General features: G+C 34.6%; 17 protein-coding genes across 30 annotated transcripts; 9 read left to right on the plus strand and 8 right to left on the minus strand.

The window, feature by feature from the left end:
• The first annotated feature begins 562 nt into the window (after positions 1-562).
• Positions 563-11,207, plus strand: Uba1 (ubiquitin-like activating enzyme 1). The gene is made up of 5 exons (XM_011055661.2): positions 563-1,706; positions 3,406-3,880; positions 6,728-7,235; positions 7,428-8,501; positions 8,761-11,207. Exons 1-5 carry the CDS (start codon positions 1,283-1,285, stop codon positions 9,484-9,486), a joined length of 3,207 nt encoding a protein of 1,068 aa, XP_011053963.1. The 5' UTR covers positions 563-1,282; the 3' UTR covers positions 9,487-11,207.
• Positions 11,208-11,524: 317 nt separating this feature from the next.
• Positions 11,525-15,288, plus strand: LOC105145828 (putative divalent cation/proton antiporter TMEM165). The gene is made up of 6 exons (XM_011055660.2): positions 11,525-11,874; positions 12,242-12,443; positions 12,688-12,863; positions 13,122-13,307; positions 13,387-13,492; positions 13,549-15,288. The coding sequence occupies exons 1-6, from the start codon at positions 11,755-11,757 to the stop codon at positions 13,623-13,625; spliced, it is 867 nt and encodes a 288-aa protein (XP_011053962.1). The 5' UTR covers positions 11,525-11,754; the 3' UTR covers positions 13,626-15,288.
• A 232-nt stretch (positions 15,289-15,520) lies between these two features.
• msps (msps cytoskeleton-associated protein 5) lies at positions 15,521-28,772 on the minus strand. 4 transcript variants are annotated; one of them, XM_087411292.1, is made up of 22 exons: positions 28,373-28,772; positions 27,771-27,838; positions 25,481-27,364; positions 25,053-25,323; positions 24,430-24,972; positions 23,637-24,067; positions 23,317-23,463; positions 22,769-23,041; positions 22,316-22,519; positions 22,101-22,236; positions 21,819-22,012; positions 21,544-21,740; positions 21,196-21,348; positions 20,440-20,619; positions 20,137-20,299; positions 19,710-19,868; positions 19,303-19,490; positions 19,061-19,223; positions 18,654-18,827; positions 18,359-18,505; positions 17,963-18,137; positions 15,521-17,735 (listed from the first exon to the last, which is right to left on the minus strand). In XM_087411292.1, exons 2-22 carry the CDS (start codon positions 27,825-27,827, stop codon positions 17,608-17,610), a joined length of 5,967 nt encoding a protein of 1,988 aa, XP_087267418.1. In that variant the 5' UTR covers positions 27,828-27,838; positions 28,373-28,772; the 3' UTR covers positions 15,521-17,607. The 4 variants fall into 4 exon arrangements, with proteins under 4 accessions (XP_087267418.1, XP_087267419.1, XP_087267417.1 ...); XM_087411293.1 differs by having other exon boundaries at positions 22,769-23,038; positions 28,362-28,772; XM_087411291.1 differs by having other exon boundaries at positions 28,362-28,772.
• Positions 28,773-30,256: 1,484 nt separating this feature from the next.
• LOC105145826 (uncharacterized) lies at positions 30,257-46,677 on the minus strand. Of its 2 annotated transcripts, XM_011055656.2 has the most exons (6): positions 43,810-46,677; positions 37,840-37,887; positions 36,234-36,452; positions 35,341-35,504; positions 34,775-34,949; positions 30,257-34,548 (listed from the first exon to the last, which is right to left on the minus strand). In XM_011055656.2, the coding sequence occupies exons 1-6, from the start codon at positions 44,542-44,544 to the stop codon at positions 34,426-34,428; spliced, it is 1,464 nt and encodes a 487-aa protein (XP_011053958.2). In that variant the 5' UTR covers positions 44,545-46,677; the 3' UTR covers positions 30,257-34,425. The 2 variants fall into 2 exon arrangements, with proteins under 2 accessions (XP_011053958.2, XP_087267430.1); XM_087411304.1 differs by lacking the exon at positions 37,840-37,887 and having other exon boundaries at positions 43,810-46,676.
• A 13,004-nt stretch (positions 46,678-59,681) lies between these two features.
• On the plus strand, positions 59,682-64,539 carry Sap30 (SIN3-associated polypeptide 30). Its single transcript, XM_011055655.2, has 3 exons — positions 59,682-60,758; positions 62,501-62,728; positions 63,976-64,539. The coding sequence occupies exons 1-3, from the start codon at positions 60,588-60,590 to the stop codon at positions 64,105-64,107; spliced, it is 531 nt and encodes a 176-aa protein (XP_011053957.1). The 5' UTR covers positions 59,682-60,587; the 3' UTR covers positions 64,108-64,539.
• Positions 64,540-64,543: 4 nt separating this feature from the next.
• Positions 64,544-68,998, minus strand: LOC105145824 (Dorsal switch protein 1). 2 transcript variants are annotated; one of them, XM_011055651.2, is made up of 6 exons: positions 68,799-68,998; positions 67,461-67,628; positions 67,272-67,387; positions 66,884-67,032; positions 66,508-66,682; positions 64,544-66,378 (listed from the first exon to the last, which is right to left on the minus strand). In XM_011055651.2, exons 2-6 carry the CDS (start codon positions 67,570-67,572, stop codon positions 66,316-66,318), a joined length of 615 nt encoding a protein of 204 aa, XP_011053953.1. In that variant the 5' UTR covers positions 67,573-67,628; positions 68,799-68,998; the 3' UTR covers positions 64,544-66,315. The 2 variants fall into 2 exon arrangements, with proteins under 2 accessions (XP_011053953.1, XP_011053955.1); XM_011055653.2 differs by lacking the exon at positions 68,799-68,998 and adding an exon at positions 68,236-68,643.
• Positions 68,999-69,197: 199 nt separating this feature from the next.
• On the plus strand, positions 69,198-71,806 carry LOC105145916 (uncharacterized). The gene is made up of 4 exons (XM_087411315.1): positions 69,198-69,915; positions 69,997-70,181; positions 70,618-70,829; positions 71,000-71,806. Exons 1-4 carry the CDS (start codon positions 69,801-69,803, stop codon positions 71,160-71,162), a joined length of 675 nt encoding a protein of 224 aa, XP_087267441.1. The 5' UTR covers positions 69,198-69,800; the 3' UTR covers positions 71,163-71,806.
• Positions 71,807-72,079: 273 nt separating this feature from the next.
• Positions 72,080-80,129, plus strand: LOC105145823 (DNA excision repair protein ERCC-6). Of its 3 annotated transcripts, none has more exons than XM_087411310.1 (15): positions 72,080-72,424; positions 72,585-72,823; positions 72,957-73,267; positions 73,332-73,403; positions 73,504-73,633; positions 73,934-74,086; positions 74,294-74,421; positions 74,501-74,655; positions 74,820-75,464; positions 75,524-75,673; positions 75,974-76,084; positions 76,146-76,349; positions 76,478-77,258; positions 77,460-77,642; positions 78,182-80,129. In XM_087411310.1, the coding sequence occupies exons 1-14, from the start codon at positions 72,326-72,328 to the stop codon at positions 77,612-77,614; spliced, it is 3,333 nt and encodes a 1,110-aa protein (XP_087267436.1). In that variant the 5' UTR covers positions 72,080-72,325; the 3' UTR covers positions 77,615-77,642; positions 78,182-80,129. The 3 variants fall into 3 exon arrangements, with proteins under 3 accessions (XP_087267436.1, XP_087267435.1, XP_011053951.1); XM_011055649.2 differs by having other exon boundaries at positions 72,081-72,424; positions 74,820-75,134; positions 75,270-75,464; positions 77,460-80,129; XM_087411309.1 differs by having other exon boundaries at positions 77,460-80,129.
• Positions 77,797-83,350, minus strand: LOC105145821 (uncharacterized). 3 transcript variants are annotated; one of them, XM_011055648.2, is made up of 5 exons: positions 82,764-83,350; positions 82,340-82,677; positions 81,163-81,679; positions 80,118-80,327; positions 77,797-78,692 (listed from the first exon to the last, which is right to left on the minus strand). In XM_011055648.2, exons 1-5 carry the CDS (start codon positions 82,838-82,840, stop codon positions 78,488-78,490), a joined length of 1,347 nt encoding a protein of 448 aa, XP_011053950.1. In that variant the 5' UTR covers positions 82,841-83,350; the 3' UTR covers positions 77,797-78,487. The 3 variants fall into 3 exon arrangements, with proteins under 3 accessions (XP_011053950.1, XP_011053949.1, XP_087267438.1); XM_011055647.2 differs by having other exon boundaries at positions 82,340-82,695; XM_087411312.1 differs by lacking the exon at positions 80,118-80,327 and having other exon boundaries at positions 82,340-82,695.
• Positions 83,351-83,426: 76 nt separating this feature from the next.
• LOC105145820 (contactin-1a) lies at positions 83,427-93,455 on the plus strand. 2 transcript variants are annotated; one of them, XM_011055645.2, is made up of 6 exons: positions 83,427-83,726; positions 84,491-84,769; positions 85,038-85,228; positions 85,493-85,622; positions 86,024-86,164; positions 87,194-93,455. In XM_011055645.2, the coding sequence occupies exons 1-6, from the start codon at positions 83,681-83,683 to the stop codon at positions 87,355-87,357; spliced, it is 951 nt and encodes a 316-aa protein (XP_011053947.1). In that variant the 5' UTR covers positions 83,427-83,680; the 3' UTR covers positions 87,358-93,455. The 2 variants fall into 2 exon arrangements, with proteins under 2 accessions (XP_011053947.1, XP_011053948.1); XM_011055646.2 differs by having other exon boundaries at positions 87,199-87,457.
• Positions 93,456-93,692: 237 nt separating this feature from the next.
• Positions 93,693-96,127, minus strand: Rrp40 (exosome complex component Rrp40). The gene is made up of 3 exons (XM_011055644.2): positions 95,989-96,127; positions 95,558-95,763; positions 93,693-94,445 (listed from the first exon to the last, which is right to left on the minus strand). Exons 2-3 carry the CDS (start codon positions 95,761-95,763, stop codon positions 93,926-93,928), a joined length of 726 nt encoding a protein of 241 aa, XP_011053946.1. The 5' UTR covers positions 95,989-96,127; the 3' UTR covers positions 93,693-93,925.
• A 24-nt stretch (positions 96,128-96,151) lies between these two features.
• Positions 96,152-97,456, plus strand: LOC105145818 (uncharacterized). 2 transcript variants are annotated; one of them, XM_087411316.1, is made up of 4 exons: positions 96,152-96,551; positions 96,771-96,866; positions 96,974-97,096; positions 97,191-97,456. In XM_087411316.1, exons 1-3 carry the CDS (start codon positions 96,279-96,281, stop codon positions 97,064-97,066), a joined length of 462 nt encoding a protein of 153 aa, XP_087267442.1. In that variant the 5' UTR covers positions 96,152-96,278; the 3' UTR covers positions 97,067-97,096; positions 97,191-97,456. The 2 variants fall into 2 exon arrangements, with proteins under 2 accessions (XP_087267442.1, XP_011053945.2); XM_011055643.2 differs by lacking the exon at positions 96,974-97,096 and having other exon boundaries at positions 96,186-96,551.
• A 708-nt stretch (positions 97,457-98,164) lies between these two features.
• Positions 98,165-102,714, minus strand: LOC105145817 (ethanolaminephosphotransferase 1). Its single transcript, XM_011055642.2, has 8 exons — positions 102,098-102,714; positions 101,815-101,883; positions 101,478-101,670; positions 99,680-99,942; positions 99,395-99,552; positions 98,938-99,118; positions 98,677-98,853; positions 98,165-98,523 (listed from the first exon to the last, which is right to left on the minus strand). The coding sequence occupies exons 1-8, from the start codon at positions 102,167-102,169 to the stop codon at positions 98,461-98,463; spliced, it is 1,176 nt and encodes a 391-aa protein (XP_011053944.1). The 5' UTR covers positions 102,170-102,714; the 3' UTR covers positions 98,165-98,460.
• Positions 102,715-103,975: 1,261 nt separating this feature from the next.
• On the plus strand, positions 103,976-107,149 carry LOC105145815 (CUE domain-containing protein 1). Its single transcript, XM_011055639.2, has 5 exons — positions 103,976-104,448; positions 104,522-104,680; positions 105,037-105,424; positions 105,496-105,579; positions 105,672-107,149. Exons 1-5 carry the CDS (start codon positions 104,404-104,406, stop codon positions 105,806-105,808), a joined length of 813 nt encoding a protein of 270 aa, XP_011053941.1. The 5' UTR covers positions 103,976-104,403; the 3' UTR covers positions 105,809-107,149.
• Positions 107,144-111,045, minus strand: SWIP (strumpellin and WASH-interacting protein). The gene is made up of 3 exons (XM_011055641.2): positions 110,830-111,045; positions 108,439-110,718; positions 107,144-108,350 (listed from the first exon to the last, which is right to left on the minus strand). The coding sequence occupies exons 2-3, from the start codon at positions 110,670-110,672 to the stop codon at positions 107,327-107,329; spliced, it is 3,258 nt and encodes a 1,085-aa protein (XP_011053943.2). The 5' UTR covers positions 110,673-110,718; positions 110,830-111,045; the 3' UTR covers positions 107,144-107,326.
• A 189-nt stretch (positions 111,046-111,234) lies between these two features.
• RpL23A (ribosomal protein L23A) lies at positions 111,235-113,412 on the minus strand. The gene is made up of 4 exons (XM_011055636.2): positions 113,269-113,412; positions 112,159-112,457; positions 111,672-111,799; positions 111,235-111,573 (listed from the first exon to the last, which is right to left on the minus strand). Exons 1-4 carry the CDS (start codon positions 113,300-113,302, stop codon positions 111,312-111,314), a joined length of 723 nt encoding a protein of 240 aa, XP_011053938.1. The 5' UTR covers positions 113,303-113,412; the 3' UTR covers positions 111,235-111,311.
• Positions 113,406-117,255, plus strand: LOC105145814 (RAS oncogene family member RabX5). 3 transcript variants are annotated; one of them, XM_011055637.2, is made up of 9 exons: positions 113,406-113,498; positions 114,027-114,167; positions 114,250-114,380; positions 114,963-115,129; positions 115,269-115,370; positions 115,705-115,769; positions 115,854-115,984; positions 116,355-116,562; positions 116,667-117,255. In XM_011055637.2, the coding sequence occupies exons 3-9, from the start codon at positions 114,318-114,320 to the stop codon at positions 116,735-116,737; spliced, it is 807 nt and encodes a 268-aa protein (XP_011053939.1). In that variant the 5' UTR covers positions 113,406-113,498; positions 114,027-114,167; positions 114,250-114,317; the 3' UTR covers positions 116,738-117,255. The 3 variants fall into 3 exon arrangements, with proteins under 3 accessions (XP_011053939.1, XP_011053940.1, XP_087267439.1); XM_011055638.2 differs by having other exon boundaries at positions 115,281-115,370; XM_087411313.1 differs by having other exon boundaries at positions 113,492-114,167.
• The last annotated feature ends 8,945 nt before the right edge of the window (positions 117,256-126,200 follow it).

Here is a 126,200-nt window from a genome sequence, read left to right on the forward strand (position 1 = left end):
AAATATTAAAAACAATAAATTGTATATTAGAAGATTTATTTTAAACAATTTTACTGGTCGAATTAAGTTAATTGAAGTTTGATCAAAGTTGTCTTTATTCTCCATCCCGAAGTAAAAACTTACATTTATATTTTAACAAAAAAGAAAAGAGTTTTAAATAAAATCAATACATCGTTCACTCAAGCAAATACGAAGACTTTCTTTCATTTGACGCACGTGATCTCGATTTGCATAAGACTAATCGTTCTTACATTCTTAAAAAAGAGAGCGATTATATTTGCATTTCTCAAATTTATCTTCCTACTTCTCGTTACTTACAATCGGTTTCTCAAATTTAATTCGAGAGTATACTTAAAGTAAAATCAAAGAAATTTATAAATGTCGGATTTAATAAAAATCACAAAACACACGGACGATATACATCATGTTAAATAAATCATCGATGCGCGCGCGCGCGCCGATTCTAGAATTCTCCTTATTCGTGGAGCGTCCAATCGGAGTCGATTGTGGCACAAGGGACAACTTCAGAGGACAGCGAGCGAATCGACGAATCTGTGTAGCAACAGCGAATGAGAGTGCGCGAGGGGGTTGGGCGAGGAATGCAGTGGAACGCGGCGGGTAGCGGCAGCGTCGGTCATCGGTAGATCAAGTGGAACGGTGTGTGTGAACGCGGTTTCGAGGCTTCTCGCGTTAGTCGACGTCAGTCGACGTTCTAGGCCAAGGGACAAAGGCGTTGACGGTGATTTACGAACGAACGCGAAGTCGGAGACAGTCACAGACTCCGGGATAGGCACGAGGGTCGGAGGGTATTCACGAGTTTGCAAAACTGCGGCGCGGCAGTGGCGGTCGAACAAGAGCAAGGAAGTGGAGTGGAGAGAAGAGGAGGAGAGTGGTGGGGGCGACGTGTGCGACGGCACTGATGATGGCAGTGTGAGGTTGGTCGTGCGCGTCCGTAGCTAGGTACCTGTTTAACGTGCTGGTGTCATCGCCGAGGTGCATTTGAGATTCGGCGAGCCGTGTGTACGGCGCGGGTGGCAGTCGCGAAGTTGAAAGTAGCGTGAGGAGAGAAAGAGACAGAAAGAGAGAGAGAGAGAGAGAGAGAGAGAGAGAGAGAGAGAGTGTGTGTGTGTGTGAGCGGTAGAGAGAGGGAGCGAAAAGAGGGAAGGGTGAGAGAAAGAGAAAGAGAGAGAAAGAGAGAGGGAAAGAGTGAAGGCACAATCAGGGGAAAAAATCGACGGCACATAATCCGACGTCCCCGTGAACACGTCCGTCAAGTCCTCCGATGTCTAGTGCTGAGGTGGCGGACAGCTCCGTTGATCCCCCAGCCAAGAAGCGACGCGTTGGTGCTGCCAGCACGACGGGAGGAGCCGACGACGAGCTGACGACGACGAACGTGGCGGAGATGGACGTAGACATGGCGAAGAACGGCTCCACGAGCTCCAGCAGCGGCAGCGGCGGTACCACCGGTCGGGCGCCCGCTGAAATCGACGAGGGTTTATACTCTAGACAGCTTTATGTCCTCGGACACGACGCCATGCGCCGCATGGCATCCTCGGATGTGCTCATCTCTGGCCTCGGTGGACTCGGCGTCGAGATCGCTAAGAACGTCATCCTCGGCGGTGTTAAATCCGTCACGCTCCACGATCACGCCGTGTGCAAATTGGCCGATCTAGGCTCGCAGTTTTATCTTACCGAGGCAGACGTAGGTGAGGAAACGTACGCGCGCCGAACAACGCCGGTCGGAAACACGTGAGACGCGCCAAAGGTCAAGAAAAGCGCGCGCGTTTTTTTATTTGTATAAGCAGTAAAAAACGCAAATTTAAATTAAACACAGATTTAAATTAAAAGACATAATCAGGAAAATACAGATTTAAATTCAAGGGTATAATGTAACACATGTTATTTTTCGTTTTTTGGACAATTTATATAAATTGTGGAACTTATTTTTATTCTCCTGTATTAGATTATTAGAACTTGCTTTCTCACTTTAACCAAATAACAAACATATGTATATTTATTTTATTTTAATTTCAAAAGTATATACTGGTTCAGCTGTAGAAAACAAACCTTGGAAAAGCGAGAAGTCAATTGAGAAGAAAAAATATGGTACTAAGTTTGTTTCAAAAGGAATAGATATGTATAAAAAAATATATAGTGTTTTCTCTATGAAAATATACTAGAGGTTTTCTGTTTTCTGTAGCTGAATTAATGTACATTTTTGGAACTTAAAATGAAATAGATATATTTATTTTTTTTTTTTTTAGTATTTGGTGAGAGTGAGGAACGAAGTTCCCTAGTACAGGAATAAAAAAATAGACATTTGTTTTAATTGCACTTTTCTTTTTTTACGTTAAAAATGAAATTCGATAAAATAATGAATTAATTAAAAATTAATAGGTTTTATATATTTGCAGGAAAAAAGGAAAGAAAATGGAGTTTTTTTTTATTTATCACAAATTCGGCTTTAGTTCTTCGCAATAAACTTGCGCAATTCTAATCTATACAATGATAAGATTTAAATTGAGATAAGGCACAGCTGTTACTATTGTCAAGCAAATTATAATTCTGTTGCAGCATATGATCACACTGTTACTATTTTTCTTATGCATTAAAAATGATATAAAAAATATAAACTATGCTATTAGTCATCATGCAAGTCATCATGAATAGGTTGTCTTGCAGAATATTGCTTAAGTAACTTAAATACTAACTTAAATACTCTGTGTCCTAAAACTGTTGAATTCCAAAATACCATTAGAATTTATGAGAAAGAGTTTTTGGACGTTATATTATTAAATACATGAAATTGAATCAATATTATAAGTATAATATTGATATATGTATATTTAATTAATTCATGTAATTAAAACTAATTTTTCTAAAATTTTTCTTTACATTATTATAATCTATACATGGATGTAAAAGTTTTTATAACAAAAGATATTGAATTATAATTGAATTATAATTAAAAAGTATTCTTTACTAACTAACGACCTAAATTTATCATTTATAAGATGTTGGCATGTTTTTTATCGAAATTAATACTATTGTAGCTTTGTAATTATTTTAATTTAACAATTAGTAATAGTGCATATTGTATAATATAATATATATAGTGTATATTATATAATATAATAAATATTATATATAAATTATATTATATATAATATTTATAATATAATTATAATATAATTATATTATATATTAGGTGTTGGAATTAATTCGTAGCGTTTTACAAGTGATGGGAAGTACTTTCATTAATGTATTTTTTAATGCTCATGTGAAATAAATAACATTCTTTCATTAAAAACGCTACGAATTAATTCCAACACCTAATATATAAATTATATATAAATAGAATTAATGCTTTTAAATTAAATCTTTAAATAAAAATTTGTTCACTAGGTAAGAATCGTGCGGCAGCATGTTGTCAACGCCTGTCAGAGCTGAACAATTACGTGCCTACTCGTTACTACTCTGGTCCGCTGAACGAGGCGTACATCCAACAGTTCAAGGTTGTGGTGTTGACGGAAACACCACTAGCCGAACAGCTACGCATCTCGCAGATTACTCGCGCCAACGACATTGCCCTAATACTTGCCGACACCCGTGGCCTCTTCTCACAGGTATTCTGCGATTTCGGTGAGACATTCACAGTGGTGGACACAAATGGCGAATCGCCAGTGAGCGCGATGGTCGCCAGCATCTCTCGCGATAGTGAAGGCGTTGTCACGTGCCTGGATGATACTCGCCATGGTATGGAAGACGGTGACTATGTGACTTTCTCCGAAGTGCAGGGCATGACCGAATTAAATGGATGTGAGCCGATTAAAATCAAAGTGCTGGGACCATACACTTTCAGCATTGGCGATACTTCTAGGTGAAGTATAGGCATCTTATAAGTATCTTCCTAGGACTTAAAAAGATCTCACATTAATTATGTGGAAAAGTTGAGTCCTGGTGAAATAATAAGTTAGTTTTTACATATAATGTAGATATAATGTAATGAACAAAAGATGCTATAGACACGAGGTTTAATAATGAATAATGTTCGAACTATATTGTATCAAAAATGAGTACAATTTTACACCTTTGATACATATCAAGAATTATTCATTATTAAGCCTTGTGTCTTATGACATCTTTTGTGTAATTTATACATTATAAACTATATCATGTGTGAAAACTAGTTCACTGAGATTATATGTGAAAACGTATTTCACCAATTTTCTATATAATTAGTGCGTGGAATATATAATATATAGACGTTGATCAGCTATAACATATAAAAAGAAGAGCATAAAAAACCACTGCACAAGTTATAGTTTGTGATATTTAATTATCATTACATTAATTAAAACATTAAACGTTTCGGCCACAATCTGGTTATCTTCAGTAAATTCATAATATTTTAAAACGTAGAGTTACATATAGTTGACATTAAATTCAACCGTTGTATGTTATAATTATATAAACGTGTTCTTTCATATGTGAAGATGTTTCGTACAATAATGTTACAATGCCAATTGTCATATCACGAAAAGTGTAGAACGAGAATTTCCAGATTCTAATTTAAACAAATTTGTGTATCATTAATATCTTCTAATCGGAATATGTAAGAATAGAATCGTTACCTGTTTTATAGCAAAAAAATATAATAATGAATCTCAAGTACATCCTTTGCACAGATAGAAATTTGTCGTGACATTGTGTGTTGTTATTTGTCATATCATATATTTTACTACTATTTATATATATGAGTCAAAAGCTAAGAAAGTTCTAGAATATTTATTAAATGAGAGAGAGATCTTTCTTAAGTAGAGGCAAATAAACATCAGGCAAACCTTCCGTGTCACTTTGCTTATTGATACCTTGTTTGGTTTTTTATATGTATCATTTCAGAAATTCTTCTTTTCTCTACATTTTTTAAATTTGATAAAAAAATATTTAGACAGATTTTTGGCATGTCAATGGGCTCTCCTTTGTCCCCTATATTAGCGAACATAGTTCTACAAGACTTAGAACAAGAAATTATTACTGCGAATAATATTATCTCGTCTTTTTATTTTCGTTATGTGGATGACATTGTGTTAGCTGTGCATAAAGAAAAAGTTGAAGGAGTTCTGGAATTGTTTAACTCATGAAAGGCTTAGATTTACTGTTGATTTTGGCAATGAAAAAGGCATAAATTTTCTAGAAAATAAATAAAATTAATGAGAGAAGGGAGACAAGAAGGAAGTATTATCTTTGATATTTATAAAAAACCTATTAATTCTGGGAGATATTTAAACTATTTTTCGAATCATCCATTAGTACATAAAAGAAAAGTAATTATTGGGCAATTCGATAGAATTTTGCTTTTATCCCATCCTAAATTTCATGAAAAAAACATCTCTGATTTAATTCACACTCTTTTAAATAATGGTTATCCTCTTAAATTCATATTTTCAATAATAAATAATAGAATTAAAACATTGGAAAGTAGAACTAATTTGGATCAAAATCGTGAAGAAAATAATAATGAATATGATTCTAATGCTAATTCAAAGAAAAAATTTTTCACGATACCATACTTAAGCAAAGTATCTGAAAAATTCAAAAAACTTTCACATATTCATGGTTTTAATATAGCTTATAAACCTATGAATAAAATGAATACATTTATAAAGACTGGAAAGGATCCTTTGCTTAAGGATGATCATTGTGGAATAGTCTAACAAAATTAATTGTCTAAATTGTGAATCTTCTTATGTTGGCCAAACAAAAAGGAAATTAAAAACTCGTATAAAAGAACATAAGGCTGACATAAGAAAATCCACTTCCGAGATATCAGTAGTTTCACGTCACCAGTTGAATGAGATGCATGAATTGGATTGGGATAACATAAGAATTTTAGACACAGAACAATAATTAATGAAAAGAAGAATTTCTGAAATGATACATATAAAAGGCCAAACAAGTGGTATCAATAAGCAAAGTGACACGGAAGGTTTGCCTGATGTTTATCTGCCTCTACTTAAGAAAGATCTCTCTCTCATTTAATAAATATTCTAGAACTTTCTTAACTTTTGACTCATATATATAAATAGTGGTAAAATATATGATATGACAAATAACAACACACAATGTCACGACACATTTCTATCTGTGCAACAAAGGATGTACTTGAGATTCATTATTATATTTTTTTTGCTGTAAAACAGGTAACGATTCTATTCTTACATATTCCGATTAGAAGACATTAATGATACACAAATTTGTTTAAATTAGAATCTGGAAATTCTCGTTCTACACTTTTCGTGATATGACAATTGACGTTGTAACATTATTGTACGAAGCATCTTCATATATGAAAGAACACGTTTATATAATTACAATATATGACAGTTGAATTTAATGTCAACTATATGTAACTCTGCGTTTTAAAAATATTATGAATTTACTGAAGATTGTGGCCGAAACGTTTAATGTTTTAATTAATGTAATGATAATTAAATATCACAAACTATAACTTGTGCAGTGGTTTTTTATGCTCTTCTTTTTATACGTTTTAAATATATAACCATGTTCGTTTTTATGATGTATTTTGATCAGCTAATTTACACTGTTTAATAATTTTCTATTATTTTTATCAAAAGAATTAATATACCTAATTAGTATAAGAATATATGTGTATTTTGATGAGACTTATTTGATTAATCTAATCAAACGAATTAAATATCTCTAGGTTCTCTGAGTATGTGCGCAGTGGTATTGTGACACAGGTGAAGATGCCAAAAACTTTGCACTTTACACCATTGCAAACTGCTCTGAAGAAACCCGAATTTCTCGTCACGGACTTTGGCAAATTTGATTATCCGGAACAGTTACATCTAGCCTTCCTGGCACTACATCAATATATGGCTGATAGAGGCACATTACCACGACCATGGAACCAGTCAGATGCTGACGAGTTCATTGCCATCGCTGAACAAAGCAAGACCAGCTACGGCTTTGATACTGAAATTAATGGCGAATTGTTACGCACGTTTGCTAAGGTGTCTGCTGGCGATTTGAACCCCATGAATGCTACGATCGGTGGTATTGTTGCCCAGGAGGTGATGAAAGCTTGTTCCGGCAAATTTCACCCTATCTATCAATGGATGTATTTCGACGCCATCGAATGTCTGCCCGTTGACTATTCAGAGCTTACCGAGGAAGATTGCTGTCCCACGGGATCCCGTTATGATTCTCAGGTACAATATTGATCAATAATTGATTGAAATTTTCTCTTTTCAAAAAAATTTTAGAAAATTTGAAAAAATTAGATAGTACTGTTTATTTGTAATAATAATATAATTTGATAATCACACTTTTTAAATCTGTAAATAAAAGTATAAAATAATTTCATTGCTCATATATGATCATTAATTCAATTTTTCATTCAGGTGGCTGTTTTCGGCAAGAAATTCCAATCCAAGATCGGCAGCTTGAAATATTTTGTCGTCGGTGCCGGCGCAATCGGTTGTGAATTATTGAAGAACTTTGCGATGATCGGCGTTGGCGCGGAAAATGGTTGTGTCACGGTAACAGACATGGATTTGATTGAGAAATCCAACTTAAATCGACAGTTTCTATTCAGACCATCTGACGTACAACAATCTAAGTCGGCGACCGCGGCCAGAGTAATCAAAAGCATGAATCCTAATATGAATGTAGTCGCACACGAGAATCGGGTGTGCCCGGAAACAGAGAAAATTTATAACGACGATTTCTTCGAAGTGCTGGATGGCGTAGCAAATGCACTCGATAACGTGAGTGCCCGTATTTATATGGATCGTCGATGCGTATATTACCATAAACCCCTATTGGAATCTGGTACGCTCGGCACTAAGGGCAATACCCAAGTAGTAGTGCCATTCCTCACTGAATCATACAGTTCGTCGCAGGACCCACCGGAAAAGAGCATTCCTATTTGTACGCTCAAGAATTTCCCTAATGCCATCGAACATACTCTGCAATGGGCTCGCGACAACTTTGAAGGCCTGTTCCGTCAGTCAGCGGAAAATGCAGCGCAGTACATTTCTGATACGCAGTTCGTCGATCGGACGCTCAAGCTGCCTGGGGTGCAACCTCTCGAAGTGTTGGAATCCGTCAAAACTGCATTGATTGACGAGAGACCATCCACCTTTACAGATTGCGTGGCATGGGCTCGTTGTCATTGGCAGGAGCAATACAGCAATCAAATCCGCCAGTTGTTATTCAACTTTCCACCGGATCAAGTGACTTCGAGTGGTCAGCCCTTCTGGTCCGGCCCGAAACGGTGTCCGGAGCCATTAATTTTTAATGTCAATGACATCCTGCACATGGATTACATCGTTGCCGCTGCTAATCTCAAGGCCAAAGTATACGGATTATCCACAACTCATGATAGAGAAATAATCGCCAGATATCTTAACTCAGTTAAGGTACCAGATTTCACACCCAAATCCGGCGTGAAGATAGCCGAAACGGATTCACAGGTAAGAAATAAATTAATAAATGTTTTAAACAATCGATGGAAATTTTAAATTGAGTTATTTAAAACCAGAAATTGAAAATAAATATCTTAGAAGTATAAAAGATTAACGATAATTGAAAACCTAGAAGAACCTAAAAAAAATCTTGAAAGTCTCAAAAGATATTTATATTAAAAATATTTCAAATAAAAAATTTGGAACTATTATAATTTTGCAATATCAAAAGAGAGAAAATTAAATAAGAGATTGGCTATGTTTTCAGGTGCAAGTATCTAACGGCAGCGGTAATATCGATCACGAACGGCTGTCGCAGCTGCAGGAAGAATTGCCGAAGGTGGAGGATCTGAACGGCCTGGCAATTTATCCGCAGGAATTCGAAAAGGACGACGATACCAACTTCCACATAGACTTCATCGTCGCGGCGTCAAACTTGCGTGCTACCAATTACAAAATTTCACCAGCGGATCGGCACAAGAGCAAATTGATTGCCGGTAAAATCATTCCGGCGATCGCCACTACCACCTCAGTGGTAGCCGGTCTCGTCTGTCTGGAACTTTACAAGTTGACCCGCGGCGTGCGCGACTTGTCGCTATACAAGAACGGCTTCGTAAATCTAGCGCTGCCGTTCTTCGGTTTTAGCGAGCCGATCGCCGCTCCCAAGCTCAAATACTATGACATCGAATGGACATTGTGGGACCGTTTCGAAGTAAAGGGCGAGTTGACATTGAAGGAATTCCTCGACTACTTCAAAGAACGTCACAATCTGGAAGTAACAATGTTGTCGCAAGGCATCTGCATGTTATATTCGTTTTTCATGGCAAAGGCCAAATGTCAGGAGCGTATGGGCCTGCTCATGTCGGAGGTGGTGAAGAAGGTGTCGAAGAAGAAACTGGAACCACATGTGCGCGCTCTCGTGTTCGAGCTGTGCTGCAATGACGAAGATGGGAACGACGTCGAGGTGCCGTACGTTCGTTACACTCTACCCTGACTCGCCCGTGCGGCCCCCGATCGCGCCAGATGATGTCTACTTAACTAAGACACTTAGCCGTACATAGTGATTTCTACAAATTTCTATTTTACGACGATGTAATACATACAGGAGACATTACTGCTGCTGATTCTCGTCTATGAATGTCTGTGTGAGGCACTCTTTCTTTCTACATATATACAGAGATTTTTTTGTCAGAGATGCGAATTTTCATGCGTTACTACCGCCAGCGCTTAGTAGTAGTGATCTTGAACAGCAAGTGCGCGCAACAACGAGATCAGATTCTTCGTTTCATTTAGGGAATAAAATTCATAGACGAATTCTATTTCCAGGTTTTCTCGATTGCTACGAATCTTGTCGGATTATGATATCAGAAGCGATAAAAGTATTGTATACTTTTACTATTCGAATTGTCATTTTTGTTAAATACAGAAATATCTAATTTATTTAATTTTTTACGAAACATTTTATGATGAAATTCTTTTTCTTTTAATTGATAAACAATCTATAGTCGAAAGAATAATAATAAAAAAATTAATAAATTCTTTATGTATCATGGATTTATTATTTAAATTAAATAAATTAACGGATTGTGAATTCTGAAAAGTTACATCTGTGTACGTCTATGCGTGTGCAAATTTTTCATACTCTTCGAATTTATATTTTGACATGCGCGAAAATAGATCGCATTTCTCACTTCTCTGATGTCATAATCCAATATACACGATTGCAGCGACGAAGTATTGCGTTCACCTTCCGGCTAAATTTAATTCTCGTTTTTTTCTTGGCTGCACCTTATTTTGACCGGTTAGCTCGTAATGCGTTCCCCAACATGATTACGATTCGATTGGAGAAAAGGAAGAAGAAAATTAGAAGCGAATGCCAAATTTCTACGAAGAGGATCTTTAAGAGATTGTGACTCTTTCGGCTCGCTCCACAAACGCATGTCGCACTGTTCCGTAGAATCTGATGTATAAATCAAACTGGAGAGATGAAACTCTTATTTTATCTCATGAGGTTCCTTAGATCGATGTATTATTAAACGTAGTTCCGTAGAGAAATATGTGAATAATCAGCCTCGAAGGCTTGTTGAAGGCAATACGTTTCGTTTCTTTCTCTTTTCTTCCTCTTTTCTTCTTTTTTTTTATTTTTCGCGCAAATGATTGTTTCGATAGAAACGAGAGAGCAACTGCGTGACTAGATCCTTGGATATACGTATTTCTTCATTTACTTTCTAACGTTCTCACAAAAGATTCGATATGCATTAAGGGTTTATCTAATCTATAAAATATTGTTTACACCATTTTGCTTTGCAATGTCTTTCTCAAATAATGATAATGTAATAGTAATAGCAGTAGTAGTAGTACTAATAGTAATAATAATAATAATATTAATAATAATAATGAATAAACTATTGGCTAAGGCTGGTTGTTGTTACGACGTATACACTGCATTTAAATTTATAAAAAGATAATCTTTGGAAGAAAGAGAAGCTTTTAAAAGAAGAGAAAAATGAGAGAAAAGAAGAAAATAATAAAAATTGCGTACACTTTAGACCAAGGGAGACAACAGATAAACAAAAGGAAAAATATTTTGTTAATTTTAGAATATAATGCGGATATTTATTATATATATAAATATAAATCATTTCGTCGATAGACAAATAGATGTGTTTGGATTTCAAGAAGTAATGAAATAACGAAAATAAAATGGGAAGTGTACGCCTCGTCGTGTTTTATACCATTCTAAAGACGAACCCATCATCTTTAATCAATTCCAATAAGTTTGATTTTTTGCGATAAAAAGATTTGAAAAAATTGGAAAAAAATTTGTGGAATTGTTTTCTTTCATTGTCGATCTGCGCGAGAATTTTTGGCGTGTTTGTCAGAATGTATTCAAAATTATTTAAAAAAATTTTGTTGAAACTATCAATATTACACATCATCGCATTCTTAGCATTTATAATTCTTTATTAATTTTCTTTTTTTAATATTTTATATCATTTTTCGTATCAATCTCCGTGAATCCATGTGGATGGACCTTAATCAGTGTTGGCAGCGTGGCAGCTTTTCCATTTTCGCCACTTGACGAACCGCTCTGGCATAGGACCTAACCTCTTCTTTTCTTCACAGATCGCGAAGAAAAACAACATGGCGATTGCGATTTGATTGGGAACAAGGACAATTTTTTTTGAGAGGTTATCTCAAGCGCAACGCCTGTCACGCGCAGTCCTTTGAAGTTATATCGAAGTTACGGAAGTATTGTACGATGGGAACTGAACATTTAATTTATGCCTGCTCTCTAATTTTAACGTTTTATCTCTCAGTTGTCTTTTGTGAGATTGAACCGCGTTATGATGAGAAAATTGAACTATTCGCGACATCGACAGTAAGTATCCTAAGATAAGACTTCTCTCGGCTATCCTTCAAATCCTTCAAATTCTCACGTTCATGATTTATATACAAAGACTTTATTTGCGAGAATTTCATCAAATCGGAAAAGATTCAAAAGTAAATTCTCTAAATTTTTAATTCCAAAAGATATCACCAGTTCTAAAATTTCCAAATGAATTTTCAAATTTTGAAGAAATTGAAAGGTTAAAAATGTTTAAAGCTTCTAAAATTAAATTTTTAAAAGTTCCTAAAGCACTCTCCGAAATTAAATTTCATGTTACAAAGTTACAAACTTTACAAACATTATTAAAAAGATGTTTTATATATCTGTAAACTCCTTTTAACATATAAAATATTTTTAGAAATTGCCGGAGTTCGTGTCCGAGAAGCCACAGACTGGAATGGGCTTCCTGCATGCCTTCGTAGCATCTTTGTCAGTAATCGTGGTATCTGAATTAGGAGACAAAACATTCTTCATCGCCGCTATTATGGCAATGAAGCATCCACGGTTGACTGTATTCATTGGTGCAATAAGTGCTCTTGCATTGATGACCATTCTCTCAGGTATCACTGTGATAGAATAGTATCTAATAATTTCACAGATATTACATATTGTTGATATTACATATTGGTTGTAAAATACATGTATCTTGATTCCCTGAATGTCTTTTAAATGTCATTAATATAAGATCAACATTTCAGTAATAATGCTATAATAGTTTATAATAATTTTAATTTACTCGTATATCTGTTGTAAACGATAATCATAACATTCATTAACATGAAATATCTTTTATTGTACTTCCAGTGGTGTTCGGATATGCGGCCACAATAATTCCTCGTGCTTATACCTACTATATCTCCACTCTTCTCTTCGCTTTGTTCGGATTAAAAATGTTACGAGATGGATATTATATGTCGCCGACAGAAGCGCAAGAAGAACTAGAAGAAGTTCAGTCTGATTTGAGAAAAAGGGATGACGAGGTAAAATTATAAATTTTGCCAAATTTTTTAAACCATCAGATACAGCACAATATCTTACATGGCTCACAAGAGTTATCTATGAAGAATGAAGAAACTATTTCATTTTTTCATCCCTCTTTAGAAATATCTTTGTTCAATTATAAAAAGAATTATAGAGATACTCTACTGAAAGAATTTATTTTTGGAGTGTAATAAAAAAATTACTTATTTAAATAGTATCGTTTTTGCAGGAGATTAAATAATTTTCATTGCTTTCAGTATGAAAAGGAGACGGCAAGTACTTTAGTTCAGGATCCAGAAACCGGAGTAATACGCAAAACTACTAGCAAAAGCAGTGCACTCATGCTGCTCTCTAGGATATTCTTACAAGCATTCACCCTTACCTTTCTCGCGGAATGGGGCGATCGTTCTCAGTTAACGACTATTATCCTTGCAGCAAGAGAGGTACTTTAGTATAACGATTTTACTGCAACAGAGCATCTTTATAAGTATCAGCGTTTAATTATGATCATGCTATTTTCAGGATGTTTATGGAGTCGTTCTAGGTGGAATACTTGGTCATTCATTTTGTACAGGCTTGGCAGTTATAGGAGGACGTATGATAGCTCAAAGAATATCTGTGAGAACAGGTAATTGACAATATTAAGAGTTTATCAACAATGTCTAATATTCTTAATATTTTTAGTGACCATTATTGGAGGCTTAGTGTTCATATTATTTGCCGTAACAGCACTCTTCGTCAACCCCGTAGAAAACGTTTGAGGATAACTCTTCCTTAACTTCAAAAATTTTTACCAGTATTTCTTTATGAACGTTGTATATTGTGAGAGTATTGTAAGTTTGTACATAGTGATCTGTTCTATTGAATTTTTGCAGAACCACAAAGTTAACCAATCGCTGACCAGTTTTAACCAGCGAGAAAGAAACTTGTCTTCTTAATATATATTATATTTTGTTGCATTAAACGTACGCGCTAGCACAACATGCTCCGACGCTTTCCGTGAAATAATACGAAATAGGTTTTTCTTATCTCCGCAACAGAAAGTATGCTGAAGCATGTTGTGCCAGCGTGCATCAAGCGCAACACTTTGGGGGGTCGTAACGAAATAAGCTTTTACGTAACTTTAGGCTTGTTTTTCAATATAGAGACCGATCGTGTCAAAGATCTGTCAGCTTTAAAAATAACAATATGTAATTAAGAGCTCGATCTTCTCCTATCTTGGCTTTTAGTAATTGATATTCGCAGCACGAATGTAAGTGCTTGGAAATATCGATGAAGAACAAAATTTCTTTTACAGTTAAATAATCAAATCACACAGATGTTTAATTCTTATATCTAATTTTTCATTGTCGATCATAAAAAAGAAATGCCTCATTGCAAAGTTCCTCTCTAAGAGGAACTCCGTTCCACTAATGTAAGATTAATTTTAGTTTAATTTTTTATTTATCTTTTTCTAATTGTTAGAATAATTTTAATTTTTATAATTAGAAAAGATAAATAGTAGGTGAACCGAGATTAAAGTTAATTTTATCATTGGAGGAACCTAAGTTAAAAAATTATTTTTGTATTATCAAATTAATATTTTGCCAAAAAAGAAAATATTTTTTTGTACTAATAACTTCGAATCTTTTGAATTATTTTTTAATTTAAATGATATAATAATATAGCGAATTCGATTGGACGCACTAGTGCGCATTCATATAAAAGCAAAATGTATACTGATTTAATCTGTGTGAAAGTAATATACAAATATTACGAATTATAAAATACAGATTTTACTTAACAACACAATAAAATATTTTAAGGATTTTATGATTTAATCCGTTTTTTTTATACACGTATTTTTGTGTCAACATTTATGTATAACATTTATGTACGGCGACTTTTATGTACACCAGTGTGAGTGCATTCAATCGAATTCGCTAATAGTAACATTGATGTGGCATTCATAACATCGAGATTTTTTTAATGCTACATATTGCCGAATTTATGTACCTAATGTCTGCTTCTGTGCAGATTTTAACATTAATACATTATTATTATATACCCAATTGTACTTCATATGAATAAGCTTATCGCCTGTATTATATTTGTACATGCAACTTGTAAGATACTATAGAGAATGTAATATATAACAGTAGAACAAGATTGTATATCGGCATAATGCCGATATAAACAATTTGATGGAACAAAAAAATGTGACAAAAAGGAATATTCATTCGTTTTTCAATAGAACAAAATTTCTATAAATACAATTGTAAATAGAATATTTCTACACTAAACAATGATAAATACATACAATTATAATGTAGTAAAATTATTTTGAAAAATCTATTTTATATTATAAAAGAAATTTCTTATGTGGAAATATAAATAAGTATTGTAAAGTAGACAGTACAAATACAGAATTGTTACGAATGAAAATCATGTTATACGAATTTCCAGTGTTTTACATTTTCACAAATTTACTCTCGAAAAATTAGTAACATTTCAGAGAAATTAGAACACTTTATAGAATATCGTGCTTTAATATGATATGTTAAACCTGCAATCAGAAATTTATTGTTATATTAATTAAAAATCATAAAACTGAAATCTTTGAATCTAACTCGATACTGTCGAATATTATAGGCGTGTTGTAAAGGAAAAATTCATATTGTGTGTTTATATTTTGTCATATCAGCTTTGTCGAATATAATTTTATTAGTGCATGTATATACATGAGTTCTATTTACACTACAGAATAAATCTTCAGGAAAAGCGGTAAGTTCTCAAATACAACAACTTCGAGTCATGAAATTTTCAGATAGTAAAGTAGATTCTATTTTTTCCTTTTTATATATATTATTAACTACGTTCCCTTTGTTATTTTTTTTTCTCTGCATCGATAATATTAGAAAGGTAAATACGCTTTCCACGTCGTCAAGCCACAAAAATCTCCTAACTTAAAAATTTTGTTAATCACGAGTACCTATAGCAATGTTTCGTAAACAGACAGAAAAATTGCAATGTCAATCATAATTTGCAAATATGCGTTTTATTTATAATGCAGCAATTAATAATTTAATTTATGATAAAAAGTTAAATTTAATAATCGCGCGATTGATAAATTCGTATAAATTTTCTATAAATATTCTGTCTGTAAACACTGTGTTTATGAAATTAATTTTATTTTTATAATTGATACCAATCAAATCGCACAGGGCAATTTTTCGAAGTAAAATTATCAACATTAGAATTGGTATTAAAAATATTTCAAATAAACAATATCCTCTTTATTCTGAAAGATATGAAATTTTATTTTTGAGTTATGAGCTTTTTACGGCTCAACGTTGTTTTTTTTTTTATTATATCGAATAATAAACATTGAAGTGTCGATGCTGATAACTATTATTTTTTTATCCATAAATACTAACTCGAGTATGACATTTTGCGTCTTAAGATAGGATAAATCGCTGTTATCTCCGCGAAACCTCCTGTCTTTATCTTTCATATAAAAAAGTTGGTATGAAAAAAATATCTATATAATAAATAAATATCTGTCTAATATTTAAGCCTCAACAGGCACCAAATTTTTTTGAATTATGATATGTATATAATCTCTTAAGAAGAATATTAAAATTAAAAAGGAACGAGACTTTTATAAAGAATCACCTCTTTTTTATATTTTATTATTAATTATATAATATTTTTTTATACGGCAAAAATCAAAAAATCAAAATATTGTTTTCTGTCTAAAATTAATAATCACATTGAACATAGCGTACATAGATTATCAAGTCCATATATTGTCTATCCGTTTGTATATTTTTTTTTTCAAATGCAACTTTCGGAGATTAGATGATACGGAAGTCCAGATAATATTCTAAAGAATGATATATTATCATTCTAAAATTATTTTAATATCTCTTTGCTAGATTAATTGTATCTCATCGATTAAAACTATACACTGAACTATAATCTGTGCCAATAATTTTCTTTAAGAATGGCATAGAAATCGCCCAGCACGTATGCCACGGACGAAATGGGTTTATTTATTTTATCATAATGTTTCGTTTGTCATATCAACAAATTTATTTTCATCGCGAGGAGGTTTTGCGAAAACAACGTCGATATGGTGATTATGAGTCTAATCGAATTTAAATAGAACAAATTTATTTAGAAAACAGCGTAAAAAAATACTAAGTTAAACAATGTAAAATTAAATCATGCTACGACGTGAGTGACGCTCGAATCGTGCAAGTTTCGTATACTTATACATGTACTATTATATGATCGACCTTACATAATTAGTAACATTAATATTAACTATACATAACTGTTGTGGAAGAAACAAAAAAACATTATTAGCATGCGCGCATCGTCGTTACATTATAGGAAATGTAACATTGCTACAATTAGAACGCAGGATCGTTACGATGTTCAATGTAGCACGTATTTGATGGTGCAGCTATACTATTTTCTACGATTCGCGATCGGTAAAGTTCTCTGTTAACTATTTAAATTATTTAAATTAATTCACTGAGAGCAAATAATCGGACTATGTCTCGAAGAAATCGGAAATTCGTACGCAAAACGATTAATGATTCATCTCAATGGAAAATCAGCGGTGGAGAATACTATAGGATTAAACATTTCGAAAGACGCGAATAAATAAGTCGGACAAATATTATCTTACACATACATGTATATATGTATCGTGTGTCCCGCTTACCTAATTAATAAACTTATGTGCTGGATCATTCATGGTGGATTCGGCTGGGAGGAGGTCATTCTACTTTGTGCTTCAAGGGCTCGGAGTTTCTCGAGCCTATACATTGGATCCATGAGATCCTTTTCGTCAGCAACCGCGGCTGAAGACTCTGTGGTTTCTGTATCATTTATTTTACATGTGACTAAATAATTAAAGACAATGTTATTTTGTGCGTGCTTACATTGCGTGTGAAACAAATTCCAATGTTTGAACGAAGATCGTGGATTTTTATCTATTTTTATTTTATTTCATATATTCATATTAAATCGACAAGACGAAAGAGCAAGTCGTTTTGTTAACATCAACTCTTTTATGCTCACTAAATTGAAAGATTCAGCTACTTACCCATAGAGTACTGATTGTTAGCTTGCGACAAAATAGTCTGATTTTTTCGCGCCTGATCGATCTCCCTTAATCCCTGTTCTATGAAGTCTTGAAAGAATTGGTGAGATTTGACCAGAAATGGTTGTACGTCAGCTTCCGGATATTGAAGTTTGAAATCATATAACTGCACTAGGCCCTACAAAAATATGATTAAATGGCTAAAAGTACACTTTAAATTGCAAAAACGTCATTAAAAACCTCAAGAATGAGAACAATACGAGGCATTTTAAAATACGACAAAGTAAGTAAAAGAAAGATTAATAATTTTCGCAAATATTTAATAATTTTAACAACTGAAATATTTTTTGTTTTATTAAAAAAAAAACAAGACTTTTTTAGTTGCACATAAATATATACCTCTTGCATTTGTTCTTTTGATCCGATTTTCTTGAATATTTCTGCCAGTTGCTGACGAGTAGACTTGGACAAGTGTTTTGGCGTTCTTCCTACATTATTCGATTTTGGTGTCACTTTTGCTGCATTAATTTCATCTGGCTTAAGACTCTATTGCGATAAATATCGTTAATTACTTCCTGATATGTATAATTTAATACATATATAGTGCTAATATCTTATATCAACGCGATATGATAACTATATTTAAATACTTTAAAATCAATGTACTTTTATATATATATAAAACGCAACTAACCGCAATTAATCTTATTAAGTAAGCGTGCAACTCAGATTCATTTGTATTGTTTATTAGTGTCAAATGATTAAGTATCGAACTGCCTTTCACCCTGGTCATACTGTGAAGAACCGTCTTGACTGTTCGTAGTGGAGTATCGGACTTTCGTTTCTTCCACCACGTAGTAGGATAATCCTACATACAAAAAATAACATATATATATATATATATATATATATAGAATGTACAAAATGTTATCGCACTGAAATATTTAAGACACAGTAAAAAAAATAAATACAACATTTAACTTATTAATAGCTCATATAAGTTGCAAAATATAACAATAGCAATCTTTCTTGTATATATTCTCATTTACTTTAAATAATTGGTCATTATATACATAGAATATTATCAAAAAATTACTCTACCTTAAGAAAACGGTGTACTTCCAAGAGTATTGTATCATAATCTAAATCAGCGGCCCAATTCGACATTGTTTTCACGATTTTCCATAAACATTTCATCACTAATTCCTCGTATTTTGAAGGAACATTTGATTCAGCACAGGAATGAAGCAGTTTGATTAATACACTGTAAACAAACATAATAAATAAAGAACAAAAAAATTAAAATAAACATAATAAATATGTTATTGTGTCATAAATCATACCATATAATGGTGGTGTGATTAGAATTGTCAATAATTTTCACCATGATGTTATTGATCACCCTGTAATATGCTCCAGCCTGATGCAAATGTTCCAACTTGTTTTCAGCCAACAAACTTATCATCTGATCTACTAATTCTTTTAAATGTATGAAAGGAACATTTTTTCCAAGAAATCCAGTGTCATAAAACTAAAACAAAAGTCGTTGAAACAGTTAATTAAAATTAAATTTTTTATGAAAGTCTCTAATTTAAATTTCTTATTAAATTCCTTTAAAAAAATATTTTGTCAGATATATGCCTTTTTATCGAAAATTAAACTTTATATATTTTTAATATATATTAAATCGCTTATTGAAATATATAATCTGTGAAATAATATGAAATGATCGTGAAGCAATTGCACTCACCACGAGTATAACCAGAAATGTGTTTCTAAAGCCCCTCGACACGTCTGCATTTTCTTGTCGTAATGGATACGTTTGCAATAATTTCAGTTGCATGTTTATCGATCCAATGAATTTATCCTCTCTGGATTGTAAGCTGACCGCTTGATGAGACTTTAATAACTGTAAAAAAAGAAAACGTTAATACATAAATATATATTACACAGATATTCAAAATAGAAAATTTTGCATTTTTTTTAAAAAGTTTTTTAATTGATTTCTTCCACAAAGAAAAAATTCTTAAAAAGTGGTAATTTAGTTTTAATTATACCTCCATGCCAAAAATTTGGATGAAATCACGATAATTAAAAATTACAGGGCATATTTTAAAAAAATTTTTAAATATTTCGTATTTTTAACATATTCGAACATCAAAAAAGTAAATACATACGTTTTCTATTGCATTCATGGATTGTATTGCAGTGGGCAAATCCATACTGGCCATAGACAAAATATTACGTTCGAGTGTTTCGTCTTTACTGCTTATAGTAGTAGGAGATACAGCGGATGATAATTTTGACACTAACAATTTCGGTGGCGAAATTGGTATCATTCTGAAAAGTAGAAAATCAAAAATTATTAATATCTAATAAATAATAATAATAAACATTAATAATTTAAAATAAATTATTTGGTTTGTGCACAATTTAATTATATTAATAATTCATTATTTTATTACATTAGTTTAACTTACTGTGTTTTGGGTGGGTTCAACACATTAACTGGAGGCTCATTCAAATCTGACAAGCTGGGTTCCGCTAATATCGGATTACGATATTTTACTGGGGCACTCAGTTCAATCCTCTGCAGAAATTCCATGTCTAATCCGAAGGGACCTGAAGGAACCTTTGGTTGCATCGATGTAGGAGAATTTCTAGAAAATAAACGCATTGTACATAGATATGTCGACAGAATTTTTGAAACTTGAAGGAATAAACACACATCAGATCAAATACACTGCTACTTGAATACAATGTTGATTAAGGATATCAAATATTACAGCAATCTAAAAAGTAAAAAATATTTTCAATTTACGTGAGTTAAGTAAAAGTAAAAGTAAAGTAACATAAAGTAGGAAATAGTAGGAAGTCGTTTTATATATAATAATATATGTACATCATTGTGATAAATTGGAAAAACAATGTAAATAGATTATCGTGCTATTGAATATTATTTATTATTTCATTGCTAATTAAATCCTTAGATCCCTTTTACATTTTCTGTTTCTGAAACGAAACAGATGACACATTCAAGCATATTGAGGACAGAAAAGAGAAAGCAAATTAAAATAGAAAATGGAATTGAAACAAACAGATATATAAGTGATAATATTCGACAATAGACAAGATATTGCACGCAGGATGCACGATGAGATTCCGCGATATTTCCCAGCACCATGTCATTAGAGCGCGTCACAAAGTTGTGTAAATGAACAAAAGAAGTAACAAACGTTTTCGAATCATCTCGATTGGAAAGATGATTTTGTGTATCAGCTTCATGATTGCTATTTTCCTGGTCCGATTTTGAAGAAGATTTAATGACTTCAGAAGGCGCTTGCTCATCCTCATTATTGTGTGTAGTGCTTGTGACACTACATTGTGCCCTGCGGATATGTTAAAAGCGAAGGACGTGCGAACATGAATTACTTGCAGATAATATATAAAAAAATATTAGAAAAAAATTCCATAAGAAAATAATATTATAGAAAAAAATAAAAATGTGGTTAAAAATGATTATTATTCTGTTAAACAATTAGCAGGATAAAAATTTCGTAATATCACTTGTAAAAATAACTCACAGCTCTGGTACTGCCTCCATTGGCTCGGCAATCTCTTCCTGCTCCTCTTCGTAATCCACCTCCATGTCATCCGTCACCGGACTGGTGGTTGCAATCGCTGGCGTGGAGAGTCTAGTAGCGGAAGCAGATTTTATGGGTCTATTCTTTGCAGCTCTCTTGATTCTTTCGTCCAACAAAGACTTATCTTTTTCTGATATCTGTATATAGCAAAAAACATAAATGACTTATATTTTATTTTCTTGTATTAATGATATTAATTAATTTAACTTGCTTACCTGGCCGATGAGCTTGAATATACGTTCCCCTTGAAGGAAGTAGGCCTGAACAATGCAGTTCAGCGCGGCATTACGAACAGAATTGTCACGATCTGCTATCTGCTTCGCAACTTCCTTCAATGCCGCAGATGGGGTAGGTTGACAAACAGAAACTCCATAATTCTCAATTAGCGATCCTAATTGATCCAGGCATTCTGCAAGCACCAATACGTTTTTCATTTAACACGTTTACATATTATTTTCATAACATTTTATATGGATACGGAGAATCAGATCGTCTACCTGTTCGCTGTCGAGCATTCTTTGACTTTAAGCCCTCCATTACATATGAGAATAATTTGCTCACAGGATATACAAGAGCTATTTGCTTGAATAAAGCTCGCACACCATTACGCACAGCATCCTTTGGATCGCCTATCTATTGATTAATATGGCATATATAATAATATTATATAGGTAAAAAAAAAAGGAGAAATAATACGAAATTGATGACATACTTTGATAATGAGGTAAGGAATAAATGACGCTGCTTCAGTTTCCAACATGTGATATTGGTCTTCAGTTAACATATTAAAGACCAATTGTAAGTAATCCAATCCTTTTAGAAGTACCGACGGATTAGTGTCGAAAAATCGCAATGTCAACCATTTGAGAATGAGATCCAGGTTAGACACTAATGCTTTACTATTTCCAGGAAGATCCTGATAAAAATAATATAAACAAGAATCAATATTGTATATTAAACATATATTTTATAAACATTATTAAGATAAAAAATATTTTCCAAATTTTTATTAATTTTTGAAATGCTAGAAATTTATGTAATTTAATATAAATTATTTATTTTTATATAATACAATTAAATTGACGTTAGTAAAATTTGTCAAGGAGGAAGAACATTAGATACTCATTTTTTTCCTAAACATGTTTTGATTCATACATATACTTACCTCGGTGAGTGCTTCGATAGCCTTGAGATGATATCGAAAATCGGAATGAAACATGTTTGCTCTCAAAGTCTTATTGACGTTTGCAGTGGTCATAAGATCTTTCAAAAGCTCAACAAACTCTTCTCTGGGTGCAGTAAAATTCCATTTGAGCACCTTCAATTTTTGTTCGTCAATCACACGTTGGTGCTTCAGGTTGTTGACCACCAACAGAGGACTGGTATCAACATCGTCATCCTTTTTGCGAGCACTGCCCGGTTTGGATGAAGCACCCTTCTGGAACAATATACGATTAACGATACATCGAAAAACAAAAAAGTCATTATAAAAATATTTTAATAGAATTAAATTTTTATCAGAGAGAGAGAGAGAGAGAGAGAGAGAGAGAGAGAGAGAGAGAGAGGAGAGAGAGAGAGGAGAGAGAGAGAGGAGAGAGGAGAGAGAGAGAGAGAGAGAGAGAGAGAGAGAGAGAGAGAGAGAGAGAGAGAGAGAGAGAGCAATTCACACAAATTTAATTCGTCAGACCATGTATGTATATTTAATTTTATTACCGATTTAACAGCTTTCACAACTTTTGCACCCTTTGCACCATTCTTCTGGATATTGTCATCTGATGATTCTTTCTTAGGAAGAGGCTTTATGGGTAAACTAGGACGAGCTTTGTCTAGTGCAGCAATCACCACTGTTCTCGATCCGGGCTGCAAAAATTACATCATTTCAAATTGCAATATATTTTATCATCATACGCAATATTATTCATTATGTTAAATTAATTAATGAGATAGACAAGTAAAATTATTAAATTTTACTTATTATACGAGTTATTAAAACTATCTATATATAAGAAATATTCTGTAATTCACATAAATACCTTCAGTTTTTCAGTGTTTCTAACCATCGCTTCGTAAGAGAGATGAATCATAAAGCCGAGAACAGCTTCTTGAGCGTTCTTTCGTACGTCTGAGTTACGATCCTCTAAATTAGCATACAAATAAGGAAGGCACACGAAAAGCTCTTCCTTGGGAATTTGTTTCACTGGGATCGAGGGCAATTTCTGTGCCAGCCAGCTCCATAGTTCAGATCGTAACATCGGCGAACCTGCCTTTAATGCATCGCCTATCATCTCGCCATCAAAGAATTCTTTATAACCGCTCTGATCTCCCCATGTATTGATACAGGAGGTCGCAGCTACTCTAATCCAATTTTTGCTGTCACCTAGACATTGCAAAAATCCGGGAAACAGAGCACGAATGTGCTGCTTCACTGGTGGTCCAATAGCCGTCGCCAACGTTTCGCATATACCTAAAATATATTTGAACAAAGTGTAATAAAACTATTGATTATTGATTGCAATTAAAAAATAAAATTTTAAGAAAAGAATTACTATCAAGTAAGTAATAATTTAAATCATATTTAGCAGTATAGTAGCAGGATATTTTTTCTAGATTATAATTAGTTTAATTTAAACAATTTTCTACCACACACACATATGTATATATAGAGAGAAGCAGTTCAATGATATTAATTATAAATTACAAAACTAATTTATGAATAATTAATTTCAATGATCAATACTTATCAATAATTGCGATTATTTCATTAATATGTATATACATTAATTCAATTAATAACAAATAATGGCTAAGTTAACATAAATTACTGACCTAGAGCTGCTTGTGCAATCTTACTATTGCTGTCCACGAGACGAAGAGCCAATCCCTGCGGCAAATCGCCGACAGTCGGTTTAATAAACCTGGCTTCGCTAAGCAAGGTGTTCACCTTCTGCAATGCTTCGTTACGCACTTTCCAGTTCTTATCGGCCAATTCGGCTAGCAACGCTTCGGTAATTTGCGCGTTGATGTCAACGCGAGGAATCAGTTCATTGAGATCCGGTTCACTGCCGTCTGCTTTCTTCTCCGATGACTCCTCGTCTTCCTCGTCATCCTCGATTTTCATGATGTTGGCCTTTCTGGCCTTGGCGCCGCGAATAGGTGCAGGTGGCGTTTCGCCGTTATGCTTTTCACATTCTTGCTCAATCTGTTGCCGTAATGCAAGTTTTTCATTGTCAAAGTATGTCAATAGCGGTTTGCCCATGTAAAGATACAAAGTGCCCAGCAAAGTTACAGCAGCTGTGCGCACACTGGGATTCGTAGCCGCTACTGCCTTCTTGATGTTCTCAATGATGGACTTGATATTGAGACCACAACCTAAGATATTTGGAATATTGATATTCTGTGTATATTTTATTTATTTACAATTAATACTATAGCAAGTAAATGATACAAACCGAATTCCGTGATTCCTCGGCACAACCATAGCAGTGTCTCCTGCTGTACTTTAGGATTCTTCTGATTGAATGCAAACGCCACTACCTCATCCGCTATATATTCGAAACTCGTAGCCTCAGCAATCGTTAACAAAGTTTCGATGGCGATCATACTATTTTTCGCGTCTGCAAGTTTTTCTGCAATGTCCATGAGGCAATACTCGGCCACGGTGGCTGTGAAGGGATGATTTTCCGCCAGATATTTTACAATCTCTATGCGTAGTTTCAATACCTTAAAGCAGAAATTAAATTAGATTTCACACTATATAAATATTTTTGTTTTTTATAATTGAAATGAAAATTAAAAATTTCAACTCTAAATTAAAATATATAAATCAAATTTATTATTAATATCGAATAATATTATATAATCTCAATCCTATTCTTACTTGGAAATTTGTATCCTTAAAGCCAGGCTTCTTCGCCAAAGTTCGTACGATCACCTGGGTCGGCACCTCCGCCGAATTCATTGTCTTGATAGTATCTGACAATTGTGTAACTGCCGATAGACGCGTTTTCCAATTGCTATCCACGAGACCGGTGATTATTTCGGTTGGCAAAAGCTGCGCCGCCATCTCCTCGATCTCTTCTGGACTGTAATTCCTCTCCATCTGTACCGTTTTCTTTGGCGCCAGATTGGTGAGTGACGAGGCACTGCTGGGTTTCTTCATTGCTGATTTCTTTCCGGTCGCAATACCAGTATTCGGTCTCTTCGCAGAACTCGATTTGCTGTTCTTCGAATTCTCCTTGTTCGCTTTATTCGTCCGTTGCGATTCTATTTTGGCCGGAGCGGTATTGGGTCGCTCCTGTTTCACTTTAACGATTATTACTGCTTTATCGGCACATTCTTTGATCTTCGTCATTTTCAGATTATCAATATCTGTTAAGAATGGCATCATTGATTTCTCGCCAATCAGTTTCATCGCCGTGCCGAGCGCTTCCGCCGAATTATCGCGTACTGTTGGATCCGGCTCATTAAGCGTTTTCAGCAACATGCCGGTATAAGATTTGAGCAGCTTCTTATTGAGATTCGCAGGTGGTGTATACGTGAAACATCGGGCCAGGTATGCAGCCGTCTCGGCTTTCACGGCCGGGTTTTTGTTCTCCAAAGCAGCTAGAGTGTCCTCGAGAATGAGATCGATGCTCATGCTCTGGTAAATAGCATCAGCAGCCTCCCGTAATACCTGTACCACTGTCTGCTTCTTCTCGCGAAACTTTTCCAGAATGGCAGGCAAACAGGCGGCGGCATAAGGTTGAAATCGTTTCTTTAAACCTGCAGCTAGACCAGCCAGACACTTCCCCGCTAGCGTGACTACCAGCACATTGGTGTCCTTCGAGATAATTTTTTTCAAGGACTTCACTACGTCACCGTAGTCGCCGTTCTCTAGTTTTGTATTTTTAACAAGCGCTTCAAGCGCCTCTAGCGCTTCCTTTCGCTCCTGCCACTTCTTTGCCTCAATTTTCTCGTAGAAGTCCTTCGGTAGCTTTGATAGGATGTCTACAGGCGTCATTAGCTCGTACGGATCAACGTCCGGAATTGAAGCACCATCTGCATCTTCATTGTCATCCTCGCCATTATCGCTTGCCGCTGCTGAATCGCTACTATTGCCCATTTTCTTTGGCTTTTGGGAGCGTAGATAGCGCGTAGGTACCACCTTCTCATCACCGAGATTACTAAACTCCGCCTCAAGTTCTGTAATGTGCACCGGTTTCAATGTGTTCAACTGCTGCTTTAAGCGATCGCCTACCCATCGATACATTTCCACCACCATAGCTTTGCCTTCCTCTCGTACCATCTTATCCCTGTCTTCCAGAAAGTTCGCTATCTTTTTCATCAGTGGCTTCATATTAATTACTTTGGGTCCAAACTCCTTGAGTGCCAGCGTCAAGGTAGCGATGCACGCCGATACGATCTTCGGATTCTTCGCCTCGGTGCCCTTCAGCAGCTCTTCCTGTACTGCCTCATGTTTTTCAATCTCAATATACATCAGTGTAATCTGTACAGCTAATTCCTTCGTCTTGGTTTTAGGTGCGGCGATACATTTGGATACGATACCATTCATCACCTCAATGACTATCTTGCCAGCAACTGCGGCATTCTCGATGAAAGCCAGAGTTGCTTCCAATCCCTTCTCTTGCGCAGCCGCGTTACTATCCAACACGAACTTCTTGATGAAGCCTATGTACTTGTTCCATTCCGGCGACTTCTCATCATCGATACACTGAAATGTCTTCACACACTCCTCATATCCATGCAAACGTGCTCGCCAAGACTGCAATATCATATAAAGAATATTACTTGTTTAATTTAATGTTTACCCTATTCTAAGGATATGACATCATTGTGAGTAAAATATTTAACATTAGTACAGTATAACATTGTCCTTAAATAAAAACTTTTTATGTATTTATATACACATTAAAAATCATAGATTGTTAATTACAATTATCACAAGTTTGTTATAAGTTCATTATAATAATTAAAATTGATAAAATTGCAACTTTCTGCAAATCTAAATTTTGTCTTTTTTAATGAATTAGTACTTGTGTTTAAAATCAAATAAATTTACAATATACAAAGTTTGATGAAAGCAAGATAGAAAGTTTCAGTGCAGTGACAAATAACAAACTTCTAAAATAGCAAAAAGTAGTAAAAACACATTTGAATGTGATAAATACCTTGTGCGCACAGCGTTCTTCCAGAGGCAATTTCGTATATTCTGTGTCCTGCTCCATGATTGATTATCCTGGAAGAATGATTCATTTGGAATATCCCTTTCCTCATAACATATTTATATAAAGAATATATTTACACATGTTTCCTTATATCAATAAAGTATTGACAATTCAAAATAAACATACAAATATACAATTTTGCAAATAGATTTGATACACACTTCAGTTATGATGCATAAAAAAATGGTATTGAATTAAACAATCAGATTTCATGAAGAATCTCAAGTGGCAAATTTAAAGAGGATTCTTTATAAACTCTTTCCCAAAGTTGACAATTTAAGGACAAGAGTAACATTACATAAAATCGATTCTCTCTCTATTTAATACTCGCGCATTTAATTATTTGCTGAGAGAAATGATTATGCATTACAATTGAAGTATCAAATCTATTTATTGTAAAATTGTATATTTACATAAATTATTAATACTTTACTAAATAGAGAAACATGTATAACTAGATCTTGTATATTAATGTGATGTTATTTTGACGAAAGGATATCTCAAATCAGAGTCAGAGACGGTTAAAAGATATACCTTCAGAATACCTGTCGATCGGCGAGTATTGTCACTGGCGAAACAGCCGAGAAAGGAGTTTGAGCCTCGGTGCTGAGTTTCAACACCGCAATCCGACAGACGGTCCCTCGTCGTGCTTATCTAGTAGTAGAGTAACGACATCGAAGTCGACGAGTAGAAGACCAAAACGCGCGACGTCCTGACGAACGCGCGTCGAAACGAGAGGTCCAACACCGAACGCAAGCCGGGCGACCGCTTTCACGACTCCTTCACGCGGCCATTACATCCCTCGCATCGGATTTTCAAATGTACATGCCCCTTATAACTGTCAAAAAAGCACGCAAACAAAAAGGTGATGTGTATCTAGAACGGCGAAACGAACTCCCGGTGAGCCGTTCGATGCGACGATAGCTCAATGTCGCGCCAATAGGTGGCGAGGAACGCGTTCGTTAAAAGTGCATTTTCATGAACCACTCAAATCGGCCGTTTCAGACAAATAGAATCACGTGATCAAAATTGACAAATACCAAGCGTCAATTTTGATCACGTGGTCCTTTTTGTCGCCGAACAATTGACGATTCGAGCGGCGCGAAAGTTTGTACCTTTTGCACTAAGCATCTTTGTTTTCTTTCTTTTCAATGCCTAGATATATTTATTTATTTCGTTTTAAATGCAAACACTTTTGGAATTTCAAGCAACGCGAACAAACCTAATATACCTTAAAGGCGCATCTACACGGCGAGCTGTTTGTCGCGTCCGCACTTTCTACACTCGGATCTTTTGCTCTTCTTTTCTCCGACACTTGAATTTATATATCCATTTCGTTTTAAATGCTAGAGAGAACGAACTGGACTATTGCATTTATTGACTGCATTTTCCTTTTGGTACACATATTATATATGTACAACAATATATGTCTATATAATCTTTATTAGAAAATCACTCGCAAATTGCTAATGTATGTACATTTTGCTTTTATCGCATAAAATATTTTTTACATCTTGTGTGGACAAGGAATCGTCCGCCTGCTTTTATTTCATTGTACAGAAAATTATAAAACACGGCTGATTTTCTTATTCTTATATTGGGTCATCTAAAAAGTATCCGCGGTTTTTTGTCACTAGATGTGTGTTGATGGTCATATATCTAGTGACAAAGTACCGCGGATACTTTTTAGATGACCCAATATATAATTTTGCTGTGTGTATATGAAAGTATAAAAATGCCTCGAAGAAAAAAGTATTTTGCCGAATGTATGAAGTTATAAATAAAAATTACCAAGTCATTGTAGTTAATACCGCGCATCGCGATATTAAAATATAGTACATAATTATTTTAGACTGGATTAGAATTAATCAAATAATCCAAATAATGATACATCGTGTAAAATTCTGCATATATAGACATCTTTTACAAATTTCCATATTAATTTTTTGACAGATTTTTTCACAATAAAAGATCCGTGATTATCATTTTTTTTCCACGGTAAATGTAAAACGAATATTGCAGATCTGATTGCATTTATATTAAAAAAAAAAAAATTATAAAATTTATATTATGATTATTTATGTGAAATCCGCTTAAATACTCAAAGAGAAGGTACAAAAATTTATCAAATTCGTATCGTTCAATTTCAATTTAAGCCGATTTACATGTCGCAAAAAATTAATTTATTTTTAATTATCTCTGAATACAAATATACGAGAAATTTTTTTTCACTGGTTCTCGAATCCTCGGCACGTTAAAAATTTGTAATTTCTGATGTACTTTCAATTTCAGCAAGATATAAAAACGAATAGCGAAAATATATATATTTCCTTAATTGAACTCGTTCGATTGTATAGCTTTGGAAAATGGAGTTGTCAAGTTGCCAGAAGGGAGAAGAGCCATCGTCGAGAGAGAGAGAGAGAGAGATGTATTTTTTTAAAAGTTTATTTATCCCTAAGAGATATACAAAACAAACATTTCTTCTCATGTAACTATCATAATTCCCCTAGCAATATAACACAGGAAATTCATGTCATGATCCTTTTTCGAAATATTTCCACATCTTTTTTTTCTTCTTTTTTTCGTTTTTTCCCCCCCTTTATTCGTCCGACCGTTCTCTTCATGGAACGGATATCGCGTCTCACACAATTTCAGTATCAGTTACAATCCGCTCACTTTTTTTTCGTTCTCTTTTATAACCAGCTATACGTTAAAATTATGCACATCTGCAAATCAGTATTAAAATATTACAATTTGATATTTTACAGTCGTTTGTTATCCGCGTTCTCTAACTCCCTCTAAAAAACAGGTTCCTTTTTTTTCGCACGTTTTGCTCAATTGTTAAAATCCGTATCTTTTGCCATCCTTTTTTCCATTTTTTTTTATTTTACGTCGAGACAATGTGCTCCGAGGAGGGGAGGGAAAGGGAACGGGAGACGGGGGAGAGACGAAGAGAGATTTTTTAAACGTCCTTGAGAAAAGTGACGATAAATTTTCCGATCCGCTGCCAAATATATGTATATCCAGGGTGCAAGTGTGTCAAATCTCAATCATAAGAAAGCCTCTAAAAATTCATATAGAAACACACGAGTGTAAATGTACATATAAATATATATATTTTTATATGTTTATATGTATATTCATCTCGGCATCATTCAACGACGAAGAGAAGAAGAAACTAGTGAGATCCTATTTCTGTTTTTCTTTTCATCGTTCTTTTCACTTATTATCGGTTACTCGACTCCTCTCTCTCAGTCCCCTCTCTAATCCCGAATACGATTAGAATCACTGTACACGCTATAGGATCTAGGAATGTTAATATTACAAGAAACCACAATAATTTATTATAATACAGCCTGCTGTACACCAGATGACTCGAGGCAGTACAAGACAGAGAAAACGCCTTTTCTTCGTGGGGAGCTTATCTCCTATTAATCCGATCACTCCCGGGAATATGATTTAACGAAGGAAACGGCGGTTATTATATCATTCACATGAGTCTCGAGACGAGAGATTTGAACGTATTATCCTTTTACTACTTTTTATTTTTTTTTTCCAGTGAGTTAAAAACGAATGTGAGAGGGAGAATGGCGATGGCAAGGGGCAGGGACCACTTCAGTGTCGGGCTAAGAAAAAAAAACAGAGAGAGAGAAAGAGAGAAAAGGTCAAACAAAGAAGAAAGTACAGAACATCTTTTACGGTGTATTAATAATGAATTCGGCACTGACTCCGCTCTAATGCTGCCCTGACATGGTGCGAATGCAAAATCACTTTAGTGCTATGCCAAATTGCACTGTCAGAAATATTTGCACTTCAGTGAAATATTTTTTGAACTCGTTCAGTTCATTCGATTGATCCGAATATAAATTCAGCACTACACTGGGTTCAGTTTTTATTTGCCGAATATGACAATCTTAACGCACTGAGACAGTGCGCACAAGCCGAATGCGTTGGCAATGGAAAAGTTATTTAAGCACTCAGTGCGCATTAGTGTGGTCTGCCGAATTCGCTATAAGACTACGATCGCACGAGAGTCGCGCGTCAATTTCGATATTATACTACGATGATATAACGATTATTTATTCATCGTATCATCCGTTACTTTATTTTAACGCTCCTGCGACTGTAGCCTCAAAAAAAAACAAAGAAATAAATATGATTCTGCTGGTATTATCAAAGTCAAATTTAAAGTTAATAAATAGACGTTAGGACGTGGAATTGCGGTCGAATTTATCGGACAAGAGACAAAATTTTGTTGATTGCAGGCCGCCGGCAGCCTCGAAACAGCGCGAATGTCTACGATAAAAAATGGAATTTCGTTTTCGTGAGTACAATACGTTCGTCGTTTTTGATAAATAAGCATTAGAACTTGGCGCGGCGATACCGCTGCTCCACAAGAATATCGTGCTACTAATTTTGATTTAATATTAGGTCCCTGCACATGAAATGTCGATTTTATATATACATCAATACATTTTTAATTTCTGAACAAGTATAAGATGCATATAAATTGTAGGAAAATTGAGAAAAACTCAATTCAATATTTCTTAATAATTAATAAAAACGATCAATAAAATCGTGATCGAAAATACAGGAAACTTAAAGATAAAAAGATATAAAAAAATATATATATATTTCCAGTTTTATATTCCGGACGTTAAATTTTGTATACACTTGATCATTTTTTTTCACACGATTCGTTCTAAGTATGTAGTCTACAATAAATCATTTCTAAATTATTCTTACAATTAATTCTTAATTTATCAAAAACCAATATAGAAATCATATAATTATAATAAAATAATGATAGAATTAAAGGTAATAGTAATACATTAATATCAATATTATTAATGTCTGATTGAAATATCTTTAAAATAGAAAAATATGATAAATTTCTCGAATTTTTTGTATTTCCACAGTTTGAAAAAGCAATAATTATTATTGTATTGTATTATATTCATTATATGTATAAGAATTGTAAACATACATGATTCTGATTATTAAAAAGAGGTTCACTTTTTCAAAAGGTGACATCTCATATGCAACGATCTAATAGAGAAGCTGCGAGCTACATACACATGCACTCTCTTTCTCTCTCGCACACAGTTTCTCCCGATTCGATTCGTCGCATCGTTTATTGGCTACGTAATTAAGGCTCAATCACATGGTGGCTCGTGGCTTGTAACACCGCCGTGTAATATCGAAAAAAGTACATCGTACGCTAAAAAAGACGTAGAGAGTCGCCGGAAAATTCAAGTCTGCGTTAAGATACACGTATACTTAATTCTAAACGTACTTACAGCTACTACAAGAGACATGTGTGTATCTCGATAAAATCAATTATATATTCGCAAATATGCGTAAAGCGGCCCCATGCCCCATCACGCGCGCTCAACATGATCGATTTGCTAAAAATATACGAAAGAAAAAAATGAAGCTTTCTGTACAAGGATATACAACAATTGTCTGCACGTGTCTGTGTGTGTGTGTGTCTGTGTGCGTGTGTGTGTGTGTGTGTGTGTGTGTATACGTGTTCATGCCATAACGACGCTGGCAACAAGTGAACAGAATTGAACTGAACTGGAATTGAACTGAACTAAAAGAAAGATCCCCAAAAGTATAGTACATGCCTGTCCAATCTGAACTCCGAAGCTAAAACGCAAAGCCATCGGCGTAAAAAAATTCAATGTGGGTAAGATTTCGGGAACTATAAAGTGTTGATACACATTTAAGTGATGTTTATCAACAGTCCTTTCCTAAAATCTTGCATTGAATTTTTTTTTACGTCGATAGCTTTGCGTTTTGACTCTGGAGCTCAAATAATACAGACTTGGTATAGTATATTAATTTTGTAACACCACGCAATATGATTTGCCTCTCTCGAGAACGAGGATCTAAAATAGTGATCTCTCCCGTGCCAATGGCAATGCGTGAAAAAGACAATCAAAAAAAGCATGATTTTTGCATATCGGAAAAAATCCACGTAAAAAGAATTACAACTATCTCCGATCCTCGTGCTAACGAGGCCGTCATTATCGCGGTGTTCGTCATTAGTAAATTAAGCTACATAGCTCATAATTATAGCGTCGACGGAGCAAAAAGTCAACAATGATTGAGCCCCTGCGCCTTCCATCCGGATAGAGAAAGTATGGGCCTTGTCTTATCTCTTCCGCTTTTGTTTTTAATTCATGGTTCTGATTTCTTTTTTTCTTTATTATCTTCTGCTATCCTACTAGCCGCTTTACATCATCGTTACTATCAATATGTTAAAGTACAAATGTTCACTCACACAATGATCCTCGCTCGCTCATGCTCGCGCATCACTCATGCATACCAGTTTTTCCTTTTAAAATAATTACCATAATTAGCGCGGATTACTTTATCATTATCGTAAATAATCGGGGAAAGAATTAGGAGGTTGGTTGGTGGGGATTGTTGAAGAGCTTGGTTGATTGGTAGGTGGTTAGTTGCTTTGTTCTCCTAGTGATGGTGGTGTAAGTACGCTCACGCTAAGGTCAATGGTACGTACAGTAGGTGAGGTATGCTTTCAGGATGAAGGACACGGGGTGATAGATGAAGAAATTTCGACGTGCATCCGCTATTCGTCGTCTTCCTTCCATTCTTCTTCGCTGTCGCTTTTTATTGTAGTTTGGTTCGCCTGCGCACCTCCTACCATTGGGGCTCCGTCATTTTGCATTTTCTTTTTGTACGCGGTCATTTCCTGCGAGAGGAAAAGGTCTCATATTTATTTTAAAAATACTTGGATTTATCTCATAAATCCATTTAATCAATTTGAATTGTGCCAAAAGATATATTAATATATTCCGACATCCAGACGTATATAAAAAAACCTATTACTTTTAGTTTTTGATTTTACATGGTTGCAGTACAAGGTTAGGGGTCTTAATGGTTAAAAGCATGAGATTGATAAAATTTCGATACGTTACCCTTTCGTATCGAGCTTTATCCTTTTCTGCCATAGCCTCGTATTTAGATTTGGTTTCGGGATCTGCGTCCGACCATTTCTTGCCTAATTCCTTAGCTATATCACCTACACCATATTCAGGATTCAGCATTTTGACCTTACCACGTTCGTCATTGCAGAACCAGAAGAAAGCGGACCTGATAAAATTAATCATGAAATATATCTGCTGCTATTAAAAGGGTATCGTATAATACGATAATATATTAAGCTAGCCTTTTTGTAGAAACTGAAAAAAATCATAATGTATTATATAATTCGGAAATAATAAATTTGAATTTAGCTTTGAGAAATTGCTGTAAATTTAATTCTCAGAAAAATAATTATAACTTTACATTAAAAAATAATTTAAAAGTTGCAGGAAACGGATCATAAATTTTTCTAAAATGCGAGTAAAAGCTTAAAAAAAAAGTTAAATTTTTGTTTCCATTTAAATTTTAAAGTTTATTTTTCTCGTTGTATATTTAAATATTAATCAACGAATTTTTTTCCTCAAGCTCGAATACATTATGTAAAAACATGAGGGCTTACAGCGATCTCTTGGGAGCATTGTGATCCTTGATGTGTTTACGTTTCTTGCCTCTGCCCTTATTTTCTCCCTTAGGCGGCGTATAATTCTGCATCTCCGTGTCGTATCTCTTCTTATCTTTCTCTGCCATTTCGTGGAAACGTTTCTTCTCGATGTCCGACATAGTCTACGACACATGCGGTATTCCGCCAATGTAGCGTTAGCATTTTTAATTGATCTCACAGATCGAGCCACGTGCGATAAATGTTCAATTACTGAGGAAATAAGTGTTTCTCGACCGGTCCAGCATATTCTGTCGTGTACAGTCGCGTGCATACGGGATAATGAATACTCTAAAAGACTCGTTCTTTAATGACAACGTCACGATGCGAAAGATTTTTGCATGTATCGGTTGAATTTTCTTTATCAATAATCTCGATTCCGCTAAACAAGATGAAGATTGACGGTTTAACAAGGCGAGACGTGTCGGTTCGTAACGACGCGCTTAAATACTATACTTGCGCGTGGCGTTTACCAAGCACTACATATTTATTCAGAGGCCAAGATCAAAGTAGCTCTCGCGAATCCGCAGGCCTTTAGACAGAAGAACATTATGTATCCCACTCTCTTGCTCGCACCTCGGGCTGTGAAACCACAACATACGGGAATATCCAACGAAGTATCATTTCTAAGTTAATTCTTACATTTCTCTTGATCCTAGTATTCAGCAAATAGATCTATTAATCTATCTCTAATTTATTTGCATTATATAAAATAAGATATTAATATCAAAATTACTTATTTCTATAAAACATATTTATAACTATACATTATATCTATATACATTATATCTATAAAAATGTGATATGCATAATAACTATAGAGACTGTAGGGAATAATTCTAAGAGAGTCTCACCTTCCACCTCATTGCACACTTTTTGGAGAATTCCCGGAAGACGATCTTTTCCTCGGGATGCTTCTTTTTATGCTCCTGACGACATGTCTGGACGAAGAACGCGTACGCTGTCATCCGTCCTCTTGGCTTCGAATCTTTTCCTCTCGGCATATTGTCCCGCTGCAGACTCTGAGCGTTATTTTGTTGAAGATTATTTTGCGGTATCTGCTGTATCGGGTGCTGAAATCCAAGCAAACGATCTACAATGCAAAACGCTGCCGCGGCAAACATCAAAAGACCTGTTAACGCCTTTAAAACAGCAAGTCTCGACAATTTCTACTTTTGCACCAAAGAAGATTTCTAAGACGAAAATGCTTCTCTATATTTCGACATAAAAACAAAAAAAAAGGCTCTAAATTCTCAAAATAAAAATCTTCCATTTAATATATTAAAAGAAGCTCTTAAATGCTAAAATAGAAAACTTCCACTTTCGCATCGGAAGAAATTTAAATTTAAAAATAGAAATGATCTATTTTTACGTGTCATAATTATTTATCTATCTTTATATTAGAAGGAATATTTTACATTAAATCGTAAAATAGAGATATTCTATTTTTAAATCGAGAAAAATTCATATTTATATATATATTTGTTAATACGCGAAGTAATATGCGCTGTATCGTCGTATTATGAGAAATTTGCATAAGTAAGAGAAGAGACTTCCTCGTGTGTTATTAGCTCACGAGAAGCAAAAAAATAAAGATTTTTTTTATTGTGATGCGAAAGATTGGTCACTTAGGACATTGCTGCGAGCGAATTTAGCAAGATATCCACGATAATATAACTGAGACGTGTCGTTACGCACTTTACGTAATACGACTTGCGTGTTAAATTAATGAACGGCTGCGGCCCGCGATCTCACATTGACAATGAGACACACGTAACAATGCTCGCCGTACAAACGCGCGTTTTTGATTTTGTCAAGTAACAATGGTCATTACATTGTACGTACGTGCAACATTATACAGTACATTATCATTATGTATATAATTATTATGTTGTTATTACACATAATGCCGTATAATAATATAGATTGGCATTATATTATTATAATTATATTATCAACATTGTTACATGCTTATTATCGCTCCAACCGTAGTCCCACAAGTCTCATCATTGCGGAGAGTCACTGTTAAACTTTATAATTTTACGTAGGTTTAAACAAAATAATTATATAGATAAAATAAATAAATAAATACGAAAACACACATACATACGTATGTCCATCACGCGTCTTCGTTATAAATGAAAAATAAATAAATAAAAATTGAATATTCTTCCAAACGTCGTTGTTGATTGATAATTTCAAAATTGAAAGCAAACAAAAAGCATCTAGGTATATGTAAATAAAAAAAATGTCTATTTTTTTAGACACGACTTGAAACACGTGCGCACTAGTTTGTATACATTCATGCTATACACGTCACATACCCGATCGGGCTATGCTCTTGCTCTGAGGCTCTTTGAAATGTGTAAGACGTGATATAGCACAATTATACTCGTACTATACGTACAATATACCGACCGTTATTACTCCGGATTGCGGATAATAATAGTTACCACGTACCTGCAGAAATAATCGGAAATCTAGTTGACCTACGTGCGGATGTGAGATCTGCCGGCAAAATAACTACTATGTAGAATCGACATTGTCATTGAGTCGCTCCATAAGTAATGCGAGTTTCTTTTTCACTTTCAGACGACGTAAAATGTAAACGACCGCTTCTTTCGCGGATCTGCTTCCGCGATCCGGAAACTCGCATTATTTATGAGACGGTTCAATATATCGCATTACATAAAATATATACCTGACTTAATTAATTAATTACGTCTGATTTTTGTTAATTAATTAATTAATATTCAATTTTGATGGCAAGCGTTCTTAAGAACTAATTTACCTACGCATCGAAATGTCTGAGAACAAAAAAGAGTAAAAACGAATTGTCTGAGTAACGAAAGAGTAAAAACGACTTTCAAGGTATATCCGTAACGGAACGATTTCGCGTTATTTTTCTCTTCTCGCTTTTCTTCTCGCACTCGCCGCGATGTACAAGGGATTAAGAATTTATGCCCCTTGGGCCGCAGGCGTTACATTACGACATATGGTTTCCTATGGTCTCGCAATGCGCGCGGTGGAAATAAAATTAACGTCGGGCACCACGGAAACGGAAGTCAGATGTTTGCGACGAGGCATATTCTACGAACAAAAAAAAAAGACAAAAGAAAAAGCTTTAAGCTTGTGACCGCGATTGCGGTCTAGTTTGTTCAGCAGGTGTGCTTTCATACCCAAACACTCTGTCATTGACGTGAACGCATTGCGTATGATTTTTTTATTAATCTGTCAAAATATTAGCACAAGAAATTGGAAAATGCTACGTTCCTTCAATTGAAAATTTAACGAATTATATATATATATATATTGACAGAAATATTTTAGACTATTTTAAATAGAACAATCGAAAGTGTTCTGCGCATTTTCTAACATTAGAAACATTTATTGATTTTCTCCACACTATAAATTTGTTCCTTCATATTAACTTTTCTTTATAAATAGTTAAGGAATTATGAAGAAATTAAAGTAATTCAACAGTCTGGTTTCGATAATCAGAATCAAATACTAGCACTTGGTGTTTGTCTCTCTCGTCAAAAATTATTGCTGTGTCCATTTGAGACAAATGCTAAGTGTTAAGAATCATACTTACAAAGTATTATCTTGAGATCTACCCGTGAGTGACTCTCGGATGTAAAGAGAGTAAAAGTGTAAGTAAGAAAGTAACTCTGCGGTATACTTTTCAGTACAGTGTCCATTTGTATGACTCTTGAGAGTGACTCTCGACTGCAGCTCTCTCAAATAGACACACACAAGCCATTAATCTTTTTACTACAGAATTCCTGACAAACGTGGGTACGCTAAACTCTAAGTATACTCGTATCGGGGATCATTACTATACGTTTGTTAATTAAAACGTAAATTGTGCCGATGATACGTAAGTTTTGGTAACGGCTCGGTACTGCACAATTGTAGGCGAGTAAAGTTTAGAAATCGTTTTAATTAAAAAAAATATATACGCGCATGAGAAATCGGGCCGAGCGAAGAAAGAAGTGAAACACATTCTTCGTTTGTCGGCATGTTACATGAAGTCGAACAGTCTAAAAAAAATTATTCAATATATATTTTAAATCGTTAATGTAAAAAAATAATCTATTTTTCATTTCTCTAAGTAATATAAATATTTTGGTGATTTTATGTAAATATTAAATAATTTAGTTCTGTAGATAGATTCGGAATAAGTTGTTTCATTCATTAAAGTGACGTAACTTTTCGATGGAAAATCAAAATCCGACTCTACACATGTCTATTATCTTCTACTTCAAACAACTAAATTTTAGTACTTCATGGAACTTTTAACGAAAAATGTTTAAAGTTTCAGACTGAGATATTGTGAAAACGTGTAAATTACGTCGTTCCTTTCGAGCATTATTATTTCGAAAGTGCGTAATCGGTCCGATCATTCATCATCACAAACTTTCATACGTGAACTTTCATATGTAGTCTAACATATTCCGGAACAGGATTCCGCTTTCGTCGCACTATTACAAGCTCCGATTATTCATTAACGATGAGAAAAAAATTACGCGTGACTTCAATATCACTGTCAATATCAAAGATCAAGATCGAGAAATTGCCAGAAGAAAACGGCAATCTCGGATTCCTATCAAATTCACAAAAAAGGGATCTGACGTTTTTTTCCAGAAGAGAAAAGATTCCATTTCATGTAACTGTACATCGTGATGACGTAATCGATTAAAAAGCTAACATAATATAAATGAAAATTTTATGAGAAGAAAAAACGTTTTTAATTAAACACTATTAATTATCATTTAAAAATGGTAAAGCCATGGTTTTCTTCCTATTATAAAAAAAATAATCTCTTTTTGTTTCGAACACTCACTGGACAAAAAAAAAAACGGTTTTTCCAACGTATCCAAAAATTTAACTAGCTACAAATTTAAAAATAATTTTGTCTATGTAATAATTACATAGGATGTTCAAGCTGACTAGAATACAAATTTTTTTTGCAGCATTGTTCGTTATGCTTGAATTTCCTACATAATTATTCTAACGATCCAACAAAATTATTTTTAAATCTGTAAATCTGAAAGAAATATTTCATATGAATAATCATAATTTGATTGATATGAAAGTCACAAAAACTATATTTTTCAATTGAAAAATGAAAAAGTTTTTGAAATTCACATATCATAGCTAAACGTTTAATGTTTCAGCAAAATTATTCTTTCCGTGTACTTTCTCATGTAAATATATGCATATAAATCTTTCCAATATTCTCCAAATCTAAATTTCAAATCTGAGCAGTCTCGATCAATGTAAACTAAACAAACAACCTAAAACGAAGGAGAGCATGAAGCGTCTGTGAGGTCAATTAGGGAGTATTTCTGTTCCTTTGTATTTGACAAATTTTTCGATCTGTTCCGTTCAGTTGCAATATCTGCGTTCTCCTTTGACCTTCCTCTCCCCTCTTTTCTCGCCACACACAACCGAATGCGTGCTTGGAGAGCAAAAAAGGGGGGAAGGGGACAATTAAAAAGAACAGATCTCTTGACACTTAGTGCTAATGTGAAATCGCGAAACGAGCAACGAGAAAGAACGCGATAATATCAACCGGCAAGCGCAGCCGGACTTGCTGAACGCGAACGCACTTATGAAGAAGGCCGCACGAAACCCGGAATCAATAGCGGACGGCGGATGTACGTACGTACGGATGGACGGACGGACGAACAGACGAACGAACGAACGAACGGACGGACGGACGCGACGGGATGAAAACCGCGCGCGCGAGTCGGGACAGGAATGCGAGAACGATGAAACGCGCGAAAATCCGTGCCCAATCAACCCGACATTGGGATACGATGACAATCGGAATTGCTTCTCAACTCTATGTATGCGTACTCGAATTATGAGATAAAGAATCACCCGAATCTGTCTCTTTCTTTCTCTCACATTAAGTCTGTTTTTTATTCCTGCACTGGAACTTTCTTCCTCGCTGTCGCCAAATATCAAATGTATATCTATTTCACTTTTGAGCTCCGAAAGTATACTAGTATACTAGTTTAGTTACAGAAAACAGAGCTAATATGTATCACAATGTTTTTTTTCCGCGTCTTCAATATCCCACAGAATAGCTTTACACGACACGAAATCCTTTTTGATTCGCACGAGATAACCGAAAGAGGATCTCAAGGGTTCCGTCTCTCCATCGCATCCATCCAGATCCGCATGCAATCGCGAATCTTGTCGAGCCGAAGCAGGCAAAAGAGCCGACCGATTAATCGGTCGTTTGCCTTTTCCGAAAACGTTAAAACGAGCGAATACTTTAGGAAGCTTTATTAAAATCTTTGGAATTTTCTTCATAGAAAAGGTTACAGAATTTATATCGGGGAAAAATCAGCTCGAAATTGCCTAAAGAATCTATAGGATTAAAGGAATGCGATTAATTGAAATATCCCGTATACAAGATAAATCGTACGAATTTGTTCTATTTAACTCGTCATCATTACACGAAGATACGTTAAAAAAAAATCATGTTTCTTTTCTAAATTTCTTTCCTCTCTTCTATACAGATAAAAAATTCAGTTACCAAGATTATCGTTGACGGCGATCGGTGAAAATCGATCATCAATATATGCACCGAAACAAATTATATACCTCTCTCCAATAACATTTCCTTCTTTTTACTGCAAAATCGCTAACACAAGAGATGATAAGCGGAATTTCTATAGGAATACAATGTTTCCTTGCCTTTATACGCATATGAGACGACACCGAAAAAAACGAAGGATACGAACACCATGCATATACCTTTTATCGCAATTATCGCAATCACGTTCCCGGATCGCCTCGTCGTTGCCTATCAAAGCCTACCCCAAGTACAACCGAAGGGATATACCTAACTTTTCTCTCGATACCTGGGCCTATCGCCACTGACGATCTTAATTCCTTAACATATCTTCGAGACGTAAGCAGTGAGGCGAGTTCGTTCCAGGTAAAACCCATCACGACTCGATATTTTTAATTTAAAATGGGATATAAATTTAACAAATATCAAAAGAAATATGGATAATATATACAGAGGATTGATCGAATGAAGTGAATGTATTTCATTGAAATCGTCGATGACACTTCACTAATTAAGGATTAATCACTTTGTCAAGATTCGTTGATGCTCAAATAAAAATTTGCGTGTTCGAAATACATTTTCCAATAATTGTGAAAAATCCGACAACAACCGATCGAACACTATAACGAGATAGAAGAGACGACGGACAAAATCAGACAAAGCTCTCCGTCAGATTGGCAAAAAGACAAGCAGGAAGAGAGACAGAGAAAGAAATCTTTCATTAAAAATTATACATCGAATGAAAAAAATCAACTTGCGTGCAGCGAATGCGAAATCATATTTGGGAATTTTCTTGGTATATTTCTTGCGCCTTATAAATCGCGAGCGCGCGCGCGCGTGTTACTCCAGACAAATTATTTTATAACTTTATAATTAAAATTATTTATATATATATTAGGGATATTTAAATTATTTAACAAACTCATGCCCATTTTTACCAGTATAAATTTTAATTTTAATCTCGATTCAACTTGCTTTTCATCTTTTTCTAATTTTCAGAACTAGAAAAAATGAAGGATTATTGAATCGAAATTAAAATTAAACTACATGGTAGAGACGGGCATCAGTAAAAACATCTGAAGCATAAAGAGTGAGATCGTTAAAATGAACGGACTCTGCCGCGTATTTTACTGAAGGCGGTCGGAAAAGTTGTCAAAACTGGCCGCATGGCCACCTGGTCGAACCGGCTATATCTCTCTGTCTTCGTATTACAGCCACCCGCTCGCTCGTCCGTTCGCTCGCTCGCTCGCTCGCTCGCCGAGCGCGCGAAAGTGGCCGAAAGAACGGCGAGCAGGGGAAACGAGGGGGACAGAGGGGTGAAGAGCGAGGTCGTCGCGTTTCGGCCTACGTATCTACTACTACAACGTGGTACAAAGGCGTCGCATAAACGCCAATCCGTTACCGGACGACCGTTTCTTAGATCGAACGAGATTTAATTTGCGCGCGATAGAGAAATCTTTTTCTCATACGAATTTACATTCACGCAACAATCTTTGTTTCCCAATTTTGAACAATGGCGACTCGCGAGCATTGACTGACAATTGATTGAGTTCAGTCTTTTTATTGTCTTATCTATTTGTGTCACCTTGAAACTCGACACGAATATCTAAGATCTTCGTAATCAAAATGCGGACATCCGGTAACGTAAAAGCATTTATAAAATGCCTGAAGGAAGCGCAAATGTTAAAAAAAAGGGGGGGGGGAGAGGGAGAAGATTTTGGCGCCGCTTGCCAAGAACGCGGGAAAAGAAACCACCGTCGCGCGCGCGAAAAGGGAGATGTTACTTTTTCTTTCTTCTCGAGGCGCGAGGGTACGGTTACTCGTACTTCGTAACATACCGGGGACATAACGGGGGGCGTGGACGTTTGCGTGGTAATGGGCGAGAGATGTTGCTGCTGCGGCTGCTGTTGTTGCTGCTGGCCCTGCAACTGCTGGTGCAGGTTATTCTGTGCGGCAGCGTCCATGACTCCGCCTGGATACCACCACTGTACGCCGGGCGGCGGTGCGGAAGGTGTGCCGGGTACGCCGGCGGCGGCGCCGCCACCGGCACCCGCACCGCCGCCACCGCCACCACCGCCGCCGCCGCCACCGCCACCGCCACCGCCGCCGCCACCGGCGGCGCCTTGTCCAGGACCCGGCGCCGCACCGAGCCTGTAATCGTATCCACCCCTCATGCACGCGGCGGCGCCGCCGACCGGCGTGGATGTCGAGACCGGACTCGATGCCGCGCCGGTGGTGGCCGGGTTCTGGAAGCTGGAGGCCATTTTGTAGGAGAAGAGCTGTTGGTTCGCCGCAGCGGCAGTACTCCGGACGTTGTCCGGATGGTGCTGCGCCTGCTGTTGTTGCTGCTGCTGCTGCTGTTGTGCGAGCTGCTGTTGCTGCTGTTGCTGCTGCTGTTGGTTCAGCAGATGCTGATGTATAGTCTGTTGTTGCTGTTGCTGTTGTTGCTGCTGCTGTTGCTGTTGATCGGTATTCAGGCCCGAAGGCCACCAGGCGGCACCGCCGGAAGCATCCTCTCGGTTACCCGGGCTCGCGGTGCCCCAGCCACCGGCCACGCGGTGGTGCTCCGACATATCGCGACGTACGTTCGTACGTCCGTCAGGGTCCCTCAGCCTCTCGTTTTATCCGCCGGTGACACAACACCAGCGAAGGAAAAGAAAAATTCACGAAGGAATTGCTTGCACGCTCGCGCGCACGTACACATGCACGCGTTAGCGTTCCCTTTCTCTTTCCCTCTCCCTCTCTCTATTCCTGTCCCGTCTTTCCTTCTTTCTCGTTACAAGTCTTTTTTTCTTCCCTTTCTCTCTCTCTCTCTCTTTCTAGTTCTCACACGCACACGCGCGCGCTCGCTCGCACGCTCGGTAACATCCCGCGTGCACGCACAGTGCACACAGACAGCTAACTCTATATTACTCTTTCTCTCTTCCTCTTTCTCACCCTCTTTCTCTCGCTCTTTTTCTTTCGCTCTCTCTCGCACTCTTTCTTTCGCTCTTTCTCTCTCTCTCTCTCTCACTCGCTCATTCGCGCACGTACACGGAATCTCTCACATTCGCACACTTGGGAACTCGCTGGTAAGAACGCTTAGATGTCGGACAGGAGAGGAAAGACCACGCACCACACGCACGCGTTTCAAACGCGTTCCCACTGTCACAACACTATCTCCGCGTTGAACCGACGATGACGGTTAGACTCCGGTTACGAGAAAGAACACCGATCACTATAAAGCTGGTGCTTGCTCGTGCTCGCTTACTCGCATCGCGGAACGCGCGTTTTCCTTATCTTTTTTTTTCCTTCACGCGCGTAACACCAGCGCGTAAAACACGCCGCGGCGCGCTTAGTTTCAGTTCCCCGTGAATATACGTACGTACGTTATACTTGGGATGCGGTCTACTCGACGCTACGCTCGACCGTTCGTTAGCTCCGTGAGTAGGTACGGCGGCGGGCAGAGGAGACGAGCGGGCGGGTGGGTAGGGGAGGGCGCTCTCTCTCTCCCCCTCTAGCTCTTTCTTTTTCCCTCTGCCTCCCCACCATCGACGACGAGGAGCAACGACGTCGAACGCTCACGCTCGCTCCGTCTCTCTTTCTCTCACGTCTTCTTTTTCTCTCTCTTTCTCCGTCTCTCCCTCTCTGTCTTTTTCTCCGTCTCTTTGTCTCTATCTAGCCCGTTTCGCTCTCTTTTTCCTTTTCTCTCTCTCTCTCTCTCTCTCCCCCTATACCGTCCCGCGACGAAACTCGCTTGCTCGACGGTGGTTCCTTCTTTCAGCGACGGTGGCGGCGGCGGCGGCGCCGACGCAAGGATACGGGTGTACACACCGCGTCCTTGATACAATGTCGGGGAATAGGAATAACAGCAGCAGCAGCAACAGCGTTTTCCAATGATGACGGGTTTCTCTGCGGCGCTTAAAGCGCGACGCAGGGGGACGCGTCACGCGCGCGTCCGCGGGACGCCGGTACTCCGGTTCCGCGCGTTATAAACACGCACTCCGGCTCCGCGCTCAACTCAGCTTGATTTGGTTTGATTCGGTTCGGTTTGGCGCGACGCAACGCGACGTGGAGCGTAAGCGACGCCGGCACGTCCGACGAGCACGCCGCTGACGATGTCACGATGGTGGGCAATATAGTAGTGGTATTAGTAGTAACAGCCGGCTCTGTGTAATGGTAGTAGTACAGCGCGATAGCTTTTTCACATTGGAGAGAAGCGTACGTGCGCGCGAGAGACTCGCTTCTCTCTCGCCTCTACCGCGACTCACTACACGCGACGTCGCACACACAGAGGGCGAACCTGACGAGAGAACAGACCGCCTGGACGCGCTCGTACGATCTCTCTTCCTCTCTTTTCCCCGTACATCTGTCTGTCTTTCTTTCTCTCTCTCTCTTTCTCTGTCTTCCATGCAGTTCTCCCCACGCCCCTCGCAAGCCGGGTGTCTCGTTCGCTCGCTCTGTCCTTCTTTCTCTCTCTCTTTCTTTTTCGTCCTCGCTCTCTCGCACCCGTACCAGTTTAGCCTTCCTTCCAGCGGACGCCGGCAAACTCTCGCGACGTTGCCAGGCACGCTTTCACCCGCCCGCTCACAAAGGAGAACCTAAGCGCGCCGGCCAATCGAACGGCGCTATACCGCCGGTGGGGATGGCGGGAGTCTACCGCCGTCCTGCTATAGGCAACGTCGCTTTCTCCTCTTCCGTTCTCTCTCCGTTCGTAGAGAATTCGAGAGAGCCGCGCGCGCGACTCGCCGTATAGTCCCTCCGGTAAGATATGAGAGGTGGGGTGGGGTAAGGTGGAATGGGATGGAATGGGATGGGATGGTGAGAGAGGGAGGGGGGAGGAGGGGGCGAACGAGGCGCAGAAACGACTGCGAACCCTTCTCTACCCTTGAAACTCGAGGTCAACTTTTAGGCAGAGAAAGAGAAGCACGCGGAAAGATGAGGAAAAAAAGAAAGAGACGCATCTATTCCCCGCGACCGACTGGCTGACTCCACGTCGTCGTCATCATTGCGTGTTCTTTCTTCTGTTACCTCTCTCTCCTTTTTTTTTTTCATCCTTAGTTTCGCTACACCGCTACGCTCTCGCTAGCTCGCTGGAATTTGCCCCACATCGGACGGACAAACGCTTCCTGCTTTTCACGCCCGCTGCTTTACGCCCTTTTTCCCGCTCATCGTAACATACGCGCGAGGACGAAGACGAGGACGCGTGCCCGCTATCTTTACCGACCGGCGAGACGACGACGGGCCGCTCTCTTCGTCGGTCGATACGGAAGAACCTTCGGAAGAACGATGAAATTTCACATTCTGCGAATGGAATGTGCCCCCGAGGATTCACCACGCGAGACTCCGATTCATACACGCGCAAACGATTCCGAGGCCGGATTTATTGTACGACAAGGCATCATTATGCGCCATCTTGAAAGAAATACCTTTATGATAAGCGCATCAAGTTGTAATAATTTTTCTGACACGATCACGCTTCAATCGTCCAAACAACACACAAAAAGTAAAAATAACTATTTTGATCCTTAACGTCAATAAATAGTCAAATTTCGTAATCAAAAATGTATCATTTTGACCTTCATGACGTCATGATTAAGTCATTTTGACTTTCACTTGACTCGGTGTGTTCGTTCTACTATTTCATGCGATACGTTGGCTATACCGATCAGAATAAAATTCCTTCTTCGAATTAGCTAATAATTTGTCGATGGGAAACATAAGTCGCATTATAACTCAGAAGAACGTTCGCGGACGAGAGTTCATTTCTTTCTTCATATATATATATATATATATATAACTAACGCCTTATTATCTCTTTATCGATATACATACAACCGCAGGAATGTGACGCTCTCGCAATGGTATCCCTTGGCCGTCGCGTTTCTTTTTTTTTTCTCCTCGCGAATGAAGTCGCGAATTGGAATTCGCGCGAACCGGATGGAGAAGTCCTGACCGATCAACGCTCGGGGGGAATGGCCGAAATTTTTCCTGACCACCTCTTCTTCAAAGAGCGCGCGCGCGCGCGCGCTGTTCTTTCCTTTTTTTCCTCTTTTCTTTTTTTCCTACTTTTCTCTGTCTCTGATAGCGCGCCAAGAAGATGAAATGAAAATGTATATCGCGGGACCTGTGCGTCGGACCTGTCCTCCCATCCCTCCCGTTACCCCGCGGGTGCCTTCTCCACCCACCCCCCCTTCCCCTCTCTCTCTCTCTTCCCCCCCTGGCAACCCTTGCCATCGTGAGGCGGCGGGTGAGTTGGTGCGGGTAACCCGGCGCGAATCGAAGAGAGAGGAGAAGAGAACCGGGTCCGGGTCAATAAGACGCGCGAGCGAGAGAGACGGAGTGATCGAGGGAGACAGAGGCAATGGAGAGGCAGCGGCGTTGTTGAGGTTAGGGGGGAAAGGAATGGGGAGCGGGAGAAGCGGAGGGGAGGAGTTGGGGTACGCGGGCGAGAGAGAGAGGCGGGGGAACAGGCAGCGTGAGAAAGACGAAGAGAGACAAAGCCATCGCGCATTCCCAGGGCCCAGCATTGGCAACCTAACGAACGTACGTATGGAAACGTACGAAAATATTGAAATTAGTATACTTCTAACGGGACGGAACGAGAAGAGCCGAAAAAGATGTGCAATATACAGGAAGGAAATTGTCGAGACAAGGCAATGAGGAATAGAAACTGAATGAGAAATTCCAATTCCCCGATCATGTTGGTACGGCCCAAAGACGGCCCGAACCGGACCGGCCTGATTCTACGCGGAATGTACCTTCGTATCGTGTACGAAAATACGCTGGACGTGTAGCTTCAAAAATACGAAATATTCCATACGAGAGATATGGCCTCGAGAGATCAACGTTATTTAATTACGTTCAACGGACCCCTGGCGAAAATAAAAATCGGAGCGTAAGTCGAGTGTAAGGGGGGAGTAACAGAAGCGTAAATGAAGCTTCTAGAAGGCAAAAATTGAAGAGCGAAAAACACCTCTTTTACTCTCTCCTTACATTCGACTTGCGTTCCGATTTTTATTTTCACCAGGGACACTATGCATTACGAAAATCTGAATAACGTTGGCAATGTGAATTCTATCTCGTCGATATGTATCCGCGACAAAGTTTTGCCTTGGTCCTTGGGAGAAGTCGAAAGAATCTCCTACAGCTTACAACTTTCTTACACTAGCCTAAGTATCTCGCCGTTAGGATTCTGAAAGACCCCGATCCGTTAGATAAACGAGGGAGAGAAGGGCGCCCTAGGCGCGCATCCGATTCCCACGATTTAACGTACACCTTGGAATATAGTGCGCGCGTGCGCTTGCTTTTTCGAAATATGTATCGTAATTCTTTATCTAATAGAATGTGCTCGCGCGAGCGGCCACGCGGGACAGAAACAATGGTGTCACAACAGCGGGAACCCTCCCGAGTCGTACCATCTGCCCTTTCGAGGGCTTTCGAATCGTGCCATGTGGCGATACAATTGTCGCACCCCGTCGGTGTGCCTTTTACTGGACAGTTGAAACAAAAAGAGCCAATGCATATAAATACATCGACTGAGACAAAGTTTGATTATCAGCGCACCTCGACACCCTCCAATAGATATTATAAAAGCAGGAAAAGTCAAAATTTCTTCAATATGCTTTCAATTAGCTTGTAAGATTCTTATGTTTAATCACGACTTTATGAAGCCGACTTCCTTACTTCCTGAACGCAATTTTATGTAAGTAAAGAGATTACTTTGAGAGATAGAAATCCTATAATAAAAGTCACGAGAAAGTATAGGTATATAATTAAACTTCATACATATTGCTCATTAGTAATAAAATTCAAATAAAGTTTCCAAAAAATAAATTTCAATATTTTAAATCATTGAAATTTTGTAATATTAATTTAGAAATGTAATTTTGATATATATTAAATGATTGAAGAGAAATGAAAGTATGTTCTTCTAAAGTTCTTTTTTTATTTTAGGTTTCTATTCTTTTTCTGCAAGCATAAAAAAAATGACAATTTTTTAGTTATATCATTACTGTAATAAATGATCATTACTGTAATATGTTTTAATTTTCACGATTAATAATATTGGTTTAAAACAAAAAATTACTTTAAACCAGATAAGATATTTCTTACAAATATTTAAAATGATGCCATACATCTTTTTTCAGTATGGTAAATACACGAAATAATCGAGGTTTAACGTATCAAAAATTTCTTTGCTGCAATATTTGACATCTTAGATAAAAAAAATTAACGTTATCTTAAGATCAAAAGTCATGACAGTATTGCTCATTCCTTATAAAAGGCATTTTTTTTAATTTTAATATCTTATTTTATAGCTATGAAAGATTTAGAGATTTATCTTTTTTTCTAAGATAACAAATTTTCTGTCTATAACGATAAACTGATATATATTTATAATTTTTAATTTGTGAAATTTAACTTGGAGCATCGTTTCCAATATTTAAAAATCTATTAAAAATACTTTATCAATCATTTGATTCAAAGTAATAAAAAAAAAATTCTTTTGTAAAATAGCGTAATGAAATGCAAGTATTAATATAGTAAATAATAAAGCTTTTAAGATTTATACCGAGGAATATTTCGTGATTAACTTCAATTAAGTTCTTCAATACGAACATATTTATGGATAGCTATTAATACAAGCGTAAGATTGCTTCGCGTAGAGAGCCTCTAATCAGAGTCATAAAATAACATGCTTGATTCCGGTTTGGCTCTCAAAAAGTTCAGTTTCCCGCGCGAAATTATGACAATTCCGTAAAGAAACTCAATAATTTTTCCGAGATTTCGTGAAACTCGTCGAATGAATTTTTAGACGAAAGAAATAATGCGTAATCGCACGCGTTTATTTGTAGTGTACCGGTGATGTAACTCTTAGATAATTCATAACTCTAGCTCGTAATTCTTAGCGTGCACAACGGAAAGCCGATTATCCGAAACGAACATGAAGGTGTGGGGATCCAGGGACGGGTGGGGAGAGGTGCGATTTGTTCCGACCGAGCGCTTTTGCGGATAATCGATCGGAGAGATGTTGTGCATCGAGTAAAGAAAAAAAAAATGTTTGCGGCTGTTTTCCTTTGGACGTGGACTACACTGTAGCCAGTGTGTAAGTATATGGACGAGTTTAAGCTTCGTTAAAGCTCCACGAGTGCTTGCGAGGCTTGAAAACACCATGGGGCGCAACGTTATGATACACGACGCTCGTTTATACACAGGGTGTCCCGAAAAACACTCAAGATTCCTACTGGGAACCGAAAAAGAAACACGTGTGACTATGTCAGGGACGCAAGCCACAAATCAAGTGAACGAAACTTAATTCTATCGCTGAACAGAATAGATAAGTGGCTCGTTTATAAAAAAAATTAAAATGTTCAATTTTCAATCTGCATCAAGTTTGGAATAAAGACATCTTCGTTTTTGTAATATAATAAATAAGTTGTAACATCATAACTTGCGCTCTTATAACTGCACTGTACTCTTATTAACCCTGAATTCTTTAGTTTTTTTAAAACTAAAACCGAAATGAATCAAATCTAGGATAATACGAGTCAAAGCGAAACACAATTGTTTTCTTGCGTATTTCCGTTTATATTTTTTGAAGTAAATTTCCCAAGGATATCCTGATAAAAATTTTTCTCAGAATTTTTCATACAATTTTAGAATTGTATATAAACTTTGAAATTTTATAAGTTTTTAGAAAATTTTATCTTTTTTATACAAATTGGAACACTTTTCAGAAGTGTTGAGAAAATCTACGTCTTTTCTAGAATTCTTTATGTAATATAAATTCTAAAATATTAGGTGTTGGAATTAATTCGTAGCGTTTTTTAATGAAAGAATGTTATTTATTTCACATGAGCATTAAAAAATACATTAATGAAAGTACTTCCCATCACTTGTAAAACGCTACGAATTAATTCCAACACCTAATATTTTAAGATTTGTCGTTCTATAATTTCTAATAAAATCTCTTATAAAATGAAAAAAATTTAAAAATATTTTTTTCAGAAAGTTATAGAATGAAAAATCTTAGAATATTTCAGAATTCTCATAAAAAAATAAATCTAACAAAAGCTGTAAATTTTTTTAATATTTTTGAAAAATGTTTCAATTAATATAAAAAATTAGAAAGAAATGTTACCAGAATAATGAAAATTTGTTGGCATATTAATAGATCTGTTCTTTTTAGCTAAAGTTCTTTGCTCAGTTCATCGTTGTTTTCTCTCCACATTGGAGAGAAAAAGAGAAAAGATGAACCGTGCAAGAAATTCTGTTAAAAGGAAAGGTCTAATGTTGAATTGGATATCAATATCAATTTAATTATATGACTGAATACTAGCTTTTAATTTCAATACACGAAAGAAAATAATGTTCTATTAACAGCATTAGCTGACACTCTAATTGAAAATAATCTTGCTAATTCATCGACAGTATTAATGAAACAAATATGCCATGGTCTTGTTTTAATAAAATTATTTTTTTCATTAATAGCATCAGTAAATTAAAAAAAAATTAATAAAATTATTTTCAATTAGACTGTTGTCTAATAATGTTAATGCATCTTTTTTTCGCGTAGAATTATATTATAAGAGCAGTTGTCAATATGTTATTTGAAATCGAGCAGCAATATTTATACATCACAAATTAACGTAGGACCTGCCCGATATTTGAAAATGTCAAATAAAATGTTTCTCTTCTAGAGTATTTCAAATCTTCTTATCTTATTGTAATCTGTCATAATCTGTCACTTTTTGACATTTGAATTCTTTATATATTGATATTTTACTACTGATGATTTTTTAAATTTTCATTGTATTTGTTATTTATTTGATTTGTTAATTTAATATTGTATTTCTGTGTTTTAACACTGAAGAAATCTTTGTAAGCCGAAACGTTTGTGTAGAATATTATAATATTTAGTATTTATATTCTTATGTTAATTATAAGCTTGAAGTCACATTGTTTAATTTTTTAAAAAATATACGAGCATTTTTACTCTAATTTAAAATGTTTCTCCATTTTCAAATAAAATTTCCAGTATTAAATTTCGCTATCTTTCGCATCACATGTCGCCCCATATTTCCTATGCTCTAGAAGAGAAAAAACGCGTCTAGAATCGAAATTTGAACTTGTTGTGGAATTACACGTTGTGTCGCTCAGGTTTTAGTTCCCGAACATCACGCGTTCATCCGGGTATCCATCGATCGCACGTTTTTTTTTTTTATAGTTACCTGCTCTTTTTAGCTACACCACGTTGCACTTTTTACATCCAAAGTGAAAAAAAGATTTACATGGGAATTTGCAAGACTAATTACCGATCCTGATTACAATTCGCGTCCTAGCGATTTAAATTGTAAAATTGAAAATTCATAAACATCGTACGTCTTAGTGCTTTGATCGTCGATAAATTACCATTATCTTTTCTCATTCTTTTGTTCTACTTGTCATTCACATACTCGCGCACATATCTAATTTGAACAATCGAGCATCCAAAATGATTTGAAATCGTTCCATCAATGCTTTTTCAATATAACAATCATGAATGAAAACGTATTGAACTGTATAGGATTGTAATCGAATCACACGTAATCGGAGAGGCAAAAAATCTGTTCACGTTGTTTGCACATTTTACACTCAGCATTTTCGTCTTCTCTCACTATATATAGGTTTGTTCATGTTGCTTGAAATCTTCAAAAATTTTTGTACTCAAAATGATACATAGATATTTGGCGTTGAAGAGAGAGAAAATGAAGATGCTGAGTGCAAAAAGTGCAAGTAAACATGAAATCGATTCTGTATCTTGAAACGAGGTGAAAATAACAAAAATTATAAAAATACAGAAGTGGATTGACTAAAATATTTATAATTTCATTGATCAATGCCTAGTAAATTTACTCACTATTGTAATTTTCATCGTTTCGAGATACAGAATCGACCTTATATTTATTTCAAGTGCAAGAATTTTTGAGGATTTCAAGTAACACGAACAAAACCAAAGATCCGTTTTTTTATTCCTGCACTGATTATTGCACCGTAGTGCACACGGTGCAATACGTTGAAGCGAAACAAGTATACAGTTTCATTTCAACTTACTGCACCAGTTCAAAGAGTGCAGGGATAAAAAAAAACGGACCTTCTAAATTAAGAAGGTACAAGTTTACGTTGCAAGTGCAGCTAAAAAGAGGAAAAGAATAAAGAAACGGACCTAGGTGCGTCGTGTGGGATGCAATGGGAAGTATCTACCTCGGACCCACGAGAGATCGTGTCGAGCGACGATTAGCGGACCGAATAAAAACGTCAAGCGAGTCGACCGACGACATGCTTGACTTTTGGCGTCTTCGCCGTCGCCGCCGCGCACTAAAGCCGCGTCCAAACTCGTAACCTCACTGCGTCGGATAAGAAAGATGACGTTTTGATAAAATAATATCGTAAAACCTCTTGTCCCCCCTCTGCTCATCCCTCTCGTGATTCTCAATGGAGCGTCGATATGGCACGGCGACAAATTGCAATCATGTTAACCACGATATACAGCCGTCGCTCACAACGCGATGCAATGTGGAGTAACAAGTCTGGACGCACCTTTACGTTACGCCGCGATTCGCGCGCGCGAGATGCACCGTCGATAGAAGAACCGCCTACGTGTAAACGCTTTTCTCTGTCTTCCTCTTATTTCTTCTCTCTCTCTCTCTCTCTCTCTCTTTCTGTTATTCTATCTTGCCCTCCGCTCCGCTCCTGCCAACTCCGCGGTTGTTCGCTCGCGAGCATCACGATCTATTTCGCTGGTAATAACGAGCTCGCTGAGAAAAATAATCCGAGCGCGGGAGGGAGGGAGTGAGAAAGAAAGAGAAAGACACAGAGAAAGAGAGATATATAGAAAAAAATAGGAAGACGTCGATCTTCTCCGAGGTCTCAAGATTCTTTCGCTCTCGCTCGCTCACTCGCTCGCTTATATTCTTGACAGCTTTCGAGAGATTTCGAAGCGGGAAAACGACTGACGGCGCGTCCCAACCATAGCACACGCCATGCATGTTGGGAAGGATGACAGAGAGTGGAATTGATTTTTCAACTATGACCACATTATCCTCCTCGGGGAGGTCCACTTGTCGGCAATGGACGAGTTTAGCACGCGATGCAACGCAAAAGACGCGAGATGTGCACGCGCGCGTAGGCCTTGACGTCAATCCGTGGTTGACGCGGCGATCGAGCGAGTGAGCGGTAGCGGTAGCGGTGGCGGCGGTGGCTGCGGCGGCGGCGGCGGTCGCAACAGCGAGCGTCTGCGAGCGTCTCCATGAGTCGATCCGCGTAGCCGAGGTCTCGCCGTTGCACGTTACGTACGTCTTTTCGTCGCACGGTATCTCAATAACGCACGACGAGACGACAGAACGGCGAGACGTACGAGCACGACGCGTTCGTCCAGGCAGCCATTTGCTGCCGTGTGCTGACGGTAGTACGGAAATAAAAGGTATACGTACGAGAAATGCAGCACGGTAGCGACTTACGGCCAGCGGACACGCTCGCGTTGGGCGGGTCCGACGGTGCGTATGTACGTAAGGAACATCCACGCGGCGTCCCGCGGATCTGTCAACGCGACATGCGAAAAATATTTGGATTTTTCTTACCTGGAACGGGATCCGCTACGGCTAAAAGGATTCTTCAGCTTCGAATATCGCGACCCCACGCCACTCGTGCGGCATACGGCCAGTGTACGGGGAAAATCTCCCATTACCATTGGCTTATTTCAGATAAGCCGCAAAAAGTAAGCCAATCAGCGCCGACCTTTTATGTTTTGATGCGTTTCTTTTTGCCCCCCACCAAATAAAATGTCGGCCGGCTGAAAGGGCGGGAAAATGCGTGCGCGCAAAGCCGATCTTTCGACGGTGAATGCGACTATTCTTATCACTCTTACGATGATCTTATTCAAATACGGCTGATCGAACGACCGACACCGTGCGCCGTCGTTTGTTTCGTTCGACGATTGATCGTCGCGACCGTCTACGCGAGATTGTTGAGGTTAGGCATCGTTTCTATCATAGGTGGCGCCAGTCGACGATCGAACGACGCGGCACTACGGCGGTTACATGCAGGATCGCCAACATTGCGTGGAAAAACTAATGAGGAAAACTTGCGTCGTATCTTCGTCCACGCTCTTTCTCGCTTGTAATCTAGGAAAAAAAAATACCTATGTTTTGTTTGTTGTCTAGGAGAAAAAATATGTTTCGAAATGGAATTATATTTATGCGAAGACATGAAACAAAAAATTGTTAGACAAGTATACTGTACTCGAAAACATGACTATCTTGTCCGATATTTTTACTCGTTCACAAAATAGAAAGTTCTTTTCGATAATATAAGGAAAGAGGGGAAAAAAATCAAATTAATAAAAACATGAAAATGTATGGCGTATGCTACGATTACGTTGTTTTCATTAATATTTTACGTGGTGACGAAGATAACGTAAAAATACATCCAAATAATAGTTTGTAATCATGAAAAAAATATAAATTTTCTAAAAGTTTCAAAAATTTAATTTGGCAAATGAATTTTTATCTAAATTTTTATTTAAAACATGTATTTTATTTCCCGTTGTTATTGATGATAAATTTGATTTTATTGCCTCGTGCTTCTTCATTTTCCTTTTTTTTTTCTAAAACTTAAGTTCATATTATAACATGAAATCCATTCCATGCTTAACAGAATGTAAACTCAAAAAGAGCAAATGTATAGGCTGATCTCACCAATTCCAATTAAATTAATCGGTTAAATTAAAACATATAAGAAAATGAACCAATCAAAGTTCATTTATTTCCTTTCCATGAAAAAACTCTGATTGGTTAATTTTCGTATGCTTTATATATTATTCGTTAAGCAAAGATTTATGCTTCGATCTTAAATTAGAGATACTAAAGTACGTAAAATTAATTATTTTAATTAAAAAAAAGGCATGCGCTATATTACAACGTTCTTTACAGCTGCTAGAAAATTAAAATATTTTCAGTTTTGTAGTTGGCAATTCTAACATTTAATCTCGATCATTAACGGAATTGATTGATTAATTCGGTCGTTTCAATGATAAAAAGGATCAAGATTGATGAATATCAAGCATCAATTTTGATACACGATCCTTCTTGTCAGTTTTGAGTATTTCATGAGAATGCAGAAAAAATATCAGTCGAAAATATCACGTAGAAAAGCACCTTTAACTTTAAGGTACCTTTTCATGCTGATAAAAATGAGCGTCGAGTTCAACATGTGTATGAAAAGATATTTCAAAACAACTCTCATTAAAATTGACGCTTGATATTCGTTAATTTTTATCATGTGACCTATTTTCTTATACGGATTCTTATACGGGCAACCGAACGCTGATTGGTGAAAAACGGGAGATGGAAGTAAATTTTATCTCGACAACCGATTTTTCACCAATCACCGCTCTGTGTCAAAGCGCTGTTGCTCGTATGAGGATCCGGGCTAACAAATGATTCAAATGTACATGATCAGACAATACCTCCGGTTATAAAAATTACTATTTTAAGTCATTTGTATTTTGTATAAAAAGTTTTGAAGTGCAATTAAAAAGGTTTGTGAGACATTCTATTAATTATAATTAATGAATCTTTTTTGGACCAGATACTTGACCGAAGTAATTAGCCAGGGATCTAAATTCAACAATGTTCATATATGGAATCGTTTGTACAATATTTTGTATAAAGAGTTATGAAGTACTATAAAAAACATTTGTGAATCTTTTAGCACTTTTAATTAAATATTTAAATATTATGTATTTGAAATATAGATTCAGGCGCTACGGTTACGGAAATTCCGTTAGATGCAATCGGTAATCTAGTATTTCGATTCTTTTTCGATCATACCATTCATATCAAAATTGTTCCATTCAGTAGGAAAAGTAATTGTTGAGGTTAGAAAATCTGTCTTGTAGATAGTGGGATATATAGACTAGGGGCGGTTACGCCGGCCCGAATAAAAACAAATAATATATCCTATCCACTTGGGGCCTAACCGCCTAGAAGTTGCAGCGTAGACAGTGTCCACTTGGAATATTTTTAATCCATGAAGACAGTAAGGTGTAAGAACAATCTTTTTAGAGCGGTCTTTTTACTGTTTAGGCTGCAACTTCTAGGCAATTAAGTCCCAAGCGGGTAGGATATATTATTTTTTTTTGTTCGGGGCGGCTATGTCCCAAATATTGTTGAATTTAGATCCGACTGATTATTTCGGTCAAGTAACTAGTCCAAAAAAGATTCATTAATTATAATTAATAGAATGACTCACAAATCTTTTTAAACCTTTTTTAACCTTTTTGCACTTCATAACCTTTCATACAAAATACAATTTAAAATAATAATTTTTATAATCGGAGATTTTGTCCGATCATGTACATTCGAATTAATATTAAATAAGCATCAAACGTTAGCATGAAAAGACATCTTAACACTGTGAATCATTGAATGTATTCAGTAGTAATATACATCCAGAAGCACAACTGCTCACTGAGCTTTTGCATCTGATTGGCATATTCTATTAGATCTAAAAATATACACCAATTAGATATAAAAGCTCACCGAGCCCTCAGTGAGCGGTTGTAGTACTGAATGCATCCATTAGCTGCGTTCAGCAGAACATTTATTTTGCAAATTATTGAAAGTTTTCTTCGCGCTGATTAAGTTATGCCTTTAGATCAAGAGAAATGACTATTTCAGCAAAGAATCATAAAACGGTTGCAAAACGATTGTTGTATTCTGCTGAACGCAGTCATTACTGCCCCTTTCCATCAATGTAGATTAACTTTAATCTCGGTTTCGCTTACTCTTCATTTTTTTTTAACTTTTAGAATTAGAAAATAATGAAAAATAAATTGAAGTTAAATCCGAAATTAAAGTTAATCTACATTGATGGAAAGAAGCATCTTTGTTATGTGCCAATGTTAAATAATAAAAAAATAAAGATGAAATCTTATAGTAAACATTTTATTCCTCTCTTCTACATACATCCATGCATATTTGGCAGTTCTACATATTAACTAGTCTATGCTCTTTAACAGCCCAAGGGAAATGGCAGCACTTGCCGGATGACTGGTTGTTTTTTTTACGCATTGTCGCGCACGCGCATCGAGAAATAGCGACCTTTGTAGAAGTTGTAAATGATTTCGCAGCCGAGTGCTAGACATGCCCCGCACTCGCGCATGCGCAGTCTAAAGCGCCAGTAGAGTATCTAATCCGGTCGTGAAATTGGAGTTCTTAATCGCCCCAATAGAATTATAAACATATAGAAATTACATATATCTCTTATTGTGAGGTATCAATTTCTACATTAACACTATTTACATTATCTATATGAGAAGCTGATCCGGCATGCTTTGATGAATTATATTGACAACATTTAAGCGAAATATTACAAATTTTACACCAATTTTACATCTTTATTGTCATTTTCTGCTAACCAAAGATTTTAAAGATATTTTAGTCTAACCAACATCTTCTAAATTTTCGGATACATATCTTTTTTGTGGACCTTTTTCCTCCGTTGCGATTCATTTTCTGACCTAAAATATTTTACCTCATTTCTATTTTCCTCTTGGGATTTCCTTGCAATTCCTGTTCTCCGGTTTGGCGCGCAGACTTTGCGGTCCACACGGCATCATATCGCTACTTTAACCTAACCTAATGACTACAGCACTGCGCGCTAAGCTGTAAACAACGCGCATGCGCAAGTACGGGGCATGTCTAGCAATCGCAGGTGGCTCGCTCACTGCTTTCGCTGAGTTCGAATTAGTCGCAGTCGGACTACAGTCAGACATTCGAAGGTATATCGTATGTTGTGTGCGTTCATTCTTGACGGTTGTATCGTCGTTAACGATATTCTTATCAGCATTTTACGAAATCGTGAAATTGTGACTTTCTCAGGCCCGAATTTCCATTCGTGTTGATAGCTGCGTGTTTGCAGTTTCAATATCGTATAAAATATCGTTGAACGGAAACTGCAGAACAAGAGTTATCGCCGGTGGCTCCGGAATCTTCCTAGTGCTTGGCGGCCGCGAGAGACCTCGTCCCGGATTTCCCGGCGGCGACGCTCGCGAGCCCCGGGCGTCGGTTACTCCGGTGCACGCCAGGCGAACATCAGACGTCGGCGTCCGACCGATCAGCTGCGTTTGGTGATAACCCGGCCCGGCAAATATTGTTGCGACGCGGCGCGTCACGACGCGTCACGTCGCGACACAGCGTGACGCGTCTTTTGGCGTGGGTTCGACTCCAGTTAACGCATACGGAGGTATATCCTGCGTATATACGATATATACGCCATCCCGAACTGAAAGGGCCGACGAGACCGCGAGGGGAGAAGTAGGGGAGCTCGCGGCTCGATTAGCCTCGGTTTGCGCGGAGGAGAATTATGAGCAAGCGACGTTTCCTACCGTGCGTCCGTTGTCGTTGTCGTCATTGTTATCACTGTCATCGTCATCGTGGTTATCGTCCTGCGATCGCCGGCTTCTCTACCGCGATCCAAGACTTTTGACACGAGTGCATCAACCGCGCGAACCACCGTCGTCGTCGGAGACGACGCTAAACCGCGCAGCTGAACGATCGCGATCGAGAGGACTATTTCCGAACCGGAACAGAAAATGAACGGTTTTAGCACCGGTGAGGAGGATTCACGGGGCGCGGCGGATCAGATCTGCTGCCTCGTCGACGAGAATGAACGATGCTCCCGTCCGGCCGGCAACGCATCCTACAGCAAGCGTATACAAAAGACGGTCACTCAGCGGCGGCTGAAACTCAACTTGGATCACATGGTGAGCATAACATGGCAAACGCAACGCGCACGTCCGCCAATTGCCGCGAACGCCGATTCTCTCTCTCAGAAGCACTCGGAAGTATCGAAGAAACGTGGAACTACAATGACTTTTCAGAAGTTTCATAAAAAGAGAAAATGACGTAAAATGTACGCGCTCTATTAGGTATATTATTTTAAGAAATGTTATTAGAAGAATCTCCACTGGCGACTGATGCTAATTAAAAAAAAATTTTTTTTAACTAAAAAAATCTTAGATTTTTAAGAGATTTCTTTTTTACTGTTGAAAATTAGAGATTTTTATCGAATTTTGTCATGCTAAGGGATATTTTTTGGAAATTTTACTTATTTTTATTTCTTTCTGAAAACATTGGTTTTTTTATCATATTTTACTTAATAATGTAAAATATTAACAATCGGTTAGCAATAAGTGTGGCAGACACGTATATATTCACATACTTTCTTTGTGTTCGTGAATTTTTATAAAAACAATTATAAAAGTGACAATAAAATAAAACACTCAGCAGAAGAGATAGCTTTATTAAAATTATTGTGAAAATTCCGTACACTATCCTATAGGTTTCGTGGCTCTAATTGTAGAAAATAATAGATATGATTTCGTGAAATTGCTATCTTCTGCTAATTTACAATATACAATTTGCATTACTTGCACTCCAATTCATTAAAAAAATGTTCGTTCTTATCTTACTTGGAATTGTAAACAAAAAAATCTGAAAAATCCGAAAATTTTCAAGAGTATTTTTTCAAGATTTCTGTAGATACTTGTAGCTTCAGTTGATAATTAAGATAATTCTATTATTGACATTTATTTAATTATGATTGTATTTAGTACTGATAGCGAATTATAACAGAAAGATAAATGAATAAAGGCCGATTGTTCCATCTTCGGATAAATTGTATGATAATTTATCTAATGGATAAATAAAAGAGTAAAAGAGTAAGAGTACGAGAGAGTAAGAAAATCAGAGAATGAGTTGAAGTTTATTGAAGTAGAACAACCCAGCCTAAATAAATTATATTTATTGCAATATAATTTATATAAGTGAACGTTAATGTCTTTCGAAACTAAATAAAAAATAATTATATTAAGAATTTTAAGCACGATCGTATATGTGAATACATCAAATACGATAGAGAAGATCGATCAAATTTTAGATATTACAAATAATATATTATATATTTTTTTATTAAATCAATTTATTCCAGATATAATTGCGATTCCGATAACAACAAAAAATAATTTAAAAAATGGAGATTGTTAGGAGACGAGCGTAGAAAACGATGCGCGGATTATTCAGTTGACAAAATTATATTCATCAAAAGCATTATCAAAAACATATTTTTAATAATTACTTTTATATTATTATTATATACGTCTCTTATTTTTCTTTATTATTTTTAATTTTATTTTAATTTCATGTTTTATTTCTATAAAAAATAGCGCACTTGGCAAGACGTCAGAGAATCAACACTAAACATTCTGAATTTCCAAAAATTCTTTTATAGATCGAAGTATACTTTTGTAAAATAATTACTTTGACATGTATTATATACATGATAAGATCACTTTATTCGAAAATTTTATCAGAAAATTTTCATTTGCGGCAAATTGACATTTGAAGATAACAAAACTTTCGTCAAGATATCGATGCGATATCTTTGCATTTGTGTATGATAATTATTGCTATTCTGTTATATTCTTTCTTTATGTATTATGTACAGGCACGACACATATATATCTGTGATTATCACAAGCAAGTGATCCAATGCGCAAGAACGAAACAGCAACAGCAGCGAAGGCGCAAGGATTCCGAAGAAGACTCGGGTGAAACTGACAACGACGTTCCAGAAGTTGACCTCTTTCAACTGCAAGTCGGCACTCTAAGGCGGTACAAAAGGCACTACAAGGTTTCTACCCGACCAGGTCTTAACAAGGCTCAGTTAGCGGATGTAAGTATAGTAAAATATTTTCTATCTAACACATGCAATAAAAATAACAAGTTAAATATGCGTATATACTTATATATATTTATGTATTCAAATTAATATATGTATATACGTATATAATGTTTTAAATAAAAATAAATAAGTCATAATTGTCATATAAATTAAATTATTTGTAAAAAGGATATAAAATATATGTATATTTTAGGATGTTTCAAGATATATAAAAACAAATAGATAAAAATAGATAAATCAAAGTCTGTATTCACACCTCACCTTTTAGCGATAAATGCATTTAGCATATGGTTTACATTACATATAAAATCTGAAAAATGTGCACATTTATCGATAAAAATGAAGTGTAAATATATTATATATGGACCAAATAGTTTTTCTTCCCAGATCTTTTCCAAATGACTGTTAAATAATAATAATAAATAGCTTTATATCATTCATTATTACTTTCAAAGACAAGAAACAAAATAAAACACAATGAAAATATGAAAATGATAATAATTAATCTTTTGAAAGAACGAAATACGTTTACTAGATATGTTTTTTGTATCCGAATTAGTCCCCGATTCTCGAAAAATATCGCATATTAGTATTAAAAAATCTACGTATAATATATGATAGTATTTTCGTAAATATTTATATGCGATATTTTTTGAGAATACGTACCCTAGTGTCGTATTTAAAATAAATATATGTTTGAAGTTCGCGAAAATGCCGTTTAAATACACCCGCTTATATCCACAACATGGATCATGATTCAACATGGATCAGTTCAGGACAAAGAACAGGTCTATTAATTCAAGGGTAAAGGAAGGGTATTGGAAGGGAGAAGCTCCGCCTTGTACCGCCTACTCCGATAAATGTTTCGTCTGCACCTAAACCTAATTGGCTCTCCTACGAATTCGTTTCGCATTCGAATTCAACAAATACCATTCGAATTTTGAGTATAAATGAAAGATTCAGTTTTTTCAGCTAAACTTCTTACATGGGGGCGAGGGAAGAGGTTTATCTTTTCCTTCTTTCATATTGGAGAGAAAAAAGAAAAAAGATGAAAATGCAAGAAATTCAAATGCAAAGAATAGACCTAAAATAAAGAATTCCTATATTGTTTTTCTATTATATTTTCACTGTACGATGCTTTATTATTTAATAACTGATACTAACAATGAGTAAAGACAATTGCTTCTTGACATTATTATGATTTAAAAAAGTAACGTATCATAAAATTCTTATTGCAGACTCTCATGAAGCATTTCAAGACCATCCCCGTCGTGGAGAAGGAAGCTCTAAGCTTTTTCATATATACAGTTAAGACCAATGCGAATAAGTTAGACCAAAAGAACGGTTTAAGTAGCAGTGACACGACGTAACATTATGTGGCAAAATTTTTCGTGTAATATTAGTTACGTGATAAGTGTGTAATATCAATTTTTACTTGTTAATATATTGTATATGTATTTTATAAGATGTCCATTTGAAAAAGATATATATATATATATATATATATATATATAATAAAAAATAGATGTATATATAATATATAAAAATATAATATATAATATGCATATGTATATATGTGCTATGCTGTGTTTTAACATATATATACATATGTCAGTATCAAAATTTTGTTGTTTTAATTGCATTTCATTGCACTTCTCGTAATGTAGAAGCTGGCACGATGTAAAAATGTACAAAATGCGTGCTCGCGATTCCGTTTTAGAAATCGTGGGTGACGATTAATTTGGAAAAAGATAAGTGCGCAGTTTATTATTACAACCAGAAATAAACTTCTGTGAAATCAATGTATTTTTATCTATTTTACCTTTATTGAAAAAAAAAGAAAATACATAGAATATACGTTCCGTCGTTTCGGGAGCTTGATATAATTCCCTGATATATTTATATATCTATACTATATGAATATGTGTAGCGTCGGATAAAGACATGTATAAAGATCTCGGTTTTTTTTTTATTTTTTCTTTTTTACTTTCTATTTTTATCTTCAACATGCTTATTAGCAATCACTATTATCATTATTAACTCGCTTTTTCGATCGATTGAGTCTCTTGATAAGGAATTTCAATCTATCCTTCCTATTTTGCCTGTGAAGATGAAATAATGTTTGTGCGGATGTAAATTTAACTCATTAAAAACATTCACAGTGGGTAAAGAAATGTATGAACGTAGATTCGTCTTGAATATAAAAGAAACAAGTATTGCTTTTTATTCAATAACTAAACGAAAAATAATAGGTACTTAGTTAAATATTTGTCAAAATATAGATGTATCAAATAATAAAAAATAATGAGAAACAAAAATTGTCTAGTGAACAAGATACTTGAATACCGAAATAGATAAAAGCTTTTGAACGTTTTATCCATTTACATTTTGATTTAATAGGTTTTTCTGAATTGTTTGAAGAGTTTATGTTTCCTCAAATGATTTTTTCTTACCAAGATATTTTATTAAAAATGGTTGAAGTTTTCAACTTTAAATTTAACAAATATAAAAAATTTTTAATTCTCTATCATCATTAATTATTATGATAATTATTATGGTTCTGCAACTATGTTAAAAATACTAGGTATTGCTATATAACTATCCTTTAATTTTGTCCTAACAATGCGTTTAATATTCCTATGCTTTGTATTATGTATTTTTTTTCTAAAGCAATAAGTATCGTCGACGTTCAATTTTTAAACAATCAATCAGTTTTGCAATACATACTTTTTCTTGCCCACTGCATCATTAAAATCATATTTCCGTTGATAAAATCAATTATCACTAGGTAGCGAGATTATCCTTAACAATCTTCTGCGATAAATTTGTCGCATGTTGAACATAGTTCCATCTTAATTATCCGAATTATCTTGCTTTTTCTTTATTGTTCCGCTTAATTAATTTCTTTCATTCGCACCATTTCTTATGTCTCGGCGAAGCGATCTACTATAACTCTACAATGCAATATAGGTGCATGATGGATTATGTATGTTTTTTTTTATTATTCGCGAATGTTATCGCTATCATTGCTTAATATTAATGTTGCTAACTATTATTCTTCTATCCTTAAAACGCATACAATAAGAACCTGATTATTCGAACGCTCGATTGATCAAATGAATAGATTACATGAGTAGTATAAGGAACGCTCAAATAAGCATGATGAAATAGATTTGAATAATGAAGATTCTATTGTGCTCATTACACATAGCTGATATATATATATATATATGTATATGCATGTATATATAAGATATATATATCATATAATGCATATGTTAGTTATGTATAATATATAATATAGCATTTGCATATGATATAGAAATTCATTACAAAATGGAATTCTTTTTTTTTTCAAATTTGACTTTTTTAGCATTCTAAGTATATAACCAAATTTCTGAGAGACAATTTCTTTCTTTTCCGGACAATATCAACAGTATACATAATATATACAACGATAATTCTAGGTTAGTAGTAAAACTCGCTTGTCTGTTGCAAGTTTGAACTCCGACTATCTGCAGTTCTTGAATTAGAATAAAGTTATCGTCCTTGTCCGTCCCATGAGTCCTCATTATAATTTATACGGTTCCAACCTCCTCCGGGTCATAATTTTTAACTCTCTTGTTATATGCAATGATTTCCTACATTAAAAATCATTTCATTGTCAACAAATTAATTGTATCAAGATAATCAATTACCATACATTAATGCAAATCAACAGAATATATTAAAATCGAACGTCTTTAATATGTATTTCGGTATAAACATACTCTTTCGTATCGAGCTCTGTCTTCCTCCGCGATGGCCATATATTTGGATTTTGTCTGTAAATCCGTACTCATCCACAATTTTCCTAATTCCTTTGCAATGTCACCTACTCCCATCTCAGGATGCAATTCTCTCATCTTGCTACGTAGTTCTTGGCAAAAGTAGAAAAATGCAGATCTATAACATATCAAATCACTATAAATATCATCAAAAAACTTTAACATTTGGATATTGTTTTATATCGATAAATTCTGTCTGGATTTGCAAAAATCTTCATTGATCAGAACAAAAAAGTGCAAGTTTGTATTATTAACGCATCTTTGAAATATAATTTTTTGAATATATTTCTGTTTAATTATTATTTTCAATTTAACGTACAATGCCCGTTTTGGTGCATCCTTGTCTCTGTATCTCTTTGTTCCTCTGCGTGTTGGTCTCTCTGGCTCCTCATGTCCAGTGTAGTGTCTATCATAATAATACATTTTCTTGTTGTTGCAATGTGCATTACCATCTTCAAGATGTACGACCTGTGAAATAGATTAATCATTAATTAAGTATAATATATTAATTAATATTAACTATCATTAATAAGAAAACATCATGAGAAACTTTATAATAAATTTTTCATTTATATTGATTAAACAGATCTAATTCAAAACAATTCATCCCTTTTTTCTCTGATTGTTTAAATTGTATTTTCTATATGGTTTAAGTTTGAATCATTATAAACTCAAGTATTTTTAAGGCATTGTATTAATTGTCTTACCTCGTTCTTCACCGGTATTGTGATATAATTTTTAGAGCCGCTATTAGTCCACTTTGTCTGATTAGTGGAAACATTGGATACGTTGTTGGGTTTCATCACACCTTCTGCACCACACTCTGCGAAGAAAATACATGGGTTATGACACAGCCAGGACAAATCTACATAATAATACTTATTCCGATTACATACCTGGTACCATATTAGCCTGGCCGACAATCATAGTCTCTCTCATTCCAGAGTTCAAGGAATTGTCGCCGGTTTTTGTAAGATATACGTTCTTTCTACTATCTGATGATTCCATGATTGTTTTGTTTTTGCACGGTTCAAGGATTGTGGCGCAACTTATTATTCACCTGTCTATAATGATAAAATCAAATTATTCTTTTCAAAATAATATTAAATCATTAATATTAAATCACAATTATAATTCGAAGCAAAATTCACAGTAAAATCTGAAAAAAATAAAAAAATAAAATAAAATCCAATTTTTCTCTCGTCCGCTATTTTAAACTTCCTTTATATATTTAATTGTTAATCTCTACTATTTGTTATTATTATTATTGAGCGCTCAAATCAATATTTGTTCGTTTCAATTGTTAATTATATAGCTATCGTTCTAAATTTTTTATGGAGGAAAATAATGACGATCAGCCGAAGCTGAATTCTCAGCTGCGATCTCTTACGATCTTCCTCTTTTTCTCCGTCTGTCCGTTCGTATCTCCGAGAGGACACTTATTTCAAACGACGAGAAAACACAAGTAAATATCAAGGGAAACAGATTGTCAGTAAATTCCGTCCTTTCCTTCAGGAACGCCCAGCGACCGCAAGAATCCCCACGACTATGGATACGAGTCTCTCGTGGAACAGAGCTCTGAAGACTTGATCGACTCCACTTTTTTTAAAGCGTCATCATTTCAAAGCGCGCTATCAGTTTACAACTCCATCCATTTCTTCCAACTTTTACCTTGCGGAGTCGATTGGTTTGTCTCCGCCGAGAGGCTCGTGTAGCCGAAGCGTCGAAACACTCGGCGTCCGGTCGTACGACAATCACTTATCCAGACGTCGCGAACGCGGACACGCAACGCGAGCGGAAGCGGGAGGAGGCGGAGGAGGAGGCAGCGACGGCGGCGACAGCCAGCGGGTTCGCGATCGCGAAAGAAACGAGAAGATCGGTGGGAGGAGACGTAGAGGGGGGAGGGGGGGCGAGGCGGCGGCTCTATCGGGCTCGATTTCACGGATAACGGAGGCTATCGCACCTCGGGACGAAGAGGCATTGTAATCATATCATGAAGGTGATCGCGACAATCGTGTCCGCGAAAGAGATGCAACGTTCGACGGGGAGAGACGGAGGGAACAAGAGCGAGAGAGAAAGAGAAGGAAAAAAAAAGAACAGCCAGGACCCGAACGAATCGGATATGGCAGTTGCCGTGGCGTGACGTACTTATATTGTTACGCGACCGTGCACGATGTCCGCGCACGGAAACGCGTCAATTTTCCCTTTTTTTTTTCTTTTTTTTTTTCTTTTACCTAGGAGTTCGCTCATACGCGCGGCTGTCGCATTTTTCGCAATCACGACGATCTGCGACAATGATTCCGCGAGGTGCCCGTTACCGCACCTTTACGTCCCGATAATCGTCAACCGCCGTGTGAATTGCGAATAACCGACGCGTTATGCACCTGCATGTACTGAAAAACTGATATGTACTGATATTCCTGATATATCTACGCCTGCGACTATGCGATGTTGCGATACAGCGAGACCGAACTGGATTGGCTGGACGATTTCCGGAAGAATCAGGATGGTCTTTCGTGCATCCTAGTGACGGTTGTAGAAATACGTTGCTGAAATTCCTAAAAGTCAGGCTTTCCTATTGGATGTCAATTCGGACTATTCGAAACGAACCGAAACTTGGAAGTAGTTGAAGTTGCCGCTTTGCAATTCCTGAAGTTGACTTCTTGCTCGTCGGCTTTACATATTTTTACTTCGATTGTTTCGATTTTCTTTCTACTTATGTGTCTTCATTGCACATGCGCGAGAAAAATAACACTATCGCAAATTTATTTTGTTCACTTGTACGGTAAAGAACGGCGCGAAAGTGAACGGCTTTAATTTCGAGCATCACTAGCAATTTTAAATAGTATCATTACTTATTCCCACGAAACAATAGTATTCGATTAATCAAGTTAAATATATACGCGACAAAAGTAAGTTTCAATTTTATCTAACATGTCCAGTAGATATAATTCACGCGTAATGAAGTATATTTGTTGAAAATGGTCAAAGATTAATAAGTCACGTTTCATTGTGATTTATTTGAGAGAAAAAGAAAGATCAATTCTCAAAACTAAAATAATAAATCACGATTATCAAAATAACTTGGTAAAATAAATCGTGATTGATCGATAAGTAACTTTTAATTATAATCATTTTGGAGGCATTATGATGCCATTTTGATATCATGATTACTTTTTGTTTTATTTGAACAATTTTAAAAATTATGCAATTGACTTTTTCAGCGTTCTAAAGTGATGGAAATGGACATGTTAATTTGCAACAAATGTTTCACTCCGCTTTATAGAGGCAAACGTCCGTACTACATTACACAGTGCGGTCATATCTCTTGCCAGACTTGTCTGCAGCAATGTAAATTTTAAAAAATATTTCATATTATGATGTATAACTTTCGATTTTTTTTCTATTCACCTTCGATTCACGACTTTACAGTCGAGAAGCAGTGTCCGCAATGTCAACGTGTTGGCACCATTTCGTTAGCATTAGAAGAGCCGTTGATACCAAAATTGACACCGTTCTTCCACACTTCTATTGCCGAGACTATGGAAATGTTGTTGAAGGTGGACTCGTTCCGCAACAATCAATTTAAAATATTGATGCAGCGCTTCCAGGAACTTGTACATAATCAGAGTCTCCTATTCTTATCACTTAGTTTCTTCTAGTTTTAATTTCTTTTATTATTTTCATACAGCACAGAAGCTTGCAGTAATGTTTACAACGTTATTGCAATATTACTGAAACGTTGAAATATTGCTGAAATGATCTGTGTTGTGTTATTTTTACATTTCGTCTTTTATTATTCTTATATTTCTGTTATTCCTTTCTTTCTATTTTCTTTAAATTCCGACAGTCACTTTTTGCGACAATCATCAGTTTAAAAATAATAAATGCTGCGCTTCCAATCTTTTATATAAAATCAGAACTTATCTTTCCTATTTTCTTACTTTTGATTTTTCCTAGTCTTAATTTCTTGTAATTTAATTTTATTATATTTCGTCTCTTACGTATATCATTTTTTTTTAATTGTTGTTATCGACGATGTGTTTATCAAAGGATAAAAAATACGAGGTACTGAAAACCCGATACTGGCTAGATCGTCGCAATTTGAAAGCGTTGACGGAAAAATACGTGACTTCGAAGAAGGCTAATGAGAAGCTCGAAAAGAAACTGCTAGTCATCCAGATGGCCAACAAGGAAACTCCACGATCTCGAATAGAAATGCCGATGACCGATTCCGGTATTTTTTCGAATCAGTCGAATACAGGGTAAAGTGTGAAAAAGAACGATTTTTGAATGAGATCAAAGAAACAAAAACAAATCTCCTTGTGAGATTCGTTTTTGCTTTACATACAATTAATTATATTATGACAATTCGAAAGTAAAATGTCTAAATGATATTATGATATCCTATTTTTATTATATCTTCTATTTGCAGATATTCTCTGGCATCATCAATGAATTTTATGAATTCCGCGGGCATAACACCACCTATTCGATCGCTCGAAAAAAAATTCTATAGAACTGCCGATGGTTTTCGCATACCCGTAAATCGTAAATTACCTGCGAAATCTCTTGCTTCTTCAAATATGTTATCTTAAACTGTAGTTTTATAGAATCCTAGAAATGATAATGAATCGACGTTGATTCGATGTCGATTCCATTATTATTTCTGATTGAGATAGATCTTTTTTTTTCTTTATTTCTCTTTCATAATTATATTATTTTGAGTTCGCCACTATTATTTTATTTAATTTATCATTTTAATAAACAAATTAAAGGATGCGAACTTTTGATTTGATTAAAAAAAAAAATAATTTTATATATAAAACAATTTTATATATAAAATATATGAGGAAAATGTGAATTATTGGCCTGTTCTTTTTTCATTCATTCATGTTTCTTTCTTTTTTTTTGGGAAGAAATAAGAACAAGAAAGATAAACTGGTGTAAAAATTCAGCCAAAAAGAACAGGCCTTATGTTTATTCGAATGAAATCCGATGACATATTTGTAACATGTTTATATAAGCGAAAAAACGCAATGCTTTGATTTAATTTAAGAAAAATGATAATCTCGTTAATTATACCAAAAAATATATTATATTACTTTATTGTGAATTCTGATGAAGATTGTTACATATTTATTGAGATATCGGTACAATTTAATATATTATTTCTTATTAAAAAAGTAAATTGAATTTTTCTTTTAATCTCACAAATTTGCAAATGAGGCATGCAATTGATATGAACGCCACATATAGCATGTCGATGTATTCGTAAACTTATTTCGACATGTTGCGTAATTTATCGTTCGTTTATCAGATTATAATGCGTCATCCATCTACATAGAGTATGTTCCGAATTACGTATGAAGCGCATAATACATTATTTGTCCTTGTTATTCACTAATAATAAAGAAGAATAAAACGACACATTATTAGCGCTTCATGCGTAATTCGGAACGCACCCCTATAGATATGATACGCGAATTTGAATTTAAAGCGACATTCGATCGGTAAAATAGGCAGCAGTTCCTGCGCGATAAAAACAATCATGGGCTTCGCAGATTAGGGACAAAGTTTTTGTCTTGAGCCGGGATTAGATTTGAATGACGATTTTATGAGTGATTGATTGATTTATACTATTTATGTCTGTGCTGTATGAACGATCCTGTAACAAGTATGTTTGAAAGCTCGATTACGGATCCGTTTTAATAACAGACATCTTTGTCGCGAAATGATATGTTAGTGTGGCAGAGTCAGCATGGCAGAGGCAAGTAATAATGACAGTGGTGTGTCGAGTCTGACCGATGACACGATAGGAAATATGTTTAGCGACGAGTTTCCAAGTGATTTGCAAGAGGTAATTCAATAATATCAAACAATTATTTAGGTTAGAGTGTTAAGTAAACACTGTTGAATTAATACTTTATGTCACTTTGTGGCACATTAAAATAATGAAATGTTTTATTCACATCCTTTCCTCTTTTTTTTTATAAAATAACATCTGCTGATGTCTACAGATAGTGTCGATTAAAACGGAAGACAGCATTTTGCAAGAAGTATCAGAACATATCAAACGTACTACAAAATTAAACAATCAGCATAGAATACAAGATGATAATGAACCAAATGTCGAAGGGAATATCAAAGCTAATAGCAAAGAAAATCAGAAGGCAGAATTGCAAAAGCAGGTCGAGATTGGAGAAATTACTCCGTTTGAAGCAGTATTTAAACAGTCAGCTTTAGAGCAAAAAAAAGGGTATGATATAAAATGTTCATTTTCTTTTATTTGCAATTTAAGTTAAATTTTGAATGTAACAATTGACAAGCCTGGTGTTTAAATAATTCAAATTTTCACAATTAAATTTAATAATTATTTTATATTATTTTAGGAGTGCCAATAAAAGTTCTCAATTGTCTGATCTTGAGAAATACTTCAAACAACAAGCTGCTCTTGCTGAACAAAAGAGAAAATTAAAGACTGTATCTAAGACACCTGACAAAGATACAGTACCAATCAAAAAAACAAAATTACTTGATACTGATACAAGAACGGATAAAAAATGTCAAAAATCTAAATATGAGAACAGCAAAGATAACACTGTGCAAAGTATAGACAAGACAGACTCCAATGAAGCAAATGAGATTGTTGACAATAGTTCAGAAAGCGAATATATTCCCAGTGATAATGAAGTGGATTTCGGTAATATTAATATTCAATCTGTTTAGATACACTGAAAAGAGATACGCTAAACAATCTTTTTCAGATATGGAGGCTAAATCATCATCTAAAAAAAGAAAAACTTCAATCAAATCCAGCTCCATTCGCACAAAAAGAAGTACGTATCGTTTACAATTGATGAATTATTTGATCCTCTAGTTATTATTACTGTTTTATTATTAATTATTTTGATCTTGTTACTTTTTAAATTTATCCAGCTCGAGATGATGGAGATAATCAATTATTCAAGCAAAGAGTAGGGACAAATACTTATCCCAAAGATGAAGCAATGCACAAAATTGATACTCTCTTTAAAATGCCACAATGTATTTGGGAAAAATTATACAGGTAGATATGCTATTTTGTTGAGTTTTACAATTTTTTAATCTATAAACATAAATATAAATAATATAAAATTTAAATATAAATAATAGTTTTTTTACAATGAAGTATAAATATTTATATAACATTTAGAACAATTAAAGAAAAGATTTAAATTTAATATTCAGATCTTTCTATGACTTACTTTGACATGAATTAATTTTTTGTATTCATTAGAATTAATTCAATATTTAGTGAAATATTTGAATCAATATGATTTTATATATATAATATATGTAATTTTAACTATAAAATTTTTATAACTAGGTATCAAAAAGTCGCAGTTAAGTGGCTCTGGGAATTACATAGCCGTAAATTAGGCGGTCTGTTGGGTGACGAGATGGGATTAGGAAAAACTGTGGAGATTATTGCATTTCTCGCGGGTTTGGATTGTAGTGAATTGCTCTCTTACCACGGAAGGTATTGTACATTTTTGTATTTCTTAATTAATGTAGAATTTACATGTATACAAAACATCTGCAGGATATTTTTTTTTTAAGAAAGACACGTACTTATATATATCGTTTTATTCCTTATTTAGTTCATTGTTATATTTATGTTATAAATGTATTGATGCACTTGAAAAAAAATTCTGTTTATAACAGATTAGATTTATATTATTAACAGATATAGAGGATTAGGCCCGACTATAATTGTGTGTCCTGCTACTTTAATGGAGCAATGGGTGAAGCATTTTCACGAATGGTGGCCTTTCTTCAGAGTCGTTGTGCTTCACCATTCTGGTGGTTACAATGGTAAGTAAATAGTTTATATATATTTCTCAAGATATCAACCATAAATGATATTCGTAAAATTCGCAATATTCTCATTCAGGTGATCCAGAAAGTTTGATAGAATCTCTACAAATTGGCGGAATACTTATTACTTCTTACAATGGTGTTCTCAAACACAAAGATCTGCTTGTATCTAGTCAATGGCATTATGTTATTCTGGACGAAGGCCATAAGATTCGTAACCCACAAGCAAAGGTAATTACTTGTTAAAAATTGGATGGAATTACTTCATTTACATTTGTATTGTTTTACTATAAATTTCCTTATTTAATAAACTTCATAATTAACATGATAAATGTCTATTCCAAAATACTTCCATATATTATTTCTCATATTAATTAAGTTATATTATTTTATAGGTAAGCCGAGCGGTGAAGCGATTTTCCACTCCGCATCGATTGCTGCTGACTGGTAGTCCAATGCAGAATTCTCTGAAGGAACTGTGGTCTTTGTTTGATTTCATTCTACCTGGCAAATTGGGCACGCTACCTGTATTTCTAGAACATTGTGCGATGCCCATAACACGCGGTGGTTACACAAACGCCACGCCGTTACAGGAAGCAACGGCTCTCCAAATAGCCACTATGCTGAAAAACACTATTACACCATATATGCTTCGAAGAACAAAGACTGATGTGAAGCATCATCTCACCCTACCAGAGAAAAATGAACAGGTTCACCTTGTTTTTTTTACAATAGATATGTCTCTATTGCAGGCAATTAGTGTTCTTCCATTAACCTTTTTTTACAGAAAACAAAGTAATATTGATCTTTTCCATTTTTATCGAATCAATCTGTTTTTTCTTCAGGTATTATTTTGCAGTTTAACAGACGAGCAAAAGAAATTATATAAAAAATATTTATGCTCCGATGATGTTTCTTTTGTTCTACACGAGAGAAATTATTGTAGTAGCGGAAGATACAGAGCGAGGTTCCTCATTGCTTTATCAGCATTGAGAAAAATATGTAATCATCCGGATCTGTTTTTGTACACCAGAGAACAAGTAAGACATAATTAATATAATACTTTATTTATAAAATTATAAATCTCTTTTTTTTAAAGGATTCCGATGAAGATATCGATTTGTCCGACGAACAAATAGAGAAATTCGGATATTATAAACGTGCTGGAAAAATGACAGTGGTTCGATCTCTTCTAAAAATCTGGCAGAAACAAGGTCATAGAGTGCTACTTTTTACTCAGGGAAGACAGGTAAATATGATTCTTTTTTGAACATATAGAATATATGTTCCAAAAATTTTATGTTTAAATAAATTTTTTTATATTCGTTCAATTTTCAAAAAAATATCAATATTATGGAATATTTTTAAAAGATATTTATAAATAAATATTACACATATTTTAAATTTTTTTACAAAAATACTCAGTTTTGTGTTTTTCGAATTATTATCGTATTTTTCGAATTACTTATTAGAATGATATTAGACATGTTATTATATAATTGATCAGTCAAATAAACTATTTTCCATATTTATTTTTCTTTGTACACAGATGATGCACATTTTGGAATCTCTTTTGCAACGTGAAAAGTATATTTATTTGAGAATGGATGGAACAACAGCAATGTCTCAACGGCAACAAACGATTCAAAAATTTAACAATGTAATTATTTGAAAAATTTATCGCAAGACCTCTTTGAAAAATTAATTTTTTCTTTCCATAGGACTCGTCATATTTTGTCTTCTTGCTGACAACGCGCGTAGGAGGCCTGGGAATAAACCTGACCGGTGCAAATCGAGTGGTTATTTACGATCCCGATTGGAATCCAGCTACAGACGCTCAAGCAAGAGAACGCGCGTGGAGAATAGGCCAGAATAAGCAAGTCACTGTCTATAGATTAATTACTGCTGGCACGATTGAGGAAAAGGTTGGTAACATCAAGATTATCAAGTTTCAATTTTATTGGGAAAAAAAAAATAACGATACGTCTGTAAGATTTAATAAAATAATTTAGTAACATTTTTTAGTAACAGGAACTTGCTTCTCTCTTTTCAGATATACCACAGACAGATCTTCAAGTTACTACTTTCGAATAAGGTTCTTGATGAGCCACGCCAACGTCAATTATTTAAACCAACGGATCTGGTGGAGTTATTTAATCTAAACGAGCCGATAACTGGCGAGTTTTCCGAATCGGATCGCTTATTTAGAGAATCTAAATTGACGCCCAGTGGCTTTTCTCTCAGTAAGATCGAGCAAATGAAAAAATTAGCATCGATTCTCAGTAAGAAAATAAGCGCTAGTGTAAAATCAATGCGCGATGGAAATGAAGATGCAAATAATAGCACTTATAAAGAAAAATGTGAACAAAATGATAATTCAAGGTGCATCGATGCTCTTGCCATAAAAAATGATGCGCTTATGGACCAAAACTTATCTTCCGATCAAAATAATACACAAAAGTCTCCGAGCAAATGTAATGAAGATTTCGATATGAATTCTGATGCAAATATTGAAAGAAATAGTAATATAGAAAATGAAAATACATTTAAGGACAATTGTGAACAGAATGTGATTTCAGTGAGTTCTCTAGATAATAATTCAGTGAAAAAGAAGAATAAAATTGTTTTAAGTGATGATAAATTCACGTCATCGTCTACTCGTAAACGAAAAAAACACAAAAAAAAATCGGACAATACAAATGTTTCTGCGATGTTTGAGGGAGAACGTGTTTCTTGTCTAATCGGTCGTCGTCTGGGACGTTCTATTGAAAGAGAAGAGCTAGTTTCAACCGCAGATGACGACTATGTATTAAGGAAGCTATTCGCCAAATCAAGTAAATCGATACATATTTCATATTTAACAAAGTATATATTTAATTTTTATATCTTTAACTTATATAATATTTAATTCGATTATATTTATATACATCCAAATATTAATTACTTATTCATAAAAAGCTAAATACAGTACACATTTTTATTAATCTTTCTAATATTACAAAAAATATCTACATTTTCATATAAAATTATTTCAGCTGTTAGTTCGGCCTTCCAACATGAAGCAGTATTATCAAATGCGCGTCATAATAACGATAATGAAAACACAATGCAACGTTTTGCACGTGAATCTGCGCAAGAAAGCATGGATTTCATTCATCAATCAGGAAAACATTGTTGGAGACCAGCATAGGATAACCTATATAGTTTGTGATGACATTGTATGTTTATTTTTTCTATAAATTTTTTATAAGATCTCTCACACACACACACACATACACACACACACCACACATGTGTGGTGTGGTGTGTGTGTATATATACGAGTATACCATTTCGCAACTCAAATGAAAGATGAAAGTTATAAGAAAATCATTATTATATACAGTTCAAAAAATAAAATTTATAATCTTTTCTTTATTTTTCTTTAACTTATCTCGCATACACTTATCATGTAGTATAATAGAATACAACATTTCGATAGCAAAGAATTTTGTAAATAAATTATTTTTTACAACGTTACAAATGCATCATATATGTATAAACGCATATTATAGAAATATAAATTATGGATATAATTATTATAGAAATATAAGTTAATTTCACAGTATTTCGTATACACGCTACACAAAATCCATTTGTTCATTTTTTTTGCAACATATAATTCAATTCACATAAAAATGCCAAAATGGGTATACACTTTTATAGAACAAAAAATGAAAATTTATAAAATTTAATCGTATATGAATAATTTTTTTAGGTTGACATGACAAAAAGCATATATTCGGTTTATATAAAGAAAAGAAAAACGAATAGATAAGTATTTGAAATAAAATTGCAGTACAAAAAATTCACAATTTCTTGATAACAAGACATTAATCAGTCCTGATATCCAAATTAAAATAATCAAGGAATGGAAGAATTACTATTCAATTACTTTTTCTGTAAAAATTCGTTACTGTCAAATTGTTATTATAAGAGTAACAGCGGAAAGTAACAGCATTGCAAGTAACTAATTTTACTTCCATTCCCTGAGAATAATATATTTTATAATAACATAATTGTATCAATGTCGCAAAAATCTCTCGAGATTAGGTCCAAACTTGCCTAACGGATCTTCCGGAAACATGATGTAATCCCCGACAAAGGTGGGTATCAGTAAACGGTTCAGAATAGTATTGCGCCATTCCGGTTTCTCTCTATACAGATCTCTGTATTGATCCGAGGAAATCACTATCCCTCCACACGTTGTCGCATATTTCAAGATAAATCTGCGATAAAAGAAATAATGAGGAAGCGTTAAGATTTAAATTTTTATTACGTCTTAAATTAAAAAAATATATATATATTTTTGTTTTAAGATATACAAAGGAGCAATATATATATATATATATATATATATATATATATATCGGTCCCTTGTATATCTTAAAAGTGACACATTTAAAAAAATGTGATTTTCGAATTATTATTACGAATGAATTAAGTAAATATTACCCTATCAATCATTAAAGTGATAATTTAATTTTATTACAAATCGTCAAAAAATTATAACTCAAAATGAGTTTTAAAAAACATTAAAATTACAATTCAAAATGATGGTTTTTTAATAATTGTGAAATGAAAATGATAAACAATGATATTTGATCATGTTTTAAAAATATATTCTTTTTGCCATTATTATCAGCTAATAATATTCTGTCAAATTAAAAGCAAATTGTCTCCTTGTCTGGGAAATTTAATTGTCCGAGTTGTGTCACTTTTGAAGGGAACGACATATATTTCTAATTAATTGAATATAATAAACAATAAAAATAGAGTACAAAGTCTATATTATAACTATATAATTTTGATGTAAACAAGAAAATTGAGATAAAACTAATACGTTTTATGTAAAATACGCGCCCAATTAGCTAAGTCTGCAAAAAAAAACAAGTTTTGAACAGAGTATGCTATCAATTTCTGATAGCAGAAAGGCAACATCGTCACATAAATATTTTACACAGAGTCTGTAATATCTGACGATGTGAACAAATTGTTATCAGAAATATGAATCTGCTGATATGCTAGCAGATTAGTAATAGAGACCGAGCAGGATTTGCAACTTTTGTTCAATTTATACTACCAAAAATTGTTCAATTTATACTAATTTATACACTATACAGTTTATCATCAGATGCCCATGTCCACAGATACTGCTTTATTTTGCCGCCAATCTACTGTCTGATTATGTGAACGATAGTATATCTTAAAATGAGATGAAAACCACAAAAAAGAACAAATTTACTAGATTGACTAATGAAATTGTAAATATTTTAGTAAATTCGCTCAATTTAATAATTTTTATCTCATTTCAAGATACACAATTGATCCTAAAGTTCTGTTTTATAGAACAGGATCAGAATGCACAATTGATGTTAGTCTGCAGATATTTCTGATCAAATCTGTTGCATCTGCCGACATTTTGCTAATATTTTATTTAATACGGAGAAATTAATGATTACTTATACTTCTGTAAAGATGCGTTTATACATATATACAATAAGAATATGTACATTATATACTGCATCTAATATTATATAATGTATGAAAAATATAAACATTTTACTATACAAGAAATAATTCCTACTATGTATTAAAGAATGTAATAAAATATATGTTCTATTTTTTCTATTTATATAATAAAAATGTGGTACCGATCGTCATAAGATGTAATTTGTCTACCACCAATTTTGCGGCTAGGTGTAAAAATGACTGTTCCCTCTTTGTATAATTGCTCAAGAAATGTATGTTCCTTTTTACGAACGTGTTGTGGTAAGAAAACTTTTACAACATGACCTCTCTCTTTAAAATAATTTACCACTATTTGGATACCTTTTTCTGAGAACTCTTTACCTTGTGTATGGCTAAAATGTAAAGATTATCATATTCTCAAATAGAAATTCAAAATAACATACATAAAATTACAATCTTTATAAATTTTATAAGTATGCAGGGTGTTCCCAGGTTAAACCGCCAAACTTAAAATATGAATTCAGAATCAAAACAAACAAAAATGTTCCTCTGGATATATGCTCGCAAATGCTTCAAGAGATATTTACTTATAAAGTTATATACAGAACTATAGGAATGAATAATTGAAATATGGTTTTTGTTTTGAAGTTCGACAATCATTGATAGGCTTTTGTTCGCAAAACTCGTAATTCGTAGCTATTAGTTTGTTGAATGCTTTTATAGAATATACTTATAATCATGTCTCATATGTATTCTAATATATATAATAGTGAATATGTCAATATGATATATTTATATGGGTTTTGTGACGGAAATGCTAATGCTACTCGTCGTGAATACGTCGCGTGATTTTCGAACAGAAGATTGCCGAATAAATCAGTATTTTCTTTAATATTTCAACGACTGAAGAAAACTAGATCATTTAATATGATTCCCCGGCAACTCTTCTACTGATGAAGTTTTTGCATCACTGCAAAATGAAAGAAGAAGCCATCATATTACAACATTTCGATCAAAATCTATGTACGATCAACAAGTACCCGAAGATCTAATTCTATGGGAATTTCATTCACAGTCATATGGAAGACCCTTTCAGCCGATGGACGTTATCCATATTTTAAGTTTGGCGGTTTAATCCGAGAACATCATATATATAATTAGCTAATTTTATCAAAATTCATTATGTATACATCAGTAATATATATGATTAGAATAAAAATATCATACTTCATCGCAACATTGCAACCGTCAACAATTATCTCTCTTAATTTATATTTTGAATTTGTTCCGTTATTCTCATCTGTATTTTTCTGAGTTTCCTCTGCTTCTTTTCGGAACTTATTACTGTAACGTATATTAAATTTTAGAGGACTTGGATTCCAGTTTTCACGGTTCCTTTTTCTTTGACTGTTATATGAACATTTCAATGTACTTCGTTTGGGTTTAACGAACGATTTGGCTGTAGTTTTATTGGAAAATAGATCTTGTTTTTTTTTTCTTTTCCATATATATTCGAATGTATCTGTATCTGTATCTGTATCTCTTAAAAATTTGAGATACTTCAAATTTGGTGTTTTATCTATCACAAACATCTCATTTGTCTCATCAAAATTATGTCTCACATCTTCATTTTTGTTTGCATTTTTCTCTCTTTTACGCTTTTTATTTTTCTTGTCTTTACTCACATTTAATGAATTCAGACATGACCATAACTCAACCACATCATCCTCTGTTTGTGATGGTGCTAAATGATATACAGATATTACTTTAAAACTTTATTACTTTAATGATTCATATTAAAAGTATTTTAATATGAATTATTTATGTCAAGCAGACAAGTAGATGATGCATTGTAATAGTGATTTTATTATATCCTTGTTGTCAGTGTTCAACAAAGATAAAATGATTCAATCACATTTCAGTGGCTTAGTTTATACTAAATATACTTATATTTAGGCCTCTACCTATATGTCTTTGTTTAATTTGTAGGTTAAACAAGAATATTTATGACAGTCTAATTTGAGCTCTGGAGCCAAAAATTATAAAGTGTTGATAAGTGTCACTTAGATAACATATCAATACTTTACAATCTCTGAAATCTTATTCACATTGAAATTTTTTGTGTCGATGGTTTTGTATTTTGGCTCCAGAGCCCAAATTGAACAAGCCTGATCCATCATATGTAGCCATCTAAACATACAGTGTAAACTAGGCCAATGTGTTACACAGAAGGTGTTTTTCTCTCATTGATGGTAAAGTGTCATTCTGTTCTTGTTACTTCTAACAAAGATAGAATGACGTTTGTGTCAATAATTATAAATAAAATGTACCTTTTATGTTTTTTATTGGAGAAAACACTCAAATTCTTTTATCAGAATTTTATTAAAAAATAGAATTAACTCACCTATACTTTCTTCATTTAAATTTTCCTGCATATCTGTCAAACAAAGTACAGATGAATCATTATCTAATGATACGGATGATTTATTCGTGTTTTTCTTGGTAGAAGTTTTTAGTTTTTTATTTTGTTGAAAAGGCGAGGTCGGTATTGAGCTACATTCAACGATGCTGAGCGAGGCGTCTTCATTTCTATCATCTCTTTCACTGTCGCTGTCATTGATGACAATTACACTATTTCGTGAAGGTATTCTTTTAGAAGAGTCCGCTGCATTTTGTTTGTTCAACTTTCGCATTCCATCAGATAACCTCCTATCCTTGTGTACCATCTTCTCATTTATCAAGCTAGTGAGATTCACCATACTGATTGATAAAAATCATAAATCTTCAACAATCTTTTGATATAAAAATTTAATTCGGTCAGAAATTACCTTTTCCTAAAAACATTCAATGGACTATTATAACAATATCTAGATTCTTGTCGACTTAAACTCTTTTTTCTTTTCATCCTCAAAAGCCAATTCCTATGTAGGTCATTCAATCACGTGAATTATGTACAATTATATGTTCAACAGTCGATTTTGAGAGGGAAACAATATCCGCAAGATGATTATTTGTTACTCCCGTTACTTTCCTGAAATATCTTGAGATTTTCATAAAACTTTGATCACTCAATACATTCGTACTATGTCGATTTTTATCACTGTTGTTTTGAAATTCATCAATTGACTTGAACTTGAAACGAGGGCGCCTCGATCTTAATGGCTTCTCTTTTATCATAAGCTGCGTCCGGCAATGCAAATCTGAAGCGTCGGAGTGCTCTTATATTATAGCATATGTCACGTGCACTATAGAAAAAGAGCACTCCGACGCCTAATATAAAGCGTTGATTTCAAAGGCTTCAAATTGGCTGTCGCAACAAACTTGCGATCGGTTTGCAACTAATGTAGAACCGGCTTCAGATACATCGGTGATCGATAAGACAGGGCGCGCGAAGGTGAGTTAGAGGGGGCGTTAGGGTCGCGACTCAATAAAATAGGGAGGCGCGCCGGACGGGCGGTGTTCGCGTAGCGATCGCTGGTGACATACGGTTGGCGTGTAAAGTAAACGACGTACGCGGCGTGATGAGTTTGACAGCGACAACGATCGACACTGAGTGACGCGCTTCCTCCTTCTCCTCCTCCTTTTCCTCTTCCTTCACTCCTCTCAGCGTACACCCGGAGTAAAAAAATCCGGAGTAAAAAACGAGAGTGACCATTCGACATGAGACGAGAGAGAGATGCGATCGAGGAGAGTCCCGTGACAAAATAAGATCTCGCAAGGCATTTAGGTGTATTATTATGGCAGAATGGACGAACGTAAATTGCTACCGTTGCTGATACTCTTTCTGACAGGTAAGAACCTGCGCCGAGTGATAATTAACGAAAGAGAGAAAGAGAACGAGTGTGTACGTGTGTGCGTGAGGAAGGAAGGAAAGAAGAGAGAAAGAGATGCGCTTCCGTTCGAGGAACAATGCCGTGATCTATATTCAACAATCATGCGATCCACAACCGGCTACAGTACGTGCGCGGACGATCGTTACGATTCAGGGTCGTAGTTATGTAAAGAGACTATCTCGCTACTTTCTGTCGCTTTTGCACCACTTCCGTTGCTATCGTCGCCTGCGTCATTCGCAAGCGTGAGTGATGGCAGAGTGTGTATGTGGTTTGCGAAACCACCTGCCGAGATCACGACGCAATTCTTTGTTGTCGTCGTATCTTCTTTCTTCTCGTTAATTTTTTTTGTAGATCTTTTTTAGAATGAGATGCTTCCTGGTTGAATTATTGCATCGCAACAAAGTTCATGTTAATTACATCTTAAAACAAATGTACAATTATTTTATGTGAGGAGAATGAAGGAAATAGGATATGATTAAATTTCGAGATCTGTAAATTGTATAATTCTTATAAAATTTTATGTACCCAGCTGTGGTCACTATTTGTTGAGCTACATGTTTGTTTTTGACAGAGCAATCTTTTCTATTAGGTGTAATGAATTCGTTTATCGATTTGTTTACCTAGGTCACCTGATTGATAGTCTAATGAAACAGTTATTGTTAATGATTTATCATGAATAGCCATATAAGACAAATGTTAATGAGTAATTTGTGAACTTGCAGGATGGCAGGAAGCATTGGCTGTGGTACCAATGCGGTATGTTGCTGTGGACGTGGGTAAAGATCTGAAACTAGCCTGTGCCGAGGAAAGTGATCTTTTACATTCTGAGGAATCCAATGTGATGTGGATAAGAGAGGGACGGAAGGATGGACAGGTAGAACGGCTGAAAATTGAGCCGAATGGTGTGTTGGAACTGTTAAATGTCAGTGTGGATGATGCCGGCAATTATTCATGTACTTTGGATGATACTGTGAAAGCTAAGATCAATGTGGAAGTCAAAAGTATGTTGTACTCTGCCACCTTAATATTATAATAGACAATTTGTGATCACAGATAGCAGCATTTTTTAAATACATTAGTTAAACATGTCGAAAAAAATCATTAGTTAATGAGTTTTAGATTAATTTAAAAATTTTAATTCACGTTTTAGATTTGGTAGTAACTGTAAGAATCTTATTCAATTAAGTTTTAACATAAGTTTGCTATTGCTCTGCCTATTAAAATACAGCCTTAGATTTTATTTATTGTATATTCCTTTTGTATCTTTAGCACCTCCCCCAGCTCTGCACAATGTATGGGTCAAGCCATCCACGATATTGGCCAATATTCTCTGGGAAGTGAATGGTACCGGCGGATATCCTATCATAGACTTCACTGCCGAATATCGTTTGAAACCAGTCGCGGGTGAAGAACCGGAAGAATGGAAGCCCATTATTCCGACACACATTCCTCCAAATTCTGTAAATATCTTGATCTGGAAATTGTAATGAAAAATAGGGATGTTGAAAAAAAACGCGACGCGATAACTTGATAACATTATATAATACTGCAATCATCATAGCGTAATATTGTTCTATAACATTGTATCCGCTTCGATTTCAATTATTAGACTATAAAAAATATTTTTTTACAACGTTATTAAGCTATTCCATCCCTTATAAAAAATCCCTTATTAAAAAAAGATTAGTTGAATTAAGACTAACAATTGTTTTGTTACTTTAAAGAGACAGATAGATGTGTATCATTTGGTGCCAAACACTACATACTCGTTCCGAGTGTGGGCAACCAATCAGCTAGGAAAAGGAGAGATCGTGGAGGTCGAGGGTCACACGCATTACAGTGTAGAAGAATTGGGTATTTTGTTGCAATTATTACATAATTATTTTGTAAAATTTGTGATAAATTTTGTATATAGAGATTATCACTGGAATAAAATAAGATTCGAGAGCCTGTGTATAAATCTGTAGCTGAATCTGTTGTCGTTATTTAAATTAAATTAAAGTAATTATTTATTAAACTTATATTTAAAAGTTACTTATTGAAAGTTATTTTTGAATATTGAGGCATATGAGTTAAAGGTGATATCAAATCCAAACTTTTATAAATTCGTAATTTTAACGACAATAGTTTAAATACATTCTTCATATAACATCTTCTGTAGAAATTACAAGATATATCTTTCTATAAAATATTTCTGGTACAATATCTAAGCTAAAACTAACGTAACTTTATTGTGTGACATAACTAATTTTCAGAGCTCGCCCGACACCTCTTAGCCGGCGTAGAGAATTTCGATACACGCGTCTGGGTGGCAGCCGTAGGTATAGTGATGGGCACACTTATGATTCTTGGTTTAGGTACTTGTTACCTACTGTATCGCGAGTGCAAGGCACCCTGTAAGCATCCTATCTGATAACGTACCGTAAGAGCTTCCGCTTCTACTCTGTCTCTTTACTGCTGCTACTACTACTTTCCGCTGGTGATGATCATAACATTCATGGCCTCTCTAATAAGCACGATGCTCGAGAAAATCGTTCTCTCTCTCTAGAAGCCTTCGTGCAAGTTATAGCTGAAGAACATACATCATACTCATTTAACAAACAACAGGACCTGTTAGCATCTTAGCCGGCTAGCTGACTTATCTGTGACTTTAATCTTTGGCTTCTTTCTATTACGCGACAGCCATGTTTTTCGAAAAATTAATATTTTTATAATATCTCGTTTCTGTATATTCTGAGCACCTTGCAAACTTCTCATTAAATTCAACATTTACTGACAAATACGACATCATTTAATGGAAATCTCATTCCATCAATTATATAAATATGACACTTTTCAGATTGCCGCACCGAACACTAACAATGAGCACACAAATAAAACAATATTTTTATCTTTTACGATATATGGCACATGGAATGAAATATCGAACTACTCAATAGAATTTTCTTACCGCAGATTTACTTGTCTGGTTACTGAATCTTTTTGATAATATGAATATTTTCTCTTATTATTCCAATTAGATATTTCTTATGCTGTACATATATAATGTTAACGAGCCTGCCGAAAATAATTTAGTGATGATGAATGAATAGTAAATATTACGATAGTCATAGAAAGCATTATGGCCTAGTTAAGTAATATCGATAAGTTCTTTGACGTTATCGAGGTAGGTAGGTCAAAGGTAGCAGGTTCATTTGTCAGGCAAACGGCATTTTGATTGGCATCGGAATCTGATAGTCTATTGTTGCATTAATGAAATTATCAACAGTCAGAAATAATTTGGAAATACGGTAACCGACACGAAATTTCGAGATGTAAATGGTTTACAATACCTGACAAAGAAAAACCGGTGAAGGGAGAGGGTAGAAGCTAATGAGACCCGTGGCCTAGACTAATGAAAATTAATCTCCGTTCCGAAATTGCAGCGCAGCTGGAGGAGCAGGAGGTGATTGAGCTCGTCCCCAACATCATTCTGAATCCGGGATTTTTCGACGAGCGCACCGAGCACGTACCACAAGATGAGAACTTCAACAATCAGACGACTACACGCCTCAACAACAACAGCGTCGTGCAACCTAGACGGCTTTAGCGTTTTTTGTTTAGCTTAGACTTGCTCCGCTCCGAAGTGAGTAAATTGGACGTAATTTTCTACGTCATCTCGAACGTAAGTAATTGAATTTAATCGGAAAGGCCTCGAGTTTGTCTATAAAGAAAAAATGAAAAACGATGATGGACGAAATTGATAGACTAAAAAACGCAAGACTATTAGCGATTATGGCGAAAGGAGAATACGTTTCGGGGAAATTTCGGAACACTTCAGCAGTCCATCAATAGCTTCAAGTGCCTCGCTAGTTTCCTCGACTTTTCTCTTGCAATCAGAGATCGAACGAAAGAACGGCTTCTATTCTAAAAGGGTTTTCGCAAAAACCCATATCTCTTTAATGCTTTTAAGGATTCTAATGGGATATTTGTAAAAAATTGCTATTATTCTTGGAAAATTTACAAACAATTTCAAGGATAAAGTAAGTAGATTTTTATATGTGCAGTAATATAGAGAAAAGTGTAAAATAGATAGATTAAAGCTCATTTTTGAGAACTTGTGGGAGTTGTATCTATCAAAATATAATGATATTAAACGTTATGATTTTAAACTTGTAGAAACAAACGAGACTGTCGAAACAGAAGGAATTGAGAAAAAAAAAAGAAAATGAAAGTTCTCGATTTTCGATTCTCGTTCGATCTCTGATGTTACAACGCAACAATGAAGTGTTCAAAACCAGAATGTAAGACTCCACGTCAGATTTCTTCGCGAGAGGAGGTAATAGATTTTTTTAGAAATGTTTACTGCAGGACGTTCTTTGTCTTTCTCGCGTATAGTTTCTCAATGAGACATACTCAATGATTGCTCAGTGATCGAGCTTAAAAGGAAGTAGAACTTCTGTGAGCCAAAAGAATTGTAGTAAGACTGTAACTTAAGAGTATAATTTAAAAGAATTCAAAGAATCACGTGATGATCGAACGATATTCAAAAAAGAGAAAGATGTATTTTGCACTTGTTTATCTTTTTGAAAAAGTAACTCAATGTGCGCGAATGGCATGCGAGTATTAGGATTGTTTTAACATGCTCATTTATCATTTAAGCAATCGGATCGTACATATATATTTACATATATACAGTATGACGAACTTACTGCCGTTTTTAAGGTGTGCACAAGTCGTTGAAAGATCCTTCCTAGGAATATCTGCGAAAGTCTTTTTTTTTTTTAATAAATTTACGTTTAGATACTCTCACTCTTTGTGTCTTTGTTAGTATGCTGCTGCTCGTTATGTGTGCTTCGTGGAAAAATCTCGAGAATTCAATAGGATTCAATAGGGTATAGACACAAGAATATTATTTTAATTCTAATAGTATATAATATATATGGACTATTGTTTTTATATATATTAGATTTTTGTCCGTAATATTTTTCATATCTGCATGTGACTGCTCGAGGGATGCGCAATATTGCTTTAGCACACTTTTGCACCACCTTTAATACTACCACAACTATGTCTATGCAGTCTACGACTCGCACGTCGTTTCGCAAAAATCAAATTTTCCCAAACAGTGACTAAGGAAAAGAAAGACAGACGGATAACTCTGCAAAGCACAACTATCAATAGATATAATAAACCGTACGAAAAGATAAGTGACGTTCCACTTCAATAGCATCATTTTCCGACGATATTCCGATGTCGTTTTCTAGTTGAGAAAGAAGTCTTGTATCTTTTATTAACACCGTCGGAAAATGAGGCAATAAAGAAATGGGTCGCCTGGTACAGCAGCCTATAACGCGCGAAGATTAACGTGCATTTTGCATCGCGTGCAATAATAAGATTTTAATAATCACTAGCACTTAATTATACATTTAAATAAGATGGAGATAAAACACATTACATATTTTGAATAACGCTGTCGTACTAGACGTGAATGAATCTCTATTATAATTGAGCAACTGGACATGCTGCAATACTCTCGGGACACTGTTTCGTGCGTGTGCACAAGATTTCAATGTTAACGTTCGATGCGATAATTAACGGATGGACGTTTGATTCCTGCTAATGAGAAAGAATGTTTGATGTAGGAGCAGCAATCGATTTCGATGAATTGTTCCTTTACATCTGTTATATTTTCTCCTGTTGCTATAATTAACCGCTGGTCGTTTTTTACTAGGGAAAACACAACACTTTATCTCCTAAAGTATTTGTTAAACAATTTGTATATAATTTGTAAAATTATTCTAAATAATAATTTAAACATATTCCTCTTCTTTATATCTCTCGACGATCGAGAGACGTAATGTTTCATAAATTAAATTTATTAAATTTACTCAAAATATAATGGCACACATATAAGTTTCAAGTCAACTGTAACGTGATATGATACTTTAATGCACGCAGGTTGTATAAAAATTGGTTGTGCGTTGTTACACTGAGGCTTTGGATTTGCTTCTTCTTTTAACACATTCTTTAATATACATATTTATGTGTATAAAAGAATAGCGATATAAGAGTAAGCGGATCGACATTCAGCTTCGTACTATGCACTCTGTGTTGTGAATGGTATATAGATATATAAGAAAATAATACAATAATAATTATGATAATGATACGGAAATACGTGTATGTATATGTATACACACACATATATATATACATATATAATATATTTATATAATCGAAACATCATGCTATTTTATAGGTATAAGTAAAGACAATTTTTTATATACATTACGATTATGCTGAAACCTGATGATAATATTTATCTATATGTCGAGATAGACGATGATTCTATACTATGACGTGATACTGCGTCTTGCTTTGCTGATCGACAAATCTCGCTCACGAAAGTTACTTGTATAGTGCATCCCTCTTTAATTTACCACAGAAGAGTCGTATTATTTTTATTTTTCAAAACGCTATATATATAAGAATGATGTAACGTTAAATTACCAAAAATTATGATAATGTAAATTTTTTACATGATTATAAATTTGACTTTTTTCTGAATTATATATAATAATTATAATTTATAAATATAATTATAGGATTATTATTTTCTATAATTATATAATTGATTCTTATTAGTTTGTTATGATTTGCAAAGCGCATATAAAGCTATCCAATTTTTCGATTAATACGACTCTTCAGATTTCCATTAGAAGTTTTAGGCGTAACCATTTGCTTTTTATCAAATATATAATATTAAATATACCTAATGCCTATAGCAAAAATTGCTAAAGAAAGCCGTTTTATCTCAAAGATGAAACGTGCGTTAATAATCCAACACAAATTATTCTTATAACTAACTACTAAGCTGATATAAAGATTGCGATAACAAACTTGAAAAAAAAAATCATGCGTCATGGAATTTCTGCCATTGTACTGTGTGGAGGGAATAGCATATCTACGCGCATGTAAAACATATTTGTCTAATGGAAATTATTTTTTTTATATAGAAAACGCGTCCGCTGCAAATTTCATCACTATAATAAGCGAGAAACGTTAATGGCATTCTGACACGAATGAAGAATTGACATACACCAACCGCGCTTTATATATAGTTGCATAGCAAATATATTTTCTATTCCTTTCTACTATTAGGATTGTATAAGAAAATCGCCGATAACAGATAAATGTGAACAAAAAAAATGAATCATGATAGGAATCATAATGTAGAGGAAAAAATATTTCATGATGTACGAGATTATATATAATCGCGAATGTAAATGTATACCTACAGTAATAATGGCAGATATTTTATATTCATATCATAAACATCATAATAATCTATGTGCTATTGTAGTAATCCCTATAGGCGCAATTTTCACAATATGTTTGTAATTTTTAAAAATAAGGCATCGAAAAAGGACAATCTTGAGAGAATAATTTCTCACAAATAACTTTTAGTTTTTATTTTTGATTTTTTTTTAGTAGTATCTTTTAAGATTTTATATATCATTAAATTTATTCTTTTTAATATCACATAAGACTCTGAAAACGTTTATTTTCTAAAAAATTTAAAAAATTTCTTTAATACTAAATGAAATTAGTTCGAGATCTTTTTTTCGGATCGTTATTTCACGTTCTGCAATGTAATTTCTTTCGTCGATGCCTTATATATTTAATTTTGTTTCTTTTTATTCTCTTTAATTAAGTATATTGCATCAATATATTCATCCTCTTTCGAATAGTTATTTCCGCTTCTCTAAAGTTTGTTTTCATCGGCTCTTGTTACATCGCTTATGTAACAGCACTGTCGCGTTAGTGCGTGCACAATCGTTATCCTATATCCTGCATAATTATTCCCGATATACCTCGATGATTAATGCACTCTTTGATGAAACGTATATATTAAGCGAAGCACAATGCCAATAGATTAGTATGTTTATGGTTGCTAGTGCCACCATGTATCGTCCCCAACATACATATTTGCCTGCCTAATTACATCCCGATGTGCGATGAACATACGTGTGTCGTTTCTACAGAAAAAAAAAGAGAGAAAACGCTACGGCTTCTTCCATGATGTGACAGAATCTACCGATAGTTTCATAGTAGATAATTACTGTCAGACACTGGATGTTTTCCTGGATGTTGTGTAACTAGCAAACTTTTTTTATTTCTTTTCGTGAAACTTACATTTACCGCATATCGCTGGCATAGTAGCATTCGTAAAAACATTGTGAAAACAACAGTGAAGAAACAAAAGGTGTATTACAACAGATAATATCGCAAATTATTTATGTCGTAAATGCATAATTCGACTCGGTTATCAATAATTTATTATTAGTATATAATAAATTGTATTCGGGATCGGATTTTAGGGACACATTCCGAGATGTTAGAAAAAATTGTACTCGTAATTATGTGCAATATTAGTAATTAATAATGAATAATTATAGTAATTCTGTAAATATAAATTTTCTAAAATTATAATTCGATATAAAATTTTAACTAGTCAGAGATGCAGCTTTTGAGTTATAATCTTAATCCCTTAGCTTTTGCTGTACATTTGTTTTATCTTATATTTTCTTTTTTCTAAAAAGAATGTAAATTGTTTGCTTTTTTGTGAAGATCTGTTGAATTTTTTAGATCTGTGATGTAGATACTGAAGAAAAATCCGATCCTGAAAAATGTCACGGTGTACTCTTTTGTAGCATTTAGATGTGTGTAGAATTTTATTTTAGTACGGCGCTGTGAGATGAAGTAAGGGCCATAAATGACCAAAAAAAGAATAGTTGAGCTTTAATAATATACTTCTGTTATCAATACTTATTGTTTTTGTTTGCTAGGTCTTTTATCGTTTTTTTTTGCATAGATATACTCTGTTGCGTTTATGTATACTTATTGTTTTTCTTTCTTTTTAATTGATATTATAATTGTATTATATATTACTTCACTGTCAAAATCTTAGTCAACAGTAGCATATGTGCATCTAGCGATAAGTTGTTATTGTTTGAATTGGCGCAAAAACATTCTCTATGTGATGTCAATAATTAGAAAATCATGTGGGCTTTTTGATGTCTCAAAATAATTTTATAAAACTTGATATATATTCAGACTTAAAAAAAAGATAGTATTAATTTCGTAAAACATGACATATACTTAGCGATAAAAAGAAGATAGTATTAATTTTATTTCATTAACTTTCTCTTTATTAACAGCAGGAGTAATGTTTTTGAGATTGTTTTGCCAATGATTTTCTTACATGTATACGCTTAGTTGAAAAGCGATGGCAGTGAATACATTCCACTAAATACAAAGATACTATGCAATCTTTGATGATTAAATGGAAATTTTGCGTAACAATATATTCACTGGATTAGATATTGCTTTCCGAGTAATATTTTGTAAGATGAAAGTAATGGTTGTGCTTGAGTGCAAAAATATCGTCACTGTTCTAGACTGTTACGGCAAATAACATCGTATATAGTCGCGCACGGCTCGAGTAAGCCGAAAAGAGCATTACACTAGGCACATATCAGCGAGACGTAATGAAAATTATCATAATTAGCAGCGTTCTGCACTCCGTATCTTTATATCGATACTGTCTGCAATCACTAGTGTAATACGATACCTATGTGTAATATCCGAATGTCATCAAATTTCTTTTGTTAAAGCGAAATTAAACTTTGAATTTCCTACGAAGCGAGTCTTCTTTTCTTCTAAACTAAACATTAAATTATATTGATTATATTGTTTCACGCTAATACCTTGTACAATCATGTACTATGCTCATTGCTTCCGCTGTATGTATATTCATACGATAACATCTTTTAGTGATAATTGTACCTATAGTTTTAATTCACGTCAGGTTGTCACAATGGTTGTCTCACTCTACACTATTCCTACACATAAAATATCAATTAAGAAAACTCTTCCAGATTTATTTACAGAATTTATTGCAAATATTATACAATAAATGTAACTGTCATTGATAACAGCAAGTAGTCATTATTTTACAAGCCAAGGTGGGACTGGCTTTAAAATGCATTTGAGTTCATTTAAGGCATTATTCTAATTTCTAAGTTTTATTTAAAAAAAAGTACCGAATCTTCGATGCTAATCTTTTGCATTAATAATTCATCCAAATAAAATTTCCTCAAAGTCCACTAACGTTAAGCCGCAAGAAATAATATTTTCTCGATTTTGGAACAGAGTTTTTGCATTTCACTAGATACTGTGAACTCCGCCGCTAGAATAGCATTTGCCACGGCTATTGTCTCTTGAACCGATCGCGCCTTGATCCATATCCTGCCATTCATCCCTGCGGCAAGTTCATACGCCTGATTCCTTCCAAGTAGCCTGAACAACGGACACTCCGGATTGAGTAATTTCCTTACGAGGCTCAGCGAGCAGATGAACATCATGCCATCTGAGCTGAGCATACCGAGTTCATTTTCCTTGCCATGAGAGTCCACGCATACCAATTCCGGCTCCATATCCTTGCTGGCGACCAGCAATTTGCCGTACACCAAATCGCCGATTTGTACATCAGGTCGGTTTTTCTTCGTGGCTCCCTCAAAGGCCAAATAAGATAGTGTCGCCTGTTCGCTGCCTCCGATATCCACTTTATAAATGTCACCGCTTTTTTGTGTCACTATACCAACGACATTCTCGCCTCGACTGGGAATGTATCTGTGTAAAATAAAGAACAATTCGAAATGGATAAACAAAAAAAGAATTAAGTTAACAAAGAATAATTAAAGTTGGGCTCTTGAAATAAAAATTAAATGAAAACACGGGCAATTAAGAGCCTAAATTCGCAGTAATTAGAGTGATATCAATATATATTTCTCAGTACTACATATATATAACAAATACCGAACATTCGGCTTAATTCAAACCTTCAAATCTTCAGCAGTCTAGTAAAATATAAGTATAAGGAGTCTCCCAGATTACCAAATCTGAAGTATGTAACCATCATTTAGCTGTTAGTCTAACAGCTCTCTTTTGCTGCACTCGATTACTTTGATTTGCGACTATTTGAATTATATTAAGAAAGTTTTATTATACGAGACTATCAAGATGTTTGGAATTATTCATCAAAAAATTATATTATTATTTACTACTGAAGATGGCTTGAATTAAGCTGAAACGTTCGATATTTGATAAATATATGTTGATATAATCGCTCCAATTACTGCGAATTTAAATTCTTAATTGCCTATGTTTTCATTTATTGTTTAATAATTAAGTTAATTGAAGCTCAGATCAGTTCTACTTTTGTTGAAGATGCTGGATCAAATTATATGCGTGTTTAATGGAAAAAGAAAATTAATATATTTTATGAACTCATATTAATCCTCTGAAACTGATAGTTCACCTATTGTACCCACTCAATTCTAAATCTCTTTATCAAAAATATTCAATTTTCTTTGTTACAGCAAGTTTTGATTATTCTTATTAAAATGTATTTAATATTCATTCTCCTTTTATACAAGTTATATTATTTTGGTTTTTTAAAATTAGTGTCTTTTAATTAATATAAATTAAATGGATCTTATAGACTCAGCATCAGTATAACTGTGTTATAAGATGCTTTTCAGCAAGAAAATAAGAGTGTTTTTCATTTGATACAAATCAGCACAAGTTCTATCTTGCTCAATGTCAAGACTTAAGTGAAAGAAAGATAGAATAACATTTGTGTTGATTTATATCACTAAATGGCAAGCAGATGACATAGACTGCTTTCCTTTTAAGAAACACAGTCGACATCATTTTATTCTCCTAAAAATGATATTCTGTACCGTTTTTGATAGCTATCCACATAGTAAACGGCCGGTTCGCGTTTCCTCAGAACACCCGCTTTGCAAATGAGAACGGCATCATCCTCACGACGCAGTCCAGGGCCCAAAATCACGATCTCCTTCTCATTTTTGTTTTCCTTTTTGAATGACGTGATGTTCGTTAACCTATCGCCCGGCATCACCACGTCATCCACGCTAACTTCCATCTCGAGAGAAAAGAAAAGTTTTTTCTCAGCTTTTTATTTCATTCGCGCGATTAACAAATGTATCCCGCGATTTCCTTGAAACTCGGGACTATCGGTTAAATGTCAACCTAACCTCAAAACCATCGCACGTGCGACCACGTGCGTGATGTGGACTTGTCACCATCGTGACAGAAACGTGAAAAAGTATAAAAATTTCAACTGAGTTTCATTGACACTGAAACTAACCGTTTGTTTTATATTGTTGTCAAGAAAGGAATAATAAAATTCTCATGATTCTCTTCAAATCTATTATTTACAGCTATTTTGTTTACACTTTACAGGTATTTACAGCTGTTTACAGCTGAACTTTCCGCACTTTTTCGTTCTCATTCTTTTTCTTAGCATTTAAGCGGGGAGCACAGACTTTTACATAACGCATAAAACATGAGGCATAAGAAAATCAACCAATCAGAGTCCTTTGTTTCATAGAAAGGAAGGAAATAAAGGACTTTGATTGGTATATTTTCTTATGCATTATGTGTTATGCGTTATGCAAGAGTCTGTGCTTCTCGTCTTATAATTGTAACTATTTCATCTTGAATGCGAAAAGTGTAATATGGTGCAGCTACATTTCCACTGACTTTCGGAAGAAATTGTATTTATTTATATGTAAACTCTTTTCTCGTGGCATCTTTTCTGTCGGTGAAATGAATACAGGAAAAGATTTAAATGTTGTTACAGAACGAAGAGATATCACAAGTAGGCACACATTACGACGTAATCAAGAAACGGACAATCCTTGTTACAAGGTATCTAAATAATTTATTGTTTTATAATTACCGAACGTCGCATGAATACATTTTCGGTATTCCTTTTTACAGCGATACAAGTGTATGCTTATGTATCGAGAAAAGCTGGAGAAAAAGCATAACTAGCATAAGAAAATGTAGATAAAAGAAAATACCGTTGGCTAAAAAAACCACAGCGTGGCTGTTTTGTTAACACGTTGCATTTTTCTCAACTTCTAGGAGCATCTCATGTCCCTAAAATGCCTCAATTCTGATAAACCTCGGGAGACATGCCAGCCATATTTCATCAATTACAAGAATTGTAAAGATTTCTGGGTAATTTTCCTCCTGCGATTCATGAAAATACAAATTCACGTTTTTTAGCAAAAGACAATTGATGCAGTGCATCATTTCATTCTTATTGTTTGTTAATGTTAAATAAGGATGCAAGGATTCTGTGGGTGATTTTCATTTACAAGAGAATAGTGATACAAGTTGATACAAACATCATTTCTATCTTCCTTGGCATTCAATAACCAAGAGTAACCAGGGGTAGAACACTTGTGGTATTAAATGAAAAACACCTTGTCATTTATATCTTGCTAGAAAATGTTCCGTGTCCGCAAAATTACATCTTCAATAGAATTATTTTCTTTTCAGGCTTCTGTGCAACATGAACGCAAATTGAAAGATATCAAACCATACCTGCCACTTCCGGAGGAACGTGCCAAAATAAAGATTGATTTCCTAAACTCAAGATAGTGATAGATACAGCACACGGCTTCATTTGTAAAAATATTGTTTATTCCGTAATATTCTTCGGTATCTTGCAATATTACATTGTAATATATTATAATACGTATGTATATAGTCCAACAAAGTTTATATATAAGCTTGAAATATATTAAATCCACATTGAAAAGAAACTGACATTTTCACTATTACCATCTAAATTTCTTCTTTCGATACATGTTAATTTTATTTTACATACATTTGGAAAATATTACTTTGTGATCTATCTACAATTGCGATCTGTGAAACAAACAGAAAAGAGAGAAACTAGCTAGCTGCATTTTACATTGCAATTTATGAAAATTATACAAGATAATCATATAATAATTTGTACACATATTTTATATAACGTAAATGTACACTCGATACATAAACAATAACGCACTCGATTCTTTCTTACTTAACGTACACATTATCTTTTACTAAATGCATCTTAAAATATTACACACGATGTTTTACAATAAAAAAAAATATATATATTACCAATAATTTAAATAATTTTCCAAACATTAATAAAAAAGAGAAAGAAAAAAACAGCTAGATACAATATTATTAGTCATTGATTAATAACGTCCGAGGGACGATACATGTCGAAAACGAAGAGGTGCATTTTTAGTTCACTGCTCAATGAATTCGGCAGCATTCAAAGAAAAAGTATTTGTACACACATTATATGTAAGCCCAGCAGAATATCATGATGGAGAGAACGTTTATGGACGAACCGCTGCTCTTGGAGATAAAGCGGTGATAAGGATAAATATATCACAGTAAATAGTCAAACACATTTCGGACAATTTTGTTATTGTATAGAAATAAATAGGCAATATCTAGCAGATACACTATTCTTTTTTTTTTTTTTTTAGATATGTAGAATAAAATGGCGCTATCAAATCTCTGCGAGCAGCATTACTATTGTATTTCGCATGAATGGCGCACGTTCTCATAAAGAACGTGATTTAATAATTTCCCTTTCTTAGCTGTTCGAAAGATATTTTGTCATAAATGTTAATGCCTCGTATCCTAAGAAAAGTTCGTGTATGTGTGTGTCAGATCTCTTCTCCCTGCTTGCTTTTCCGTGTCAGTTTTTATCAACTTTTTCTTTGTCTCTTCGTTCTTAGCATGCATCGTCGGCAAGTAGTCATTCAGAATGATCTTTTATGGAGAAAGTCTGAATACGGAAATGCCGGCACATTTGACGTACCTGTAAGTACAAAATCGATTATAACAGAAAGAATGTCATATAAGTTATAAAAATATAAGTAATAATTATCATTAATAGCAGATCTCTAAATATATATAATTGAAAATACATTAATATTATATGATTATAATCGTAACACGTCATTAAACTTACCACACAAGTGCCATAATGAATATGTGCCACTAAGGCCACTACAGAAACTAAATACATAATTTCCAAATCTATGCTTGGCAAGATAAATGAAAAAACAGCGGCCACTGCGATTGGCAATAGTAACCACGGTAGTATCTCACATCTAGTATTACTCATTTGTGATACGATCAATCGACACTACAAGATAAACATTGTTCACATGAATATAATGAATGAGAAACAAAAAAATTACTAAGTTAAATATATCTATGCATTTCTTACGCATATATTAGAAAAAATAGTGCCGATAGCAAAGTATATTATTCTCGGATCTTTTTCTAGAATGTTGTTTGGAGAGTGCATTATCCAGAATGTAGAAATTATAAAGAATAAAACTAAAGGCACTAAAGGCCTTATAGCCTCTGGAAACGTCCGCATTTTTCCAGTCTTATCTCTGTATGATCTACAAGATAATTCAAAAGATAATTATGTTAATGTAAAGCTTTTTATTCAAACTTTGTTTTAAATAAAATGAGCTTTTTAAAAAAATATATAAGAGAGAATTAGATAATTAAATATAGAATACTTTATCAATATTTATTATCATTAAACAAAAAAAAATTTCAGATCCATTTCATTTTTATCCAACAAATATTTTAGTAACAATAATTTTTAAAAATGTATTATTTATTACAACGATAAAATGTATTATTTATTACAACAATAAAATGACACTCACTTGTATATATTCCAAATAACGACTGGTAAGTTGGATACAAGCGCACTAACATAAAATAACATTTCAAACATCATTCCCGCCGATATACCACCTGGTAATTCAAATTTCCAGGCTTCGTGTCCACCTATGCTGGTAAGTGTAAATACAATAACGGTTGCCTATAAAATCAATAAAAGGTTGATGTAAATTGGCAGAATGATTGGCATTGATGAAATAACGAAAGTCAATTAGTAATATGAAAAAATATTATTTTACATTAAAAATCATATTTCTGAGCAAACTTACCAGCATGGAAGCATCGTATCCCCAGGGAAGAAACAGTACACCTGTGTTATATTTCTCCCAATGACTTAGGTAGAAATTAATGAATACATTCCACAGTATAAAGTACATTCGTAGCGGCGAGACGCTGTGATCTGTTCTGCCGAAGACTGAATACATACACACTGTGATCAACATGGCAGTCCAACTATCTAAACCATGATCAAATAGTTCCCCTAAGGGACCGGACGTTTGTGTGCGTCTTGCTTGTTTACCATCTATTCCATCTGTAATATAATGGTTATAAACAAAATTAGATTATTGTTGTAGTCAAAAAATTGTACCACAATAACATTTATATACATATTTTTCTCGATAAAATTATGTTTATCATTTTCTCATTTATTGCTTAATATTTAAATTTATTATTCTACTTTGTAAGTTCATGTACCTATTCAAAAGATAGATTTTTCATAATTTATGAAAATATTATCTTAATTATTACACACACACACACACACACAAAATATCCCGAAATTCACTCAAACTACTATATAGCAAGAAAATTCTCGAAAAATTAAATTAATGTAAAAACATTAATTGTAAATTTTTAACAATCATTTTTAAGATAATAAATTAATTACAGACTACGTTTATAAGCTATCTACTTATCAACAATATTATCTAAAAACCGATTCATTACTCATAAGTGAAGTCTGTAATTAACATATAAACATCTGTATTCCAAAAACTTGCTCAAAATAAAAATTTATAAACAACTTAGGGTTGGCAAGTAACGCATTATTTGTAACCGTCGTTACAAGTTACTTTTATTGGTAACGTTTGAGTAACGACATTATATTTTCTTTTGAATAATATTCATGGTAACGCAGTTAAATTTTTGGGATAATGATAACGATTTCACTAGTTACTTTTATCGTTACTTTGTTTCTATTTGCGTAAAAGTTTTAATAACTAGAGCGTATATACATATACATATTTATTAGTCTTTTAGTTTTTTTGTCTATTAGAATTCTTCCATCTTTTTTATAGTTATCGCAAGAATCTGTATATAATAGTTTTTTATTAGCAGAACTAATATGCATTTAGTGCACTTTAAAGCCACTGTACAATCGACGTAAAGATGTTTGGTTAATAAAAATATAGAAACGAGTTAAATTGTGAAATTCTCAATACATTTTATTATGTTATTTGATAAAATATACTTTAGGCATTTTATCCTTTCAAATATCTCATTTTTACATTTAGATTAAAGTTGTGTACAACGTTTTTATATGCATTGAGTGCGCACAACTTCTGGCAATGAAAAACGCTATATAATATTCTATTAGTATCAAGAAAAAAAGTAACGAAAAAGGAACGACTCGTTTTGAGTGACGTAACAATAACGAGTTACTTTTGCAAATCAATAATGAGTAACGATAACGAGTTACTTTTTAGGAAAAAAAATGGTAACGGTAATGAGTTTTATTTTTATGAGGTAACATTGCCAACTCTGCAACTTTATTTATTTTTCCAAGAACTCTTGCTATGTTATTTTGAGATAGTTTGTGTGTGTGTGTGTGTGTGTGTGTGTGTGTGTGTGAAGTATGCATATACATGTATACTCAATATATCAAAATAAAAAATGTCTAGAAACATGACCAAAATGACATAGATGATTAACATTATTTAACAAACATGTATAATTATTCTTAAAACATACGCGATATTCAACTTATAATTGATATATGTATACTTTTACACCCTTAATTCCTACATTAATATTAAAATTATATATCAAGCAACCAAATGCACGTACCAAGCGTGTATGCCATAAAAATGTTAAAAGCAGCTATGGCAAAGACCCATCGTGATATTGGAGGGTATTCCGGCTTGTCGTCGCTGGATGCATAGAAGTAGTAGTCATAAATCGCAAATAGCATAAAGTTTAGCACGGTAAAAAGGAATCCAGAGAAAGTTAGTACATTTGGAGCAATCCACTTTGGGCAATACTAAAACACAAGATGGAATGATTATTTTATAATAAAAATACTATATAAAGAAACCATTTTGTTCTACTGCAGCTCTACAAAATACATGGATTAAAAAGAATCTTATTAACATAACAATTGTTCCATCACTGAAGTAGAGAATACCTGTACTACTTTGTTCCAAAAGGGATGCATAACATACACACTCAGGGGACTTGTGTCCAAGGAGCTATACTGAAATCATAATATTTTCAAAATGAGCAATACAGCTAAACATTGAGAGCATAAAATATTATTTCAATTATTTCAATAAAATTTTATGAATTAATGTATACACATGTTGTAATTGCATGTATATTATAAAACGTGATATATTCATATATATTCATAATTTCTTCAAATCAATAATCTGTACGCATGAAAAATGTATTCAAAATCAGACGCTCACCTTGTAACCCTCAAATCCCGTGAGATGTTCATCCGTCAGGTACTCCACCTCAAACTTTAGCTTATGATACATCTTGGGAATCTCAGGAATCTTAACTACCTTACGAATTTAACGTCACGCTCTGAGAATCGTTAACCACGCGTTTTCGCGATGGGAGAGGTGCCGGGAGATGGGCGCCAATAGATGCGCGCGAGATCTCCGGTGAACTCCGGCCTTTCACGAGGATGCCTTTTTCCTTATTTGTACCGTACGCAAAATCGTCTATCACGTCGGCTCATCGTGGCATCGATCGTACCTGCGATATTTTCACAATAAAGAAAACTCCAGCTTAGCAGCCTCCCACAATTGCCGATTTCCACTCGAGGCGCAGATCTATCGCGCGTCTGATCGCACGACGAGTCACCTCACCCTCACCACTCTTCGCGAATACTCACGATTCACGATTTACAATTACGCATGTATTACGTATGCACGCGTATCGAGTGCTCCCGGCATATCATCGTTCATTGTCACCTCACAGGCCACACCACCGCACACAACGAATGCGCGACGTGCATTCCCACTAATTCCCACGTTTAGAAGAGAGGAACGCGCGCGCGGCGCCGGCTGATCGTTCATTTGTTCCGTTACGTTCATTCTCGATCGCCCACGCGCTTGCTGTTTCAGCGGTCGAGATGGAAAAGAGACATGCTTTAACGGTTGAGCTTGATAATACAGAGTCGTCCATTTACGTGTCTAAAATAGAATGATCTACGACCGGTATTCAGATTACAACTTTATTGGGCCTTCTACAATAAGCCGTTAATCATAAATCAAAAGTTAGAATAAGCTAAAAAATTGACTAATCATAGTCGTCAATTTTTAGCTTCTGACTTCTAATTTAAGATTAATGGCTTATTGTAGAAGATTCATATAAAGATCGTCTTGAATACAGTCTTAAGATGTCGTAAGCCAATTACAAAACGTTCAAGAAAAATTCTTTTTCAAGTAAGTATTTTTCTGACTGCCTTTCAAATTTAAAGCTTTTCTCCACAATTGTAAAAAGTATAAACGATAATTTAATTCAAACCTCCGACGAGATACTATTAAAGACCGACATCCTTGCGGGAATTTGCGTCCTTGTGAATATTAAAGTAATTAAAAGTTAAAAACTAATAATACTGTACTAATTTTGTGATTTATTAGTTTAGTAGATGTATTTATGCATTTAGAACTCAATAATACTCGATTTTTCTTTAAAATTGTAATTTTGTGATCGTCAAAGTTTAATTATTAACAGAGATGATAATTGCAGAGAAAAAATTGTAATTTTTCTGCAATATAGAATATTATAGCTTCACAAATATGCATATTTATTTATGAAACATTTATATAATAAAAAATCATAAATTTAATAATGTATGAGCCAAATATTTATGTTAATAATAGCAAATTTATATCAATTGTCGATAATATCAGCATTTTTCAATTATCCTCTTTAGGCCCTTGAGGCCCTTTTTATACCGCCGAAAATTTATCCAGAGTTGACAGTCTTTAATAGTATCTCGTCGGTGTTCAAACTGATCGACTTTATGCCAAGAACGAAAAAAATTGAAAAATACAGTTTTATTATCAGCTGATGTCAACTGTTAACAATATTTTCTTTATATATAAATTTTATACTTTGTACATATAAAACACTTTTGATTTGGACTAGGAATTACATAAACAAGCTATTGAATTCTTCAGAGGTTTGCATATCTAATAAGAAAGATAGTTGGAAAATTTTTACATATATTGCATGTAATATTGATAAGTAAAACAAGTATTACGTGACACGCAAATCGTATGTGTTACTTAAGTCTCTGAATCGATAAAACAGATGACTTTAGGATCTCCTTAGACATTACTCGAGACAATTTTAGAAAAAGAACCATTTCTTGCAAGGATACAGTAGTAGTGTTTTCTGTAATAATTATAGAAACACTAACAGCGGCCAGCCAATCACGAAGCGTACATGAGTCGTCCGGTTATACAAGCGGTGAACGATCTGGAGTTTCTTTAGTCCTGGTTTCATAAAGGTCGAAATAAGTTGAGAGAGTGTAGATTTTGACAGTTGACACCTTTACGGTGTTCTCGACTGACTCTCTGACGTATGTTTCTATGACATGACGTAAGCCGGCACCGGCGAGACATATTCTAAACACGCTGTGTATTTTATCGATTAACCGTTCTGAAAGATGACATTGTGCTAATTTTACTGATTGACACGATTGACACGTACTAAGGAGCAACGACGCAAAGACCGGTATTTGTAGGCATGGGCGATGCTCTCGCTGCTGTCATTACTTGAGAAACGTCAGAAGATCATTGTATGTATTTGTACACTCATATGTGCTGTGCGTTTGATATAAAAAATCATGTTAACTCTGATTATATTGGCAGCTTAGTCGCTCTAGAAACCTCACCATGGCCTCTGCCACGGAACAGCAGCAGCAGCAACAACAGCAGCAGCAACAACAGCAACAAACAACGCTGGAGTTTTATCAGGCGATGGCCGACTTTAAAAACATGTTTCCACAGATGGATGATGATGTGATAGAGGTGAGAGAACTATCGACATGCCAAATCCATTTCTATTAATTTAGATTAAATTCAATTTTGATTAATTTTTTTTTATCCTTTTCTAATTCTAATTAAATGAAGATTGATTAGAATAAGACTAAGAATATGGCTGCGTTCGATTTAGGTATTTATACACTGTATAAGCTTCGTTCTATCATTGTTACATAAGAAAGATAGAATGAAGTTTACAACATTTAAAACAAAAGCAGTCTAAATTAAACCAAGAAAATGAATCTACATTGATATAAATACATAATGTATACAAATACATAATGTAGCTACTGTTGTCATGTTTTATTCTAGGAATATGTTTGCATTTTATTATATATTTGCAGGCTGTACTGAGATCCAATCAGGGAGCTGTGGACACCACAATCGACCAATTGCTTACCATGAGTACTGACAACGAGAACGAGAAAATCAGGAGCGAGCTGGAACAGAAGGAAGAGCTTCCAAACCAAGTGATCGCGAAGTCACCCAGGAAAGACTCAAGCAAAGCAGCGTTAAGAAACAGTGTTCAAAAATGGCAGCCTCCACTATTGGGACCATTGCCGGACACCTTTCTAAGGCTCCCCCAGCAAATATCTGATGATGGTATCGACTCGGTGTATTCGCAAGAGAATACTATGCTAGAGGACGAGAGGATCGCTATGTTCTTGCAGAATGAGGAGTTCATGGCGGAGCTTCGTTGGAATGAAGATTTCCTGTCTACATTGGAACATGGTAAAGAATTGAGGAGACTGCAAGGAAGTGCAGCTCAAGAGAGGAAATGGAACGTTTTCTTTCTCTTGTAGACTCAAAGCTGGAGAAGTGCAGCGGCCAGACTGGTCACGACGATGAGGATCTGTTCAAAGAAAGACTGAAAAATATGGGTAAACGTAAGTAATGAATTAGAAAACTATCATTTAAGTTAAAAGCACTATATATATATATTCACTTGTTATTTTTCTAACGATGAAAACCTTTGCAGTATCCCGACGTAAATTCGCGCAACTTACGAAGGTGTTCACTCGCAGTAAGAAACGCGGTGGCAGACAATTGTTACCACCAACAGCTTCTTGCGACGATCTTCTGGATCCGGAAGAATCATCCAAACCTCAATCCTAAAGAGAGATCTATATCTATATGATCCTGCTGGAATATTTGCTCTTGTTTCTCGTCATCGTGAGACGGCAAATTCAACGATGTTTGCAGTTTAATTTAGATGTCATATGTCACGGAAAGAAGCATATCTATGTCGTGACTTGCGATAGACGAGATAACTACGTCAGGGTCGTATAAGATATAAATTAATTAGCGATTCAGGTTTATAGCTCACTTGATGGTTGACAATTAGCTGTAGAGATAATGGAATTACAAGGTTTTAACTTAAAGGTCAGTGAAATAAAGACTCACCGAATAGAGTGAATATCAAGTAAAACGCTTGAAACGATAAAAAAAATTATCAAAAAACCGTATCTCGATAATTATGCAGATATACGTAGGAATTAATTAATCTTAAAGCATTAATCAATCTTAGTGCGTTAATTAATCTTAATGTATTTTCTAGTAAAGATGCAGATCTGTTTCTGATAAATTCAGTGTGATATTTTATGATGTTGTGACGTAAAGTTTATTTTAATAGATTTTATATTTTGTTGTTGTACGTTGCTTGCGATTATCCGTATTACTATGTATTACTGCGTATTATTGCGTATAATCGTTTGAAGACTGACACAAGAAAGTTTTGCAGAAATCTATCGAGCGATAATTTCGATAGAATTTTTTATCACTGATATTGGAAAAATACTTAATTCAAATTAATAACAGTCATCATTGTTTTACTTAAGCGTAATGAGTAAAACAAATAAAATTTTTATTGTACGCAAAATACGCAATGCATTTTACTTTCTAGCATGTACGGCTACGAAAGTAATTGATGTTGTATATATATGTTCATGTGCATCGTACGCCGATAGAGCGTCAATGTTAATTAGCCATAATAGTTTATTGAAAATTTAAAAAAAGCGCAACATCGATCCGGATTGGAAAGAAAATGTGATTCTTTTGAAAATTCGACTTTCGAGAAGATGGAGATCTGATCTGATGAGATAAACAATTGATTCAAGATAGAGATAAAAAATGGATGAAAGTTTATGTTATATTCCCATGAAATTTCATTATTCTAAATAATTTACCAAATTCAAAATTTAAGACACTACACGAATATTAGATGCCTTCATTCATTTATCCTTTCTATTTGTGATTGCAAGTAGTAATTGCACCTCTTTTAGACGTAAAACCTAGTCATTCAGTCTAGCCATTATTTATTGAACAAAAACTCTGTTATTATAACGATATCGTGTGAATGTAGAAAATATTTATAAACATGATTGTAGACAGTCTAAGTAATTTACAACATGTGCTATGATGACAAACACGTATGAGAATAAATTGGAAGAGTTGGAATGAGTATTATATTTATTCAAAATTTCATTTGCATTCAAAAATTAGGAAAGAAATGGAAAGCACATTTATTTAAATCATCGTAATTTGTGCTAATCACTTCTCTCCTAGTGAAATCGACTTGGATAACTGGCCCAAGAGCACAATATCGAAATATCAAAATGAGCAGATTGTCTTGTGTTACGTATCAGGTTGCTTGAAAAACACTCTAGCACCAGAGAGACTATAGTACAACAATTGGAACTCGGCGTTTCTTTCATTGAGACGTTGGAGAGTGAGCGCCCTGGTTTGTTGAAGCTTCTCATCGCCGTGATCATCCTTGCGCTCGGCTGCAAGCTTTTCCTGGGCGATGTGATGTTCAACCGTTTTGAACCAATGAAGGCCGTCCAGTTCAACGCTCTGATCGAGCAGTGCGTTGATATAGGCAATACCCATGGCGAAGCCATCGTCAGTGAAAGCTGCGCCGGTCTGATTCTTCTTAAACATCTTCTCTTTATTGGATACGGAATTGTCGACGAAGCTGAGCGTTAGTGGCGGCACGATGGCGTAGAACTGCTGCAGATGGTAGGATTTGGTATCGCGAAATGCCGATGCAAACACGTCGACTAGCAACTTGAAGTATTGAATACCCTCGGTGAAGTTACGCACCAGATCAGCGATGTCGTTCTCCAGCCGTCTGGCTGCAGCTTGTGTTGTGGCGCTATAATTTAGTCCACGACAGAGCGATTCGAATGGCACTGTTTTCTCGATATCTGGCAGGAAAGATATTGCATTAGAGCTGGCGTGAAGACCGCCGGAACGAATCAACCGCACGTAACCGAGTGCGTTGCCAATTTGCGTGATCAGTTGACGAAACTGATCCAGGTAACTCAGACCGTCGGCAGTCATTCCTAGTTTTCGGATACCCTTTTGGAATTTCTCCGCTCGTTCGTATGTGTACGGAGCGGCGCCTGCTTCTCGTTGTGCTCGGACGAATCTAATATCGCGCATCAATCGCGACTTGATGTGTTCGTCGAAGAGGAACTGTGAGAAGGTATGCAGCTTTACTCGCAGAAACTGGTAAACGAAGTTTACTGTGGTGCTCATGATGCCAGTGCCATGGGTGCGAATTGAATTGGCGATATGCCGGATGCCGATGGTGTTTAGATGCTTGTTGCTGCTGCTGTGTTCCACGAACGTTTGCGTGTTCAGATTGTATAGATATCTTCAATGAAACAATATGAATATACTAATAAATTTCTAAATATTAGTTATAACATTCTTATACTATCATATTTAATAATTCTAGTTACCTGGAAACGAACACGTGGATGTTACGCATTATCTCTAGAGCGTCCAGACCCTGTTCGAGAGTCTGCGTCGGCAGATGGTCCTGTACCGTGTCCAAGCCCATCTTATAACTGGCTAATGCATGCATTGTCCGGTAGGTTCTCCAATCGTGTAGGGCCACTGTCGTCAAATTGTAAAACATATCGTCCAGATAATGCTCGACAAATCTCTTTGTACAAACTATGTTTTCGGCCAAAGGCAACGCTAGGACTCGCACCATCCTACTACCGTCTTTTGCGCCAATATTAAAGGGATTCGTGGAGTCCAGTTTAAGATGAGCATGCACGTGCAGCCGTAGGCTAGTCTCGATTTCGTGGCAGGCCGGTTTTAATACACTTTTCACTAGGCTTTCTCGGAGTTCCGCAATGCGGTTTATTTTTAGCTCAGCGAATTCCTGTTCGCTCATGGCGCTGTTAAAGGCAGCGAATAGATGTGTAATATGGTAAACGCCGATATTGCTGTCGACGACCGAGGAGAGATAAGCGGGGAGCATGTTCTGATGATGCAGCAGCAGCGAATAGTCACCGTGTTCATCGACTAGCTCGTACAACTCGGCCACAGCATCATAACTATCCAGCAGGAACCGTAGTTTGACTATTTCTTCTTCGCGGAAAGTATCAGTCAGCTGAGTGGCGCACGCTAACGCGCAACGCACTATCAACCGTCTATCTGCGCTCGCTGGACCACTTATCAGCCGCATACTCAGCCCTATCAGCGATAGCGCATCTAAGCGTTCCCTGCTGTAACTCTTGTCCCTCTGAACAAGAGCTTTTCGCGCCGTTTCCAGCATAACTAGCACGTAGTAAGCTAAGTATTGCAGCACTTGCGCCTGCGATTGCACTACAACTGGCCCGAGTGCGTAAAACGTCGTCTGCAGGGACTTTTGCAACTCTACGAGTCTGCAAATTAGTTGTACTGTGCCACGACTCATCGGCTTCGACAGTAAAGCGTGCAGATTCGTCACAAATGCAACAGTCTCTCGCATCTGAGACAACAAAGCTAACAAATCCATCAGCAGCGTACGCTTTTGTCCGATGTCTGATACCTGGAGATTGGTCCTTGTAAGGATACTCTGCATCTCCACGCACCAGGTCGTTCCTCGTTGTATCAGATTGTTCACCGTGACAGACAATCTTTGCGTTCTCGCCTGCAGAATCTTTTCGCCAATTTGTGAGTTTATGGCATTGCCAGTTTCCTTTGGCACGACGTTGCTGAGAAACTTACTAGGCACCCACATCACATTCCCCACCAACGTGACCGCGTAAAATTTCTTGTTGGTCTCCAGCACTCTCTTGATCAGCTTTTTGTCACAAGCGCCGAACAGCTTTATCACCACGGCGACACCGACATTGGCTCTTATCCAGTTCTTGTTCAATGCGGCACAGTCGTTGGATTTGCTTTCCACATCTGTAATCATATTTTTCAGATAACTGATGATCTGCTCGCTCATGACTGCACCCTTATTTACATCCATCACATGCTCGATCGCCTTCAGAAACATATTCTTTTGTAGCAATTTCTCTTGCAGATCTTTGAGCAGATGATCAAATGTTTCCAATTTTGTCTTGGTGACATCAAACTGCGATGGATTATGCATCACAGAGCGCACATGTATCCTGTACTTCTTCCACTGATCTAATATTGCTGGTTGAGCGTCGACGATCTCGTCGAGAGTTACAAGGATAACAAATAGATCTATGAAGCCTTCTAGTAGAACGGGTAAATAGATTTCATGGATGGCGCCAGATAGACTTGCCAATTGTTGGGTAGTCAAGTGTACGACAGCTGACATTCGATTGGTAAAAACGGATAGATCTAGGAGATCTGACAATAATTTGGTCACACCAATAAGATCGTCATCCATGCACCTTTCTCCATGAGCGAAGAGTTTTGCATAAAAACCAGCAGCTTCCACTTTTAGCAATCTGATTTCTCTGCACGTTCCTGCTATTGCTGCCAGCAGCTTGGATAGAACTTTGTTTTCCATTTCCACCAAGGACAGAATGCCAATATCTTCTGTCGATTTGTAGACTAGACGTAGAGGACCTTCTATAATATACTCTAACGTTGAATCACCCTTCCAGGATTCCTCCACCAGATTCTCAAAGAATTCTCCGTACTTTCGAAGATGCATAGCACCTGCGGCTTTATAGATGCCTTCATCTTTTTTGGAGTTCCACGTCGGTGCCTCGATCATTTTTATTTATTAAAGTTGGCAATTTGTGATGATTGTTAGAGGCACTCTAATTAGAATTTTTATGATTACTACATATGCATTATAAATTTATAGAGTATAATAATCATATTAAAATTCTTATTGCTTTTAAAAATTTCTTTGACATGTAATAACTTACCTTGTTTATATTATATGTTTGTACTTTTTATATATATAATTATGATACGAATCTTTTATATTATTATTATTATTTTATGCATTCAAACATAAATAACTATATCTCATATTACTTTGTTTCTATACAGTATCCAATCCATTATTGTTATTCCATCAAACTTCAGCTGACGCCTCTTACTGACATTGCCAAGATAGCTAATCTAATCAGACGGAAGCATACATGTCCTACTATTAGCAACAGATGGCAATATTCTTGAGAAGTGAGGAAATATCGACAGTCGATATTTCTTTTCACTCAGTCGACTGTATCTTAAAACTAATAAAGTAAATCTTTTTGTTATTAATTTATAAATTTTTGTTTACTTATCTCAAGCAAGGATTGCGAAGTAACGAATAAAATCTAATCTTTCTCCGTATTGATATCTTTTTATTATATCAGTACAAGACGTTATTTTATTTTTAAACAAAAAGATGAGATAGAAATTATATGATGCCGATTTTGTTGGCGACATCGAGCGCATCATAATCGCGCGTTAGACGCACGTATGCCTTCTTTCTGCCGTCCGGCCTCATCAAAGTATTCACCTTTGCTACATCGACATCGTAAAGCTTCTTAATCGATGCCTTGATGTGATATTTGTTGGCATGGTCGTGTACGATAAAGACTAAGGTATTGTTGTCCTCAATCTTCTTCATCGCCGCTTCCGTCGTCAATGGGAATTTTATGATGTTGAATGCGTCCATACTGAAATACAAATCACAAAGATGCAATGATTTCTCAAAAAAAATTCATATATACATATTTATTTATGAAGTTTCGAATGAATTTCATGTAAACCCTACCGATTTCTGTTCGGCACAGATTTGCGCGGGTATTTGGGATTCCTAGGTGGCCTGAAAGTCTTGGGCCTGTGGAAGTGAACGGACGTCCTAATCTTCCGTACCCTGGAGCCATGTACTCCTTTCAAGATCTGTGAAAGTAATAAATGTGACTGTTAAATTCATAATATTTGATACATTCTTGCATATAGTAGACTCGTTAATTATTCAGTACTATGTTAAAAAGTTATTTTCACGGAAATTCAAAGAGATTCCCACATTTAAATTCATCATTGAAAAAGACAATGTGTCTCTCAAGGAACAAGTCCAAATTGACTAAATCATGACAAAAAGGTAACATAAATTCGAGCAATAATTAATCAATATGTCGTTAAATTAACATTATTTTTAACTTTCTTTATTCACCTTGGATTAAAATATTAGCAAGATATATATATATATATATATATATATATATATATATATATATAAATATTTCTATTTCAAGTACCTTCTTCTGAGCCTTGAGAGCCTTCTGAACTGGAGTCGCTGGCTTTCCACCCTTCGGGGTCTTTTTGGTAGCCTGTACATTTTTCTTGGGTTTGCTAATCAACGGCTTGCTGGCAAGCTTAAGCACAGGCTTAGCTGCAGGTTTGGCAGCTGGCTTAGCGGCAGCTGCTGGTTTGGCAGCTGCCGGCTTCTTTGCAGCCGCAGGCTTGGCCGCAGGCTTTGTCACCTTCGAAGTAGATGCTGCTGCTGTAGCTGGTTTCTTCTCAGCCTTCTTCTCTGTCTTCTTCTCTGCAGGCTTACCTGTAAAAGAAAGTAATATAGAACTGGATCAATAGTCAAATGGATACATAAAAAAAAAAAACAAAGATTTAAAGTAAATTTATTCTCAAAAATACAGTACTTTTGAAGTAAAATTTTCTATTTCCTAATTCTCCAGTCTACCTTTTTAATCTACACAATGTATTGTTTGCTTCCTGCTAATCGATTGTGTATCTTCAAATGAGGTGAAAATTACAAAATTGAGCAAAATCACTAGAGTATTTATAATTTCATTACAGTCAACATCTAATGAATTTGCTCACTTTTATAATTTTCATATTGTTTCAAAATACATAATCGACTACCTGTTTCCTTTCTTTCTTTTCTTTGCGACCATTTTAATGACAATTGTGTTTGTTGTCATATGTATTTTATTTCTCCCAAAGTTTGTCAATTTTCTTGAAAGATAAGAAACGAAGAAACAGGGCAAGTAGCAAAAAGAGGTAAAAAAGCAAATTGTAGCACATTGTAAATTAGGTTATGATATATAACGCGAATCTTACATCAATTAATGATTGAACAAACAATGTGGCAGGTGAGATTCGTTGACACAGTGAATAAAAACCGGATGGATAAAATTACATGAAACGATTTTTCTGAAAATCGTAAATAAGATATAAGAAAACGTGGGTATAGTCGACCACATGGTTCTGGATCGTGTTCCTCGATCCCGAACTACGCGACGTTAATACGCTACATTTGTATTGATCGATGATTTCGAAAAATGCCTTTTCAACTTAAAAACGTGCACTTAGAAAAAAAGACAAACATCACGAATTACTTTTAAACCTACCTGCCTTTTCCGTGGGCTTCGGTTTCGGAGCCATCTTGCTAGAAAGGAACGTCAATCCTCGTCCGTGGCGGAAATGCAAATTCTGACTACGTTAGTCGTTGATCGACGAAAAGGAAGAGGGCGACTCTGTTCAAATTCCGGATCAATTAGTGATTTTTTTATTCAACCAGTGGAATCAGGTGGAATCGGTTTGGCTGTGCAATATTATGCTAAAAATATTAAGAAACTGGGTAATATCAGCTAATATTAAATAAATTTTGATGATAATCTGTGAATTATACATCCTAAATCTATTGCAAAAAGCAAAATAATAAATAATTTGGCTATAATGGTCACATTTTGCTGTAGTTTTAGGTCAATGTTTTTAAACGAATAAGTAGATTCGAGTAAATAAATTTTTGCATGAATATTTATTATTGTTTTATTAATATATATATGTGACATTTCAAAACTTAATTTAATTTAATGTTACATTTTTTCATCAAATTTGCAAATATTAAGTATTGTGTAAAACGCGATTTTATTAGAATCAAAACAAACAAAAATTTAAAAACTTTTAAATTAATAAGAAAACTGTGTTCAAATTTTACACATGTATATACTTAAACGTAATAGAACAATTTATGAAATTTTTATATTTTTTGTATATATTGTCTTTATAGAAATTTGTACATTTTTTGACATATTTTTTCTGAATAAGAGATATAGAAATTTATTATATATATATATATTTTTTTTTACATAATAATTTATTTCAGATTACACATTAGTTTTCACAATTATGCCCGTATGAGCCTCCCCCATATATCACAATGAAACACCTGCCACAGCAACCAATGTTTTCCGTTTAGTCATGCGGAATCAATTGCGTTTTGCTCCAAACCAGTGAACGTTGAACAGTGAGTCTTTGTTCATAGTCAATCTCAAACAACAGTGTGCAAATAAAACGCAATCAATAATATGCAATTGCAAAAATTACAGTGACACATGTGTGAAGAAAGAGAGCGCGTTCTTATTGTTTCATTAAGCGTTCTGATTCGAAGAGAACAATGATGGAAACGCGCTCCGCGACTTACAAAATGATGAAAGAAGAAGCCAATGATGAGAGGCAGGTAGGAATTATTCGAATTAATTTTTGATGCTCGAACGATTTAATGTACGTATCTTTCTCTGACCCATTTTTATTAATGTAATTAAATTCAATCTCGTTTTTATCTTTATCTTCTTCTAATACGTATAACTAGAAGAAGATAAAAAGTAAGTTAAACCAAGGTTGAAATTAATCTACATTGTAATAATCTACTGCCTTTTTCTATTAACTTTAATCTTAGTTAACTTTTTTCTACTTCTAAGAATTAGAAAAGACTGAAAAGTAAATTAAATCGAGATTGAAGTTTATCTATATTAGTACTTTCTACAATTTTTAGAGTCAATCTTATTACTCTAAAGAGTGAAATCTCATTTTTAAAGATTGAAAATTGAGCCACTCTTTTTCAAGATTGGTTCGATTTTTACTTAGAGTGAGATTCTTTAAAAAATTTAGTGAGTAAAAACTCACTAATGTAGATTAATTTTTTAATCTTGATTTAATTTACTTTTTTTTAATCCTTAGAAGAAAATAAAAATTAAATCAAATCAAAATTAAAGTCGATTTTATGAGTAAAAATAGATTGTGATCTTCACTTATCTTCTAGATAACCGATTGGCCACCACCATTCTCATCTGAAACCACACCATATAACGAGAATGATTTCGGCACTTTGATCAGACGGACTTGCGAGAACAAGAGCTTGACTCTCCGAATTTCTAAGGTGATCGTCATAGGCGACGTCGCCGTCGGCAAGACATCGTTGGTGAACCGGTAATAATTGATCGGCAAACGCGATCTCCATCGTTTAGTACAATTTTGGAAAAAATTGATTATTCTTTACGGAGTCAATTTGATGGCTTTTCCGCGACCTGAAAATTTGAACAATAAAACGAGTGATCACTTTGCGCAGCTTCTGTCACAGGCTCTTCGACAACAATTACAAGGCCACTATCGGCGTGGATTTCGAGGTGGAGAGATTCGACATCCTTGGCGTGCCTTTCCATTTGCAGATGTAATAAATTTAATATTTCAGAAATATTTATACTGACAGAATGAGTTTTATGAAATATTAAAAAATTGTCTAGATCTAAAAATAATTTTATCGGACCAATAATTATGTAGAAAATTCATATAATGCTGTAAAAAATTTTGACATTCTAGCAATCAGCTTGAACATTATTTACGCAATTATTTTGATAATCTAACAAAAACTTATTTTCAAATTAGCTAGATAAATTTTTAGATATCTTAGCTAAATTTTAAGATATTTAAGATATTTATATAAAATTGTTCTTTTCGTACAAGTGAATAGTATGTAATGTAGTAATTTGAGATATCACTTGCAGATGGGATACCGCGGGTCAAGAAAGGTTCAAGTGCATAGCGGCGTCTTATTATCGCGGTGCTAATGGTAAAAAATTTCTTTTTCTGCACAATTTTATCCGGTTAATTTGTTAATTAGCTTACAATTCTTACGCGTGTTATTTTATTTTAGTAATCATGATCATTTTCGACTTGGGAAACTTGATGTCGCTGATGCATTGCCAGCAATGGTTGAACGAAGCAAGTCGCAGCAACGTTGGTTCTTATCATATTTTTCTAGTCGGCGCTAAAAAAGATCTATTAGTAAGTATTGATAATATTGTAGGCTGGTACTCTTATATATTTAACGTCTTAAGTAATGTCTTAAGTTGTTTATGTTATCATTGATTAATATATAAGTTGATCTTTAAGATTATAACTTAAGTCAAAGAATAATTTGGTCTTATAGGCTTCTATAATAAACCATTAGTCAGAAGTTAGAAGTTAAAAATTGACGACTGTGATTGGTCAATTTTTAGCTTCTGATTTTCTAATTTATGACTAATAGCTTATTATAGAAAGCCCATAAAGATTGTTGCTGTAACTTTATGACCGTCTTAAAAAATCTAAATGTAAAAATTGACTATGAATATACTATCTTTTATTAATCGCTTTTTCTTTTGGGAAATGGCAGACTCATCCAGTATACGAAATAATCGAAAAACGGGCGATTGAAGCGGCGAGGAGAATGCGAGCGGAATATTGGGCGGTCTCGTCGAGAACAGGTAACGGAGTGTTCGAATTGTTTACACGGGTCGCCGCGCTCTCCTTTCATGCGATGGTTTTGCGGGAAATGCAAAGTTTGAAACTCGAGCCGATCAACATCGGTTTGGGGACGATAAGTGAGTAGAAATCTCGAATCCGTAACGTCGCATCGACGTGGCAAAATAGATGTAGTTCGATAAGCACAAAGTGAGGATAAATTATTCATTGTAGTTTTTTCCAGCTTTGAAAAAACACTCGAAGACCGAAATGAAGCGACAGAGAATGCCAAAGTGCTCCAAATGTCCGACGTGACAGTGGAATTGATAAATATATTTAAGAATTAAATTTGGGAAGAGTGCTATCGATCGAGTCTCATTCTATAATTCTCCCCAGTAAACAAGCTGATACTATTAAGGACTAGTCGATTTATAGTTCTTGTATTTAAGATCGTCTTAAATACATATCTATTTTATTTTTTAAGTGTTTCAAAAAATGTTTCAAAAAGTGTATACTAATTCAACTATAGAAAACAAATTTATTATTTGTTATTTTGTTTAGGAAGCATATAAGCATCAAAAGCATATTACGTCATTCTATCTTTATTATTTATTAGACGTGGAATAACTGAACAAAAAGCTAATATTAAAATAATGTCATCTTGTTTTACATCTAGTGAATAATTAAAATAGAATGACAACAGCATTGGCACTTCCCAAATACACCGTAAGCAAAATATGATAAGATAAGAAATTAAGATAAAAACGGTCATTTAAATAGCTAACATACGCTTGCAAATAATTAATAAAGATGATACGAGACGTGGGTTTTAATTCTTTTGTTTTTTACAAGAAAAAGATCGTTTGAATTTCGCGCGTCAACCGCGCGCTTCCAAGCATCGCCACTCGCGGCGTCGTTGTCGACTAATGCGCGCCCATTTTTATCAACCATTCTGTAGTTTTTTGCTCGGAAGAATGACAGCAAAAAAAGAACAACGGTGATATCGCCGACGTTCGCCGATCGTGACCGGATCGTACCGGATCACTTACGCGACGTTCGTATTCGTCATCGTTCTAAATCGTGAAAGTTGAATTCTTGAATTAGTGCACATTTACTAGACGCAGCTGGATGCAACTTCTGTCACGTGGTTGTCGCTATTGGTAACAGGAGTCAGCTTTCGTTTATCCGAACCGCTCGGCCATTATAAGGTAAATTTTGAACCGCATTCCGACAGGTGATAAAGCGGTGGGGATAACGACCCGTCGAAGAAGGAGCTTGAGGTTTCGACGGGGAGAGACCACGATTACGTGACATTAGAAGCTCGTAGTCGCGTGATGATGATACGAATTTTGCAATCGTTAGATGAGAGATTTTCTTGAATATATTACGCGCGTTCTGTATTTTTAATTTATAATTAAAAATAACGTAATTTATTTTGGTTCTAGAGATTTGATAATTTCATAGAAGTTAGCTTATCAATAGATTACCAAATTAGAACAAATATTATATATTTTATGTTATCGCTGTTATATATCAATAAAGTCAAATTAACGGTGCATGATTCCACTTACATTGAACGGTCGTATCTTCCTGTGACACGTAAGCAGCACCTTTTCCGTTTGTATATCGCGTGATTAAAACATGTCACGTTCAAAACAAACTCGGTTGAAACTGTTAATTTTGATCTCGGTTTAACTTACTGTTTATTTTATATACTTTTCTACTTCACAACTCAGGGTTAACTCTTACCCTCAACTTATTTTCCTTCTCTTCCAATTCTAGAATTATAGATAAAATGAGAAGAATTATAAATAAATCTGAACCTCGATTAACAGTTAACTGTGAATTGTGAAATTGAGCCTAATTTTAAGAATTAGAAAAAGGTGAACAACTGAGCGCTCAGTGAGCGAATGCTTCCTTTAGTACTGAATGCATCCATTAATTTTAATGCTGATTCTACAATGAGTCTGTAACCGTAAGTTTTATAATGAATTCAATTGGAAGCACTAGTGCATACTGGTGCATATCAAAGCCGCTGTACACTGATTCAATTTGAAAGTGAATATAAAAGTGAAATACAAATATTTCGAATTATAAAATATATATTTTACCAAATAAAGTAAACCAATAAAATGTATTGAGTATTTTTCACGATTTAATCGATTTCTATGTTTATTTACAAATATATTTTTATGTTTTTTTTTTGTGTACGATGGCTTTAATGTGCATCAATGCGTACTAAATCGAATTCGCTATTAGTCTTAAACTCGATTGCAATGTTACTTTGATTTTAAGTGAGGCTTAAAACTCTTTCTGTCTCTGTCTCTTTTTGGTTTTAAAGCGAGACAGATAGAGTTTTTAAGTTTCGCTCAAAGTTAAAGTGACATTGATACAACTGGGCCTTAGACTCAGTTTCACAACTCATGATTAACTCTTAGCCGAGATTCATCTTGTTTCTCATCTTTTCCAGTTCTAAATTTGGAAAGAAACAATAAATAAGTTGAACCGTCAGTTGTGGAACTAGGCCTTAATCATAAAATTGGCCAATCAACGTTAGTCGTATAAGTTGGCTATCAACCTCACCGATAAGACTTAAGCCTGTTCTACAACAGAGTCGCAAGCTATAAGAAATTAACTAATCACAGTTAAGTGTGAGAAGAATAATTGACTATGATTGGTTAATTTCTTATGACTTACCGCTTATGACTTTATTGTTAGAATAGGTCTTAAGGTTGCCGCAGATAAAATTTCTGTAAAGCCCGAAACACAATGCGGAGGTAACAGCGATAGCGATCATAGGAACAGAGGAATTCAACATACGGGAATGCATATGTCTCCCCTTTGCAAATTATTTTTTATATACAACTATAAAGAGTCCAATTATTTACTTAATTAATTTAGTATATTTATTACTTTTAGAAAAAAAATAAACAGTAAGTCAAACTGAGATTAAAGTTCTAATCTTACATTGGCATTTACTTAACCAGGCTTAATGCCCGTTCTTATTAATTTTGATTTAACAGCTCTTTACTTTTCTTTAATTCTAAAAATTTGAAAAAGATGAAGAGCAAATTAAAATTAAAATTCATCTATGATAGAAACAAGTATAAGACTCATACAGTCATTTCTTATCAAGATCTTAAGTATACTCTTAAGTTATAATGCGTTGTCTACAATACACACGGAGTAAGAAGAAAAGAAATTGATTATACAATTACATCGATTATTCTTCTGATATTCGATTGTAATAGATCACTTTTTTATTCTTCTTACTGCGTATATTGTATGTGACGCATTATATATCACCGAAATCAATTAGAGAGCCATATTAGGTATCAGCATTTTAAGACAATGGGCGAGTTCAAGGGAAAGCGGCTAGGCCGAGCGAATGAGCATAATTGATTCTTACTTGTGGATCCAACGAATGTTTCATTGCTTAGCAAGCACATCTAATCACTTTATTGATTTGAACGCGCCCATTATTTAAGACATGAGATAAGAATGGACTATAAATCTAGTCTAGGAGGTGTCGGGAGATGAGTTTATATGACTCATCAGACTTTTTAATTCTTCCGACCTTATCGACTGTGTCGAGCACGTGCGAAAATAAATGACTTTTAAAATGATTACTGAGAAGAACATAGAAAAGATTACGTCTCATGTAGGACTTGATTATTTCTTCGATTCGATTATTTCCGCGAATGATATAAGTGCAAAACAATGACTTAACATTTTTACGAGCTGTCATTATCAGATAACGTGTGATCTTTTTAAATGTATCTAGCTTATGTATATATACAGAGTGAATGAAGATTTATGATGCAGCCAGTAAGGCCGAAATCAGATTATTCATTGAAGATTGAGATTAAAGATTAAAGATTGAAATTTCAGCAATGAAGACAAAGAAGTTTTGGCTTCTTTTGTTCTGATTGGTCAAACTTCAGTCTTTCAATCTTCATTCTTCAATGCGTAGTCTGATATCCGCCTAAGAGGATTCAAGAAATTGTTTTTATCTTGTCATCCCATCCACGTGTGTGCGTGCATTCCGAGTGAAACGCGCGCAATTAGCGCGGAGAGAAATTGACAATACGAGCGGAGCCTTGCATCAGTTTCCAGAAATCTTATCCAAGCCCGCTTTCTCTGCTCGTGAATGAAAATTGCAATAATGCAATTGCCTTACGAAATAAGAATTTTTTTTCATCATTTTAAGATATTGTTGCGGACACTTACTAACTTCTCATACAGAAGTAATTGGCTCGATTATTACTGTAAAAAAAAAAATATTAATTCTGAGATATTAAAATGTTTTATTCTTATCTCCATTTAAAGACGTTTTAATTTTAAACTTTTTCAATGAACGAAATACTATGTGTTTGGATTGAAAACGCATAGTGTTTCAAATTCGAACATAATATTTTGTTTATTTGAGAGAAAACTAAAATATCTTTAAGTATTTAAAAAATGGAGACAAGAATAAAACATTTTAATATCTTAAAATAAAACACTTTTTTTTTGAGTGTTTGTTCTTAGCAGTTAATAAAAGAATTAAGAAGTTAATTAAAGAAATTGAGCAAATTAAAAAGTTTCGAAAAATATGTGGAGAAATATATCAAATATTCGTAGAAGTTAATTGCTAACATCAATGTCAGATGTCAATGTACAGAGATATTTGAGGAATTTGAATTTTACGTACAAATTCAGTTAGTTTATCTATACTTATCGTTCCTAATATTTTATTTTTTTGTTGCATGGCGTATATCTATTTTTATCAATGTAGATTACTTTTACTCTCTGTTTACTTTTCGATCTTTTTCAGTTCTAAGAAATAAAAAGTATTTAGAAGATAAAAAAAATCTAGAACAGAATAATAATTAGTATCTAGAAATTAATATTAATATCTAGAAATAGATCTCGTATTTAGAAAAAAATAAAGAGTAAATTATAAAAATCGGAAATTTCAACTAAATTATAGCTAAAATATTAAGAAAATTAATAATATAATTGCGACATTTATAATCAGAAAAATCGTTTGCGAGTCTCTACGTAACGATTTTTTTGAGAAACAAGATAAAATAAAAATTTATTCTGATATTTGTTATTATAATTCGGTTGAGGTATAAATAATTTTATTTTATTATAATTCAGTATAGATCCTTCTAGTTTTGTAAAACATACTTAAAAAAAGTCTCATGGCGAAATATTACTTCTACGAAGCAAAATATGATTGAACTCGATTATATCCGTACTGTGTAAGTAAGGAGCAAATAATTTTATTGTGATATTTTTTAAAGCAAAATTATCCGATTCCGTAGAGATTTTTACTTCATAAGAAATAAGCTAAAAGAAGTGTGTTATGGCAACAAAATTTTCTTTTACGAGACAAAATTTGATGTAGTATAATAAATTCTAACTCAAGGAATACGTCAAAAGTTAACTTCCAGTTAAAATTTTTTTTTTTCAATTTAAAATAGTAATGAATAATTTAAAATGATAATTGCTTCTCAATGACGTAAAGATGACTATGATGTTGACATTTTTCGTCATAAAAATACACTTTAAATTAAAATTAAGTTATTTCTCTCCGTTGACCTTGATGTGTTGCATCTGTACCGCGAATGAAGTGCCGTGAAATAAGTTGGCGTCACTACTGGCCTTGAAATTAAAATTAATCCACATTGGTACGAATAGTAGAATGATAGTGGAAACCAGTAGAATGATAAAGACGGAAAAGAGAGCTCAATTTCTTGAACGACACGTTTTGATTCCTTTAGATTTGAGCTCTCGTCTGGAAGATGATCTTATAGATATCTTTTCGCAGTAGGATAATCAATCAGATGAACACGTGTCTGATCTTTGATCCCAAAATGCATTATTCAGTCTGTCGCAACTCGCAACGAAGCATTACCAATATTGTTACTCATGCAGTAAGCTCTTATTACATCGGATACAATGCATTAATCATGTTCGAAATCCTTCAAAGAATTTACCAAGGAATTATGTGGATATCGATCTTGGGCATATCGCGTTGTATATTCCCAAACTATTCTCATAGACCTTGCTGGTGTTGTTTTATCTTATAGTTACGATTAATTACATATTACATCGTCACATGTCTATGTAAGATAGAAAAAACCGTGTCAAGGAGATAATTATTGTCTCTAAATAACTTTGACAAAAAATGTAAGATATCACGAATCATGATGTAATTTAAAATGTATATCTAAATTTTTTTGTCGATAATAATTTTTCCGAATGTCATCTTTATTGAAGATTTTATAAAGGCTTCAAAATGCTTCACAAATTTTTTTTTTTCTCTATACTTTCTTGACTTTTCTGAGATTTCATTAGATTTTTAAATAGCTTCACGATATAAGGCTCCTCGTCGCAGATCTTCGGTTTTATGTCCTGTTTCGGATTCATCGACTGTTTCGGATTCATTGACTGTTTCGGATTCATCGACTGTTTCGGATTCTCGATCTTCTCGTTGATATTCTCGTTGTTTTTTTCGTCACTTGAATCCTATTTTTAAACGCAACACCTTTTTTACAAGGATATATTAAAATTTTATTTGAATGAAATTATCATGACGTTGGCGGTATCTTTATCCGATATTATTTTACGAATACTAAATTTTGACTGCTCATATTTATTGATATTTATAAATATTTATCAACTTACTAATTTGCCTTTTTATTAAATATTTGTTTAATATTTGACACTAAGCATTTTGCATGCAGAGTGTATGTTTAATTACATAATACATTTGATCGGAGTTTAAGAGAACGATTTTTGCTGTTGCACAAAAATTTTGTTTATAAATCATTCTTAAATTGTAACAAACAAAAACTAATGTACAGATCGCTATGAATTAGAGAACTTCTAAAATCTGAACACGAAACAGTCACTTTTAATTGCTACGTTTTAATAAAAAAATCTCCTGAAAGAGAAAAAAAGAGAAAAAAAAAGAAAAAAAAGATGAGATAAAAAAGAAATTAAAAAATGTATGTTTTTTTTCTTTTGCATGATTTACTAAAATTAGAGACTTTGCATATAGAATATGCAAGTTTGTATCCTGATTTATTAAAGAAATACTATTAAAGAAAATATCTCGTAATTCTTCTAATATAAATATGTAAAGAACATTTACTTCTATATGTACTACTGCTTCTTCAGTTTCATCAGTCTTTTCAGGTTCGCTTGCCATAATTGTTGTTTATGCCAAAGAAATTTAAAATCAAAACCACAAAATTTAAAAGAATGAATTTGCCTCGCTATTTAGTTAGCAACCTCTTTTATCTTTTTTTTCAATTATAATTTCCTTTCTGGTAACTGTGACAAATGTAAACATGAATTTTAATCAACTGACTATTGTTTTAATATTTGGATGCATTACTATTATATTTAATGTTTTTAGTTATAAAAAAATTTAAAGTTCAATTAATGATTATAACTCGCCTGTCGGTTTCTGTAGTAGAAAGAAGGCTGATAATGCGTGAAGAGACATCATAATCAGCATACATTTATGATTAAAATTGTCCCAATCTATTAACGCCATTAATATGAACAGTGAATAAATTATCGGAATGTGGATATTTGTGAATTATTAACAAAATTCTGATGAATAACTCATGATCCCGTTCATGGTGGCCTAAAGAGCGAAACGCATGGAAACGTTCAATAAACTCATCATGAAAAACAATCGAGAGTTCGATATATTGTATTTGTTTAATGCGATATTGTCACTTAAATGTCATTTAATATTTAAATATGCTTAATGTGTAACTAACGAAGAAATTCGTCGAAATTGCACGTAAAATTACGCTTTAACAGTATACGTGTATGATACGACAAAGTAATCATATCTCTACTGTTACAATCGCTGTAGATTAGATACTTGACGTATATACAGATGGATAGTATATCGCCGGACGTGTTTAAAAAAGTGACCTTGTAGCTAACATTCATCGCTGCAGACCGTCTTTCTAAATTATCATTCGACGAACCAAATTGCTATTTATATTACATATTAACGTAGAAAGAAATATTTTATTCATATATATGTGTACAATATATGATGAATAAAATATTTTATTCATCGTATGTGTGTACTATATACAAGATGTCTCAAACTGATCAAAGACAATTCTTTAAGACGAAAAGTCTAATATGAAAATGCCGAAGCTATAACGGTTTTCAAATAGAAAAGGTTTTAAATTTACGAATGACAAAGGCTAGAATTTTGTGAATTCAATCTCAAGGACGGTTTGTTTGCGAATGGATCAGTTTGTTCGCGCGCGAAGATGTAGCATTTTATTGTTATTAAAAGAGGCACTTTGAAGTTCAAGAATGCACTTTCACATTGACTATCTTGTCATTTCTGCGCATAAAATTTTAGCTCTTGTTATTTGTAATTTTTAAACTCTTTCCATTTGAAAGCTGTCGCAACCTCGTCGTTTCAGTTTTAAACTTTTTGTTTATCTTATTTATTATCTTGAAATTTTATTTATCTTGAAATATTATGAAGAAATTATCTGTAAAATATTTCTTATTAGTTTTGGGACACTCTGTATATGTATTTTCTGCTGATTGTATAGATAGGTTAATTTGTCAACGGAAATATATATACATCTGTCTACATATACATAACTATATAAACTCCGTTTTAACGTCAATGAAAAGATAATACACACGACTTTTTTTTTGTTTGTCAGAATGAAAACGAAAAGTGTTGAAATTTTGCTTAGAGTAAAATTATCTTTTAAATGTGTGATTCGGATGCCGTTAGGAAATAATGGACAATTTTTTTTATCGACGACATCAGATTGATAACAAAAACCATTTAATCACGTAGTTACATTAGCGCGAGTGCGTGTCTTTTTTCACCGATCTCCTCTCATTGGCTTTCACTTTCTCGACCGCAATTACAATGTAAATCTATCTACATACACCGCTGTTTTCGAAGACGCCGTGAATCCGGTGATTCCGAGATCAAGCGCAATTTTTTGCTCATAAAAATGATACTACGTAATCTCTTCGTCTCGACATGAATTATAATTAGTGTAGAAGTGGTTATTTGCATTTTAATCGCATATTTCTGATGGAATTGTCATTTAAAAACATATTTTTTACGATTTTTATTTTTTATTTAAATTATATTATAATTAATTTCGGTAGTATATTGTAATTAATTGCGCGATTATACTTTTTACAATATTTATCGTAACGCTATAAAAATTTGGAGCATAAGAAAACATCTAAAAAATTATGCCAAATTTATGAACATATATTAAATGCACATTTATTAATAAAAGTGACATTTGTAAACAGAAATCAAATAATTATAAATATATTACAGACTTACAACGCAGTTTCAAAATCTGAAATAATGATCTCACAAATATGTACCATTAATTCTGATAATAGTATTAGAAATTTAATATCTGTTTACAAATACTAAGTTGTTTATAGCGTTATCATCAAATTTGATTTGTGAGATTATATTTCAAATCGTTATTTCAGTTTATGATCAAGTTGCAAGTCCAGTAGTAATCAGTACGCAGTTTAAAGAGCTAAAAAGATATAAAACATATGTATATAGTATGTAAAATATATGTACATAGAAATGTCATTTCTATGAACATTATCTAATTATTATTATTATATATATAATGTACATATAAGAATTTGTACATATATCTAATTGCATTTATAGGTCTTTTCCTTTAATTATTGGATTTGCATTTCACTTTTACACTCATTATCAAATTAAATTAGTGTA

Source organism: Acromyrmex echinatior, chromosome 11, assembly GCF_024713525.1.
Source record: "Acromyrmex echinatior isolate Ae372 chromosome 11, ASM2471352v2, whole genome shotgun sequence".
Classification (NCBI taxonomy): Eukaryota; Metazoa; Arthropoda; class Insecta; order Hymenoptera; family Formicidae; genus Acromyrmex; species Acromyrmex echinatior.

What these genes read in the sequence shown, in the direction of transcription:
- LOC105145814 (XM_011055637.2), top strand. Translation starts at nt 114,318, where the DNA reads ATGATGGAAACGCGCTCCGCGACTTACAAAATGATGAAAGAAGAAGCC. An exon ending in GTGCCTTTCCATTTGCAGAT is followed by an intron (nt 115,371 to 115,704) that starts GTAATAAATTTA and finishes TATCACTTGCAG; the next exon opens with ATGGGATACCGCGGGTCAAG. An exon ending in CATCGGTTTGGGGACGATAA is followed by an intron (nt 116,563 to 116,666) that starts GTGAGTAGAAAT and finishes AGTTTTTTCCAG; the next exon opens with CTTTGAAAAAACACTCGAAG.
- SWIP (XM_011055641.2), bottom strand. Translation starts at nt 110,672, where the DNA reads ATGATCGAGGCACCGACGTGGAACTCCAAAAAAGATGAAGGCATCTAT. An exon ending in ATCCACGTGTTCGTTTCCAG is followed by an intron (nt 108,351 to 108,438) that starts GTAACTAGAATT and finishes GTTTCATTGAAG; the next exon opens with ATATCTATACAATCTGAACA.
- LOC105145818 (XM_011055643.2), top strand. Translation starts at nt 96,279, where the DNA reads ATGTGTTATGCGTTATGCAAGAGTCTGTGCTTCTCGTCTTATAATTGT. An exon ending in CGGACAATCCTTGTTACAAG is followed by an intron (nt 96,552 to 96,770) that starts GTATCTAAATAA and finishes CTCAACTTCTAG; the next exon opens with GAGCATCTCATGTCCCTAAA. An exon ending in AGAATTGTAAAGATTTCTGG is followed by an intron (nt 96,867 to 97,190) that starts GTAATTTTCCTC and finishes TTTTCTTTTCAG; the next exon opens with GCTTCTGTGCAACATGAACG.
- LOC105145828 (XM_011055660.2), top strand. Translation starts at nt 11,755, where the DNA reads ATGGGAACTGAACATTTAATTTATGCCTGCTCTCTAATTTTAACGTTT. An exon ending in AACTATTCGCGACATCGACA is followed by an intron (nt 11,875 to 12,241) that starts GTAAGTATCCTA and finishes AAATATTTTTAG; the next exon opens with AAATTGCCGGAGTTCGTGTC. An exon ending in AAGAATATCTGTGAGAACAG is followed by an intron (nt 13,493 to 13,548) that starts GTAATTGACAAT and finishes TAATATTTTTAG; the next exon opens with TGACCATTATTGGAGGCTTA.
- Uba1 (XM_011055661.2), top strand. Translation starts at nt 1,283, where the DNA reads ATGTCTAGTGCTGAGGTGGCGGACAGCTCCGTTGATCCCCCAGCCAAG. An exon ending in TCTTACCGAGGCAGACGTAG is followed by an intron (nt 1,707 to 3,405) that starts GTGAGGAAACGT and finishes TTTGTTCACTAG; the next exon opens with GTAAGAATCGTGCGGCAGCA. An exon ending in AGCATTGGCGATACTTCTAG is followed by an intron (nt 3,881 to 6,727) that starts GTGAAGTATAGG and finishes AAATATCTCTAG; the next exon opens with GTTCTCTGAGTATGTGCGCA.
- RpL23A (XM_011055636.2), bottom strand. Translation starts at nt 113,302, where the DNA reads ATGGCTCCGAAACCGAAGCCCACGGAAAAGGCAG. An exon ending in GAAGCCCACGGAAAAGGCAG is followed by an intron (nt 112,458 to 113,268) that starts GTAGGTTTAAAA and finishes TTTCTTTTACAG; the next exon opens with GTAAGCCTGCAGAGAAGAAG. An exon ending in CTCTCAAGGCTCAGAAGAAG is followed by an intron (nt 111,800 to 112,158) that starts GTACTTGAAATA and finishes TTACTTTCACAG; the next exon opens with ATCTTGAAAGGAGTACATGG.
- LOC105145820 (XM_011055645.2), top strand. Translation starts at nt 83,681, where the DNA reads ATGGACGAACGTAAATTGCTACCGTTGCTGATACTCTTTCTGACAG. An exon ending in GCTGATACTCTTTCTGACAG is followed by an intron (nt 83,727 to 84,490) that starts GTAAGAACCTGC and finishes GTGAACTTGCAG; the next exon opens with GATGGCAGGAAGCATTGGCT. An exon ending in CACACATTCCTCCAAATTCT is followed by an intron (nt 85,229 to 85,492) that starts GTAAATATCTTG and finishes GTTACTTTAAAG; the next exon opens with AGACAGATAGATGTGTATCA.
- LOC105145815 (XM_011055639.2), top strand. Translation starts at nt 104,404, where the DNA reads ATGCTCTCGCTGCTGTCATTACTTGAGAAACGTCAGAAGATCATT. An exon ending in CCTGTCTACATTGGAACATG is followed by an intron (nt 105,425 to 105,495) that starts GTAAAGAATTGA and finishes TTTCTCTTGTAG; the next exon opens with ACTCAAAGCTGGAGAAGTGC. An exon ending in ACTGAAAAATATGGGTAAAC is followed by an intron (nt 105,580 to 105,671) that starts GTAAGTAATGAA and finishes AAACCTTTGCAG; the next exon opens with TATCCCGACGTAAATTCGCG.
- LOC105145916 (XM_087411315.1), top strand. Translation starts at nt 69,801, where the DNA reads ATGGAAATGGACATGTTAATTTGCAACAAATGTTTCACTCCGCTTTAT. An exon ending in TGCAGCGCTTCCAGGAACTT is followed by an intron (nt 70,182 to 70,617) that starts GTACATAATCAG and finishes TGTTTATCAAAG; the next exon opens with GATAAAAAATACGAGGTACT. An exon ending in TCGAATCAGTCGAATACAGG is followed by an intron (nt 70,830 to 70,999) that starts GTAAAGTGTGAA and finishes TTCTATTTGCAG; the next exon opens with ATATTCTCTGGCATCATCAA.
- LOC105145821 (XM_011055647.2), bottom strand. Translation starts at nt 82,840, where the DNA reads ATGAAAAGAAAAAAGAGTTTAAGTCGACAAGAATCTAGATATTGTTAT. An exon ending in GGTTGCAATGTTGCGATGAA is followed by an intron (nt 80,328 to 81,162) that starts GTATGATATTTT and finishes TTTACATTTTAG; the next exon opens with CCATACACAAGGTAAAGAGT. An exon ending in ATTACATCTTATGACGATCG is followed by an intron (nt 78,693 to 80,117) that starts GTACCACATTTT and finishes CTTTTATCGCAG; the next exon opens with ATTTATCTTGAAATATGCGA.
- Sap30 (XM_011055655.2), top strand. Translation starts at nt 60,588, where the DNA reads ATGAACGGTTTTAGCACCGGTGAGGAGGATTCACGGGGCGCGGCGGAT. An exon ending in AACTCAACTTGGATCACATG is followed by an intron (nt 60,759 to 62,500) that starts GTGAGCATAACA and finishes TATTATGTACAG; the next exon opens with GCACGACACATATATATCTG. An exon ending in ACAAGGCTCAGTTAGCGGAT is followed by an intron (nt 62,729 to 63,975) that starts GTAAGTATAGTA and finishes TTCTTATTGCAG; the next exon opens with ACTCTCATGAAGCATTTCAA.
- LOC105145826 (XM_011055656.2), bottom strand. Translation starts at nt 44,544, where the DNA reads ATGTCGGAGCACCACCGCGTGGCCGGTGGCTGGGGCACCGCGAGCCCG. An exon ending in ATTTCCGATTATTTCTGCAG is followed by an intron (nt 36,453 to 37,839) that starts GTACGTGGTAAC and finishes CTTGGATTTCAG; the next exon opens with CACCCGATACAGCAGATACC. An exon ending in AGTGTGCAATGAGGTGGAAG is followed by an intron (nt 35,505 to 36,233) that starts GTGAGACTCTCT and finishes CATGTGTCGTAG; the next exon opens with ACTATGTCGGACATCGAGAA.
- msps (XM_087411292.1), bottom strand. Translation starts at nt 27,827, where the DNA reads ATGGAGCAGGACACAGAATATACGAAATTGCCTCTGGAAGAACGCTGT. An exon ending in TTAAGGATACAAATTTCCAA is followed by an intron (nt 25,324 to 25,480) that starts GTAAGAATAGGA and finishes TTCTGCTTTAAG; the next exon opens with GTATTGAAACTACGCATAGA. An exon ending in GAAACACTGAAAAACTGAAG is followed by an intron (nt 23,464 to 23,636) that starts GTATTTATGTGA and finishes TAATTTTTGCAG; the next exon opens with CCCGGATCGAGAACAGTGGT.
- Rrp40 (XM_011055644.2), bottom strand. Translation starts at nt 95,763, where the DNA reads ATGGAAGTTAGCGTGGATGACGTGGTGATGCCGGGCGATAGGTTAACG. An exon ending in GTGGATAGCTATCAAAAACG is followed by an intron (nt 94,446 to 95,557) that starts GTACAGAATATC and finishes TATTTTACACAG; the next exon opens with ATACATTCCCAGTCGAGGCG.
- LOC105145823 (XM_087411309.1), top strand. Translation starts at nt 72,326, where the DNA reads ATGGCAGAGGCAAGTAATAATGACAGTGGTGTGTCGAGTCTGACCGAT. An exon ending in CCATTCTGGTGGTTACAATG is followed by an intron (nt 74,422 to 74,500) that starts GTAAGTAAATAG and finishes ATTCTCATTCAG; the next exon opens with GTGATCCAGAAAGTTTGATA. An exon ending in TTCGTAACCCACAAGCAAAG is followed by an intron (nt 74,656 to 74,819) that starts GTAATTACTTGT and finishes ATTATTTTATAG; the next exon opens with GTAAGCCGAGCGGTGAAGCG.
- LOC105145817 (XM_011055642.2), bottom strand. Translation starts at nt 102,169, where the DNA reads ATGTATCATAAGCTAAAGTTTGAGGTGGAGTACCTGACGGATGAACAT. An exon ending in GATACGATGCTTCCATGCTG is followed by an intron (nt 99,553 to 99,679) that starts GTAAGTTTGCTC and finishes TTGATTTTATAG; the next exon opens with GCAACCGTTATTGTATTTAC. An exon ending in TTCATTATGGCACTTGTGTG is followed by an intron (nt 98,524 to 98,676) that starts GTAAGTTTAATG and finishes TTGTACTTACAG; the next exon opens with GTACGTCAAATGTGCCGGCA.
- LOC105145824 (XM_011055651.2), bottom strand. Translation starts at nt 67,572, where the DNA reads ATGGAATCATCAGATAGTAGAAAGAACGTATATCTTACAAAAACCGGC. An exon ending in GATGCACCAAAACGGGCATT is followed by an intron (nt 66,683 to 66,883) that starts GTACGTTAAATT and finishes GATATGTTATAG; the next exon opens with ATCTGCATTTTTCTACTTTT. An exon ending in ACAGAGCTCGATACGAAAGA is followed by an intron (nt 66,379 to 66,507) that starts GTATGTTTATAC and finishes TTTTTAATGTAG; the next exon opens with GAAATCATTGCATATAACAA.